At 45.6% G+C, this 144,179-nt stretch overlaps 1 protein-coding gene across 1 annotated transcript; it reads left to right on the top strand.

Annotated features, from left to right (window-relative positions):
* The first annotated feature begins 53,513 nt into the window (after positions 1-53,513).
* On the top strand, positions 53,514-140,777 carry RPL7L1 (ribosomal protein L7 like 1). Its single transcript, XM_069608922.1, has 7 exons — positions 53,514-53,635; positions 61,170-61,278; positions 70,573-70,736; positions 81,946-82,083; positions 108,545-108,654; positions 139,600-139,814; positions 140,211-140,777. Exons 1-6 carry the CDS (start codon positions 53,622-53,624, stop codon positions 139,806-139,808), a joined length of 744 nt encoding a protein of 247 aa, XP_069465023.1. The 5' UTR covers positions 53,514-53,621; the 3' UTR covers positions 139,809-139,814; positions 140,211-140,777.
* Positions 140,778-144,179: the final 3,402 nt, after the last annotated feature.

The following is a 144,179-nucleotide window of genomic DNA, read 5'->3' as shown; positions in this document are numbered from 1 at the left end:
GGGTTGGAATTTGTTATAGGTACATTTCTACTAGTCAAGATAAATTGGGAGGTTGTAACCCACAAGAAATTGACATTGAGTAAAGAGACAATCCTGAGTGGGGAAAAAAGAGAAAGGAAGAAACCTATACCATAAAAGGAGAGTGGAGAAATTCCATAGAATCAAACTAAAAGAGAATAAAAGAGAAACAAAGAAAGAAGTGAAAGAGGAAGATGAACCCAGAAGTGTTGATTGATCTCAAGAACTGTTCACTTGAAATCCACTTGAACTGTTTGAGTGGTGAAGGGGCACATAACCGGAAAAGAGAATCATTCTCCTGTTCTTTAGTTATTCTAAATCCTATAGTGGTAGGATTAGAGTAGGTTAGTATTTGGACTGCAGACGGCATTTGGTATTTGACTATCACCAACGAGTGACAAGCATCCTAGTTAGTTCTGTTAGGCAGGGAACAACCTTAGGGCAGGAAAAGCTAGGAGTTTTCATTTCTTTAGTTACTAAAAGAAGGTTGAAATGGGAAACCAGGGTCTGTGTCCTTTGTCTGCCTCGCCATACCTTCCATTCTCTGCCACCTTTGGGCATATCGTCATCTCTCTGTTCACGGCCTCTGCCATTTCTCTCTCTTGTCAGGGCCTCTACCTTTTCCTGCTCTGCCTTCCCCTTCATCAGAGACTTTGTCTTCACTTTCTCGGTCTTCCTGCTCGGCCTTCTCTTTGGTATGAGGCTTTGCCTTCCCCTTCCCATTCTTTCCCTCATCAAAGATCTCTGGTTTCATCTGCCCTTTGGTTGACTAGGGCTGTGGCCAGTTCTCTATTCACCTACCTTTTTTGTCTCTGCTACAATCTCCTTACTTTTCAGAATTTCTGGTCTCCAGCTTTCAGTCTCCTCCGGTCTCCAGGTTTTACAATCAGTCTCTTCTATCCAGGTCAACTACAATCTGCCTCTCTTCTCTGAGAGTTGACATTCACAATTCCACTCCTGGTCTTAGAATTTGCCCAGGAATCCTACCTGCCTCTCTGGGTTTTGCAATTTGTACGTCCACTCCAGCTCTCAAAGGCATCCCACCAGTCGCCCCCTCCTCTCTGGGCCTTCAAAATCAATGTTTACACTCCTGGTCTTAATTCCAGCTCAGCAACCTTCCTCTTCGCTCCAGTAATGCTCTTTCTTCTTAACACCACAAAACTCCCATACACTCTTGTCATGGGAGCTGGCCCTTATATAGTGCTTGGCCTACTGAGCTTCCCACTGATTGGTCAGAGGAGTCACATGCTCACTCTGGGCATGCTTCATGGCTGGCATGCTTTGTAGTCCAGAGTTTATGGGGGAAGCTGCCATCTTGGACCCCACTTCCTTTTGCATTTGTTTCTGGCTGGGAAGGCGCTGATAGTGTGTACCCCTGTCTCAGGTTAGGGAATTTTGCTTTGGTTGCCCCCTGCATCAAACAGCTCAGGGGAGGTATTAAGCATTACTCCTGTGTGGTGGGAAGTAAGGAAAAAAGCTTCTGCTTTTGTTACTGCATTGCTGTTATCCTTTCTGTTGTTTTTAATGGAGGCACGCAGATGCAGGGGATTCTGTCTACGTTGTGCTTGCAGGGGGACATGAGTTCTCTCCTCGCCACTGAGGAGTGGGCTTCCTGCTGCCACTTTGGATATCAAATGTACGAGTGGTGTGTATTTCCAAAGACTGCTCCCTGTGGGGGGATTGGGGATAGAAAATAATTCCTGTGTGTTACCCCGTATTCCGCATTTTCTTCCTGATCTTGAATCTCTAACCACGTTTTGCTAGTCTGATACAGGTTTCCCTGTTTTGGGAAAGAGCGAATATGGGAGATGTAGTTCCTTTCTTGTTGGTTTGTTAACATAGTTTGGGGGTTCTATGTGATATTCACGAATTTTGAAGGCCGAACACAAAAAAGACCAATTTACTTTGGCTGATTTTGTGTGGCCTCCAAAATGCTGAAATATCACCTATTGAACGCCGCCCCCACCCTCTCCCGTGCTTGCAGGATTTCTAGTAAATTGGGGGAGGTTCCCCACCAAGTCCCACTTTCACCTCCCACCACCCCCTTCCCTGCCAACACATTACCCCTCATTCTCCACCACTCACACAAACATACTTTTGCCCGCCCCTCCTGCCCCCTCCCCTCACCATGTCACGGTATATTACACAGCACACGCCAGCTAGTGAACTCCTTCCCCTACAATGAATGGTGCGCACAATAACACGCTTTTTTATCTTTAATATACTACAGATTCTTTTTTGAGTAGGCCTCCAACCCGTCTCGCAGCCAACCTCCACAAACACCCCGTGGCACAATAGACTAGGAACCAGGCCTGTGAGTATCAATAACATATTTATAAATGTATTATTTATTGAAAAAGGAAAATCAACCAAATACACATCCACCAATGAGATGGCAACACAAAATGCAACAATCTCTACAAAACAATCAGGTTAAGAGATCCTATTACAGTTAATTCAGACTTTCAATGGCAAAACAGAAAAAGAACAATTTACCACAAAGTGATAGCACCAACGGTTTAGCACTCCCCCCTGCAACACTCCCTCCAAACATCAATTAAACTTGACTCCTTTGGCTGGAAGGCAGTGGCAAGGAGTAGGAATATAGAGGGAAATCGGTTTTGGGGTGAAGACCACCAAAAGATGGGAAGCCAACAAAGATAGGGAAAACACGTTTTTGCACCAGAATGGGATTTTGATTATTACTCACAACTGCGAGGGGTCAGAATAGAAGAAAATTCACATTGCTTACACTTAGGAGATAGGCATGGTGACAGGCAGCTCAGGGAAGAGGTTTAGCTTACAATAAGAAAATCGGGTTTCAGTGACAAGGACAGGGGCACATAACAGGTAGACTTCTAGGCAAAGGGATTGCTCACAGTAATGAAGCCAGTTGGGGTTTAAACTGACAGATGCAAATAGGAATTTGTTTGGTAATGCACACAATACACTCACAAATTCGATTTTTAGTTCCAAGGAGAATAATTCTTTTGAGGCAACACTTTAATGACTATAATAATTAAATAAAAACACCAGGAACAAGATGGTTGATTTTGAATTGCAACAATCTTGGACCGTGAATTTCAATGGGGGAATTAATTGATTTACTTGCAAAAAAACTAAGGATTTACACAGACAACTGAGAGGTTTTTCAAAGGAGATGTGCTAACCTACACAGGCAAACAATAGATTCATCTATGGGGAGGTGACTGGGCTACATTACAAAGCAAGCCTTGGTTTAGGATTCAGGAAAGCCAGCTGGGTCTCAGGAAAGAAAGGGCGAGGGTCTGGTCACAGCACTATCAAAGATGGTAAGGTTCAGCAGCCTTCTCTCCCCGGTTTTTGTGTGTCTGTCCTGAGTCTTAGTGCAGTCCCTCTTATATAGAAGGAATGACATCACTAATTTTACAATCTAGTGGGAGTACCCTGTAATTATCCCTGTCTCACGGATTGGACAGTTACCATCCCTCCACCCCCAGACAAGATTGGTTCATGGGAGGAGAGCACATCTGCCGTTTTACATTTGTCATCCTCCTTTTGCTCCCCTTACAACTTTTTGGCAAAAACTAGTTATGGATCATAACTTCATAATCTTTCTAGCCCCTGCCAAATGAAACATATATTCGGTTTTCGTTAATCATGGGGAATTAGATAAGCCAATCGCCAAATCCGTACGATGTAGCATGGCCCTGTGGCACATTGTCGTCATTTTCATAAAATGTACAACAGTTAGGAATATGTAAGTCATCACGCATGTTCCTAATTTCATTTTCCACCTTTTCACTAACCCTCACATTTGTTATATGTTCAGATCAGCCAGAAAACTAGTCTAACTGGCCATTACAGTTCCCAGAGTCCCGGGCAAATGCAATTTATAGCCCCAAAACCGCCTGGAAATTACAAGAAAAATGGCATAAAATCAAAATTAATACTCAGTTTAATGGCTGCGCAAAGTGCCTAAAACAAAATCAGTCTTTTAATATCAAATGCGAGTGTCTGTTTCACATGTGGGAGTGCTGATTCACCCCCCACAGCCATCTGTCTTCCTGGGTCAGCATGGGAGCAGAGGGTTTTTATGAGTCTCTTTGAAATTGGCAGTTTGCTCTTCGAAGTGGATGCAATAAGAACTCATACCGTTTCGTCATGCTTTAGCCAAGGATTGCCTTCTTTGAAATCCCTGCATTCCTACCATCACGTCTGCAGAACAGGGAATTATGACGCCTCCCGCAGCATCACATTTTATTGCAGAGTTGTTCGCTGGTAGGAGCTGGTGGAGCTTTTAATTGTGAAGTTTCCTGGCCCCATCCAGAACAGGCTTTTCCTGAAGTGTTTCTCCAACTGTCACTGAAGTCTTGTGGGGGAAGCATAATATACATTTGCTTTGGTCACCCCACCCACATCAGGTTTTGCTTTCTGACATTTCCTGTCAGCAGTGCTATCTTTTTCCATGGTGACTTTTTAAAAACTTTTTTTTTGCAAATACATGTGCAGACCATTTTTGCTTTTAATGTTTAAAATCCTGTCTTGCAGGTCACAGGATTCTTTTATTTCCTTCTCCTTGGATGAATGCACATTGCTGCTTGTCTATAGATGATGATGGGTAGGCCCCTTTACACATGGTTCTTTAATTTTACATAAGCACTAAAGAAAAACCCAGCCCGTTTTTGGTTGCAGTGTTTAAAGGGCTGCTGTTCATGTGAAAGGGAAAGCAAAGCAGGGACGTTTTTGGTTGCAGTGTTTAAATTCTTGCCACTCATGTGAAATAAAAGTAAAGCAAGGCCATTTTTGATTGCAGTGTTGAAATTATTGGCACTCATGTGAAATAAAAGTAAAGCCTGGCCGTTTTGTTTGCAGTATTTAAATGCTGCTGTTGAGGTGAAAGGGACTTTTTTGGGGCCTTTAAATGCACCCCACAACCACCACAAACCTTCTCCCACCTCACCCTCACAGACACTCACTCACACATACAAACACACACACACACAAACACACACGCACTGTGATGAATCTTAAGATGTCGTCCCTTCTTTCCTACGGGAGAGCTTTCCCATGGGCCCAGGGCAGTGCATCCATAGTACAATAGTCCCCGTGGGGGTGGTCACATGGGAGAGGAAGCCCCTTATGGGATTAGGGACGATCATTCTCAGAGAGAGCGGTATCCGAGCACCTTAGTAGGCCCTCCCTCCTTCCCCATGTTTTCCCTCACTTTCTCCAGGGAGTGTTAGTATCTGTTATTGTGAGACTAAACCACTTAATATGATAGAGCTGACTAATAACCCAGGAAAGACCAAATGCTTCCCATGTAGCTCTACCATCCCTACTTTGATGAAGAAGAGGATACTTCAGAGAACTTGTTATGAATGGTCTAGTCTTGCGCCATATTCGATTGGCCCAAAGAAATACAAAAACGTAGATGGACTGCAAGATGGAGAGAGCAGTCCTCGGGCGACGAAGCTGGGCAGACGCCAACCTAGCGTACCAGGAACTGAAGCAGGAGATTCTGTGCACACCGCTGAGTGGGATTGAGACAGCAGGTAAAGGATGAGGAGCTCCTTTGTACGCCACCCAAACGAACCTCCGAGCATCCCGAAGCCTGAGAAGCCACTGTGTAGTGGAGCCCTGCCCTGCCAGGGCAGAAGGGACTGGCAGAGTGGCCGCCAAAGAGAAACCGCAGAGAAACTGATCGGCTGGGATGCTGCAGACTGAAGCAAGCAACCAAGCACTCCCAGAGCCCGTAAGGAAGCACCGCTGCCTGGAAGACACACACCAGAGAAACAGGGACGCGGGCAGAGCTGAAGGTGCTGATGGTTGGGAAGTGTCAGGGAGCTACAAGAATAAGAGAGAGAGGGTCTGGGACCCCGGGAGAAGCCGGGAGAGTGCCGAAGGGAGCATATGATTGGCAGGAGAGTAAACCAAGTTATTGCACCCATACAGTGCGGGTCTCTGACCTGCACCCATATGAAGACAAGACAGTGTGAGGCTCTGGGACTCCAAGAGAAGACAGGAAAGTGCTGAAGGGAACATATGCTTGGCAGTAGAGTAAACCAAGCTATAGTAACAGCAGACTGCGAGTCTTTGACCCACACCCACATAAGAATAAGAGAGAAAGAGGGTCTGGGCCCTGGAATAAATCATATACGCATGCTCGGACTTGCCTATAGGGCAATAAAACAATGCCCTAACCAAAAACACATGCTAGTGTGGGCCCGTTTTGTTGGTCACAGTGGCCCAGTTTGATAAGTTACTTCACCATGTGGCTAGTAGTTTTGGCCAGTGTTACTGAATAAATATTCTTTAAAATGCACAATTTACATCACATTTTATTGAAAACAATCCCCTTGGGTACTACTCAAACAGTCTGTCACAAAAGGACTGAATTGCCATTTGCAACGGTGGGCCACATTTTCTTTGTTGGTGCTCGAGACACTTTTATGCCCCACTCCGACCCTGGGAATACTCTGCAGAAAGGAGCACATGCTTGGCAAGAGAGTAAACCAAGTCACTGCTACAGATAATAGCGAGACTGGGACCCGCACCCATGTGAAAGCTGACGAATAAGAGGGTCTGGGACCCCAAGAGATATAAAGACAGTCTGTGAGACAACAAACGCTTGGCAGGCGAGTGAACCAAGCTAGACATATACATGGCAGGAGAGTGAACCAAGCTTTTATGTTCATTCATCGCAAGTCTGGGACTCACACCCAAAAGAGAGTTTAAGAATAAGAGGGATGAGGACTCTGTAGACAAAAGAGACTGTTTTGATGAAAACCCATCCTTGGCAGTGAAATACACCTTGACGGTATTATAAAGAATAAGAAGTCTTTTGACTCTTACCCTTTTGAAGATAACACAGTGCCATTTACCCAGGAAGATACAGGGTCTTTAGGACCCAAAGAAAAGGAAAATAGAACCAGAAGGAATCCATGGGAAAGGGGGAACCCCTAGAAACCTGGGACCTTTACCTGATACAACAATTATTTTGTCTTTTGGACCACCCAAGGCATTGTTGGCAAGAGTTTTAATGAGCACTTTACTTTGGAGGAAACCAGCCGTACGCAGTTGATTTAGGTTGTTAGAGTTAGGGGCAGAAGTAGGGTTTTGGGACACGACGGTAGCAGACATTTTGTTTTGACATCCTGATGTATTCCTTAGTTTCCTTTGAGGCAGGGAAACCCCTCCTAGAATATAGGGATAGAGAGGCATTTTTCAAACCCTTTCATTGGTTAATAAAAGTTTATAGCCAGGAATATGCCACTTTTGTGTCCTAGCCTTCCTTCTGCGCCCTTCCAGCACACACACACACACAAAATAAACACTTGCCTAACTACTGTGACTTCCCTCGCCTGGCCGTCAGGCCCTGCTCACACTCGTGTGCGTCGCAGGGAGCAGCTATTACCCAAAGATGGCGGGTGCATCAAGCGGAAAGGAGAAGCGCAGAGAATAAGGTAAGTCGGGGAGGGTTGGGTTTGGTTATGGGCTAGGGAGGTGGGTGAATGGGGTTTGTATGATCGATTTAGAAAGACCGAATAACCAAATGTAATCAGTCTTTTTAAATCAAGCATAATGGTAGGCGGAAACAATTAATTGGTATTTCACTTAGTACTGGTTTGGGCCATATGGCCCAGGGGCGTTTATTACAGCCTTAATCTGGCCTAAGTGACCTGACTTGGTCTGCTGTATGGTCCATCCACTCCCAGGTCCAAAATTACCCTCCCTGGATCTGGTCCGGGATTTGGTTTTGTTCAAGAGGGGTCAACAAATATATGAATAATATGAATAATATTAATAATAATAATAATAATAAAGGTGTATGACCGGGATGTGCTGTTACTCCAGACAGTTGCTGATGTAGACCTGGGGATACCATATCCAGGTCGAAGCAGTAAAGTCCCTGTGGTCACTTCACCACTCCTTCCCAAGACACCAATACCTTCCTCCAACCGCAATGCGAACAACACACACACAGTTGCTGAAGCCATGCAAACAAGTCACCAATACACACTTGGTACCCAAGTGTGGTGGTGATAATGCTCCCGGGTACACAGTAGTTCAAAGAGAATATTATGAAGTAGACAAACCCTAGACAGACTCCACCTACTCTCTACTTGCCCAGGAAACGTTATCTTCATGAAATCTTCTTGTCCCTGACAACAATGAACTTGTCCTGGGAGTGGGTCTATTTGAATTCCACACCCTTCTGGTCCTTGAAGACCCAATGGCTGATGAAACTGATTGCGATCAGAACAAAAAGACACACCCTCCCAACATCCATGGACTCAACGAGACACAAACAAAACCAGACCCAAACTTTCTTGGAGTTCTCTCCATTCTCCGATGAGGACCTAAAATTGACTTGGCACTAGGAGAGAGTTTGCACTGAGCAGCAAAGACCTCTCAGACACCCACAAATTAGCACAACATAGAGGGCAAAGCACTTCCGCAAAATACCATGGGGAAATTCAGTATATCTGATACTTCTACTCATGTTGCAAGGAGCCCAGGTGGACCCCTATGAGACGAATCATGAAAAGATCTCACGTTTCAAACCACCTGATCATACAGGGGTATTTTCACAAATGATCAGGAACGTAGACACCTTTCCCCATAAGAGACTTAAGCTTAGGAATGAGAATAGTGCTGAATCCTGAATTGTTTACAGAATGTTACTTTGATGAGCTGTTAATGGACAAAGAACATTTCAGTAAACCTCGACTTGCATTAGATGGATGGAGTGAATGTCCAAGGTGGGGAGGTCTGGGGATCCTGTATTCAAAAGACTCTTGAAAATATAAGTAAAAAAGAACACTGGTGCTATTCCGCTCCATTAATTAATGTATGGCCTGCACAGCCTTCGTTCTACTGTTGAATCATAGCTCTGGACAGTGGACAATGCTCAGAAATCTGACATAACAACATTTGGTGTTGCCTCCCTCTCAGGTAGCTCACTTCTTATTTCCCTCAATAATGTCACAATCCCCCTAGGAAACGATCCTTGCGAAATACAACTGCATCTTAAAGAGGCCAGAGAAGTCCAGGAGTGTACCGAAGCAAACCACCGTCTTCATGAGAAGCAATCTGGCTTTGGGCCCAGTATAAGCACCAATCCTCACTCACACTGGTAAAGATATACCTACGGTCATATCTGCAGTGTATAGCACCATCGGCCACACCATCCTCATCTCCTAAGACTTCACAAGGGTCCAAGGAATGACGAAGATGGGAAATTCATTACCAAACCCCGCATACCGTCCCTTTCTCTGTGGCTCTTTAATGCCTATATACGGCCCCTTGCACCTTTGACTGGGAAGTTTGACCTGCCTATCAATCTTTAGGCTGACAACCACAAACTGGTGGCCTTCATGAGCAAACAGGTTTCAGCCTGTCTGGTTCCTATTGAGAGATAGATGTTGGACAACTCCCTCAGCCACTACGCGTCAAAAATAGAGCTCCTATGGTGTATCTCCTCGGATTGGTCAACACCGTCTATTTTCTGTCCCTTTGGTGAAGTGGGAGAGATATCGGAGTGTGGGGGGGTCTGATAGATGGACCAACGGACCGAGCAGGGTGGATCACTTGGGGCCTTGGATCAATGCTGAGAGCAGCCCAGAGCTGATAACGGGCACACGCCAGATCCTCTCTGGTTCCCATTCGTTGACCCACTACTTTGTGTTATTACCCGCCTGCCAGAAGAAGAGGCTCAAAACCATTTCCATTGAGACCCTGGTTTCTTAAGGTTGATGCTTCAAACATATATATATATATCTTTTTTTTTTATTGTTATATGGTTAATAAATAACCTTTAACAAATTACAATTTAACAGTTAATAAAAGACAAATGTGATACAAAAGAAATAGACAGTCATGAAATCAACATAACAATGAATAGATTTCTGAACATTTCATAAAACCACAATTTGACTGAAATTAAACAACCATAAAACTCCAATTTCAGTACAAAATAAATTAAATCATTCAATTTCATCCAAATACAGGCGTTTCTTGTGGACAACAACAGACATAAAGTGCAAAGTGTGTCAAGCATAAAAACATCATCAATACAGAACAAATAAAATCAATTATTTCCATCCAATTTCAAATTCTTCATAAAATCAACGACAGCCAAAACCATCAAGGTAACACTGCCATTGAGACACAGGGTCCACAAGACTTCGCAGCCAATTGAGGGGCTAGAGTTTATGCATTTGTTAAAATAACTAATACGCATGCCATGAAGTGCAGGAGGGTAAATCCATAGGTGTTTCAAAGTTTCCAATTCATCAGAACTACCACAGAACCTGCAGTTGGCCATCTCAACAGCCATCAACCCAAATCTGACCAAAATGTGTCTCGTGTGGAATAAATTCCACCTGTGCCTAAGAAAGGAATCAGGGAGATGGAAAATAGGGCGCCAATACACCCCGCTTTTTATGGTCTTGAGACAGATGATCAAGGGAGTCATAGCCATGCAGACTCTCCATCGTAGAGATCCAACCCCATTCATGCAACTGTTTTTTTACTTTCTCTGGATTACCTAAACAAAATCGCTCTCAATTGAGCCAATCTGTTGCAGTAGATTATTATAAAAAACAGGCAAACATTTCAAAGTATGTTCACCATTTTGTTTGGCTATAACATTCATAAATGGGACACTTGATCTTAATATTGAAAGGCAGAAGTTCCGACTGTGCCCTGCTAACAAGGGATGGAATCCCGAGCTGGTTTCGAATGACTACCAGGGGAATAGAGTTTGGCAGTGCGAGGAGTCACAAATATGAGACGGACGCAGAGGAATCGTTTTCTCCAAGTTTGCCATTTTATTAAAGTAAACAGGGTGAGATAAACTCCTATGCATCCCTTTCCAAACAAGAGTGTTCCTGCGCAGCAAACTAAACACTAAAGAAGGATGGCCTAATGTCCAGCAATCTCTGACCTTCAAAGTAATATCTACGACAAAATAAACAAGGAAACAATTGGCCATTTTCACTTCAACAGAAACATGGCGAAACTTTAAACGCATAAATGGTGCAAAACACTCCTTGTGTCCAGGGTTCAGTTCCCTTCCCCTGGATTTGATCAGGAGTGTCTTTAAACAAGATCTGGTTTAACAAAGATCTGTTAAATTCAACATGAAATGTCTTTTCTACTCATTGTATCTCTCCTCTTGATAAGGAAAATATCTTTTCTGGCATTTACCACCTGCTTTCGGGTGCAGGTTTCGCTGCCTAGCGTTTGCCTGTGTAACCGGCATTTTTTTGATAGTAATACAGGAATGGTCTACCTCGGGATGTGCCGTTGTTGCCGTTGTGCCATTAATACCGGCACAGGTCACGGGGTCGCCCGGTACTTTGGGGAACCGCATTCACTGGCGCCTTTGTTTGCGGACACGTTTTTACAAGTGCCGCTGTATCTGGCACTTGTGGTCCGGCACACACGTAGTTGGCGGGTCTGATAAAAGTGCTGGTATCTTTTGATACCAGCACCTTATTATCAGACCGCCGCCTAATAATGGGGCGCAATGTCTTTCTCAGCCTTCCAAAGTACCTCTCAAGCAATAGTTCTCTTCCACAATGGCTCTCATTACGACACTGCTGGTAACCCGCTGGGGTACCGGGGGGTTACCGGCAGTCTCGCCTTACCGTTACCGGCGCCCAATATCCCAGTGTTACTGGCGGTCCCGTAGGACTCCATGGAATGGGATCCACTGAAGCACCGTCGCAATTGCTAACAGTGTTGGTGCTTCAGTGATTTTTCTGTTGATAGGGGTTCGAGCTACCTGCAGGTCAGGCCTGCCAGTGGTTCACTGCCCCTACCGGCAGACTCGAAGTAACCCGGTCCCGAAAACATGCCGGAGCCGGTAGTACCAGACGCTTTACCAGCATTTTTTTCCAGACCAGGTTACTCGTAATGAGGCCCAATGTCTTTTCCAGACTTCAAAAGTAGATAAGCAATCACAATTATTCTTTAATTGAAATGCTTTTGTCAGGATAGCTCGACCAATATGTTTGGTAATGCAACACTTATTCAATGTCTCTTCCTCAACATCGTTTTACCACAAACATATGTTGTTCAATCAACTGGTTCTTTCCTGGTCCACTTTCCTGCCAGGACTATCTTTAAAAGATCCCTTTCCTGTTTGACTCTCCTGCCAGGAAGAAAAGCTCCTATATCTACAGTTGATTTCTTTGGTGGTAATATTGCTTATAGGTCTCCCCAATTGTGCATCTTCATAAAAGGAACGGTGCCTCTTTTGCCTTCTCACTCTTTCTGAACAACCTCTTGGTTGTTGCAGGTTACAAGGTTCCCCAAGTGGACTATTCACAAATAGAGAATTATTCCCTTTTTGCACTGCTACTTCTTTCATATAGCCTCTTGGCAGTTGGCAATGCAGGTTACACATTTCCCTTTCTTGCACTTCCACATCTTTCAAGCAGCCTCTTGGCTGTTGGCAATATGAGTTACAGCTTTTCCCAATTCAACTTCTCATACGAGGGAATGTGCGCCCTTTCTGCCTTTTTGTAGTTTGCCACTCACGGGTTGTATTCAGGCTTTCATTTACTTCTTGCGGCCACCCCCTTCTTAGGTCCTGTGCTCTCAGTCTCCTTGCAAATTAAATTTGGGATCCGACAATGATACTAAGCGCCCGGTGCCCTGGAACGACTCTGAGGCTAACCAGTATTTATGGGTGGCTTTGGCGGTCTTTTCTCAGTTGGCGCATTACAGCAGCGCTTCCCGTAAGCTTCTCTGCATTGCGAGGACCACTCTGGTTTGGACGCCGTCTGGGTCTGTCGCATCGGGAGCTGCTGCTGCTCCCTCCTCCGTGACCACAGCTTCCCAGGTCTCCGGGCTTCCTCACAACCACCGGTCTCTTGCCTTTCTGCACGCCAGCCCCTTCGCACACTCTCCGACCCCAAGCCACAGACTGGGAGAGTGAAATCTCTTCTGCTCTTTCTGCTTCAACAACCGCAGCCAACCCGGTACCTGAATCGCATCTTCATTTTTAAAGGTCCCGCTCAGGTGCCTCGTATCAAAGCAACTGGACTGCAGGTTTCTTTCAATGGCATTTCCAATCCTCATTGACTCCTGGGTCCTTTTCCTCGTCCCAGTACCACAAGCCTTATGGATCCTGAAGTCCATAACGGGTTTAAGTCTTTTATGCACATTTATTTCTTCCACTTTACAATATACCATCATTGTTTCACGGAGAATAGGGGAATAAATAGAGATCACCAATACCCCTTGATATGAGTCTCCTCCCATGTGATCCTCCCTCATAATACCACCCCCAGGGTCCGGATCAGGTGGCGGCTGTCTTCCCCTGTATGTCTTCCCCTGATATACCACGCAACGCAGACAGCGTTATCCCTTGCACTCAAAGGCTCAGAGACCTTCAAGGACGAAGTGAGGGAGAAATGACTAGAGCATTTACTGCCACCAAAGACAAGGGAGACAAAGGGGGGGGTAGGACTGATACAATGCCCACCATTAGAGAAGGGAGGGGGGGGCAACCTTAATATATACCATGGCAAGAGATCGACAAGGATAATTTGAGGTGTGAGTTACCATTGATGACTGCGGGAGCTGGGAAGTGGCTATATGAAATAGAAAGGTTGACAGCAGGGACGACATTAGCGGTGGGTGATATGAAGAGCTTACTTTCAGCCATTCTTGGGGAGGTTGCACACGATAGGTGGAAAATGGCTAGTTACCCAGGAGTAACCACACAGAATTGTGAGGAAAAGGGGCTGTAAAACGGGCCAAGGACTACAATTGTGGGCTAAAACAGCCCACAGACTACATTTCCCATGAACATGGGTTTTTGTATGCCGGCACAAGTGCACACGCGCTCACGCTCCTTAAACCCCTCCCTGGCCCATGCTGCCTGTTGGTGTGGCAGGCACGAGCCGGAGGAGAGCAGGTTGCAGAGTCCATGGACCTGGGCCCCAGGCGGTGAGGAGGTGGCAGGACGCAGGACACAGCTTTCGAGTAGGGTGTGTTTCTGGGAGCCTCTGTCTCTCACGGAGGAAACAAAGCAGTTTATGGTGGTAGTGACCGCTCAACGCTGAAGTAGCATTGCCTGGGGAGGTGCTGGTGAGCCCCTCCAGGCCTCACTTAAGTGCTAGGGGGAACCAGGGAAAGTGAGGGTGGTTGTTGGGAAGTCTGTCATTAAGCTGTTGGCAAACGCCTCATGTTGTTCATATACATGCGCTAATTACCAGCAGGCTGCAAAGCGCTGAGGCACAGAGTGGTTGGATGCTGCCACATGCGTTCCGCTGCAGCGTATATCAGGAACTCAATCTGGACAAGCCACGGAAAGCGGAATCTAGGGCTTTGAACGTTCTCTGCATTCGAATATAAGAGCGATGGACGCTATATGTTTGTTCGTGGCTGCTTGCGCTTGTCAACTTCTACGGAGAAGAAATGTGTTTGTTGCATGTTGCTAGCTCTAAAAGCATTCTATGGAAATAAACTCTGCCAGGTGGAATGGCAAGGAGTGTCTGGAGGACCAGTGGGGTTCTATTACTGTATGTAAAATGTATATGTTGTCTTCATGATGATGTCATTTTCCACGTTGTGTGCTATAGCTGTTATCAGGAGGGTATTCTGATAACACATCATGTGCTTATGTTAGTCACTGGCTTGGGAATGAAAGGAGTGTAATACAGGTTCTAGGGGCAATATCCGAATCAAGAAGGGTGTTGGCCTGACAACAGGAGTAGGGGTAGGAGGTGTTCTTCACGGTACATGACTATGGGCCTCATTACGAGGAGTGCGGTAGAGGGTTAACGGCGCTGGTAGAGCTGCCGGCGCCGTTAACCCTCTACCGCCTCATTACGAGGTCTGCTCACGGGTCCCGCTAAGGTCGTCTGGTAAAACCAGGCTTCCCTAGTAGGACCCGCTTGCAGACCAGGATGCTAACAACAGGCCCGTCATTAATGGACCCATTGTTAGCATCCTCCCCATTCCCATTGAGCCCTATGGTGGCTCAATGGGAATGGGGATGTACCGTGTACGGGTTCCAGGTATAGGGAATTACCGGGCCCTTCAAGGTCGGAATGGCCCGGTATTTCCCCATTCCAGGAACCCGGTACCCTGTATGGGTTTAGCCATGTCGCTAAAAGCGCCATGGCTACCTCCATACTCGTAATGAGGCCCTATGTGTTTTATTAGGCAGGGTTTCCCCTTATTTCCCCCATATCTATCTAATTCAAGAACCTTAAACCTTTTTCCGGTTATCCTAAACACCCCCTACCTATCCACAACCTCGCACTGGCGTAACAGGGGCCCCTGCGGTGCGGGGGGTCCTGTGACCCCATGTCCTGGGAGGGGCCCTACTTAGAGTAAAAAAACATTGGTTTTTTTTTAAACATAGGTTTTTTTATTTTTTATTTTTGAATTCACTCTGCATTTATAAAGAAATTATTTCTGCAACAGAAATAATTAGTGGCATGTAGAAAAGGAGGATGCCGTGACCCTGGTGGTGCTTCATTCATTCTCATCTTGCTAAACTCGCCGTGAAACACTGCTGTTTCTTCTCTCAGCACGGCGGTCCCGCTTGTATTTATTAAATGACTGCAATCATCGGCACCAGTCACTTTAAAGCTGCTGACCACGTCCAACCAGGAAGTGGCGTGCAGAAAAGGAGGATACCGTAACCCTTGGGGCGTTAAGCCCGCAGGGGCGACAAGGGCGCAGAGTCTGCCTGTTAGGCTGTTGGGTGTGGGGGCGGATACAGAGATTACATAATGTGGAAGAGGCGAAGTCCCAGTGAAGGGCTATTTGACATATGAAAATATACGTAATTATCCAGAAGTAAGTCCAGCTCACCTACGTTAGCAGTCTTTATTGGCAGGGCAGGCGGGTGAGTCGGACTCTGGCAGCTCCTCGAGCTCCACTAGCCCCACTAGCTCCTCTAGCCCTGCCGAGTATTTACATTATTCTAACACATGTCGAGTGGTACATGAGGACTAAGTAACAGCAATACAGGTAACAGCACATCTGATTGTTATTGTCTGGAATAGAAAGTCTGCTTGGTGGCTGAGTATAACATTGTTTTTAGAGGAGGCTGCGAGTTTGTCTCTCCTCCGATATAATCATTTTCTATAACGTGTGGTTTTATATTTCAGTGTTGTATGTCATATTGATTGGTGTTCATATTTCTAATTTATAGAACTCTGAATAAGAGTAAAGTACGTAGGAGTACAAATAGATTAGCTAAATCCGGGGATAGAAATAATTACAAAACACTTTATTGTTTGGTAAAAATAATTTTGGATGATAATTAATAGAGTTTAGGTGGTTTTCAATATTTATTGGTATAGGCATATTAAATCTGGTATAGGGACATATAGTTCTTTTTAAAAGTAATCTTAATATGGCTCCAAAATTAAGATCGCAGAAAAATAATTAAAATAACATTCTTAAAGGAAAAAAAGGTTCCACACCAAATAAAGAAAGTAATCTCAAAATTATTAACTTAGAAGATGGAATGAAGAAAATGAATGTAAAACTCATGGGACAGGAACAACCTAAGATTTCAAATTTCCTTGTGGTTAAGAAATTGGTGGGCACTCCAGTAATTGAGGTCATTGCCCCAAATCCCGATTCTAGCTTCAGTGTGGGAAACAATTCCCTGCTTAATTTATCTAAGGATCTTAGAAGGCAATCACTGGGAATACGATTGGGAGAAAATTCACCGCCCATGAAGGCAGGGCAAGATTCCCACTTGCAACAAGATCTTCAACACCCCGAAAGGGGAACAGCAGAAAACTCCATTGAATCCGGACCCCCAAATAGTTTAGATATTAGGGGGGAAATTAATAATATTATAGGTATAAACTTATCCGGTAAACTAGATTTATTGAGTTTTGCACAAATTGATAGTACGTATGGTGATGATGAAAATGAGTCTTGGCTGGATGCACCCTCGGAAATTGATAGCACACTTTGCATAAAGGAAAAAATTGATGCACAATCACTACAGTTGATATATTACTGGGTGTCTGTACCACTTAATGAAGGAACAGCTGTCTCTGAAAAATGTAGTATCCAATGTGTATGAAAGTATTAAATGGATTAAACAGCCGGTGGAATGTAATAATAGTGATAGGGTAGGGCAGGGTTGCACAACTGGTTTTCTCAGAGGGCCAAATGTGCATTCGAAACTGGGTACCGTGGGCCGGACTACTAATGGGTTGCGTGGAGTGGTTGAGAGGTGACCACACGACATGAGCAAGGGGGTGAAGCAAGGAAAATTAAACAGAAAAAGCTTCCTGGTCATGAAGGTGTAGCCCTCAAAGAGTAAGTACTGTGACTAGGAAGAACAGAACTAGGAGTATTGAAGATTACCGGTAAAACAGACCCCCAATCTTACCCAATTTAGGTTATCGCCAGCAGATAAACACTTAATTTGCAAATGCAGAGAGCTGCATCAACATTCAGTACCATATATTTCACACAAATTAACACATGTTACCGTCTTCACATATTTATCTTCAGCTGCTGCCCAACGCCACATTCACAGTCTCTCTCTCTCTCTCTCGCACTCTCTGTCTCTCTGTCTCTTTCTGTCATTCTTTCTCATCCCTCTTAAACACTGTTACTATTTCTGTGTCTCTGTCTCTCCCCTCTTTCTCTGTCTCTCCTTATGTTACTATTTCTGTCTCTTTTTGTTTCTTTCCATCTCTTCCCTTCTTCCTCTCTCTCGGTTATTCTGTCTCTTTCTCTCCTCTTCCTCTACCTCCCTCTCATGCAGAGGAGCATTTTGCTTGAAGGTCCGGGGTGGGGCTCTGCCACACCCTGTAAGCAGCACTCCATAAGCTTGCCCCCTCCTACCTCTGGGTGCCAGAGTGAGCTGGCAGAGCCTATTTACATGCTCTTCGGTACATCCCTACACTCAATCAATTGGCCAAAACCCTTATTTGCATTATGTGGTTGTGTGCTATGATTATTGGGTATTTATGAAAGATCGCATCAGCATGAACATTTAATTTTGTACTGCCCTCCCCAAAAGCATGACAGGTGTTCATACACACCGATAGGGCCCCCATTCCACTCCAAAGATTCTAGCCCAGTCCTGGTTTTCTTTGTTAATTCTGGCACTTGTATTTCTTTTGGAAATTAAATGAACCGTAAAGTAGAGATTGGCAAAGCCTTAATATACAGCTTCATTTAATGTTCCATTTGATGATTTTCACAGCTGCTTCTGTTCCTGGCACTCCCAAAAAGAACCATTGTGGACATCTGTCATAAAATACTGTAGAGGCCCTTGCCCTGGTTCCCTCTTTTTTGTCATTTTACAAAATTATCACCAATCACATTTCCCTCCACAGCATGCTCGGGCAAATAAACTTAAAAATAACACTGTGGCGTGAATATGAAATAGAATTCACCCCCCACACCCCTGTGCTAATCTAGTGTTGAATCAGAACGTTTTTGTTACACCTATACTCTTGTCACTATGCAAGTGTGGCGCCATGGACTGGGCACAAAGTTAAAATCACTTTGCATTTCAAAGGGCAATGACATGTTTCTTCTCAGCACCTTAATTCCTCTTGAAGGAACGTGGAAGTACTGTTAAAATGTCCATTACAAATGACCCTCTCTACTGCTGGCCTCCTAGCCAGCAATGGTCCCGGGTAAACTGTTTGTTTACTTAAGCAATGAACACTCCTGGCGGGCCGCACATCACAGGATGGAGGGCCGCATTTGGCCCGCGGGCCGTATGTTGTGCACCCCAGGGGTAGGGGATGTACAAGATCCATCAGAGAAAGCCATGGAAGGCGATCTAAGTGAATTATGTAAGTTAGTTGATAAAGAGCAAGCTTCTGACAAAGAGTTAGAGGTAGATCCTCAACAATCACTTGAAAAATAATTGATCTGGTAAATGAAGAAGAAATAGTCTCTGAAAGTGAGGAAATAATTACTTTTTCGCAGGGACAGAAAAGGAGGGTCCATCGGAAAAGGAATAATAAAAACCTTGATAAGAGAAGAACTGGAAAAACCAAGAAAGGAAAAAGTTGCAAAAAGGAATAGTGCAACACTAGCTAAAATAGTAGTAGAGGATATTGAATGTATTTAAGTAGCCAATAGGTATGAACTACACTTAGGCAAACTTCCTTAATAAGAAACCTGAGGGGGTACTGAAAGGTTGGTTGAGTGGAAGTAGAAAGGGAAAAGGAATAGGGGGGAAAGTAATATGAGAGGAAATAACCCAGGCACTCCTGTGAGGATTGATAGGGAGGAATTTTCTGAAGAAGATAGTGTTATACATAAAGAACAACCTATTGGGAAAGAAAATGAAATCAGATATCTGGATATTAATTACAACTGAGATAATAAATATCTAAATGCTAGAGAGAAGGATATTTATAGAAAAGAGATGCAAAGACTTGCAATGAGTGGTATTGTTAATGGGTTGGTTAAAGAGGGTGAAGTACAGCAGGAGATATCAGAAAATAAAGTTGTAAGAAGTGGAAATAGTATTAAGTTAATCGAAAGATTTCCTAAAGAAACCAGCCCCTTCTTGAATACAGAATGGTTATTAAAACGTTTTAATCAAATTACAAAACTACAGTGTATTAAGAGTTCGGATATAGATAGAGTTATTCTTCCCAAGGTGGGTAGCTGGGAGAATTGGACTATTATACAATACGAGACAGCGGTCATAGTGGAATTAATTAGAGACCATACAATGGAATTGTTGGGTAAAGAGTATGAATTTATAATCTGTAACAGTGTGGAAATAAAAAATCCAAGTAAGGTGGCAAAACAAGACCAAGAGAGAAGTAGGGAGGGGTTCTTAAGAAATAACAAAATATTTGACAATTGGATTCCTGATGAAAATTATGCTTTAGACAACTGAAATGACATAGAACTGTATTATCTTGGAACAGTAGAGGTTTCCAGTCAATATTACAGGAAGAGAGTATAATTATGTTAAAAAGCTGTCATATCTTTGCAATACAGGAAACTTGGATCCAAGGTATCATTCTGTTGGATGGATATCATATTTTTATGAATCCTGCAAATAGGGGTCTAAGAGGTAGACCTTCTGCAGGCCTTTGTGTGGGGGTGAAAAATACTCTTAGCAGAGGATTTTATGACAAATATGGCAAATCTGAATATGTAATGTGTGTAATTATCGGTGACAGTGATACCAAAGAGGATCTTCTTTTGATAAATTTGTACTCTAAACCTGCAGGGACAAATTTGACAGAAGTATTTGGGGTGGTGGAAGCTACTCTGGAGGGTTGGCATCTAGAAGCTCCAAGCACAGAGGTAATGATAGTGGGGGATTCGAACTCCAACTGTGACATTGCTTTATCTAAAATTGAAGAATGGGAGACAATGGGTGGAGACACAGAAGCTCCCCGGCCCTTTTCAGAAGATCTGACAAAAATGGACAAAGGTGTTTCAATGTAAGTCCTTATTGGTATGAAGTGGATGGACTTGATGCAAGGTTGGAATATGAAATTCTTGCAACCTCTCCCCCAACCACATGCCTCTCCTACTTGGCCTAATGGAACGGTCTCCTATAAGTTGGAATTATATATTTGTTAATAGGGGGTTGGGAGAGAAAGTTGGAGAGTTTCTGTACATGCCTACACCTCATAGTGATCATGTGATGTTAAAAAGTACATTGGTAAGCTCATGTAAGAAGGAAACAATCAGCTATACTGAATTGAACATTCAATTTAATACAAATAGCAATAGGATTTGTTGGACTGAAACATCTAAGAAAATGTGATAATATCTTTAATATGTTACCACTGAATGGTCAAGATCTATTGCTGAATGAATCGCAAGTGATTGGCAATTTAATAGGTATGATACAAATGACAGAAAGTAGGATTTCTATTAATAAAAAAACTGGGGAAAAACATAAAAACGTTTATGATGGCCAAATAGCAAGAAAAAAAAAGGAGTTAAGGGGGAAAACAAGGATAATCAAAAATGATCCATCTTTAAATTTGGATGATCTTTGCAAAATATCAAAATAATACAAATGAAATCTAAAAATTGGTTGAGAGCTTATAAATTTAATCTCAATAATGTCAATTGGCAAATAGTTTTTAAGTTATGTAGGACAGATGATTCCAAAAATGTTTGGTACTTATATCGCCAGTACATAATGGGAGAAGATAATATCGATGTAAATGTTATACCAGTAGAGACCTGGAAAGGGTTTATAGCATCCAGGTATTTTGAAAGTACTAAGATGGACCCATTTATGGAAATAAAATGGTCAGCTAATGACTTGGTCTTTCCGTTTGAGAGGACGGATGTTCTTGTGATTATAAAACGTATGAAATCCCCAAGAGCACCGGGACCTGACCAATTAGCAAATATTGTTCTTAAACAAAATCCAGAGAAATGGGCTACTGTACTATACAAACTCTTTACCTTGGTTTGGAAACTAGGAAACATTTCTGACAGCTGGAGAAAAGCTAAGTTTATCCCTATATATAAAAAAGGGGGTAGATCTGGGCCGGAAAATTACAGGTTATTGGCAATGTCTGATTCTAGTTGCAAAATGTTCTGTACACTTCTTCTTAAAATTGTGAATAAATGGAGTGAGGAAAATAAATTAATACCAATCATGCAAACGGGGTTTAGAGCGGGTCATAGCACTATTGATAACATAATCTCATTGAATGTCCTAGTGGCAGAGGCCATAAGGAAAAAAAATAAAATTATATGCCAGGTTTTTAGATTTCAGTAGGGCATTCGATTTTGTAGACAAGGGAAGACTTTGGGGCAAGTTAACGAGATGGGGATTTGCCCTATTGTTCTTCACTTCCTAAAGGAGATGTACAGAGATATCACTGTGGTTATGTATCTAAATAAAGGAAAGGAAAGAACTTCCCTAATTAATACAAATTTGGGTTTGAAACAAGGGTGTGTTACATCCCCTACCTTATATAATTTGTATGTATCTGATATGGGGGAAAGATTTGAGGAAAGTGTAAATTTCCCGCTAAAGATTGGAGACAGGACAATATGTTGGTTATCGTATGCAGATGATACTATTCTAACAGATAAAACCCCTATTGGTCTTCAGAGGCTACTATATGAACTCCATTCATATGCAAAAGAAAATTGTCTAAGTATTAATGTAAATAAAACTAAGATTTTAATATTTGGAACTAAAGGTATAAGTAGAAATACGGAAAAATATAAATGGAATGTCGATAATAAGGAAATTGAAGAAGTTGAAATATACCTTTATCTAGGTATGATCATGAAAAATCTCCCTACAATGGACTATTATGTAGACATTGTGGGAAAAAAAGATAATAAAAAAATTGAATATTATGAGAGCTTTTATATCTGATAAAGGTGGCTACTCCATAGAAGGACTTTTAGATATATACAAATCATGTATCATACCTAGTGCTATGTATGCACTAGAGACAGTGGGAACCAAATTTATGAGGAACATAGATAAATTGGAGGCTAAACTGTGGAGACCAGCACTGGGTTTGGCGAATTCAACACCTATTGAAGCCATAAGGCGAGAATTGGGTTTGACATCGTGGTCTACACTCTGGAAGATAAGGTGTTGTAAACTGTACGTAAAAATGACATTAGATACTAATTATCCCGAGAGTTTGTTGAATAAACTAGGGCAGGAAATGATAAAGGAGGATCAGAAGAATGATGTTCTATTAGATCTAACTAAGAATGTGTCTAGCTTTCTGAAAGGGAAAATGATAATCAGAAATTCTAGTAAATTAAGTAAGAAAGCTTTTCAATGGGACTCTGTTAAGAACCTGGAAAGTCTGGGAATGAAGAGTAGGATTACCACTTATAGCCCCCAAGGGAGGATCACAAACAAACCTCTCAAATATTTGATAAAGGTTAATAACAGGGCGTTTAGTAGATTTATTATGCCACTAAGATTTAACATGCACCTTGTCTTGAGAATGTAGGCTCTTGGAAAAGCATACCCAGAGAAAATAGACTTTGTAGATTATGTAAAAATGAGGTGCAATCTATCAGGCACCTGCTGACTGCATGTAAAGAATTGAGTAGTTGTTATGAACTAGGGTATAAAGATTTAGTATGGGATAAAAGAATGATAGAATCTGATCAGTTTTGGTCCTGTATATACCTGGCAGACCCACTGGTATATAAAGGTGCTGCTTTTTATGTATGGAAGAGAATCATAAAGAGTGGGGCTAGCGGTGTTTAAATTGATGAGAAATTAATTATTCCCTCTTGCTTCCTATGGATGGAAAATGTATATTATGTAGGTGAAATATAATGAATTTGAAGATAGTAGTTAACATTGGAAAGAGCGTATTTTACTCTAAACAATGATTATAGATAAATGTTTTTAAAGTTTTATAGGATTCTAAGTATAATATGAACGATGTATCATGTTGTAATATGTATATGTGTTTTCTTAAAGTGTTTGTGTGGGGGCATCTAACTTCTTTACACATTTTAATGAGACTATTCTAGTGCAGCTTCAATGTTACAAGCAGTTAACTCTCTCCTTTAAGTCTGACAGCACCCACTTATGGACTGCTGTGAGAATGACTGGTCTTCTGTTCCCTCTCTACCCTTCCAATCAATCCCCTGGCATGCAAGTACTAAACCCACATCACAATTTCAATTGCTTAAAAAATTTGCCATTTGAATGCAGGTACTAACATTGAAATGCTGTACATTAGTAATTGCTGGGCCGAGCCCTTGTTACCAGTGAAACCCAGTTGCCATTTAACATCTGTGTCCTTTTCTGTTCGGCAACTGCTCTGTAGGTCTGCTAGGTCAAGTCAACATAGCCCACAATTTCAGGGGGGGGAGTGCTGAAGCCCAGTCATCTCAATGGTGTTGCACCACTACTTGTGTTTAATGCCTTGATTACTTATTGGTAATCTTCATTACTCCTAGCCCTATTCTTCCTCATCCCAGTACGTGTGTATGAGGCAGTACTTGTGTATGAGACATTATGCCTCATACACAAGTACTGGGCTGAGGTAGAAGTACATGAAGGTAATGTCTGACTTAGCTACCTGTAATCTGCATTACTCCTAGTCCCACTCTTCCTCATCCCAGTACTTACCTTTGAGGCAAGGAGCCTCATACGTAAGCACTGGGACAAGGAAGAGGGACGTGGAGGTAATTCTGGGCCAATGAGTGGATTTTGGAGGTTGGGGTAGGGGATGGGAGGGAGAGGGGATGTGTGGGGGGGTGGGATTGTGCAATAAATCATGATGGTCGTCCATGTCCATGCTAAGCAGGCATGATATGTGGTATTAGTGGCTAGAGAGGCATTTTGGTGCAGCCAGTCTAGTCATTCCCCAGTTTGGTATGCCTTTTTTAACTGGGCATTTCTGATAAAGCAGTCCTGTTAAATGTAATTACCTGGCAAGAACTGTATTTGGGTTCTGCCAGTGTAGCCGTTTCTTACTGCGGCACTGTATATTTTTCTGGGCATCTGTGATAAGATTATATGATATGATATGATAAGTCATATATATAACGTACCCGTACACAAGTGTTTTAGGCACGACAAGACAAGGGAAGGAAAACAGAGGGAGGACAAGGCAAATGATCTTACTAAACCTTGTGTCATTCAGATTGTGCAAGTGAGAGAACGAGAAGTGCAAAGGGAAAGCGAGGGGGGAGTGCAAGGAAGAGGGGAGGGGAAAACAGGGCAGCAATGCTCTGAGTAAATGCAGCCAGGGCAGCGTGTCTTGGGGTAGTGCAAGGAGTACAAGGGACTGTAGGGTTACATGCCCTAACTGCGTGGTAGGCCCAGAGGCAGTGCAAGGGTGACTGATCAAGAAAGAGCCTGGTCTCAGTGAGACTGAGGGTAGCCAAGCAACCAGTTGGTACAGCTGACAGGTAGGTCAGGTAGGTCAGCAGGGGAGGGAGAGAGAGAAGGCAGAGAAGAGGAATGTTTTGAGCTGCTTCAGGAACCTCAGGTGGTCCGGCTCAAGTTTGGGAGGGGCAGAGAGGCCATTCCAGAGCAATGCAACTGCAGAGGAGAGTGATCTACGCCCCACTCTCTACCTGGAGAAGCATCTAACCCTTAGGGCTCCAGAAGTAAGGTATTTTGGAAGAGAGTGTTGGATGTAGTGCAGATCCCAGCCCCACAAAGCCATGTGGACAATGCAAAGGGTCTTGAACTTGATCCTTGCAGCTGGGTCCAGTGAAGAGATTTCATGGCTGGAGAGATACATTCCCGGGGCTTGAGGCCAAGGATAAGTCTTGCAGTCCTGTTCTGGATTAGTTGCAGAGGGCGGAGAGTACAGGAAGGCAGATTGAGAAAGTGGCTGTTGCAGTAGTCCAGCCTAGAGAGAACCAGGGCTCTGGAGACAGTGAGCTTCTGGCGGAAAGTGAGAAAGGGAAGAGTCCCTTTGAGGAGGTGCAGCTGGTAGTGGGACTCCTTGGTGACGTCTGATATGTGAGGAGAGGTAGGAGTTGAAGATGACACCAGGAATGAGCGAGAGAGGAGAATAGGCTGAGGGGAGCCTGAAGGAAAGCTGAGTTTCATCCACATAAGACTGAAAGTTAGAGGAGAAGGTAGAGATCAGGTGGGCCAAAGGGGCCAAGTAGAGGTTGGAAACCCAGGGTGAGAGGATAGAGTCCTGGGGACCACCACAGGTAGAGAGAGGTGGCGGCGTGAAAGGGACAGAGTTGGACCTGGGAGGGGCAGTCCAAGAGGAAGGAGGTCAGCCACTCCAGGGCCTGATCCATGATGCTCAGGTTCTCACGGAGTCGATTGATCAGGATGGCGTAGTTGACCATGTCGAAAGCAGAGGAAAGTTCAAGGAGGATGAGGACAGAAGGAATGCTGGTATCAAGGTTAGAGATCAGCTCTTCACAGGTGTTCAGGAGAACCGTTTCCGTGCCTCTGGCAGCTCTTAAATCAGACTTATGGTCATGGAGACAACCAACAGATTCAGTGTGGAGAGTAAGCTGGAAGATGGCCAGCTTTTCCAAGAGTTTGGGAGAGGGGAAAGTTCCAGTGGCAAAAGAATGATTACAGAAATCGGCCAAGGCTGGAGCAAGGGTGTCAATATGGTCCTTGATGGTTCTGGAGTAGCAGGCGAGCACCTGTTTCGACGACACTTCCATAGATGGAACTTGTCTAGAAACCTTGTCAGGCGTTAGAGAGAAAGAGGAGAAAGCATGAGGAGAGGGAGAGATGGCCAAAGTGGGGCTGAGAGAGGGAGAGGAAGAGGAGATAGTGGACAGGATGTCCTGAGTTTTAGCGGAGAAGCAAGAGGCCAAATCCGTACAGAGGGCCTGTTGAGGGAACAGGAGAGGTAGAGACAGCAACAGGATTGGCCAGTTCCTTGCAGATTTTAAAGAGTTTGGCCGCAGAGACACAGGCTTGAATGTGTGCTCTCTTCTTGATGAGTCTTATTGTTTCGACTGGCATTTTGGTGCTACCAGTCTAGGTATGTCTAAATGTGGCCTGGCATGCTTTACTATAATGTAATTACGTGTCTACACTGGTCTACATTGTGCAGCCAGTTGGACATGTTTTCATTTTGGTATTGCATTTTTAATAGCAAAGCATTACTGTTCATGTGCACTGTTGGTGACTTGCATGTATTGGATTGGTGTTACCCTACAAAACAATAGCAAACAAAGTGGCTTTTTAGCCAATCTTTCTTAGAAAGTGTGCTGTATATTGCATTAAAACACATATTTATATGTTTCTCCTAGTGCAGTGTGCGGCATACCCTTTCAGCAGCACGTTTGTGCGTATTGCAGAAGTGTGGTAATCTAGGCCGGCCCAGAGTGTGGCGCGACCCGTGATTTGTTGCTGAGTTCGGGGGGCCCTCAGCATGCATCGCAGGGGAGCCCCCATATCTTGTGTTACACCACTGCAACCTCTCCCTAACCCTCTTACCCCATTGGCTGCCTCGAGGTTACCTGTGTATACTGAAATCAGTAGCCTGTGCCAAACAAGGTGGGAGGGGTCAATTGCATTTGGGTTCCGTGGCTAGGAAGGAGTTGTGAGATACTCCAGGGGTGTGACAAGAATACAGCGTACAATGGTTTCCCGTTCAACAATTGTTGACACTGTTGACACGCTCTAAGGATACAATACCCAGATACGTCGGACGTTAGCACGATTATGGCACGCAAAATGGGGGAAGACGAAGATCCCCTTCAATATATTCAAGCTATTCAAGAGAAACGAAGACTTGAGATGCAGGAAGTGTGGAATAAAACAGTGGGATTATTCTATCATGTATTACGTCAGGGTTTACATGAGCAGGTGCAAAGACAGCTCAAGAAATGAGTGGGGATGGAGGCCAAACCGTGGTCCAAAATCTAACTCACCATAGTACACTATTGTAGACTAATGCAAGAGAACGCGAGAAAGAAGCCTGAGGAAAGAAAGCAGGAAGAGACAAATTTAGTGCAAAAGAAATTGTCAAAAGATTTACTATGGAAGGTACGATGTTAACAAGTGCAGAAGGAATAGGTGCACCATATGTGCAGTACATACAGCCACTCATGGTAGGAGGTTTCATGGGGCGGGGCGACATGCACCACGAGTTCAGAGGGAGAGGACAAGCACCTAAGGGAACAGGGTATGGACATCAGATGCAGCAGGGACAAGATGAGTTCCCAGGGGGCTATCAGAGACCAACGGGAGGACCACCTCAGTGTTGGGTGTGTGGACAGATAGGGCACATTTCTCGAATGTGCAGAAGCAGAGGGGGGAAGCAGCAGAATGGGGGGATGCAATACCAGCCACATATCAGGGAGAGCAGACTGACTATTATGACCAAAACCAAACACCGCGGCAGGTACAGACTCAAGATGTGCACACTCAAGCATACCAGCCTATGGCGGAGGCACCCCAGGTACAAGGGCCCGCACAGCCATACCTAGTGGCACCACCTACACCGCAGATGCAGGGTCACATGCAGTCACCACAAGTGCCGCAGCAGAATGACGGGACACTGACACATGCAGATTCAATGGGAGTAGCTCCCATTAGGAAGTTGGGGGGTGGCTGTAGTGGGGGTAATCCATTCACAGGGAATGGGATGTCATTATATCCACAATAGGAGAGCCCTACAGACGGACCTGATGTGTTCTATCATATCGATTATACCAAATCTGGCAGAGGAACCAGGTATAGGGGTGGCAATAGGTGATAATACTTTTCCTTTCTCGTGGACACAGGGGCGACTAGATACTGTATCAGGTAGGGAAGATACCTAATGTCGGGCAACGCCCTGAATGCACAGGGATTCTCTAGGGTGACAGATTTGGTTCCTTTTACAGACAAACTTACACTTTCTAAAGTGGAGCACAACTTAGCTTTACCACTATTGTATTCCCGACAGACACCAGTGAACATAATGGGAAGAGACATCATGAACAAACTTAACATGACCATTTCATTTATAGACCAAGCGATGGTGTGTTCCACACCTGGTATTCACTTCCTGAATGTAAAGGAGATTATTCATGCCTATTGCGGGCACATGGTACGGAGGGGGATGCCAGCAGATTTAGAGCTATTTCAATATGTAGTGGAAGTAATTATAGCATGGCTCCCGGGGGTTCAGCGAAAACTATGGCGTCTTCCTAACGAGTACATATTCAGACCAGATGAGCAAGAAGGGAAAGTGATCTCACTAGAACTTGAGGCAGTGATTGTGGGAGACGACAGAATAACATTGCATGTGACAGATGACACAGGAGGAGCTTGGTGGACAGTCATTGCAGTGGAGGAGGGGTACAGGTTGACTGACGTGACCAACGAGGAACTGTTCCAGGACAATCGTTCAGATCACGAAATGGTGTTTGGCATTAGTATTACATATTGGGTGAGAATGCACTATAGGGAAGTACCACAGAGAATGATGATGATGCTGAAAGCACCGCCACCATTTCTCTAGGAGGAGTTGGCAAAAGTACTGTGAGAAATCTGAAGGTGTCTCCAAGACTACTCCCCGGGATCTGTCATCCAGGTGGCCAAGACACGGCCATTGCTATTGGATCTAGTTCCTGGGGTGGACCAGTGCGGGAGGATCACCTGGATTAGGGGTCCTCGGGAGTATAAGCAGAACACTGACGGGTGAGACGCAGTATCCCCCTACTTATAACACCTTTTCCCCAGCCTACCACGTAGGATACTCAGACACTCTACCCCCCTTTTCTGACACAAACACTTTCTTACACAACGAAAGACAACTGACTAACAATAGAGCCGTTTACCTGACACGTCCCAACACAAGGGGCAGGCAGAGTCAGTCAATTGACTAGAACCACACACACCTGATGGCCCTTTCCCTTCCCCGCAGAGATAAAAGATAGAGAACAAGAGCACACTACGAGCAAGGCAAACCGGACAACGAAACAGCTATCCCAGTATGGCAGTTCAAGAGGAGGACAAAGGCAGCGAGAACGAAAGGGGCAATAAGGAGAGAGGCAACCTTGCCCTTTCCAACCCAGACCTGCGGAGCCTCCGTGAAAGGAATCGGAAGACCGCAAACAATAGCCAACGTGTGTTGCAGCAAATGTTAATGGTACACAAAGCCCTCCTACACTGATAATCAGAACAGGGGGAGACGCTTGCTACCGTGGTACTGTCCTTGACTCCAGAGACAAGAAAAGCAAAGCAGTTCATCACAGCCGGTGAGTCAAGGGGAGAACCGATAAGAAACCGAAATATGTTGAACGAGAGTCATAAACGGCAAATTAAGGCAAGTTCAAAGAACTGTTAACATTAAGGGACAACCAGCTACAGAGGGGTCTGGCACCACCAATGTGACGCGTAGGGCCGAGATGACAGACTGGACTGGCCCACCTAGCTTCGTTTGCTTGGCCCATAGGAATATTCTTCTGCAAATGGAGAAAGGGAATTAACCACCCGTGGAGTTGAGCGTAAATTCCCCCACCCCCGCTGTTCTCCCCACTGATCACCTTTGATGTCCCCTCTTATAGTCTCAACTGATGGTTTGAAAAGATGAGCTCTCCATCCTGCATTGAGCGCAGGGGCGCGTAGATAACCAGTTGCTTCACTGGATCGAAGGAATTGGTGAGTTCCAGAACAATATTGACTCCGAGATTCCCGGCAAGACGCCGTAAGTATGTAGTTCGTAAGAGTTCAAATGCCTGACTTTCACTCTTGTCCGATTCCTTGCAGGTTGCAGCTTGACCCCAGTGAAGAGTTCCTCGTGGCAACCGGTAATATTCTGGTAAGGATTTGTATTATCCAACACAGTTCGATAAAATAATGTCAATATGTAACCTGTTGCTTTCTCCCTTATTCAGGCGCTGAGAGAAAGTATGAAGTCTCGGGGAATAATACCTCAGGCGGTAAAATCAGGTAAGTCTATTGTGGTGAGGAGGGTTCCCCTTGTTAGTCCCTTTGTTTCACCTTGCTGTCCTTTTGTTTCCCCTTAGGGGCCGGGGTTCGGCGAAGATGCAGTGGAAGCTGCGCCGACCTCTGAAGAGGAATAGTACCCCCGGTGGTAAAATCAGGTAAGTCTATGGGGGGTAACTAATATTCCTCTGTGTATTCCCTTGGCTCACCTTGCTGTTCTTGTCTTCTCCTTAGGTGCCGGAGTGCGGCGGGAACATGCAGGAGGATGCGGTGGAATGTGAAGATGCTGCGAAGGCCGGTGAGTCCAGCGCGGCGCTGCAGCAGGCGAGGCGACGCGCTTAAAATAACGTCTTTCTTCCAGCTCGAAGGCGCGATGGATCGGGAATTCAGGTAAGGATCAAAGGTATTGCTCTGGTTCTAACCTTTTCTCCTTCTTTCTCCCTTTTTCTAGGAGCTCCAAACTCGAGGCGGGCGTGGCAGAAGGCTGGATGCAGACTTGCAGGCACGGTGAGCGTTACGCTGCTGGATGCAGAATAACGCGATGCGTGTGCTGCTCTTATGGTGTGGTTTAAATAGCCTCCAAAGTAGGCCCAGGTAAGTATTCCTCCCCAGCCCCACCCGAGTAAAAAATTGTCCCTAGGTAAAGTAGTCCCTTCCAAGCCTCTTTTGGCTTGGAGCTCTTGCAGCATGGTCTGCATCAGGTAAGTTTGAAGCATGGCCTGCATCAGGTAAGTTTTAATCTATGAGCCTGGCGCCTATGGCACCAGGACTGACTCTCCATATGAGCCTGGCGCCATAGGTGCCAGGACTGCACCCAAATAGCCCCTGGCAGGGGTTGTTGGGCTTGCTTGGGATAACTTGATGCCTGCTTCCGGGGTTGCTGGACTTGGTCTGGGTCATCGTGGGTAGGCATCATGACACCGACGGAGGGAGGCTGATAATTGAAAGGGGTCTGAGCCCGGAAGAGAGGGACCAAACAGTGAAAAGTCATCACCCAACGTACCGTATCTTTCCTGTGGGAAAGATTGACAAGAAAGAAAAAAGTGTTCACAAATAATAAGTCAGGATGTGGTAGCCGGGGGTCTCCCTTCCCCACATTTTGAGCATGGGACAAGGCGGGACTCCTGAGCATAGCACACTCCCGAGCATTCACAGAACAAGAACAGTCCCATTTTCAGCTATCAGGACCTTCGGTAATTAAGTCTCTTCTTTACAAAATGTCTCTTGCCTCCAAGGACTGGATACGTTCAAAATAACAAACAAAAGGTTCCTTTCCAAATGTACGTTGGGGTACTGACTTTTCACACCTGGATCCCCCTCTTCCGGGCTCAGATCCACAAAATGTTCCTAGCAATATCAGGACCTTCGCTGGTTAGGTCTCCTGCTTCCAGGGCCTGATATATCAAAATAATAAACAAAGGTTCCTTTCGGTTGGTACGTTGGGTGAGGATTCTTCACCCCTGGATCCCCCTCTTCCGGGCTCAGACCCTGCTCGAATGTCAGCCTCCCTCCATCGGTTTCACTATGCCTTGTATCCAAGGAGATATCCTCAGCTATATTCACATGTCGTTGGGTGATGGTTTTTCACCCCTGAATCCCCTTCTTCCGGGCTCGGATCCTTCTCAAATGTTTGCCTCCCTCCCTTGGGTTCACTATGGCATTCACGTGTCGTTGGGTGATGTCTTTTCACCCCTGGTTCCCCCTCTTCCGGGCTCAGACCCCTTTTTTCCGATAACAAAACAATTTCACCTGTGGCATTCACAAGCCTAAATGTATTTGTAAACAGTTCATTGTGGACATCCCTGTGTCGGGTGCACTCCTGTCAACACACTGTTCATTGGGACTTCAGACTTCGCCCCTTTCCATAGGCATCCCTCTGTCGAGTTCACTCTTGCCAATCATACAGTTCTTCCTCTTTTCTTACTATGCAGGATTCACCTCCCTTAACTTTTCAATTACGTGCAGGTCAAAGACCTTCGACTGTACAGGGGGTTTTGCTAGACCCCTGTATGACAACTTTGACCTTTTCCTTTCAGCTCTCCTAGGGCCTTCTGGTATCATTAGTTTCAACAAACGTTGGATCAACCAGAGTCTCTCTAATGAGCACCCACATGGTGCCGTTCAACTCTGCAGCTGGGTTTCCCTTAACGTTAACAGTTCTTTGAACTTTCCTTAATTTGCCCTTTGCGATTTTCGCTCAACACAGTTTGGTTTCTTATCGACTCTCCCCTTGACTCACCGGCTGTGATGAACCGCTTGGCTTTTCTTGTCTCTGGAGTCAAGGCTGGTACCATGGTAGCAAGCGTCTCTCCCTGTTCTGACTATCAGTGTAGGCGTGCTCCGTGTAGCGTTGATATCTGCTGCAACACACACTGGCTATTGTTCGCGGTCTTACGATTCTTTTCAGGGAGGCTTTGCAGATCTGAGTCGGAAAGGGCAAGGTCGCTTCTCTCCTTGTCACCCTTTCGGGACTCGCCGCTTTCTCCTTCTCTTGAACTGCCATGCTTGGATAGCTGTCTCGTCGTGCAGTCTGCCTTGCTCGTAGTGTGTATGGTCAAGTATACACAGCTGACAGATAGAAAGAAGGGGCAGTGGGGAGCAAAGCACATACGCTCCTAACAGTTCCACTTTGTATAGAAGAAGAAGAAAATAACAAATGTCTAAAATAATGGGAAGCAAGTGTGGAAGTTGCTAACATGGGTAGACAATAAAGCTGGACCCATGCCCATAGTGCCAATCAAAGTAGCAGCATTATGTTTCCAGAATGATGGTCCAGTGAAAGTTGGAGAAAACAAAGAATGCAAGCAGACAATAAAAGTTCCAGGCATGAACGTTGGAACAGCAGTATTCATGGATCACTACTGGGCTTGCAGAACAAAGGTTTATGAGAAGTTACCACTTAACTGGGCAGGGGCGTCTTCAGTGGTGCACATCGACACATCAGCACTGGTAGTACCACAAAAAGACAACAAAATGTATGGATTTACTAAAATGGTCTCTAACAGAAGAAAGAAGGGATCTGTAGAGCTAACAAGAGTGAAAAGAGGAAACTATGTATCATCGAAAATGGAGGAGTCTCTGGATGCGATACCACCCAAGCATAGACTGTTCGGCAGAAAGGAAATGTTCTTCACATCCATTGTCCCGCACTGCAAACCAGCACAAACGTAAAATGGCTCCAGCTCACGAGGTGTGAACTGATGCAGACAATAAATTAAACCGTCAGGGGGTTAAATGCAATCAAGGAAGAGCTCCAAGCAGTAAGGTGCATTGCACTCCAGAATAGATATGTTCTGGACCTCCTGACAGCCATGGAAGGAGGAGTTTGCGCCAAGATTGGGTCTTCTTGCTGTACATTCGTCCCAGCAAATGACAGAGACAACGGGACACTCACTGAAGTAGTTACCAGATTATCATAGGTGCATGCCAAAATGGAAGCAGAGACAAATGCTACAGGAAAGGATGAAGGCTGGCTATCATACATGTTCTCATGGATACCAACATGGATGGCCAATGGACTGAAAGTGTTAGTTGCAGCTTTAGTACTGGTACTATTGACTCTTTGCGTCATCAGAATATGCAACACACAATGCTGAAAAACAACAGAAAGAACTGTAGGCATGAAAGTACTGGTAGATACGAGTTCCGAAAATTACAAGATAATAGTGGCTCGAGATACCCTGAGAGTCCAGATAACAGATTGTCCTCTTTTCCCGACTGGAGTAGTATTCGATTACCCCTATGACTCCAGAGACTATTGGGAAAAATGGGTTTGGTGGAACACTGGAGGAGATTGCTGTTATGTGACATGGAGTTTGGATAACCATGCGAAATTCCATGGACACCATGGGGAAGTGACCAGGATTTGGCTCCCGACATTGAATGTAAATACGTTTGGAGGAGGAAATAAAGTTAGCTACCACCTACAATCCCAATTGAATGGTCATCCTTGCGTTCCGTCGTGATAGCCTGTGGCAGGCCTAATGGTAGACACTACACAGACCAACACTCCATATTTTTTGACTAAATATCATGTTACACTTTCTGGCATCGATAATGTCACTTCCACGAAGGCAATTCAATGGCAATAAAAGAAAGTCTCTCTTCCTGCTGCAGACTCTCCCTCTTAACAGTTGTCAAATTTCTGCGACATGATCCTCTCTGCTATTTCTTTATCAAGTCTTCTTAATCAAATATTCATCTAGCCCATCTTGGTAACATTTCTGCTTATAGGCGACTGGTGTATAACAGCGCAGAAAATAAGCTGAAACTACTTTGTGCGTGCGAGAACGCAGCTTCAGAATAGATCTGACCCCAGGGGCTAGCCTGTTCTGAATCCGAGTTCCTCAAGAGACCACATTACCCAAGCCAGACAGGAAGCTCACTGGCTCCCGGCAAAAGAGCGCATCACTTTCAAAATCCTCACCCTCACCCACAAATGCCTCACCCGCACAGCACCACCATATCTATCTGAGACCATAACTATTTCCACCTCTACACGACCAGGTAGGACTCGCTACGCCAACCAACTACACACCCCCCACATTAACAAGGCCAGAGCTGGAGGGTTAGGATTACCCTACATAGCCACCAAGCTATGGAACTCTTTGCCTGCGTACATCAGAGATGAAAACTCCCTCCTTGCTTTCCGGAAAAAACTTAAAACCACTCTCTTCACCTAACCCACTACTCTCGCCGCTCTCCACCCTGCTTGCTCTGAAAAGAAAAACATGAAAAATTGCATATGTCAAGGTAACTGTAACTAAGAAAAATGTCTGTAAACTGTAACTAAGGAAAATGTCTGTAACCAGCGCCACGATGCCTCCGGGCTGCTGCGCGCTCAACAAATGTGAATAAATAAATAAATGTATGTGCAACCTGCAGCAGACTGCTTTCAGTAGAATCTGCATGGGTGACTGAATACAAAAACTGACAGAGCTTCACATACTTTGAAGCAGTTGTCCAAACCAGCATATATGTCCTGCAACTTACAGAAAATATTTTGGTAGGGTGAGTATTGTGACCAATCAACTTCCATTATTCACTCAAAAGGGCTTCTTACGGAATCATTATAAGACCTGTTTCAAATTTAAAACGTTGGCCTTTCTTAGATTTCCATAATTACCTTTGATTTGTATGCAAATTGCCAGGATTGGGTTCTATAAAGAGTTGCATGTCCTGGGCTGGGGCCACGCCCCTTGGCTCCACCCCTCCAAGGAGGAGATGGTTCCCCCGTACATTTTTTCCATTTCTCAGCACTGAATATATATGTTTACACATTTAATAGGGACATATGCATATATTCCCTGTTACTGTCGCTAATGTGTCTATTTCCTTGAATTTTATATTTATTTTTATGTAGTGTAATACCGAATTTCAACACATTCGTTATAGGAAGTAACGATTCTATTAGACTCGGAGGCGAAAGATTATGCTCAGTTCTACTCTACTTCTCGAGCAGCCAACAAATAAACAACAAACTAACAAAGAACTACATATCCCAAGAAACATGAGTGAATCTGTAGTTTGTGCTTCATAGGTTTGTTTCTCCACATGCTTCCTTCCTTGATTCCTCCTCTTTTTGCAGCTGATCGACAACTGAATAACTTGCGCCCCAACCGGTAGACGTCTTCTCTCATTCTAGGACCCTGAACACTCCTCACAAGGACACTGGTTTATTATCTGTCCCTGTCAAAACATATATACCATTAATGAAACAACTCTTCCTGAACGGGTGTGCAATCGCATATAATAACAATACATGACATGTCCATTATCAACAACAATACATCGATAAACATCTTGTTATCATTCATACTCTAATAGCGATTGAATGGGTGGCATAATCTTTCGCCTCTGAGTCTTTAATAGAATCATGACTTTCTATAACGAATGTGTTGAAAATCTGTATTCTATGTCAAGGCTCTGATTATGCTTGTTTAAAGCTTACTTAACACCAATGAAGCTATCTGATCTACTGGTCTAAAATAAAAATTCTTAAAAGTCGTTTCATTTGACCCGTCTGCCGCCTTCAAAATATCCTGTAGGCGTGCTCCTAGTTTGAAGGCTGTAGACGCCATAGCACCTCTAGTCGAATCAGTTCCGAACTGACCAACGTCAATGCCTGCTTATGCCATGCACCATTTCACCCATCTTGCTAACGTGGTCGACGCCACGGCCTTAAACGGCTTCTTTACCGCTATTAACAGTTGAGACTCTCCTGCAGGCCTGACTTGTTCTGCCATGACATCATAAGCCTTAAAACACCTAACTGGGCATACACTGGGTCTTTCTAGGAAAGCCACATACTCTACAGTTCTAATCCCCGTTTTCCTACTCTTTTCTATGTAAAATATAACTCCTGTGGGAGAAAAAGACTTCCTGTCCACCTCTAAGGCTCTGGTCTCCAACACTCTCTTACAAGAGATTAAACACAATAATGTAATTAGTTTTTCCCAGAGTGCTTTCCTGGATAAATATTCGTTGTCCGGCCAGGACTCAAACACCCTCAACACCGAGACTGAAGAGCAAGCTTCTGCTCATTGGTTCCCGAGCTAGACTAAAAAAAACCTAAGCAACCAATACAAATATCTTAATATCGACGGCAATAACATCAAAATATTGAAGGCAGTAAAAACTCTTGGCTTTTATCTCGACTCAGCCTTAAATTTGAAAAGACAAGTTAACGCCACAGCCTCTACCACAGCTTACACCTGTAAATTAATCAATGTGTGTAAACCATTCCTCACCACATCAGGCTGCACTACCCTGGTTAGGTCTCTAATTCTGTCTAAAAGTGATATCTGTCTCACCTGTATCTTTGTGACTTGCTTATATGTAACATGCAAATGTGCCCAGATGCCTCCGGGTCAGGTGCGCTATATAAATAAATAAACAAACAAGCAAACACCACGCTTAGATACCAGAGGCGTGAATATTTCAGAGTCGGTGGTCTCATGCATTTAACTCCCTTCAGCAATCTACAGATCAAGGGGTGTTCCCCCACCGGTTTTCCTTATACATATTTGTGACCGGCAGATATTGCTGATCTGTAAGTATTAATTCTTCTATATGCCTTGGCTTGTGCTGCTTGAGTTGCTAAAGAATTCACCATGTGAATCACATCTGTTCGTATGGGATGCACTTCCCTCTCCATTCTTGTTTAAGGCTACCTAGACTGCTTATTGACTTTTAGTTAGTTCCTTTGCCTTCTGATACCCGGCTGCTTGTTTGTTCATTGTGTGTTCTTTTATGTTTCTTGTGCGCCTTGAGGCCTTCGGGAGATGTGGCGTGTTTTAAGATTTGAAATAAATAAATAAAATAAATGCAGAAAATACTCCATTTGGGCCATGCCACTCTGTAAGCCTTTCCGGTCCACGGGGGCCCAGGATTCTCTGATAAATTCTTGAGCTGCTGCCGAAAGACCTGGCTTGGCCCAGGATCCCCTGAAATCACCCATGCTATCAGGTTCAGGTTCCCTACATGAACCAGTGGGTGATGTTCTCCAGCTGGGCCCAACACGATGTCCTGTGTATGTGGCATTAGAATTGGAAAGTCATAATACATTTCCAGTAGGTCTGGGAACCATACTTGACCCCTCCAGTCGGGTGTCACTAAAATCACTGTCACTCCCTGTCTCCTGATCTGCGCCACAGTTCGTGCTATCATGGCAAATGGTGGGAATGCGTATTCCGCTGCTGGTCCGCAGACCTGGAGAAAGGCAACCATCGCTACCGCTTCTGGGTCTGGTCTCCAGCTGAAATATCTGGAGATCTTCTTGTACAACCTCGAAACGAACAGGTCCGTCTGACACGGACCTCTCCAGCACATGATCTCCTGGAATACTGACTCCTCCAGCTGCCAATCGCTGGAGTCTCTCAAGTGTCTCGAGTTCCAGTCTGCAATCTGGTTCTGTTCCCCCGGCAGATTTTACGCCGTTACGCTGACTCCTCTCTGGAGACATAAGAGCCAATATTCCATGGCTATCTTCGTCAGCATCCTGGATCTCGTCCCTCCTAGTCAGTTTATGTACCTGTCAGTTGTCCATCTTGAGCAGGATGGCGCATCTCGCTCCTGCCCGAGTCCAGCAACAGACTACAAGGGATCCCACTAACAGTTCAAGACAGTTGATATGAAGGCCCAATTCCTCGCTCGACCATCTCCCCCCGGTCGACTGTTTGCCGCACCTGGCACCCCAGCCCCAGCGGCTGGCGTCCGATTCTATTAGCAGTCCGGGGAGGAGCCAAATATCGCCCTGTCATTCCATGCTTCCATGTGGTGGCACCACCATTCTAGTTCCGTTCTCGCTTCCTGAGGAAAGGGTAATCTCTGCTCATAGGAGAAACCCTTCCTGAGATGTGTTTCTTCAACCGTTGCAACGCTCTGTAATACAGAGGGCCTGGAAATATGGCCTGAATCGCAGATGACAGTCGGCCTATAAGCCTGTCTATCTCCTTCAAGGAAATAATTTCCCTTGCCATCATGTTCTTTATCTCTCTCTTGATGGAGTTCACCTTCCCCAGGGGTAAGTTGAGGGTGCCTTGCACTGTCTCCAGAATGAAACCCAAAAATTCCATTGACTGGGCTAGATCTAATTCTGATTTCCTCCAGTTGATCAGAAATTCTAGTCTCTGCAATAATTTGGTCGTTATCTTGACCTATTTCACTAACAACCCCTTGTCCTGGCACATAATGCATATATTGTCCAGGTATATAATTAATCTGATTCCCGGCTCTCTGGTTCCCGGCTCTCTGGGGAGCCCCACTACTGTTTTCATCAATTTGGTGAAGCACCAAGGGGCTGATGCTAGACAGAATGGTAAGCTTGTAAATTCCCATTTCTTTCCCTTCCAGAGGAACTGTAATAGCATCCTCTGACTCTGATGGATCGGTACCGTCAGGTATGCGTCCCTGAAATATATTCTTACTAGCCAATCTCCTTTCTGTAGAATGTACCTCATCAGATCAATCCCTTCCATCTTGAAGTTTCTGAATATCAAGAATGAATTCAGTGCTCTGAGGTTTATCACTGACCTGACTTTGTTTTTTGCCTTTCACTAGAAACAAGTTGCTTACAAATCCTTTCTGTTCTTCTCTGGCTGGGCTGATTGCCTTCTTTATTTTTAGCTGTTCTACTTCTCTGTCTAGCAGTGCAGTGCTTCGTCCTCCCTGCTGAACCTTATCTGTTTGAATGGGAAGTCTTGTATTGGTTCTTGCCAGAATTCTAAGCGAAAACCCTAAACCGTTTTAAGAACCGATGCATCTGAGGATATTTCTACCCAACTCTGCGCGTGCAGCACCTCTCTCCCTCCCACTGGAGGTTTCCCTGCGTCTAACTCTTGCTAGCGCGCTTTCTCTTCTCACCTGTGGCATTTTGTTGTTGCTGTCTGACGCTGCCTCTCCAACCTCTGCCTCTGCCTCTTCCCCTGGAGGGGAAGAACGGGTTGGCCCTTCGTTCTGCCTGCTCTCTCCAGTGTGGTCTATAACCGGAGGACCTGTGATAAGGGTACCGGCTGACCAAGCGGCCCTTTCCTCTGCCAGCCTTATCGAAAAACTTTCTTCCTAAATGTTTATGGAGGGATGCCTGTGCCTTGTCCATAGATGCATAAGTGCTGGCAAACTTCGCCATGTCTTTTATGAACGATTCCCCGAATAATTTGCCTTTGGCTGCTGCCGCCAATTCTGATGGGGCCAGCTCTCACAGTTTTGAGTCCATCTTCATTCACCTTTTCTCTGTGGCTACCGCTCTAATCTGATTACCCAGAAGACATATCGTCCTCTGAGGCCAGCTGGCAATTATCTCTGGCTCAATAGTTTCCTTGTTTTGCTTGGCTTCCTCTGCTAGCTGCCATATCCTTGTGATCAGTCCCAAGGCTCCTCATTCTCAGGTCTGCCTCTCTCGCCCTTCACTCGAGGAGGAGGTTTATGATTCTGACGAGCTGTACTCGTCCGATTTTTCACTGCTCATGCAATCGTTGTCAGAGGTGTCTTCTGAATTATATTCATATCTGGCTCTTGACTACGCCTTTCTTTTGCCACTTTTGTTCTTCCGTGGTGAACCCGTGGGGGAGGGGGTCTGGGCGCTACGAACCCTACAGGTTTTCGTTTTTCGTCCTCCTTTGTCTGTGCGTGCTTTTCTCAGTTCCGTCATGCCCCGAGAGAAAGTAACCAGGTCTTCCATCATGCCCCTTTCCTCTCTCCTGGGGGCCCTGCCGGCACTCATAATGCTTTATACCGCTTGACTCATCCTCATGCCACTTACGTGGGGACCTTCTGAGTCTTCCTCTGAGTACCCATTCATAATAGCGGCTGTGCCGTGTGTCTTGTCTTTGCAGTTGTCTTGGGATGCCCCCGTCAATTTCACTGTTTTCTTCATAGCTAGGCGAGTCTAATGCAAGTTGCAGTATTACTTGGAACGGTGCCTGTCTTACAACATACATATATAAAATATATACCATATATATAGAGCCTTGCCTCCTCCTGGGGCACTTATCTGTTTTTGTGTTACAGTTTTTCCTGGGACTGTGCCCGTCTAAGTCCCCCTGCACCTGTTGCAGTTGATGCTACGGTCCACACTTGTGTCCACTAGAGGGCGTACAGCTCAATCCGCTCCTCCGTGTTCTGTGGAGCATGTACTTGCTGCACTGAACGTGAAGCCGTTTATGAGCTTTCTGCTCGTTAATCAATTCGCTTTTGTTTTGTCCTCTGCCGATGAATAAGCCTCCTGTTCTCCGACCTCAGAAGTTCGCAATGGCGCTCTGAGGTCCTGGCGCGAACTTCCGTGCGGCAATGCCTCCTACCGAGGCTTTGGAACGCCAGAGCTTGTTCGCCCCGTCACGTTCCCTAATGTGGATAAGCTCTGCCAAATATTTTCTCCTGCGCCTGACGTCGCGCTGTGCATCAATACAGTTTCTAATCATTCACAATCATCAAATAAATCAAGAAAGTATAAATGTCACTTAGCTCAGCTGCTCGAGCAGCAAAGAAAGAGGAGGAATTAAGGAAGTTGGGAGTGTTTATGATGAACTGTTGAACATGATTGGACTGAAAGAAGCACTGGAGAAACAAACCTATGAAGCACAAACTACAGATTCACTCATGTTTCTTGGGATACGTAGTTCATTGTTTGTTGTTCATTTAGTTTATTTGTTGGCTGCTCGAGAAGTAAAGAGTATAACTGAGCATAATCAGAGCCTCTGAGTCTTGACATAGAATTTTGGGGTATTCCATGTGAAGACCGGAGGCTTGGATTATGCTTTCTTCCTTTACTCTGAAAGCTCAAGCTGCATACGAAAAATGTCAACAGTACTACTCATAAAGAAAGAACAACACAACCAAAAACTACATTTCACAAAATAAACTCCCCGGGTGTAGTTTGTTCTCCTTTTGTCCATGAACTTTAAAGTCACATGACTCCATTAACCAATACCATCCAACACAGCCCCTTATCCTCTCATGTCCTTCTGTGTCCTTCCTCTTTCTTTGCTGCTCGAGGGGGCACTGCAGCACGCGACGTCACAGGAGCGCGACGGGACCTCAGAAGTTCCGGCGCTCAGTTGTCACAGCGTAAAGATTTATTACGAACAGCTGACTGGGAAGAGCAGCAGAACGTTGCACAATTATGCCACCTAGTGGGCAAACAAATTATTGACCCGGGGAGAGCCCAGTTGGGTGAAACTTTTTGGTGCATGTACAGAGGCAGCAGCCAAGATCACAGTAAGTGCTAAGCACCAAATAATGGGCACAGACCCAGGAAAAACTGATAATGACTAATCCCCCACACTAACGTGAGATGGGGGTTTAGATTCTATTAAAGACAAGGAGGCGATTATTATGCATTACAATCTTTACTCTGAAACCACAGCAGCAAAGAAAAAACTTTTACAAACAAAAAAGTTTCAACAACAGAACTAGATAAAGTTCAATGTCAATGCATGGGGAACTCCCCAAACCATCATGGAGGATAGGTCATACCCTGCAGGGGACCAATGAGCAGGGACCCTCTTCTATATATGTCCATTACTCTAACCCCAACCCCTCTTTCTGCAGCTGTCTTGCACCAAAAGTCCAATGAAACGGTTGAACTGCGTAGCACGGAGAAAGAATCCATCGAAACTGGAGATCTCCACCTTCCCGCAGCCTGAATCTATGCCGAAGTTCTTCTGGATAGGACTTCTCATCCAAAATCACGCACTCCACAACTTGTTACTGCGAGCCACACTCCTGATGAGAACCTCAACTCGTGGCCGAAATCACGCACTCCAGAACTTGTAACTGCGATCCACACTCCTGAGCAGAACCTCAACTTGTACCTGTAAGAACAACAAGCAAGAAGGGTGGGTGGTTGGGAAGAACAACAAACCAAAGAATGTTCTCACTTGAACCACCTGTGTACATGCGTATCACAATTGCCATATCATATCATATCATATCCAGGGTGGGTGGGAGGGATAATAATCGCCTCCTTGTCTTTAATAGAATCTAAACCCCCATCTCACGTTAGTGTGGGGGATTAGTCATTCTATGACAAGACAGGAGGCTCATATTATGCAAGTTCAAAGCCCTTGCATCTCATTAGTACGTACAAAATGATCCAATATAATAGATAATATAATAAAATAATAGGAAAGGAAACATTTTTTTTTTTTAAATGCTTTCATTAAATCAATCTGTTGACCAATCAGAGAATTGCCCAAGACTAGGTTGCCCGAAAAGCTGTCTTATAAGGCAAAGTCAAATCCACTGCAAGAAAAACAGGAACGTGCCAAATCCAGCGTTCCTTACAGGCCACCAAAACCAACTGGTTAAAAGAGGGGAAAACATTGAACAAAGTTTTCCTATACTAATAGGTTAGGAAAAAACCATCTGAAATAAACACCTATGTTGTTCAATCAAATATTCAAAACACTTAAATTCGTACCATTTTTGGGGACCTAGAAAGCAAACCAATGAAAACAAACACCTAGCTCTCCTGGAGATAAAGAAAAGTACCCCATAGGGGTGAAAGTCTTATAGGTTCCATCCCATGCATTAAAGGAAGATATCGCATTAGAAACAGGGCATGTCACAGAACTACACTGGGGAACCAAGAGGGAAAGACAAATCTTCAAAAGGGTAAAATGGGAGTAAAAAATCATTTTTATAAATTTTGTAATAGGACAATCCATCCTGAGCGGAGCTGAAAAGCAATAGAATTAATCTACAATTGTCTTCAGACATATGTGTATACTAAGGAGGGAAGTCTTCTGGAGGCAGAAGCAGAATGGAAGAGAGGGCCCCACCTGAGAAGCTAAACCTGTCAAACCGCCAACACGGAGACCCTCAGACCTCCCGAACTCTTGAAGAAGGACTCTGCTACCATGACAAAAGGCAGATATTATAAACCTGATCCTTAAGAGGCCAAACTTGGCAAGAAGAAAAAATGTATCCGACATCCAATCACTACCATTATAGTGATATCTAAACTCCTTTGTAGGTATGCCCGGTGCTTGAACCTTGATCCCTCCTCCCTGGTGATAAATCCCCTAGCGGATCAAAAGTAACCGAAAGAGCACACCAAATTTCCAAAATCTTAGCAAGACTCTAAACTGCAAAGAACTGATCACTAAATGGTTAAACTGAAGGTGTACACCAGAAGAGGTCCAACCTATATTTCAGCCAATTTGCAGATCTTTGAAGCTCACAGCACCCTGAGCTGGCACCTTACTGCAAACAAACTCTTGTGAAAACCCCAAAGGTCCACCTGCCATGCAGGTGACTATGATAATCAAGTCATCAACCAAATATATATTCCAGCACTCTGGTAATCGTAGCGGCAGACACCGTCTGAAAGTTAATGTATAGACTCTGGAACGCATTGTGATAGAGGGTCATAACGTGGATGGGGGATAGTATCACTCCCAGACCCCTCTATCCCACCAAGGGATATTGAGCCTTCCCAAAAGAGGAGAAACCTCCCCCACTTATCCAAAGGAAAAACCTTGCAATCCAGAAAGAAAACTACCCTGAGGACCACATTAAAGCCCCGCTTTACACCGTTAAGAGAAATAAATACCCACTAGCGCCTCTAACCAATCCCCTGACTGGACAGACTCCAGTTAACTTATTGAAATACCAGAGATTAGCACAAAGGAAAGTAACAGACGGGAGGGAAATGCTCAGTGCGAGTCTGCACTGGTCACCCGCCAGAACTCCTGTAAAAAGGAAAAAACTGAAACCATTGGATACTCCCAGAGGTGTAATATTATGATGCAATCTCCCCCAAGGATGGCAGGAAGGGGAATGAGGGGGAAAGAACTCTGGATAATTACCAATGCCCTGTAAATGCAAGGTTGAGAAGAAATCTGGGACCACTGTCCCCTCAAACCCTGAGGTCTGAGTCACTGTATTCATGTGAGGCTGACTGGCCACTAAGGGAATCAGGGGAAGGAAAAAACTAAGCACATTGTCCATAGCAAAACAGTACTTATACAGTACTACGAACCCTCAGGTATATGAGTGGTGCTTAACACTACTACGAGCGTTGTGTGGTGTGAGGTGTTCACTTATCGATCTCAGCAGGATAAAAGACTGATGTAGACCTTTCCAAAATTAGGAACCTGTATCAGAACGGTCAGCACGGATATGAAAACAGCACTCTAAAGAGGTTAAGCAACGCTCATGAGGGTACAGAAGCCTGCGTGTACTCCTCGAGCAGAGGAGAAGTTGCAACACACTGTTAGACGGTTAGCTGAACCATAGGCCAAGCTTTGGGAGGAAAAACATGAGGCAGGCGCCAGCAAGTTATTATTTGGCAACTCGTCTAACTGATACCATCAAGTGTTTCCAAACACTCCATCCAAGTAAAACATGGTTGCTCAACTTGTCATGTAAAAAACTGAACGGTTACCCTCGAGCTGACCCTGTCTCCACCAGAAACCAAAAGAATAAGGAATGTCCAATGGGACAAAAGTAGGGGAGAACAAACGTCCCCACTAAAGAGAGCCTTAAGCCCTACAGACCTCAATAGAGGCATAACGCATCATCTTTATTCTTCCTCATGTTGAGAGAAAATACTGTAGCTTAATCAGCACTGGTATTGGGTGGAGCAATTGAGGTCGGGAATCAAAACCTAAGGAAGGACTGAGTTGTCCTGAAACTAACTAAGGTAAAGGGTGACAGAATTTTTAACTAAAAGATGAATGATAACACCAGAGAGATGGTTAGAGAGGAAGGTACAACCCCATATGGGTCTGTTTACAACCACTTCCACACTCTTTTCTTTAAAGCACTTAATAATAATAATAATAATTTGGCATTTATATAGCGCTACGAACCCTTAGGTATCTGAGCGCTGCTTATTATTACCCACGGTGTGGATTCAGGCTCTGCACTGATGTCAAAGCGAGCACTCTACTCGCTGTGCCACTTGACCGGCTAAAGAATATATAATAAATAAAGAATATATAATATATGAAATATATATAAAATATCCAAAGAAGAGGGGTTACGCCCTCACAGGGGACCGAATCCCCGGCCCTTATATAAGCTGATACTCACTGAGCTTTCTGGGCCACTGACAATTCTGAAAAAACGCAAATGTGTTCCAGTCAACACTTAAACATATTGTTTATCAAAGCGTACACTGAGCAAGTGCACCTCAACTGCTCACCCCAGCAGGGTGAGGCAACCAATAGTACACGAGGGAGCACCTCGCAGTAGGAACAAGGCGAAGCCTGAAACCGAGCAGGTTACTGCACGCCTACAAGACCAAACAATGGCGTCAGCCATATGCAGCACCTAAACAAAGCTGCCGACCTTAAGGAAGGAATACACTGAGCAAGTGCACCTCCAACTGCTCGCCCGAGCAGGGCGTGATAATCAGCAGTACACGAGGGGGTAACCTCGCATTAGAACTTAGGCAGAGCCTGAAACCGAGCAGGTTATGGTGCATGCCAGTTAAGGTAATTACCCAAGTTGCCCACTTTAAGGGAGGAAACACTGAGCAAGTGTACCTCAACTGCTCACCCTAGCAGGGTGTGGACACAGCCGTATACAAGGGGACCCCTCGCAGAAACCCCAGGCAACCTTGCCACCGAGCAGGTGACTGCACCTTTCCAGGGAAGATAACCCAAACAAAAGAAAACTGTCAAGTTGAAGGTAGGATACACTGAGCAAGTGCACCTCCAACTGCTCGCCGGTCAGGGTGTGATAATCAGCAGTACACGAGGGGGTAACCTCGCAATAGAATCAGGCTGAACCTGAAACCGAACTTATGGCACCTACAGTGAAGGCAAAGCACATAACTTAAGAAATAAGTAAATGAATAAATAAACAAAGAAAATAAAATAAAACTGCAGACTGGCAGTGCATCGGGCTCTTGCGCTGGATGGTCAGACTTTGACCTAACAAACCCACAGTCTATCAGTAAACATTCTTTCTTTCCAGCACTAAAGGTAAGGAAATGTGTTGTGTCACCAGGGATACGAAATTACAAACCTTTAACAAAACCACATTTTTACTATTAAAATGTTTGTGCTATAATCTTTCTGAAGAAGTCATGAACCAACCAAATGCCCATTAGGAAATCCCTGCTCAACTGAGCAAAAAAGGTGACAATCAAATACCTCCACTGTAAAATACAATTATTTAAAATATAACAATTAAAATATCTAATCTTAAAATATACAAATAAACATGCGCTGGTCGGCCGCGAACCCTGGTCTTCCTGCATGGGAGACCTGCAGCTCTATATTTGAGCTAACTTGGCTCAGTACTGAAACAGAGGCTTTTGTTACAAACATAAGCCACAGGGGCAGGCCGAACCCAAAGCCTGCAGCACCCGGAATCCCCAGGTGACCATAAATCTGTCAAGGGGCACGAATTCAAACAGGCGAAATGAAGAGGGAACAGTGTAAACAACACTGCTCTCGCGCACGCCGGGAGCGAGTTGATTAATGCACTAGAAACACCTGAGTTTACAAGCGCGAGAAATTTTTAAAGAAGAAATAAATTAGAGAGCTCCCTCGAACTCACAACCTCATGGACTGTAGTCCGAAATTCAACCATTGCACCACTGCTTCAGCTGAAACAGGATGTATGAGCATAATACATATTTTCTTTTTGAAAGACACCAAAATGAAACCAACGGCCGCACGCGGCTATCCAGATACATTGTATCAAATACACAAATTCCTTTATAATAAAAGGTAATTAACATATATTTACCATATATGCCATATTCAAACTAATAAAGCCTACTACTGACAAACAATGTAAGACACAACTGAAAGGGGTGACTTAGCTCTGTGGTGTCAGCAGCAAAGAAAGAGGGGTTGGGGTTAGAGTAATGGACATATATAGAAGAGGGTCCCTGCTCATTGGTCCCCTGCAGGGTATGACCTATCCTCCATGATGGTTTGGGGAGTTCCCCATGCATTGACATTGAACTTTATCTAGTTCTGTTGTTGAAACTTTTTTGTTTGTAAAAGTTTTTTCTTTGCTGCTGTGGTTTCAGAGTAAAGATTGTAATGCATAATATGAGCCTCCTGTCTTGTCATAGAATTGGAACACTCAGACCCACTTAGCTGCATTAGTAGACGGGAGAAGGCCCAAGGCACCTGCAGTTTACCCACCAATAGCAAAATGCATAGCTCCAGTGAGGCCGAGGAATCCAACACCAGCAGACAGTGGACGACGTCCAATAAGGCTAGAGCAGTACAATGTGTACAGGGGACATGTGTGGGGGGCGCAGCACATGGCAGGAGCCTGGTGGAGGATCTCATCTCATTCTCCCAGGGAATGGAAGCCATGAGGGAGAGACCCCAGAGAGGTTTTGTGAGGGGTATGGGGGAAGAAAAAAGGCCGAAAGGTCAGCAGCAACCTAACCCCCTCGGGCAGGCCACGCAGGCTTAAAGGTAGCAAAAAGGGAGTGAGGTCTTGGGAGAGGAGGGGCACAGCATATACGGAGGATGAATCCTATTCAGAGGACACAGAAATGGAGGAGGAATGGGACAATTTGTCCGAAAGTAGCTCACAAGAAGCAGACACATCCTCTCCAAGCCCCCCTGACAGGCGTAAGGCTGCAAAGAAAAGACAAAAGAAGGGATGACAAGGAGATGGGAGGTATTTGACCCCGACTCGCTCATTCACCCCAGGTTGGCGGGGTGGGAGCCACCCGCCAAGATAGGCAATTGCATAAAGAAGAGAATAAGATGCTCTCTATTGAAGGAAGCCAGAAGCAAGTTAAGGGCGGAATGTCCCAAGCCCTTGGTCCCAGATAACATGGCTGAGATGCCTGAGATAGACGAGAAAATGGTGTCCTTCATGGGGCGTTATGGAAGAGATATCAGGAAAGGAATTGATAGATCCTGGAGATCCTGCCAGGACAAGCTCCTGGATGTCTTGGGACCATTGACCAAGATCTGGGAGATGGCAGAAGAGGCCAAGCAGCCTGAGCAGAGGGTGGACCCGGAGATATTGTCAGGCTGGGCACAGAGGGCTATATGCCTGCTTGGCAACGCCAACAAAGCGGTTACAACCGAGAGAAGGAGATCCATCCTTGTAAAGATCGACCCAAAGATGGGTGAATTGGCTACGGCGGAGCCAACCTCCAACAGTAAAGGGAAGCTGTTTGGCGACACCCTTATTAAGGAGATGGCTAAATTTGCCAGTACCTATGCGGCGATAGACAAGATGCAGGCCTCGCTCAAGAGGGTATTCGGCAGCAAGGTTTTCGGCAGGACTGGCAGAGGTAGGGGCCGCTCTGCCAGCCGTTTCTCCTCATTCAAGCCCTACGCCAATAACAGAAACGAGTGGAGGAATCAAGAGGAATGCCGACCTAACCCCATCTTCCAATCAAGAGGTAGGGGTAGAGGCTGGAAAGGAAACAACAGAGGCCAGCAGGCAAACACAGGTGAGCCAAAATGTAGAAACACACGCACACGAGGGAACAAAGGGGACCCCGCTAGTAGGGGGGAGAACACCTTAGTATTGAGAGAAATTGGCAGAATTGTCAGGAGATACATGGGTCGGAGAAATGGTCTGGGGTTTCAAGGTAGATTTCTGGCGAGAGCCGATCCAGACAGTGGAACCGAGACCCATAAGGTTCTCACGCGAGGACAAAGAACTGTTAGACAGAGAGATCGCACAGCTAGAGAAGAAAAGGGCAATCGAAAAGGTAGTAGATCCTTGGAAGAGCTTTGTGAGCAATATGTTCCTGGTCAAAGACAAAAAGAACCACAGAGCCAAATGAGTCAATCTGAAGAACCTGAACACGTTTTTGGTGTACAGGCACTTCAAGATGGAGGGCAGCCATCTACTCAGGGATGTGTTACAGAGAGAAGACTGGTAAGTCAGGATGCATATCTGACGATTCCAGTAGCGCAAGAGGACCGAAGATACTTGTGGATCTGGTGGAGAGAACTGAAGTGGCAGTTCAGGTGGCTCCCATTTGGTCTCGCATCGGCCCCTTGGGCCTTCACGAAACTGATGCGAGTGGTAGTAGCTCATCTCAGGGAACAGGACATCAGGCTAATATTTTATTCAGATGACTTTTGCCTGATGGGGCAGGACAAGCAGAGATTAATAGATCAATCGGAACAGACAACCCGCTTATTACAGGAGCTAGGATTCTTGATAAACTGGGAGAAATCGGTGTTAGTTCTGGTACAGACGATCGAATTCCTGGGTTTTGTCGTGGACACAAAAGCAGCCACACTCAGCCTGCCCATGGACAAGGTGAATGTGATCAAGAAGGAGATCAGTTCGACAATTGTGGAGAAAGAAATATCGCTCAGGGAATTAGCCAGACTGGTGGGGAGACTAGCATCTTCCATCCAAGTGATCTTTCCGGGCCCACTGCATTTCAGGGCACTGCAGCGCCTCAAAATTCAACATCTGAAGAAGCGGTTGTCTTACGAACAGAAGGTGCCAATCTCCACAGAGGCGAGAACGGAGTTGTTGTGGTGGTTCGACCACATGGAGGCTTGGAACAGGAGAGCAATATTTGGTCCTAGAATCGGACTGGGGCTAGGGAGCTCGGTGTGGAGAACTAACAATGGGAGGAAGATGGTCGGGAGAGGAACTAGAGCTCCACATCAATTGCTTGGAACTACTGACGGGTTCCTTTGCAGTGAGATGTTGGACCCAGGACAGGGTGAACTGTTGTGTACTGCTGAAGATGGACAATGTCTCAGCGGTACGATACATAAACAGGCTAGGAGGGACGAAGTCCAGACTGTTAGTGGAGATGGCGAAAGACTTCTGGCACATGTGCCTTAGGAACAAGGTCAGCGTCACAGCGGAATATCTCCCAGGAATGCAAAATGTAGTTGCAGACTGGAACTCAAGACACCTAGGGATGCCAGCGACTGAAAATTGGACAGGCCGGTCTTCGAGACCTTGATGGTGTTGAGAGGCCCATGCAGAACAGATCTCTTCGCATCCAGGCTGAACAGACAGCTGGAGAGGTTTTTCAGTTGGAGACCAGATCCAGCAGCAGTGGCAAAGGAGGCGTTTTTACATACATGGGGACCGGGGAAGGAGTATGCCTTTCCTCCATTCGCTATGATCCCGAGAACGATAGCACAGGTCAGGAGATAGCAAGCAACGACAATATTGGTAACGCCAGATTGGAAGAGTCAGGTATGGTTTCTATATCTTCTGGAAATGTCTTTCGAAGACCTGCTAGTGTTACCCCAGTTCAGGGAACTGATTCTGAATCCAGTGGGAGAGTGTCACCCACTGAACCAATCAGGAGAGTTGAGACTGATTGCATGGGCGAATTCGGGAACGCCTGGCAGAAGCCAGGTCTATCGGGAGAAACTATGAGGTTTATCAAGGAAGCATGGGCACCAGGCACCAGGGAAGCAGATAGACTGGCGTGGTCAAGGTGGACTAGCTGGTGTGTGGCACGGCAGATACATCCCAACGGAGCAGATGTTACTCAGATTGTGAACTTTTTGGCAGTGCTAGCAGCGCAAGGCATGGCGTATAGAACAGTGAACATCTGTAGATCGGAGAACACCCTCTCGTATGTAGACTCCTCAGAGGGGTAAGGATGTTGAAACTCCCTTTACCTAAATACACTCATATGTGGGATGTGAATTTAGTCTTGCACATTTTCATTAGCTGGCCGGATAATGATAGATTAACCAGGAAAGCATTATCGGCAAAACTCACAACTCTACTATGCCTTATATCATGTAAGAGGGTGTCAGATGTCATGGCTCTGAACATAGACAGGAAATCGTTTAATCCAGAAGGAGTCACCTTTCAGGTTAGCAGGAGAACGAAGACAGGCATCGATTTGGTGTCATATGCGGCATTCCCAGACCAACCTAAATGATGTCCGGTCAGTGAACCATGAGGAGGTGACGAGTTCTCTTAGGCCTGCAGGTGTTTCACAGTTGTTCATATCTCTGAGGAAACCATTCAAGGAAGTTGCGGGGCCAACTTTAGCCAGATGGGATAGATGGTGCATGACTCAGGCAGGCATTGATACTGAAGTGTACGGGGCACATTGTATTAGAGGGGCCATTGAATCTAAGGCATTTAATGCAGGTGTTAGATTGGAGGATATTCTCAAGGCGGCTGACTAGTGGAAGGATTCAGACCAGACCCATTGAAGGGATGTCTACGTTGGTGGTAGGTAAGCTGTAAACAAGCATAATCCGAGACTCCGGTCTTGACATAGAATACTGATTTTCCATACTAGCGTTATAGAAAGTCAAGATTCAATTAAAGACACAGAGGCGAAGGATTATCCCACCCATGTAATCGTTTTATGAAATGTATTATCTGTGGAATAGTTGTGTTGAGTGGATTAATATTGACAGCACATAAATTGTAATTACTTACTGCAGATGATATTGAGATATGTTAACGATTACCCACCCTACGGCAACATAGCTAGACTGTTTTGTTTGGATTGCATTTTAGGCACAGAAGGTAAGAACGCAGGATCATGAGGAACATAAGGTGGAGGTTTTGGCTGTGTTGGATGGTATTGGTTAATGGAGTCATGTGACTTTAAAGTTCATGGACATAAAGAGAATGAACTACACCTGGGTAGTTTATTTTGGGAAATGTAGTTTTTGGTTGTGTTGTACTTTCTTTATGAGTGTTACTGTTGACATTTTTTGTATGCTGCTTGATTTTTCCGAGTAAAGAAGAAAGCATAATCCTTCGCCTCTGTATCTTTAATAGAATCTTGACTTTCTATAACGCTAGTATGGAAAATCAGTATTTTTGCTCATACCTTCTGATAATACTCCTGGTGATGGCACTTTAACATTATGGATGTAAAAATGTGATATTAAATATGCAATTGTTAACAGATTCGAAGCCCTTGTTTTAACTTGCTGAATGATACAGAGATCAAAAGCATTCCATAGGCCTTTATAGCATAGGTTGTGTTAGCTGACAGCATTGTGCCTCAGCTGGCAATTGAAAATGCTAGAAGTATTTAATCAGCCAGCAGAGGCTAATAGATCATGGAATAATAGACATGTATATTTATTATTTTTGTCTCAATTGTGTTAACAGTTTTTGCAAGATTCATCGTGGAGCCTCCTGGTTCCTGTTAAATATAAAAAAATAAAAATTAACGTTATTTGTAGACATGTTCATGTTCCCCTCAGCTTGTATATTTTGAGCTGGGCCCATTATTTACAGGGCCAAGTTAAATTCAGGAAATGGAAAATGCGACTAGCAACTCTGCTAAAGACAACACTTGGCCTTGCAACGCACATTTGAAGTTTGGAGTAGAATAATATTGGAGTTCATTCCTTTGCCACTCCTTTCCTGGTATAGCTGACCCAAACATGTCTATGGATCTACCTAGGAGGATTTGTTGTTGTATATATGTTTATTCCCTGTTTTTGTTTGTTTTTTTTTTTTACTGGGAGCTTTTGCCTGTTTTTAGGGAATGAAATCGGCTGGTACATCATTTATCTGTGGTGCTGGTCAGCAGTAGTTTCCATGTAAAGATGGCCGCGGCATTAGGGTGTGCATCGTCGCTTTAGCTCACCAGAGAGATGTATTTATATTATGTCTGTCGTTGCTGTTGCCGGCATTCCCCGTGAGTCCACACCTGCTGGACCACTGGTACTGCGCAGGCGTCACAGTAACACTAGACCGATACCTGTAAACACGCCTCTCAGATCGAGCGCTGTGGTCTGTGTTTGCCGTAATTCCGTGTCCCTTTTTAGTGTCGAGCATTCTCGGCCGCTTACGCTACTCTTTTCCCTATTGTTCGGGCGCATGCGCACATCAGTCAGTCTTTGGAGCGTTAGGGACGCACAAGATGGAGGTTGGACCGTAAGTGTGGCGGGGAGAGTCGGTGGAATCTACAGCCATCCGAGGGTGCCCGCTGCCTAGGCCGGGGAGGGCATTCATTATGACCTTTAATAGGGACACCCCTATGGAGCTCACTCGCCTAGAGGACCGGGAGAAGCCCTTCCAGAACATGCCCTTGGAGGCAGTTGCTATAGTTCTCCCCGCGAAGATAGCGCTACAGGAGAGGGCAGACACTCCTTCCTTCACCATAGACTAAGAAACGGCGCTGCTATGTCCCCGAAACGCCCCAATACCATTACTTTAACAACCGGTTGCATTCTGGGAGTTGTAGTCTTGATTAACTTACGTTGTACAACATTGCCGTTGCACCTTTATGCCAGGGGTTGTGAAAGCAAGTGGCAAGGGTGGCATAGAGGCATCCGCTATGCCCACTCGCGGCATGAATCTAGTGTTGCTTTCTTCTGTGGTAGGAGCTGCGATAGTGTTAGATGTTTAGACCACAGACGGCCATTCTTGGAGTTTGGACACTGACTTCATGTGCATATGCTCTGCAGCAAGGGTGTATTCTCAACACATAAGGCATTGCTGTTAAATTTCACAGGTCCATGCAGAATCTTTGAGCCAGCCCTATTTTTTGCACTGCATGCTGGGACTTGTAGGCGCACCCTTGCAATTGTCCTGTTATTCATCTGAGAGAATGGCAGGGAGCTGCACTACCAGCACTGGAGGCAACTGGGAGGTTAACTACAGTGCAATGACACGACAGCAATGGAGAAAGCAAAACTACAAGTTCCAATATGCAAATGAGAGCAAAAACCAGGATGGGCTCGATGTGTCGGGAATGGAACTGGGGATCTTGTCAGGGAGGAGAAGGTGCTGTGTGTCCTGTAGTTGTGTTCACTGTGCCTGCAGCAGGAGCCCATGGGTCAGGGGTGCTTCCTCTGGTGGCACCTGGGCATCTTGTGTGCCAGTTGCACATTGAAATGGCAGTAGCTAAACTAGATGACAAGAGAAGACGTCTATATCCTCTGCATGGTAGAATGGCCTATGTGCTGGCAGCTGGAGGGAGACCCAGTTGCTTGGGGCTGCACCTACAAATGACAGCAGGAGGTGGTTTGCTGCCCGCAATGGCTAGTGCTTAGAAGCTAGAGGAATCCTGCATGCAACCCTATTCAAATCGCCAAATGAATATATTCCAACATTATCCCTTCCATGTTGGAGAAATTGGTTTTAACTTTGCATTTGGCTGCGAAGTTAAAACCAGGACTGGACTGTCTCCCGAATGGAATCGGTCAGTCAAAACCTTTTTATTACGATCATTAAGACCCTCAAATAAAAGGGGAAAAGCAACATGACATGCAATATATTGAAAAGGGAGTAGACCTAAATAACCAGTAATAAAGTTTCCCAAAAAGATGCTTTTTTAATGTAATAATACACAGCATGGGCAACATTTCTATCGGGTAATGAATACCTTTTCTGCACCAGTAAACGGCCTTAAGTATTGGAAAATGTTCTTTTGAAAGTTTAAATGGGACGGAAATTTAAGCTCGTCAGATCCTCCTCTGAGATACAATGACTGTTCGGTAAGATTTGCACAGTACTGATACCTCTTCCTGAACTGTATCAACCCCAGAACGTTTTGCTTGCCCCTAGGTGAAGGGGTATCTTTTTCCCCTCTCAACTACTCTTTTCCTCTTTTTATGGGTGACCTATTTATGTCTCTCCGTAGTGGATGGTTGAAGTTAGTTTCCTACTACTTTTGGGCTTAGGCTGGATGGCCCCTTTGGACTCCCCTGTTAATTTCTTTCATATACTTGGCTGAACTACTGTTCCCAAGTAGTAAAGGGGGATTTCTATCACATTTTGTATGGATGAGCCAGCACACCCCACCTTATGTGGAGTGCTGGGGGGGATAAATGTATCCCCGTCTTACTTAACTGGTAACATTTTGTTACAATTGCAAGTTTACTTGAATGGCTGGTGGCAGTGTAACTACTTTAATGACTTTTAGTCACTTTTACGCGCCGGCTGTTAATTCAGCCTCGGAAATGCACAGAAGGGACACTATTTTGCAAAAATGGTGGGCTCCTTTTTTTCTCTCGCCATTTCTTGTGCGCTGTTTCTGAGGTCTTTACACCAGACAGGAATGACCTCAGTCGAAGTTTTGTCTTCGGCGGCAATATTTTGGATGCCACGCCCAGGTTCCAGATTGTCTGAGAGGCAAGGGAGGAGTTCAAAGCTCTGCGGCCCTTTGTCTTCCACCTTGCCTAAAAGGTACCAATTCCCAGTGGGGGGGTGTCTGGCTGTCCTGAACTGAGCCAAACTGCCCCTTTCTGTAAAATGCAGAGAGAGATTGCTGAAGTGGTGCTGTAGTTCCTGTTAAATACTCCGAACCTAGAAGTTGCTGACAAGTCGACCGCTGGAGCTGAAACCGAAGAGGAAGATGATGAAACGACTGTAGCGATTTCCAGCGACCGGACAGCCTGCTGTGTAACCAGTCTGCTGTTACCCTTCCTTCCAATTGACCTGGGGGTCCTAAAAACGAGACCCAGAGCCTGGTGAGATCCACTAGACTCAAGAAGATCTGCATTAGGAGCCATCCAATGTTGTGCTGCTGCCGCGTGTGGGTGCAATACCCTGGGACTTAGAGACATTGTGCGTTGCATTGTTCCTGAATCTGTCTGAAACTTTGGTGGCCTCCTCCTGGCTCTCCAGAGACACGACACGATTTGTGTCATTGAAGTCCCCTCACCTAGTGCTGGACCAGATTAGTGATGAAAATCTGACCAGTGATATTCAGTCTTCTCCTGGCTCCTGAAAAGGGCACCAAAATGACAGAGACGCATCCAGCCACTCTTGCCTGGAGCCTTCCTCGTTGATCCTGCTGCAAGTTCCCTTCGTGTCCTGTCTTCAGTCATCACTACAAGGAATTCAAGGACTTGGTTTTCAGCTGCAGATCCTGAAGACGTCCTGCTGCAAACACTTCTTCTGTGCTGAGATACTGTGTTGACTGGGGTAGTACTTACATTAAGCCTTGTGTGATTCCTGTGAAGCTTTGGGAGTGATTCATGTGATTGGGAGTCCTATTATACATTTTGCCCAGGCCCAATGCTGGAATCCCTCTAGGTTGTCTTCTCTGAAGTCCCTGGACCCTAACTAACTCTAAAGTGAACTACTTACTTGTTTTGAAGAGGCTTCTCGGGAACTGGCTTTTCCTGCAACTGAACCTATCTCAGCCTGGCACCTAGATCACTAGAGTCCGTCTTCAGCCTCTGAGAGAACTCGTGCAATAGACTAGGGAAGGACTGGATAAGAAAAGGAGTCTGCCTTAAAGTATAACAAGTGTTAAAGAGTTGGTTGGTAACTGTCCCTCTGAAATGGGAGCAGTTCAAAAGTCCTTTACTATTGTTTGAATGCGCTTTGCATGTAAGGTTATGTGAATTGGATCCACCTCTTCCCAAAGGTAATGCTGTTGGCGTCACCTAACTATTTCTTTCAGAATAAGTGTAAAAGTTCAATCACTTGGTTTTGCTTCCGCTGACCTGCGTTCTAGCCTGTCTAGAATCGGTCTTCCTTGGATTTTACCTACCTTGAATAGCTGTGTACCATTCTTAATAAGTGTACTGTGGGTGTGCAATCCTAAAAATAGTGTAGAGTTATTGCTTACCTCAGTCTATGTTCCCCTGATCTGAAAACAACTGTAGTAGTTTATTACAACAGTAGGTCTTACTCCTCTGGTATAACTGGAGGTTAGCCTTAATGTAGTTATAGGTTCGTACTGTTCCATGAATTTGTGTTCCACTATTCAGAAAAGTATCCTGGTAACAGGGTTGGTTTACTATGTGACTTCTTAACTGAGTCTCGGTGCATGACTGACAGGGGCTGCTACTCTTGAATTACTGACTGTATTGAAAAGTATATGTAACCTGGTTATCCCCAAGAATAGCTGATTGCATTCTGAATGTGTTATAGGTTTACCTAACCTTGAACTGCTGACTGTAATTCTTAATAAGGTAATACTTTGGTTTTTATTCCTTAAGTATTGAGTTGGTTTTTATGATTTGTGTTTATATGTAATAGTACTTATTTACCCAAGATTCACCTTAGCCTACTTGTATTTAAATTGACCATTTATTTTTACAATACGTAGTGTTTCTTTGGACCATGTGTATGTTACAATTCTTTGTACCAAGCTACATGAACTGTTGTCTGAGACTAGCAAATCCTGTACAGCCCATTGAGTGAGGTGATGGCTACTAATTTTACAGTATTACCCAGAAGTCCAATGGTTTAAGGTTGATGCACATCCCAGTCCAGCGTCATGGTGCAGTAGATAACCTGCTGCCCCTTTTAATACCCCAAAAAGGTGTTATAGGAAGTGGTTTCCTTAGATTGAATTGGGGCAGCTGATCTGTGACTCTATACTTAAGCATCATAGCTGGGTTCTGAAACTAATTTGCTTGGTAAATGGTTAAGATTGGGATGAGTACAACCTCGTAGATTTCTTGTGAATTTGAGGAGCATTCTATTCATTAAAGTGGGGCTTTGTAAACTAGTCTCCGTGTGTGGCTTCCAGGCCTACTTTGGCTCTTGGCCTATGGGAGCTGCAATCACCTGCACGGTAAACCGTCCAATTCCCCCAGGCTTTCCGCCATAGACTCCCCACTGCGCACCCAGACTCTCTCCAGCTCCCCACTGAACAGCTACACTTAGTGTTGGCCTGGGACGTCTGACACAGACCACCTACAGCGACTGATAAGTGTGGTGTGGGCGGGGAGTACAGCCATAACTGTACTCCAATAAAACCCCACCACTCTTATTACCTAGTATCTTATACCCACCTGCATCCAGCCTAATTATGTAACCGGGTTTTCAAGAGTTTAGATGGTCTCATTACACTGCCAATATCGGGTAGGTAATGTGACGCTCTTAGACGGATTGTTGGATGGAGAAAATGAATCGTGTTTAGTTGGATGGTTGGGGGCAGGAAATGTGCGACACTTAACTGGTTGTTGGCGTTATGAAATGTTGCTCATAACCAACTACTAAAAACTCACCATTCTGCACACTCGGCCTCAAACTCTGAACTCAACACAACCATAACTAACTAAAGGATTTTTTTGTATAGCGCAGTCACTCCCCCAAAAGGTCTCGGGGCGCTTACAGAGACATATACAGACACCTAACACATAGGTTCCGATATGGAGCAAAGAGATAGATGTCATTTGTCATGGCGACTAGCAAGGTCCTGAAGAATAGCCAGTTATCCTACACTAGTATATGAAGGTTAGACATCAAAATGAAATGTCTTAAGACGTTTTCTAAACTGCTGCAGTGTGGTGGACTGTTTGAGATAGAGTGGGATCATATTCCAACTTTTTGGGGCCCAGGCAGCAAAGCTTGCTCCACCTAATTTCCTCAGAAAGGTACATGGTTGTACCAGTAACATAAGGCTGTTGGAACGTAACTTGCGCTTGGGTATGGCCATATGGAGCCTAGATTTAAATATTCTGGGGCCTTGCCTGAGAGGCATTTAAAGACTATTACTAGCCCTTTGAATTTCAGCCGCTGCTCAATAGAGAGACAATGTAGTTTTTTCCGATGTTCTGTGATGTGGGTTTGTCGACTTAGACCACATACAGCTTGGACTGCTCCATTCTGTATGGTTAGGAGACTCCTGATATTCCCTTGATAGTACCTATCAGGAGACTATTGCAGGAGTATAATTTGGTGTTGACTATGGCTGCTGCAATAGATGCCCTATTGACTTCTGACAGATACGGACGTATTTGCCATAGAAGATGAGTGAAGCTGCATGATGACTTAAGATAAGATACATGTTTCTGAAATGTCAAGTGGGTGTCAAAGTAAGTAAACTCCCAAGGTCTTCACATATTAATACAAGAATATTATTGCCACCAATTACAAAGGCTTTATAGTCTGCATCCATGTTTTTTAGCCTGTGAGGTGTGCTGATGACCAGCAGCTCCGTTTTTTTTTGTCATTTAAGGCAAGAGAGTTGAGAGCCATCCATTTTTGAATAGCATCATAGATTTCATTTATGGTAGCCAGGTCGTCTTTATAGACCCCAGATAGTTTAATCACTATCTGTGTGTCGTCGGTATAGTTGGCAAATTGTATGCCCATGAACTTTAACAAGTCACAGACATTTAATATAAATGTTAAAAAGTATTGGGGATAGGCAAGATCCCTGAGGGACGCCACATGTAACTGGAATTTTCAGAGACTTTGAGGATCCCTTTGCAACACAGGCATTTTTAGGACCCAAGAATGATTTAAGCCAAAGAACTGCTTCAGGGGAGCATAGACCCATTTTTTGAAGTCTTTCAGCTAGAAGTTCGTGAAGTTCTACTGCACCACAAACCACATGCGCTTCACAACACCCAACATGAAACCAAACCACGCACAATCCTACTTTAAATCGACTCCTTCAAATGGCTACCAATCCGAAAATGCACCTACGCTCTGTGACCGGGATTCTCCGAAGTGAAGCTGCCAACAGCACGCCAAAGCTCCCTTTCTCTTCAATCTCACGGACAACCCCTCCCCCTCACACCCCGACCCTCCTTCCAATGCAGATCTGCCAGAGTGCCAAGAGTGCGCAAGTGGCAACTGTGCACGATACAAGCCTCATTAACATTAACTTGTGCTGCTTTAGTGGCACAATAAATTATAGGCGCTCCCCACTCCATATTTTACCCAGTGGTGATACTTGGATGGAATGGACAGTATTGGCATGTATGCAAATTAATATGTTGGGGTGCTTCTTATGTTACTCATGGGAGATGTAAAATTGTGCTTCTCAAACTGCCACCATGGGTCCCATGCCTCTATAGAAAACACCCTGGCTTGCAGCCAGCTTCTTGTGTGGCTTGGTTTGGGCAGTAGCAGTTGTGTACTTGGATGTCTCGGTGTCTGTTGTGTGTCATCAGGGTGCTACTTGGACTAAATCGGGGGTCTGTAACCTTTGGTATGCCTGGTGTGTTAGACTAAAATTCCCACAAGCCCTAACTAGCATAGTAAATGGTGAGGTGTCTTGGGAGTTGTGGTCCAAGATATTTGGAGAGCTACATGTTGCAGACCCCTGGCTAAAAAGTAACATGTATTGGGTGTTCTGGGCGGTGCAATTTGGGGAGCAGTGTCGTGTTATGGTGCTGTTTCCTGGGCCTAATCAAGATATTACATCTTCAGTACACCTGCTAGGCGATAAGTCAAAATACCAAAGCAAGTTAAACCCTTCTACAGATGGCAAAACAGTTAAACTCTAGCTTCCCATTGTGAATCCTCAAGTATTCTTAAACATGTTTTTATTTTCCTTAATCGCATCCTGGGCGCATCCTTTACCTTGCATGGACAGATTGGGACCTTTTTACACACCTTATTGTCTCGTTTTGAAGATAATTCTGATTTCCTTTTTTGCAGTGGTAGTTATTTACTCCCAAAAGTAACATAGAAGTCTATTTTTACTTCCAAGAACATTAAATTAATTGCCAGACTTAATTGAAACACTGCTTGCTTGTTTGGTTTTCAGGCCCAGGAAGAAGATCCCGCTGGTGCCCGAGAACCTGCTGAAAAGGAGGAAGAGCTACCAGGCAATCAAAGCAAGCCAGGCCAAGCTTGTGCTGCAGGAGAAGCAGAGGGTAAGTGCTCCCACCCAGAGGATGGAAGGGATCTGCTAGTGAGCAATCAAAGCAAGCCAGAGCAAAATGATGCCCTCCACACAGGCTTCATTCCTGGTCGCAAGCCGTGGATCATTCTCTTGGAATCAGCGGATACAACACACACCTCTTAGCTTACATTCAGAGATGCTTTTTCAAGGGTCTCCAACCTGCGGCTCTCCATGTGTTTTAGACCACAATTCCTATGATTGTCACCATAGACTATACTGGTTAGGGCTGAGTTTTTCACCAGAAATTACTTACAGAAATTACTTACAATAACACATTTACCAATTTACCAATGTCAAGCATTCCCACAAAGGGTGCCTGTACAATGGCATAAAGATGAGAACAAGTAGTGAGTCTGTTTATGAGGGCGTAAAACATTAGGACATCTACAAGGGACAAGACAAAAAAAACAAACGGGTGACTTAAAAATGTTGCATTAATCTAAGTGGGCAAGTGATCAATCAAACTAAAGAGTACTTAATTAGTACTCTTAAGTCACTATCTCTACTTAAATTCAATCGCCTAGCTCTCCTCCTTTCTGAAGAAACACTTGGATAGCGTTCTACGCCACCACATCTCACTGTTCTCTCCCCCACCTCTCCATGACAAGCCCACAACAATCATCCCTCGCCCATTCATCCTAAAACGTGGCACTTCCTCCAATATCCCGTTCCTATATGATGCTCTGCTGACATTGTCCCCGGTTCTTGTTTTTACCTCTTCTGCATCATCTGTTCTGGATCTGTGATGTTTCCCCGCAGGCTGATTTCATCAAAGCCTGGTTTCGGGGCTGCAGGGAACCATCTTTCCAACGCCCCAAGTTACATGGGGAATCCAGACGTGGACCCCTTGCTCACTATTCTTAGAGAGGCACAGCTCCTCCCTGCTGTTAGTACTCTTGTTCAGAGGAGAATTGTTCAGAGGAGAATTTCCTAGCATTTCGGTGCTGGACTGCCCCAGGGCAGGACAAACACTGATATGTTTGGGATATTTCTTCTCTGTGAAAGATAGTGAGCTAAAGACTCTGGGTAAGTCTCTCGAAACCTGGACTAATGTCTGGCAGAGGGACTGCCAGGACCCCCCCCCCTTCTTGTCAATTTGCGGAGAGGTAGGGGAGACTTAGTCAAATGTAGAAGAGGTAGGGAGGGAGAGGTGGTGGACAGAAGGAAGGTTGGGGAGGGGGTCACATGAATTTAAGAGGAAAAGTGGTGAGAAAAGTCCTTAGCAGAAAGGGAGTAGTCGATTTGATATTGGCTTGGGAGATGTGAGCAAAGATTTGAGGGTAGATGAAAGCAAAGGGAGGAGATTAGGTTTGTGAAGTAGAAGGATTTGTCATTCCAGTGCAGAGGTTAGGGCAGCAAGAGAATCTTTGTAGGGAAGGTGTCCGTAATTTGCGCCAGCGTCGTACATCACAGTGCATGTTTGTTTTGATGGTCTGAATTTCAGAGGTGGTCCAAGCCTGAGGATGGGATGGTGTGAATGTGCGAGCAGGTAGTGAAATAGTTATAAGGTAATGGTAATTGTAGTCTAATATTTAGAGAGCCAAAGGTTGCAGACCTCTGTTCTGTTTGATGGTGTTTTTTTACACAATCACGCATTTTGTCTCTCAGTAACAAAGGCCAATGCAGATTAATAACTATGTGCATTGTCAGTAATGTAATACTTATAAGTTGGTGGCTGTGAAGGCGTTGTGTTAATGTATTGAAGTGAGATGGTTGTTGCACTTCAGCTATTGACGTTTTTAATGTTTGTTGGCTGTATTTCGGTTGGTCATCCTTGAGTTATTCCGAATAACTGAGTAGGGCATGTTTTTTGTATTTCTGTGTGAAATTAGTTCCTGTCTTTTGACTTTCTATGTCAAGTGATCTTGATGGTTTGGGTGCTTGGGTCCACTGTGATATCCAAATAAGGCACTGATTTTGGTCCAGTGTTAACTGTAAACTTAATGATATGGTGAACACTGTTTCTTTAGAGAAACCCATGTACATGACGAGAGGGCTGGGTGAGAGTCGTCTCCTGGTGAATGCCCCCTCCTTCCCTCCGCAGGGCTTTCTCACTCCTCCTCTGATCAGTCTCTGATGCAGTTTGTCACTTTTCGTAGGGTCCTTGATTGCCAATTAATTGTTTTTCAAATAATGGTTTTAATTGGTTATCCCCTTTTTGCTGATGGTCCCTTGGGGACCGAAATAAAGATTTTGATGGCTGGTGGCTAAAGGCTTCTACAGTTTACTGGCATCACCCAGTAAGCAGGTTCTACCCCTGAGCAACGAAGGGCTAGTAAATGGTGGTACACAAATCTAACTTCCACATGAGATGCAAACCGTAAATTAACATGATATAGTATCATGGGTGTTGAGGCTGTGTGCCAACCTATCAGGAATGACCCCATTGTCAACATTTCCAGAAATGTATTAAACGTGTCAGTCTAAGCTCATTTTAAGCCATGCTCTTATGCCAACACATGTTTCCAGCTTTTCATCAGGGCTTCAAATCATTTTTGCATCCACCCACACCTTATTTCACTATAGGTTGGGATTTAAACTCCTGCTCACTTACATAATGGTTCTGTCTGTTTTTCTGTTGCAGTAAAACATCTAGTTTAACATTTTGCATGGTAATTTGAATGGGAAACCCCAGGAATACTGACATGGTCAACAAACACACGAAACTGCTGCAAATATTGTTTAATTCCAACATCACTGCAGAGTGGAACTTTATATAAGTTGAGGCAGAGTTTAATACTAACCGTAGTGGGAAAAGATGTTTGTGGATACACGAATGATGTGAAGTCCTGATTTGACACAAGAGTATGGCTTAAAATTAGCTTTGAAAGGGGAGTTGTTTGTTTATAATTGTGTAATTCCTGATCGTTTGGCACAGACCAAAAGATATATTTTTGTGTTGCATTACTTTGGTTTCTGAGACAAATACAGAAGCCAATCAATCTTGGGGTGTTTGATTACACCTTGCCCAGCCCAGGATGCTATGTATTTCTTACAGTAACTTGTCAGTAAATGTCCTGTTTTGCTAATGTCACATAGGTATGTTTGTATGTCACAAATGGACCTACGGCGTTAAAAGCAGCTCCTGGTAGCTGTTGGTGTGAATTTAACCAAGCTATTCAAGGCTGCACGGAGGAGAAAAACAGCTCCTATCAATTTCGAACCCTGTCCCTGGTGGGTGATTTTCTGCTTCTCATGTGGCCATTTATTCTCTCCTTAGTGTAATTTGTCTTAATTTAAATTGGTTTTGGTGTGACCAAAGGTTAAAAGAATCAGTCAGCCATTTTGAAGTGAAGATTTGGCTAAGTGCCCCGCCTCCTCAACATTCCTGCTTTGGACTACATTGGTTTGGAAGTATGATAGGTGTCTTTTTCATAACATGTGTTGTCTAGAAAGCCTGCTTTTTACCTGATGAGGTTTCCGCCTTCTTTTTACTGTCTGTCTTGGGTTTTGTAGTTTTATTTTTGCTCAGAGTCAGGCTTAACCCAAAGCCTGAAGGTTTGTGGCTCTATTTTTGTGCTTTGCCTTGGCCAATTTCTGCAATCACTCCTTTGCCACTAGCTCCTTCTCGCTACCCCTCAAGCACTCCCTTGGGCAACCTTGCCTCAAAAAGCCCCATCTCCATTACCCCCTTCCTGGGCAAACTCTTTAAGAAGCTGGCCATCTCCCAGCTGATTCACCATTCTGATCTGTTGGATGTCTCCACGACCACCAGTCTGGCTTCAGAGCAGCCAGAGGCACGGAAACTGCTCTTCTGAACACCCGTGAAGACCTGCTCTCAAATCTTGACTCTTAACTCTCCGTTCATATCCTTCTGGATCTTTCCTCTGACACGGTCAATCATGCCACCATGACAAATCGGCTCTGTGACACCCTTGGAATCTGGTGGGCACTGGACTGGCTGGCCTCCTTCCCAGGTACAAATGGGCCACTTTCTCTCCCTTATCGCACTCTCCACCTTCGGCATCCCTCAAGGCTCTATCCTCTCATCGTTGCTCTTTAATATTTACCTTGCCCCTCTGATCTCCTTCTCTCTCACTTCCAGTGTTATGCAGACGACGCACAGCTCTCCTTCAACCTTTCCTCCCCTCCCTCCTCTCTCATCCCTGACTGCTATTCAGGCATGGTGTGCTGCCAATGATCTCTGCCTTTATGCCAGTAGGGCTCAGATCCTTCTCATTGGGACCCCAGCTCCATCCTACCCCCTGGCCATCCTCTATGGGCCCCTCCCCCTGTGAGGCAAAAAGGTGTCATATTTGACTCCTCTCCTCACATCGTGGACCTTGCCAAGAAGGCCCACTATCAGCTGCACCTCCTCGGGCATTCTCCCGTTCACCTTCCCCCAGAAACTCAATGTCTCAAGAGCTCTAGTCCTCTCTAGGCTGGACTACTGCAACAGCCTCTTCCTCAGTCTTTATCCTCTTTTTGCCCCCTTCAACTAATGCAGAATAGGACTGCAAGACTAATCCTTGGCCTGAAGCCCAGGGACCGCATCCCTCCAGCCCTAAAATCTCTCCACTGGCTCGTGGTTGCTGCTAGGATCAAGTTCAAGACCCTTTGCATTATCCACTATTCTTTCTGGGGCCTCGGACCCTGCTACATCCAACTCTCTTAGCATTTGTCTAGCCCCTGTTGCCTTCTGCCCCCGCACCCACCCTTTCACTTTCCTCTTTACCCTGCACTTCCCTTCCCACCCGTGTACTTTGCATTTTGCGGAGATCGGTACTTTGCTGCCCCCCCACCCCTCACACACTTCTTTATTGCACTTGCACGATCCGAATGTCACAAGGCCTGGTAGGACCATTATCTTTCTCCCTTGTCCGTTTTTCCCCCCTCCCCCCATTTTCATCTTGTGGTGCCATTTGTTGTAAAGCCTTACAAATATCCAATACAATAAATAAGTCCTTAGGGCTCCGATGGCAGGGGTACCCCATAGTGTCAGGGAGGGTACCCCCCTCTACATTAGTCATGTGACTAGGCTGGTAGCATTTTGCTTATTGCACTACTGGGTGGAAACCATTTTACCTGGCAGGGTCCTTTTTTCTATTTCAAAAAATGTTGGATGTCTTAGTTTGCCTTGAAGTCCTGAAGGGTCACATGGAAGCCTGTATCCCAGGACCGTGGGATGAGCCACCATAAAACCAGTTCTTTCTGGGATAGTGTGGATTTCCCTTCCTTTGTGTATGTAAGCCCTTCCTGAATGTGCTTGAAGGGAGGGTCTGCCATTGGCTGACCACCCATCTGTTTTGAATAGTATTTGTTATATATTGGCTGCAGTGTTCTTTGACTGCCTTCTGTGGGAGCAAAAAGCAGACCCCATACCCATCACTTTGTCGACTGCTGGAACACTGAACCCACACTATTGGAACGGCTGAGGTTTGAGAAAAAACTAGTTGTATACGCGAGTTTAACCAAGCTATTCTACGCTACAAAGAGTAGCTAAATGGCTTCAATCTATTTCAAACTCTATCCTTGAAGGATAGTTTCTTCTCGTAAAGGTTCCCTGATTTAGAGACAGTACTTGTCCAACTCGTAGGGGCCAATCATGCAGTTGTTTTGTGTGTGTGTGCTTTTAAATCAGTTAGATTGTACCATGTTCGCCAAGGCTTGAATTAAGTGTTGATCCAAAAGAAAAGCGAGTTGATGCCTTAATTAGATTAACAGTTGTTTATTTGGCTTATTTGCAAACCTTTGTGGAATTTCTCAAAAGTAGCTTGAGTGGGTTTAGTTTTTCTGCTGCAGTGGGTTTAAGGTACCTTCCTGCCATTTTGATGTGAGGCAGATTTGGAGAATTGGTGCTGGCATCATTTGATGCCATTCTTCTCCAGAAGACCAGAAGGCACCAACTGAGGCGCTCCTTACCACTGATCCGATGGGGACAACTGGATCACCTCCACTACTCTTAAGGCCCGACCTCTGCCTGCATCGCTGGATCCCAAAGCGGGAGACCCTGAAGACTCTCTGCCATCTGGGCCTGTCTCTCTTCATGCTTTGGCATTAGGTAAGAACTCTGGTTGCATCTTCTCGTTTCTGCAAAGCTCCAGGGGCTTATGCAAGCTAATCATTCTACCCCGGGGTCTTCTCAAGCCAACCTTGGCTTCAGAATCTCGTTTCCAAGGACCACAGAAGAACCCTGCGCCACGGACTACCATCATCCACAGCTTCTTTTCCCTCTGGCTCTGAACTTCAACTCTAGACACCACTTCTTTAATAATAGAACTTCCCAAGGGTCTTGGGGTACCTCTTGCACGGGTTTGTCGTTGCTGGGACACAGTGGTCGCCATATAATATGCACAGTGACTGCCTCTGGAAACCGCAAAACTCCCTTCCTTCTCTTCGATCTTCATCAGTAGGTGCTCCCTCAATCGCCCAGGTTCATCTGTGGCCTAAACTCCACCAGAACTCCATAAACTGCTACTTTATACACTTTCTTAAAAGGTTACCTTTCCACAAAAGTCTGCCCAAATCCGCACAGTTGGTCTACCGTAATGTTAATGGATATCTGTACTGCGCACTATAACCACCGGAGTGGTCCTCTGGCGGATCTGGAAAGGGGTGGGGGTGTGGGGAGTGAGTTAGTGGGAACGAGCGGGATAAGTGAAGGAGAGCAGTGATGTGCTGTTGGCAGCTTCATTTCAGTTAACAATGTTCGCTTGCACCGGGGTGCTTTCCGGTCGGTAGCTGTTGTGCTTTTGTGCTGAGCTGTGTGGTTTGTTGCGGTGTAGTGAAGTCTGTTGTGCTTTAGGGTTGTGGTTGTATTTGGTTGGAGTTTGAGAGGTGTCAGAGGGGTGAAATTGTTAGTGGGTTGGATATTGGCCTCGCTATCTAGAAGTGATCTAAATGTCCACGTTCTTTCTAGATGTGGCGCGTGAATATCTCTGCATTTCTATCTAGATCCGGCACTGACTAATATTCACAATCCTGTCTATATGACGCCTGCCAATATTTACAATTGTATCCAAATGTGGCACAGGCCCATCTTCAAAAACCTGTCTATATGCGATGCAAGATAGCATTCACAATTCTATCCAAATCTCTATCCAAATCTAGCATCAGTAATATTCCCAATGCAGTCTAGATGTGGCAATGTTTGATAATCGCTATTCTATCTAGATGTGATGCCGGCTAATGTTCACAACAATTCTATCTAAGTGTAGTACTTTCTATCATTCACAATTCTGTCTGGGTCCGGCGCAGGCTAATGTTCACAATTTTATCTAAATGTAGCACCTGCTAACATTCACAATTCTATCTAAGCGTGGCACTTACTAATCTTCACAATCCTATCTAGATGCGACCCAGGCTAACATTCACAATTCTATCTAAGTGTGGCACTTACTGATACTTAAATTAAGAGGGGATTACAAGTCAAGAATTACCAAAAGGTCATAAATATTAAAGAGCAAAAGCGGGCAGGCGAATGGTCACAATTCTATGTATAAGTGATTTTAGTGATGTTCGCCTGGCAGTCTATGTTCTTTGGTAAGGTACTGTAGAATGGCAAGGCCTTCTGAAGTAGAGCGTTTGCTCTTCTCCCCACCCATGCCACACATACTTTTCTTTAGTTGCGGCTGGTTGACGGCTGGCCACTGGCTTCCCCTGCAGACACTATCTAGAGCTACCTCTATTGGAGCTGCCTTTGGGCCCTTCGCTGCAGGGGCCGCCAGGCAGAGGGCTGCCCAGGGAAGGTCAGTTATGACAGGTGTAACCAGCCAATCAGGGGAGGGGGGGGCAGGCTGGGAGGCGGGAGGACGGTAGGGGTTGTGGATTCAAGAGGGGGAGAGGGTCGGGGGCGAGCTGGACAGCGCGCGGACCTGGGGAGGGGAGGGGTGCACAGAATTATATTTTTAAAAAGCGCAAACAAGTCCCAGGAGAGTCCTTGACACTACAACACTCACCTGTGCTGCCTGGGTCTACAAAGGCGCTCGCAGGCAGTGCCAGTGCTCCTAGCCACACACATTGGGTGAAACCAGCCAATCAGGGGAGTAATCTTTGAATCAATCTGGCCTAGTTAGGAAAAGTCAAACCACATGCAAGTAAAATACATTTTCCCCTTTCTAGAAATAACCTTCTAGAAAACAATTTCTACTGATTAAATGTGTTGCTTTTATTGTGTGTAGATTCTGTTGCCTTTTCGTATGTGTAGACATTCTCTTTGCACCACCCTACTCGTGTCCTGAGCGTTAACCCTGGCTTGCTCTGCCACTACCGTTTAGAGAGCCTGGTGGAACTTCAAGGAGCTCCAGGTACCTCATTTAGAAAGACCTATCTAAATAACCTGACCACATGGTTTAAGAGAGAATGGGGAGGGCTCTGGGGGTGAGGACGACACCCCCACGAATATGTAAAAAGCAATTAAAGGGGGGGCGGGAGGGCGACGTGAACTGCATTTTACAGGTCTCAAGACAAAAAGACCCTTACAATGCTGGTTTTTTGATCGAAAGTAAATCTGTCTTTTTCTCTTGAGACCTTTAAAATAAAAAAAATTAAAAAAGCTCTTTTTACATGGAACCGGGTGGGAGCCATGAAAGCAGCAATGGAATCCTTAGCTTGTGAGCCGATATCTTCTCCCTGGAATCTGTGGGCTTGACAAAGCATTGTGTGATATGGGTGGATGGGAGTGCAACATTTTTCCCAAATGACTGTTGCTTGAGTTCAGGGGACAGCATTTCATTCAGATTACATATAAAAGCCATGGCTGGGATAATTCGAGATGCTCTGGGGAAATCCTCATTTACTGCCTTGGACCACAGGTGGGCGTTCCTCGTCATTTTGCTCTGTCCCAGGGGTTAGATGTGATCTCCCTTATGAGAAAGACCAGCTGTCACCAACATCCTCCTCTTGGGGAACTCTCAGGGGGCCACACTCTTCTATAGTACCTTGTATTGGTTGTGCTCCCCTCCTGCAACAAACCTAATTTGTTTGCGAGGAACATCTTGAAAAATGTGTTGTGTGGGTGGAGGTTGGCCAGTTAAAGATGGTCCAGAAAGGTGTGAGGACCGTTTCTTTTTATTCCAGCCATGAAGTTGGGCTCAGTTCATTCAAGAGAACTCTTATCTGTTGCTCTCCCTTTCAAATGGTTCTGAAATTGGGGACCAGCTGGGTCAGAGTAGGGGAGGAAGTCTAAAACACCACCTCTTCCCAGCTTAACACACTTTCGGGGGTATTTGACTGGGAGAAGAGAAAAGCAAGCAAAAGGTCCAGGGGCTACCTAATCAGGCAAAAAGTGGGCTTTCTACCTAACCATGTGTTTTTTCTTATGTAGGTTCAAAAAGGGAAGCAGATCAAATTCAAGCGTCTAGAGACCTTCCTGCGTCACTCTCAGATAAAGCGCCGTGATGATGTTCGGCTGCATCGCATGGAGAAGAAACCAAGGTCTTTATCTGTACCAGAAACGCAGAAGTTGGCCTTCGTCATTCGAATTACAGAGTAAGCAGCCCTCCAGATAAGGGGCGTATCTGCCCTTTTTACGCATGGAAATGCTGTAAAAACGCCACATGTTTTTTCTTTCTGCGTATGTTTCACGCAGGCAGGCCTCATTTGATTTGAAACCCGTACCTCTTTCGGCCTCTGGGGGTAGCACTACAGGACGAGGAACTTGAAGTTTTATTCCAAGCCTTTTGCTGACTGTTGCACGACTGCCCAAGTTAAATACATCTGGGTAGGTGTAGAAGACCTGAACCTTCTTAGTACTGTCAGCATGCAACAAAACCCCAAGATATGCAGTTTCAGGCAGTACTGAACACACATAGCCATGTAGCAGATGCATGCCAAATGCAGATGTGTGCGTGTGAAACACTATTATTCTCCTGCACGCTAGTTCTGGTTATGGTATAGAGAGGTGGCAGGTATTCTTCACTGTTCAGGCATCCTCTCGCCTCCCCCCCACACACCCACCCCCCCCCTCCTCCCATACACCCCCAGAGCTGCTCAAGGCTAATGGCATCTGGCACGTTTAGTATAAATTAAAACAAACCCTGAACATCTGCGTTTCAGCACTCTCTCATAAAGACTGCTGTCCAACACAAAATACTCCCGCACTGACATTGAGTCTCAGTTGCAGAAGCACAGTGCTAGTCACATGGTTTGTTAGCTTTAAAATCACAAGCCCAAAAAAGACATCAGCGTCCTTTATCTTGAAATCTGTGTGGTTTATTCATTTAAAGTGCCTGCCTGCTTCCACTTTGGGTCCAGAGTGTTAAACTGCTTGCATTGCTCATTGTAAAGTTTAATAAAATGGAATGCCTGCTCCTGGGTAAGTTTACCGAATGTTTTCTCCTGGGTTTTATTTGTGACTACTTGCTTTTATCTTAGGTGCATTGAAAGGGGCGGTGGGATGGTAGAGTAATTAATGTGTTCCTTTGGAAATTCGATCTTGCTGATTTTCATGCGCGATTATGTACGATTTCTGAAATGGGCCTCAATGCTGTGATAGCTAAATCAGAGGGTGAATGGTCATCAGATAACAGTGCTACCACCATAGCTGTGTGCCTAGGTTGAAACTGTGCTCCCACCTCCTGTAGAAGCACAAGTGCAATAGATCCCTGCCTTTTTGACAGTCTATAAAAAGAATAATAATTTGGTGAATTACAAAGCTCTTCAGGTAAATTTACTGCATACAAGCACTGTAATTATTTGTCATGGTACCTATTCATGGTGTTTGATTTACCTACCTTGGATTTAGGACTGAATTGGCCCGACTGTGGATTGGGACCCTTAATGGGACACACATGTTGCTCTTGAGCTAACCATATCCTTTCAAGCACAGCATGCCTCCCAATCTGTTGCAGAAAGCAAGAGCAGTTAAGCACATGGAGCAGGAAGGCATCACTGCAATGGGTAGCACCCCAAAGAATTCTAGCCTGGTGAACGTGATTTCCCAGATGTACGGTGACCATGTACTAGGCTCTCTACGTATGGGCAATACATTGTTTTTCATCCAGCTTTGGGCATATCTCAGACAGTGCATGGGATCTGATGGTAGAATGGCTCTCCACAATGCATTCAATGCAAACCACTAGCTGAATGTCATCAGCCTGAATCTGGATTTCTAAATTGAAACGTTGTGTCAAGGGTGGCTAACATTACTTTACATTCTGGTACTTGCGGTTTTCTTTTCCAGATGTAGAAAACAAAGCAATACAATCATTCTTTTTTGCTAAATAATAATAATAATTGGCATTTATATAGCGCTACAAACCCTCAGGCATTTGAGCTTATTAATACCCATGGTGTGTGGTGCTCGTTTATCGACCTCGGAAGGATGAAAGGCTGAGTTTGGCCCTCCTGGGATTCAAACCTGCATTAGCAGGCTCTGCACGGATGTCAAAGCACACACCCTACTCACTGTGCTATCTGACTGGCTAAATGTGTATTAATGGATTGGTCTACAGTGTAATTTGTCCACTATTCAAATCTTCCCTATGGAACAGCGTGTTATTTTAGCAATTTAAAGCCAAATAGTAACATACATTTGTACCAACTAGAGATCAGGAGATGAGGTCAAGTGTCTATGGTCCAAAACGGGCTGATTTCCTGGCTTCACCTCTTAACTAAAGTTTTTCATCCTTTCAAATCATTTTATTTCACTGTACCAGGTCTTCTACTTGGAACATCTTGTGGGGTTTGTACTATAGGAGTTGGGGAGGCAGTATACCAGGCATGCAAACCACCCTTCCTACACACAAGAAAAGCATCCTACAGCCTACAATGTGGTTAGCACCCAAAGACGCTTTAGGGTATTGGTTGTGCTTGGTTAGTGTTGCTAATCATTTAGGCACCTGGCACTTCCCTGGTTTGACCTCTGGAGTTAATTCAGATGCTGTTGAATAGCTCTGCCAATTACTTCTCTGTCTGCTTCACCGTTAACGGACACACATGAAGATGTGGGAAAAGAACTGCCAAATGCAAAGAGCAATAGTGTGATCTAAGCATTTGTTTAAGAAATGAATGGACTGTGTGGATGAAGGCCATCGCACATCTTTGTACCCTCTATTTTCGTGAGCTAGGTTTCCAGATTTAGTAATGGTCTCATGTTAGTAACTATGCTGATGTTACGTACGTTTAGCTCCATGAGCAATTGGATTGAGGGGATGCTAGGTGGGAACCCCAATATATATTTTTAAAGCCATTTTCCATGATTATTTTTCATTTAATGTTCACGTGGCCCCATATTTCGGCACCTTGGAGTGCAGCCTGACTTGCTTGAAGCTTGTACGCTTCTATCATTACACATGGAGCCCCATCCCCGATATTTGTTGTGAATCTAGCTATAGCGCAACTGTATTTAGTGAAGACCTTCCCAGCATTTTCCACCTGTTTTGCCCTATGCCACATGTGGTCACCCTCAAGCCCAAATAGTCACAGACGTCCACTTGTTCTATGTGTTCGCCTTCTACGCTAAATGCAAGATTAACAGGCTTGCGCCTCTTTCTACTGAATACCATGGGGTTGGATTTGGTATAGTTTATTGAAAGGCCATTTTCATCAACAAACTGTTTAAAAAAATGCAAACTGTTCATGGAAACCCGCAGGTAAAAGGGAAATCAATACTGCCTCATCCGGAAACATTAAAATGGAAAATGTTACACTGCCTCAGATAGGTGCATCTGTGTGTTTGGCCACCAGCTTTTTCATTTCCCGATTTAGTAATTTACAGAAAAGCCTGGGCGCAAGCACACAACTCTGGTGCACGTCTTGTTGGATTGGGAAGGGCCGTGTGTTCCCCCAAAATTCCCCATCTGACCACAGGCGTGTTGCCGCTATATAAAATCCATGGTGCTGATAAAAGTGAAAAAAAGATGATAAAAATCAATGTATGAAAATAAACTAAAGTAAGGACGTGACGGCCACTAAAGTATCCAGCTGTCACTGCTTCCCCTCCTAGGGTACACCTAGAATTATTTTCTTAAAGAAAGAAAACGTACCTAGAAAATACCGAGACATAACAGCCTTTTATTAGAAGAACAGAGCAGGGGGTCATTTTCAAACCAGCTGGATAACGCCATGAGAGTCTAACGACAAGGTCTTATGCATTTACACCTTCATTTTGAGCTCCAACACCTTTTCATCTTCTTACAATGAGTAGAAGCAGCCCTAAAGTTAAGGTGTGTATCAGCCACTTTCACACCTAAAAATAGGCAAATACACCCAAAAAATAAAAATAGCCAGTAAAAATACTTCCAACAAAAAATGGGAAACAGACACTAATGAACTTGTGCTCCATGGATATGTTTGGACCAGCAGTGCAACGTAGTACCACAGAGAGAAATTGCTATTATTACTGCCTGATCAGAAGATGTAAACATGTTTCTGATGTTTGTTAATCTGCTTAGAATCACATGCTGTGCATAGGTCCGACATCCAGTGGTCACTGCGGAGTATTGCATTTTGTTTTTCGTAGTCAAAGGGGACGTCGACAAGGCGTGTCTGTAACACTATCCCTATAGTGACGTGCGTTGTACCCATAATCCCTCACGCGTCGAGGTCCCTCAGATTGTTTTTTTCCGCCCAGCTTCTGGTCGCCTTACGCGGAGCTCCTAGAGAGACATTGCAAATACTTACTATCGGACCTCGGTCCTTAATTATACTTATTATATTGTTAAAGATCCCTCCCCTCGACGTTAGCTGTGAAGCTGTTTCTCCGCCGAGCAAGTTTTCGACGGAGGGGAAGAGACGGAGGAGATCCTTCGGCGCTGCCGAACACGTGGCCTGGCCTCGCCGGCCAACATACAGTAGGGAGAGTGGGGGTTCGAACTTTTATCTTCTCTTTGAGAATGTCTTTCTTTCTCCCCTATCTTTCCCTTGGGGTTGTTATCACCAGTTATTATTGCCTCAGCTATGGAGAGGACACCTTTTAAGTTTTGCCCACGCTGTAGGGCAAATACACTTGGAAGGACAAACACAAGCTCAGTAATCGTTGCTTGCCCCTCGATCATAAGGAGGACAGCTGCGCGCGGCCTGTAAGCTCTTGAAACCAAGAACTCTTAAAGAACGCAAAGTTAAGAGGTGGGCGGACTACGCTATGTCGAAGTCAGTTTCCTCACCCGCCGCCGCTGTTACAGAAAGTGACGAGGAGGGTGATAACTCGACGTCCGTTACGGAAGTCATTAACCCCCAGAAGGAGCGCTCGTGCTCCTCGACGTCCGTCCCCGGCCCCGACGGGCTCGGCTCACGCCCTGCTCATGGGGATGAACACCCCGGCGACAGGGACGCACACAGACCCCATAGGCCTAAGCACACAACCCACGGCTCTTCTTCGTGAAAGACGAAGGATCCATCAGCGCCAAAGGGGACGCAGGGCACTCCGGCGTCTACCTCAGACCGTAAGGGTCTCAAGCCCCACCCGCAAACGCAGTCGCGATTGGGCTTTCATCAAACACGGGCGCTACCCCAAAATCATCCGACGTAACGCTCCATAGAGCGGCCGTCGAGGAACGCGTAACGCAGGCAACGTCGACACCAGAGTCCTCTACTGACAACCTCGTTGTCGAGAGCCTGGCGAGAATTGTTTTCCGAAGACACACGTAAGCGGACGACGAAACAAACGAATACTGCACAAAAAGCTATAGAAACGCCGAAAAAGCATAAGAGTAGCCAGGAACTGCCCCTTTCATCTAAGGGCACTTCGGAACTACCGGAGGGCTTTTCAGATGGCGACGGAAACCTTTCTTCAACGTTGTGGGAGCGTTCTAAGCGTTTTGAAGGTGAAAACATTGATTTCCCCCCTCTAGGCTATTCAGGGGTCCCCCATGAGACCATTGGAAGACTCCATTCTTGTATGGAGAAAATGGAAAGGTTTTTGGAAAACCAAAACCCACCCACACCCAAACGACTAAGAGAAGGGCCCCAGGATGACCCTAGGGTCAAATTTCCTAGGCTGTTTCCCCCTTCTACAGACGTATATGACCTCACTGAAGAGGAGCAATACCTCCAGGAAGATGAGTGTTTGGGTGGAGAGGAAGAACATGAGGAAGAGGGGTTTGAAGAAGATCCTTACACAAGTGCAGGAGCTTTCGAAGAAGATACAGCTACCTCGCAGCCCTGGCAATCCCCATCAGTGCAGCCTTGGCAATCCCCATCAGTGCACTCAGACCCTGATGTCTTTCACCCTTCTCCTCCCAAGGATTCACCTATTGGAAACACCTCTCCCAAAGATGACCAACCTTCACTTAATGCACTATTGCGCAAGGCAGCAGCGCATTTTGAAATAGACACAGGGGAGACTCTTCCTGACATAGACTTTGTAGAGAAAGTTATTAAGGAAAAAGCCCCTGTTAGTCAGTCTATTCCGCTCCTGGCTTCTATAAAGAGAAGAATAACTCCTTCCCTTTCCAATCCTGCCTTAGTCAGAGGGGTCAACCCTCGGATAGAAAAGCTCTTCAGCCCTTCGCCCTCTGACCCGTTGTACATCAGAGGCCATTCTATTCCGGACTCCCTCGTAGTTACTAATACAAGGAAAAGAGCAGGGGTACCACTATCCACTAGTGAGGCACCACCTGACAAAGAGGGCAAAAAGCTCTACGCACTTGGGAAGAGAATCACGACGTCCGCCGCCTTTTCAACTAGGATTGCAAATAACAATTCCCTGCTAGCTACGCAGATGCACAGTGGAGCAAGCTGCGCAGCGAAGCAGAGGACGCACCAGAACCCCTGCGTTCACGCCTGTTAGCTACAATCTCAGAGGGAACTCTTGTAAACCAGGGCATCGTAAAGAACTCCTTAGATGCCGCAGAGACGGCTGGCCGTTCCCTGGTTCAGGGAACACTTCACAAACGCCATGTCTGGCTGCGCAATTCGGGTTTTAAGCCGGAAACCCAGGCTTCCCTGATAAATAAGCCCATAGAAGAAACACATCTGTTTGGGAAAGCAGTTGATGAGGCCCTAGAACATGCGAAGAAAGAGTTTGATACCATCAAAACTCTTGACCAAATTTCTAGGCCCCCTAACAGACGCGGCTATGGCAATAGACGCTCCTTTCGTGGCCAATGCCAGCAGCAAAACCAACAGCAATTTTACTCTGCTACCAACGGGCCCTCTAACCAGGGTAACAACACCCAGTTCAGTCAAAGAGGCCAACGCCGTGGTAGGGGAAGAGGTCGCGGCTCCAGCCCCAAAGGTTCCACGCCCAATACCAACAAATGACCCGAAGATTCGGGTCCCCTCCCATGCATCACCGGTCGGGGGCCGGCTAACATCGTTCTTTCAGCATGGGAGGGAATATCGTCAGACCGCTGGGTATTATCCACCATAGCCCACGGATACTGCATCGAATTCAACGGTTCCCCGAAGTACAAACCCCCACGGAACCGACGCATGACACCGGAACACCTCACCATTCTTCTACAAGAAGTAGAAGAGCTACTGAAAAACGAAGCTATAGAGGCTGTCCCCCTATCTCAGGTAACAGAAGGTATTTATTCAGTGTACTTCCTTGTACCCAAAAAGGACTTAACCATGCGCCCTGTATTAGATCTGCGCCCAGCGAACAAGTTTGTCAAACCCCAAAAGTTTCGTATGGTGACCTTGCAGGAAGGTAATCCCACTGTTATCACAGGGGGATTACATGACAACACTAGACATGAAAGATGCATACTTTCATATTTTAATGTTGCCAGCGCACAGAAAATACCTCAGGTTCAAGATAGAGAACAAACACTACCAGTTCAGAGTACTACCCTTCGGGATAGCATCTGCACCAAGGGTATTCACGAAAGTAGTGGCAGCGGCCCACCTGCGCAGGTTAGCCATCCCGGTATACCCTTACCTCGACGACTGGCTCATAACAAGGGATTCTTACGAAACATGCTTCTCCAATACCCAAAAGACTGTAGACCTTTTGTTCCAACTGGGCTTCTCCATCAACGAAAAGAAGTCCAGCTTAGACCCCAGCCAAATCAAACAATTCCTAGGGGCTCTAATTCGAACAAAGGTCGGCCTCGTCTTCCTCTCCAACGAGAGGGTCCAAAACATGCTGTTTCAGATCCCCCCATTATGTGGCAGGTCGAGAGGTGACGGTACGCAAAGCAATGCGCTTGCTAGGAATGATGGCGTCATGTATTTATTTGGTACCTCACGCGCGCCTGCACCCAATGCAAGAGTGGCTCAACAGCCAGTGGTGTCAGGCCAGCGGACAATGGGACGATCTAGTGGTGGTCTCGCAGGCCTTGGTTCTCTCGCTACGGTGGTGGACAAAAGAAAACCTGTTATTAGGGAAAACTTTTGCCACACCCGCAGTGGAAGCCACTCTAACCACAGACGCATCCCTTACAGGATGGGGGGCTCACCTATCCCATCAGACTGCTCACGGAGCGTGGACTCCGAGCTTAGCATCCAAGCATATAAACCTGCTGGAACTACTAGCGGTGTTCAAAGCACTGAAAGCCTTTCAGGAACACCTACAAGGAAAGACATTGATGGTCCTCACAGACAGCACCACAGCCATGTACTACCTCAACAAGCAAGGGGGCACTCACTCTCCAGGACTGTCCAAGCTGTCCCAGAACATCTGGAAGTGGGCTCTCAAACACAACATGTTCCTACTATCACAACATGTACCAGGGGAACTCAATCTGCTAGCAGACGAACTCGGCAGAGACTTCCCCCTGCCCGTAGAGTACGAATGGCGGTTACAAGAAGACATCGTCTTCACACAGTGGGGTTTCCCAGAAATAGACCTGTTCGCAACTCTGAAAAACTCTCAATGCCAAGATTACGCCTCCAGGTACCCCCAGAACCAGTCCAAGGGGAACGGTCTATCGATTCCATGGTCAGGGAAATTTGTTTACACTTTTCCCCCCCGACTCCCCTTCTCAACAAGATAGTGCACAAGATGCACCACAAACAAGTTACCATGATACTGGTGGCCCCTATGTGGGCCCGACAGCCATGGTTCGCTCACTTGTTGATGTCTCTATCTCCTCCAATGAAACTGCCCTGCCCGTACAACATGCTGTCACAAGACGGGGGCAGGACACTGCATCCATGCCCTCAGACCATGAACTTAGCAGCCTGGCTCCTGAGGTCATAGAATTTGGACATTTACAACTTCCACAGAGGTGCATGGACATCCTCAGAGAGGCCAGAAAGCCTAACACTTGTCACTGCTATTCTAGCAAATGGAAAAGATTTGTCATCTGGTGTAGAGGGAAGAGTATCAACCCCGTTGACTGCTCTCCCACACAAATTATTCTGTACCTGACCCATTTACTGGACTCGGGTCTAGTATTCAATTCTATTAAAGTACACCTGGCAGCGCTTTCTGCTTACACCACTTCACAACTCAAAGTATCGTGGTGGAAGATCCCAGTAATCAAAGCCTTCATGGAAGGGGTAAAGAGAATACATCCTCCAATAGCAAACCCAGCTCCCGGCTGGGATCTAAATGTGGTACTCACCAGGCGCATGGGGTCACCCTTTGAACCCATGCACAAGGCAACTCTTAAAGATCTCACTCTTAAGACTGCTTTCCTAATAGCTATTACCTCCATTAGGAGAGTAAGTGAACTACAGGCCCTTTCGGTTTTAGACCCCTTTGTAACAGTTCACAAGGATAAAGTGGTTCTACGCACACACCCAAGGTTCGCACCGAAATTCATCTCCAAATTCCATGTCAACCAGTCTATAGAACTACCAACGTTCTTTCAAAATCCTTCAAATCTAGGAGAAAAGGCCTGCATACACTTGATGTGCGCAGAGCTGTCATGTTTTACATGGAAAGAACTAGTCCACTGAGAAAGACTAATCAGTTCTTTGTCTCGGTGGCAGCAGGAAGAGAAGGAGATGCAGTTTCAAAATCCACTATATCTAGATGGATTGTTCAATGCATCACTCTCTGCTATACTCTTGCTAAGAGAGAACTGCCCTTTAGGCCAAGAGCACATTCTACTCGAGGCACGGGGGCGTCCATAGCATTCATTGCAAATGTTCCCCTTGAGTCCATCTGCAAAGCGGCAACCTGGAGTTCTGTACACACCTTTACAAAACACTACTGTCTAGATGCCCACTCTAGATCTGATTCCCAGGTGGGACAAGCAGTATTAAGACATCTTTTCTCTACTGTTACTTCTCACAACCCACCTCCAACTCCGGGTACTGCTCGCTAGTCTATGCACAGCATGTGATTCTAAGCAGATTAACAAACATCAGAAGACAATGCATTACTTATCGTAAAAGCATTTCTGATGGTTGTATCTGCTTAGATTCACATGCGCCCACCCTTCCTCCCCGCTCGGGTGGAAGGAACATAGACATCCTTTTCTATATCTCTCTCTTTTCTGTACTCACTCACGTCTAGAAGGCTCCCTCAGGGCAGAAAAATACAAACAGAGGGACCTCGACGCGTGAGGGATTATGGGTACAACGCACGTCACTATAGGGATAGTGTTACAGACACGCCTTGTCGACGTCCCCTTTTCGACTACGAAAAACAAAATGCAATACTCCGCAGTGACCACTGGATGTCGGACCTATGCACAGCATGTGAATCTAAGCAGATACAACCATCAGAAATGCTTTTACGGTAAGTAATGCATGTGTATGAATAATTAGGTGCAAATAAATAATTATTACTGAAACATTTCTATTTCCCAGTTAATACATATTTTTTCTCGCTTATAAAATACTCCCATTGTTAAATGGACTTCCATTTTTACTCAAATCATTTTACTCCCAACTTTAAAAAATAGGGAGTAAAATACTCGCACTTAAATATCTTATCTGGAGCACTGAGAGTAAGTATGCAAGGCAGGCAGCTTCTGGTCATGTCAGAAAACACTGACCTCTAATACTACATTCTCTTAGATACTGCGCTCATCTTGCAGGCCGTAGCAGTTGACTTGGGCTTTCATGGTCTCCTGAATTGATTGCTCCAGTGGTGGAAATTTGTATATGCTGCTATACATTTAATGGCCCTCTAAGCCTTGCTCGCAAAGCTAAGGCTCGCTAGTAACTGCCATTTTGAGTTGTCACTACCTTGAATAGCCCCAACCATATGTAACTGCGTATGCCCTAATCTATAGGTGTTCGGTAAACCTTAAGATACAGTCCGCTTCTTGTATATTTATGTGATGGACCAAACAAGGAAGCTTTTTTTTTTTGAGTGCTGGCTCTTCCCCCGCTTTGCCCAGTGAGACAGCTTCGGTATGTAGAATTTGCAACATTAGGCGTATGAGGTGTTGCTGAGTCCTGTGAGCGCTGTAGAGTGGATTAGGTACTGCTGACTTGCTGAAACTATGGAAATGTGTCTGCTCCGTGTTGCAAGGTGTTCTCAACTCGGCGCGAGGTACCATGAGACGATTGTAAGATATACTGGCGACAACCTGATATCGAATGTCTGTCACGCTCCTTTCATAGAAGACTGTTATGTGAAGGTATAGAAAATGTAACTTGGGAAAGGTGATTGCAGTTTGGTTCTTCATCAGGACATCTGGATCTGGGTGTGTTTGTGCCGTCCTGCCCTGTGGATTTCCGCTATGCTGACTGCCATTACAGATGCTTACCAACCTTCTGTCTGTTGGATTCTTGCTGGTTGGTGAATTTCCCTGACACTCCTTTAGAGTAATGCGGCAGATTCCTGGTTAATGTGTATCCTTTGAGTCTGTTTCATGCAGCTGACCACTCCCTATTTTATTTTTCTTAGGATTAAGGGGGTGTGCCCCAGGGTGCGGCGAATGGTAGAGCGTCTGCGTCTCAGGAAGATTTTCACAGGTGTGTTTTTAAAGCTGACAGAGTCCACTTTGAAGATGCTGAGAATGATAGAACCATATGTCGCCTGGGGGTAAGTCGAGATATGTTACTGACATTTGAATCTAAAATATGGCTCTACAGTCCCCTTTGCAATTGTAAGAATTGAGTACGCGCTTTTCTTACTCCCATACAGGCACTCCCTTTACTTGGAGAAATAGTAATGGGTTCAAACAGTTAATTATTCATAATTACTTTTAATATCCTTGTTTTTGCAGCACAACCTGTTTTTGGATAGTTCCCTTTCTCTAGTGCTACAATAAAACAAATATTCCTTTTTTAATATTTGCCAGTTGTAACCTCCTAAATGAACATTGTTAACTTGCATATGATTTGTATTGAGAACCCCTGCCCCTTCTCCCCTCCGAAACCTAGCGTTAAATAGATCTTTAGAGCATAATCCTGCATCAGTTGCTTCACTGGAATCACGATATAACGTAACCAAAACACTCCACCTTTTTTAACAGAATGGTGTTTTAGCTGGGCCAGGAACTTTGAGACTGTCTCCCTGGTCCAAGACTGACCAATGGAAATGGTGAAAAGACTTGTATTCAACCAGACCAGTCCAATTTAATACCCAAATACAGTTGTTGCTTCAAGAACATTTGCCAGTGGATGTTTTTGTTATGCCATCTGGGAATTCGGACCCCAAATGGTGTAACCAAAAGGTCTGTTTTTGTGCATATGTTTTGATGGGTTACAAATCTTGGCTCTTCAGTTGAACAAATTCAGTGTGTCTTGATGCTAAATTAACCTATCTTTTGAATATTTTCTAATATATGATGCCGGGGGTAAACATTTAAAGTTTCAAGCTTCTAGCAAGGCATAAAAAGTCACTTGCAACCTCAATTTTTCATATGCGCGCAGCACACAGTTTGATCGCTAAGAGCTATTTGTTACTATCCAACGGCCTGTGAGGGCAAATTCTGAGGCAGTTTAGCTTTTTGAAATGGCGGAGAAACTATTCATGCAGGGAATTTGATGCCGACTCAGAAAATGGAAAACATCTTTACATCACTTCAGCAGGAGGTTTAAATTGCATATATTTCTCACTGCCTATCCTTGGCAATCCTATATTATATACCTGGGACTTGCAGTGCCTAAAAAGGAAAAGCATGCACACACTTCCTGACCGTTCTGGACTCTATTCTTCAATGGCTTCTCGTGCACATCACTGGGCTTTCACACAACTGTGCTTCTACTAATTCTAGAGCCTCTTCCACAATACTGTAAAACACCACTACAAGAAAATGCTTGCTACCACAAGGTCTTATTTTCTCATTACCCCTGATCTGCTGCCAGCCACTATACACATCCCTAGCTCTACAATCACCTCTAACACAATCCAATTCTATCTTCCCATTTTGTTAGTTGTGTGTGCCCCTATTTCTCCCTGCTCCCTCTTTTGCCTCGTTTTTCATTCCTTCACTAGATCTGGTGACCTCGAATGGGGCCACACTAAGCCATTTTTCTTGGAAAAGGTACCAGTGTCGTAAGACCACGAAGATGGTGATTGGCACAGTATAACAGCTTTATAATTGAGCAATAACACCTGATCCCGCAGGCCGGATTGGTGGGAATGGCATTAGCACACCAGGGTGCTGAGAGCAATGCATTTTGTATAAATGAGTGCCGACTTCGGCGTCCCGTTCATTCATACAAAATACTTAACCAAGATGGCCACCATAGAGCTGGAAGACTGGTCTCCAGTGGAGCTCCTTCCATTTCCATGGCTGCCCAGGGGGCTAGGGCGTTGGTGGCAGCTGAGCTGTCACCAAAACGGTAAGGTTGGGGGTGTGGGGAGGGGAGGCAACGGGAGGGTGGGGGGGTATAGATGACTGGGTGGGGGAGCAGCCATCGAATTGCTTGGAATGCACGATTGTATCGTGAAATTCAGCCCACGATCTAAGTAACGTGATTGGCTGGCTCCCCTGCCATGGATGCTAATTGAACCAGGATGCATTGTTGTGACGTGAGCAAGAATTGCAGGCCTTTCTTTTTTGTCGATGGATATTGTGTGTCCAGTCTGATTGGATCTGCTCTCATGAGCGCATTAGAGGGGTTGCATTGTCTTCTGCAGACATTGCTTATTTGATGCGGTTTTATACAATCGCACATTTTGTCTGTTCATAGCAAAAGGCAATGCTGATAGTGCCGCTTATTTTGTGTGCATGCTCAGTAAGGTCATTCTTATCAGATTGTAGCTTAAGGCGTTGTGTTAATGCATTGAAGTGTGATTGTTGTCACACTTACGTTATTAATGATGGTAACTTTGCTGGTTTTGTCCTTGATGGAGAAATTGTTTTTGCATTTCAAATGCCGAAATCTCAATTATTTGCTCATCCTGGATTATGCTTCTTGCTTTTAAGAACCGAGCGAGGAAGCAATTATTTTTTGATTTCTAAGGTACGTCAATTCGGTGTGAAAGGAGTTCCTGTCTCTTACTTGTCTCTTACTTCCTATCTAATGTGAACTTGGTGGTTTGGGTGCTTATGTCCACCGTGATATCCAAATTAATGCATCGATTTTGGCCCATTATTGAGCATGAACTTAATCTTGAAATGAATGTTCACATTATTTTTTAAATGTCGTCCATTCGCTGTAGCTGGAATATGTCTGTCAACAAATCGTGCCCGCATTGTACCTCTTGGTTCCGGGTAAAAGTAACTTCTGTTCATTTCATTAATATGTTCACATATTTGCGCGCACATTTTCTGCCCATTGAAGTCCTTCTACGTCTATCATTGCCAAATGCGGGTTTTCATTCCACTTCTATGCTGATACCACAAATATTTGTATCCTCCTCCGATTGTCTGATCGTTTCCGCTCCTCGAAGACTGAAGTGCTTTTCTTCACTTGTTCCGTGTGTTCTCCCACAATCTCTACTGTTCTTCCTTCTTCCCAGCTGCTCTTCTCTCCTCTCCCACTGCCCGCAATCTCCTACACTTTTTAATTCTTGCAAAATCCATCCTTTGCCTTTACCGCAACCAAAACACTCATGTCTACATGTCTTCATTCGGTATTGCCCAATTTTGCTTGATGCCAAATTTACCGTGTTTTTTTTGGTCGAATTCAGAAGGTCAATTGGTACATTTCATTTAAAAAATAGATGTGGGGAGACCACCAGGCGGCGCAGACAGAATGGCTGAATGAGCTGCCGTCTTCCCCATAATCCGCAACTTAATGGCGACGCATTAATGTAAAATCAGCATTAATGTAAAATCAGCCTGAGTGCAGAATATATCGGAGAAGTAAGAAGAGGAGGCGGCGGCCGGCACTCAGTAGACTGGTTTCTAGAGGAAATCTGTGGGGGCACTCCTCCGAACGAGGAGGGGACTTGTGTCCCCCCCAGGACCTGGCCTCAACGCTCGTTACTGCGGGAGCACCCCAACGGCCCGACGCAGCATCCAGTGCGGCGACCTTGGAAGCGGCATGCTGCAGTGAGGGACAAACCGGGGGTCTGTCCCAGAGCCTCCAGATGATAAGCGGGACACAGGAAACTTGAACAGGGAGCGCGGGACCCCCCCACCCCCCAATAGACCACACAGACCATATGAGCCACCGGCTCAGTCAGCGCCCGTGGAGGAGCGAGGGCGGCAGCCGGCATTGAGCCTGTTGAAAGCGGGAAGACTCGCAGCAAGGGTAAACAAATACCAGACGGGAGACCTGGGCCCCGCTCCGCTCTCTCTCGAGACTCTAACCATTACCCGACTCCCTCATTGCGGTCAAGGAAGACCTTGCCGCCTTGGTGAACGAGGCTCTGCTGGCACCTCCCCCTTCTACAGTGGCCCACAAGGACCGACGAGGACAGCAACACAGTAACTTGAAAGGGACAAAGGAGTAGTTTGGTCAAAGGAATCCGAAGAACATGGTTTTGCATGCAGCCGATCTCATCGCCCTGCCAACCCCCCCCCCCCCCAGCTGACGCCAGCAGCAGACCTCGGAGGCCTTGGGCCTATAGTGTGAGTAGCATCAAGGGGGCAGCACAGCAGTGGAGGGACACACTGTGCTGCAACGCTTCCTCCACTCTTGTCCTGAATCATCGGTGAGCGGGGGGGGGGGGGGTCGCGCTCCCCCCAAGCCAGTGGACACAACTTGAAAAGCAGAGTCTGCCCTCCTGGCACAGTGGGCCATCTGCACTGCACTGGTCTTGGGGCGGTGGCACACACATCAAAGCGTTAGCACCTCTTGTCATAGATGCCTACCCCCACAGCAGGCTTCAGGGAGCGCTAAAGAGGATGAAAAAAAAGAAAAGCCAACGTACATCAGCTGGTCCACTACCTTCCCAAGTCCTCGCCAACTTGGGGACTACATGCCAGGGGAATTGAACCCTGCAACGGCACACAAGCTGCAGGACTATCTTTTTGCAAGCCCAAACATGGCCGCTCAGCCTTCAACAGACCCACTGAGCAGACCGGGAGCAGACCACAGCACCTCTTCAGAGGCAGATATTCGCCTGCTTTTAGACAAAATCGGATCGCTAAAGAGCAACATGGCATCCACAGTGAATGCCCTGCAAGACAGAGTGAGTAAAATTGAAGACAAAGTTGAAGCCCTCGAATTACCAACTTTCGGCCGACCTGGTAGAAATTAAAATGAGGGCCGGTTTCAGGACCTGGAGCAAAGGAATGCAGATCTGGCAGCAAAGGTTGACGATCTCTAACAGGGAGAGGGGATCCAACATAGATATTCAACACCAAATGAAACCCCATTGAGCCTGGTAAGACAAGTGAAATCCCTGGTAAATTCACTCTTCCCTTCTCCCCTAACGCCGGACCTGGAATTTGAGAGCATGAACCATGCAGGAGGCCCCCCAAATGGCCCGAGGTCTGTTCTAGCCATGTCACTACAAGCACAAGGTCGAAATCGTACAATGAGGGAGGGAGCAAGACCACATTGATTTCGAGGGCTCGCGGATCAGGATTTTCCAAGACCTTTCAGCTGCCACTCTTGCTAAAAGAAGGGAGGTGCTAGAAGGATTGCCGCCCACTGACCACATGGTTACAAGAAATGAATATTTGCTACAGATGGGGCTTTCCTTTTGCCTTGTCGTTTGAACACGGTGACGAAGAATACAGAGTGGTCTTGGCAGAAGAAGCACACAGCGTTCTACAAAACCTAACAGCCGGAGCAGCCGAGGACGAGACAGAGGAACTCATCGTCTTTGGAACGGTCCAGGAAACCATTGGGCCCATGGCTTAAAAGTTGGCGAGCTAAGGGCACGAGGAAATTCAGGAGGTGCAACACCCTGTGACATGCTGAGGGCACATAAAGGAACATGATCGGATCATCCCGCGGCTGAAGGACTTGAAGAGAAGGGCTCAGTCATGTGCACAGTCGTCCTGGAATGGCGGAGGCACTGACCTCGGTCGGAGAACGAAGACTAAACTTTCCGTTCTCAGGTTGTAGGTAACCAGGCTGAATAGTTTACTGTGGGTTATTGGACATAAGCATCAAATGAAAGTGATTTTGTTGTAATTGTTTGCCATGGGTTTCGGGGAGTCCCCCGTAGCGTGGCCGTATGTTATTTCCTAGGGCGTCCCCAGTAATGGGTGAAGGCGAGCGTCCCCTGATAGCACGATCCTCCCCACAATGAGAGACAATAATGGACTCTCCCAAGATGCGAATAAGGCTAAGATAAAGTGCGGGTGAGCTTAATGGGAGTTTATAAGTCAAAAATAGGGCATGCAAAGGACTCTGCAAACTCCCAGAACGCTCTGACTGACACTAGCAAAGACAGGCGTATATATTTACAAAATGCGTCATAAGAACCTACACACTATAGGGGGCACATGTTCGTGGGGATTGGGTGGCGACGACTAACTATAGGTGCAGCTGTGATGTGTTACGCTGTGGTTGGTGGACGTCACGGGGTGCCAACGTGGGGCGGGCAGGTCAGCTGGGCTCATCCGGGCGGTGCTGCGGTGCCAGGCGTGGCCAGTGTCAGTGATGAACGTCTTCCTTGGCTTTCTGCCCTAAGGGCCACGCATACTCCATTCATTCAATACCGCAATATTATCTTTACATGTAAATCCTACAATAGGTTATTCTACGGGTTAATGCAACACAGGAGGAATGCACCTAGAGCGGGGTCCTTTGGTGATACATCAATACATGGTTACCATCATCCTGCTGCAACAAAGGCCATCCGAGGCCTGTTCTGGGACCAAGACCCCCACTCCACCTTCCTACGGCAAGGGAAGAGGGCAGGAGCCCTCTCACCCCCCTAGAAGCCAGAATCTAGCCCCAGCATCTTGCGAGCGCAGGCACACGGAGCAAGGCCTGCCTGACCTTGTCCGCACGGAGTGCCTGACCCGCCAATGCCGGGCGCATCGCGGCGCCACAACGAGGCTGAGGCCGCACTCTCCATTTGAATTCCGGCATCCGCCGGCAGGCGGAAACGCCGGCTGCAACGAAGGCCATCCGAGGCCTGTTCTGGGACCAAGACCCCCACTCCACCTTCCTACGGCAAGGGAAGAGGGCAGGAGCCCTCTCACCCCCCTAGAAGCCAGAATCTAGCCCCAGCATCTTGCGAGCGCAGGCACACGGAGCAAGGCCTGCCTGACCTTGTCCGCACAGAGTGCCTGACCCGCCAATGCCGGGCGCATCGCGGCGCCACAACGAGGCTGAGGCCGCACTCTCCATTTGAATTCCGGCATCCGCCAGCAGGCGGAAACGCCGGCTGCAACGAAGGCCATACAAAGCCCTGTTCCTGTTTCGCACATGAGCGCGGCGCGGCCACCCCCCCCCCCCCCCCCCCCTGTTCATTTCACCATTCACCGACCGCCTTTTGTAATGACTGAGGCAAGTAACTCGAACCAAGTAACCTTTCAACAGGAGAACTTATTGTAAGTACTTTGCCACCGTCCTGTAAGCTAATCGTATTTATTTAAAGTACTGACGCTGCCGCAATACGACTCCCCTTAGTCTGCATATATAACCATTCAATTTACATTGCTCACCAAGAGGCTTCGGGGACATTACTGTATGCATGTTCTCTTAGCCACCACTATTTGAATGTATTTCAGACTACCATTGGAACTCTTGAACCTAGGCATATCTTGATTGTATTGTGCTTTATGGTCACCAATAGACCACTTCTTGATTGCGCTGTGCCCTATGGTCACTAGTAGACCACTTTATGACTGCACTGTGCCATGCATCTCCACTATTGACCTCTCCCTACCATTAGTGAACCTGCACTAAGCTGCCGATGTATACACATTAGATGCCTTCAAATCCTTAGCTCTCACCTCCATTCCTATCTGACTACTGTATTTGAGACATAAGCCTATTTGGAATCTAGGTACCACTGCCTACTGCATTTGTACCATATGCCTAATTTTGAATCTAAGTACTACTACCTATCTGACTACTGTATCTGTGCCATAGGCCTGATTCTGAACCTAGAATCTAGCCACCACTGCCTATCTGTATACTGCATTTGTACTGCCCTGGATTGAATTGCACAATTTGAGACTGTTGGGGAAGTTCCCTAAGGCCCTCCTAGACCTTATCTCCTAGATAGTATCCACATTGCTACTCTGCTCACTTAACGTTAGCGTTGATTTGTAGAAAATGCTAACTGCATTACTCACCTTCTGTGCAATGGCCACGCTCGCATCCCCAGACATTCCCACTCAGGATACCGACTCAGGAGCCCCCCCCGCCCCCGCCCTTCAGTTAGGCACCAGTCCTCCCAACGACTCCTACATAGCAAACTACTATTCTGACCCTTCTTGCCCAAGGTATTATTGCAGGCCAGGACTAATAACCCTTGCCACCTGCCCTTGCCCTACCACCGAAAGAAATAACAAACTTCGCGCTAGACTCTCTAAACTATATGAGCCGCCCCGAAGACTCCTTTCTGACTCCAAATGCGAATCCAAAAGCCACCATACTAGAAAACCTATTGCCCTAAACCACCAGCTTGCCTCCCCCAACACCAAAGGCCCTACCATTCCCATAACCAAGCCCGAACTTAGCTCTCATACAAACATCTCGGTAAAAACGGATGAACATTCCTATAAAGGAGCTCTCCTAAATACAAGATCATTGGTCGCTCATGCCCTTGATATAGCAGACCTAATCATTAAAGATAAACTAGATTTCATTGCTCTAACTGAAACTTGGCTCCACAATGCAGCAGGCCCGTTTCTAATGCTGGCTATCCCAGATGGCTATACCATATCCAGGCACGACAGGGTGGGCAACCGCGGCTGTGGCATTGCCATCATATCCAAATAAAGTTTAGCTCTCAGACTAGCCCCGACCCAAACCCTGCAATCGTGCGAATCCCTCACTGCCAAACTCCCTATAAACAACACCCAATCCCTCACCATCCACCTGGTCTACAGACCACCTGGTCCGCTCGGGACCTTCGAGGAAGATTTGCATAGCCTAATATCCAACAATGCAAAAACCACCTCACAAATACTAGTACTAGGTGACTTTAACCTAGGATTCAACGACCCAACAGACATACACGCCTCCACCATAGCCAATGCTATCTTATCACTCGGACTTCACTCACCTGAAGGGAAGAACCCTAGACTGGGTTGCTGATGCTAATTGCTCAGTGGTCATCTCCTCTACCACACCACTATCTTGGACAGACCACTCTCTGGTCTCATTCAACCTACTGACCTCCAGACCACCCACCACAACTGAGTCACTGGCACCGCCCTGCCTAACAAGAAATAAGAAAAATTTAACAGTTGAAAGAATCATCCCAGCCATCCTTCCATAGCTAAACGCACTGCCAGACAACCTAGATCCCAACTCACTAGTTCATGAATATAATAAAATTATGTTAACTACCATGGACAAAATTGCCCCACTTAAACTTCGCACCAGCAAACCTAAAACTCATTTAAATAAATGGTACACACCTGAACTCAAAGCCCTTCGCCTAAAAAAGAGAAAATGTGAATCTGCTTGGAAACTTTGCCCCTCTAGTGAAAAGAAAGCCATTCTCGATACGATTTCTCGTCAATACAAAGCTGAAATCTGCCTAGCTAAACGGAACTCTTATAACATTTGCATTGCCAATTCCAACTCAAGTATGAAGGAACTCTTCTCCATACTGAAGGAACTTGAATCACCCATTATCACACCCGACACCTCAACTAAGGACCAGACTTGGTGCACAGACATCCAACAGGCACTAGCAAATAAAATAAATACCCTACAAAACAAAATTCAACTAAAAAAAGACTCCTTAAACCTCACTAACCCTCCTACACCTCTGCCTAACTCTTCACCAAGCACACACACTAACTCATTCTCCTTTTCTAAAACTACCACCTTGGAGGTCGAGAAAATCATACTTTCTCTCAAACCCTCAAATTGCAAAGGCGACATCTGCCCTGCACACATAATCAAGGATGCAGCCAGAGACCTGTCGCCATTCATCTCCAAACTCATAAACGCCTCCTTTTCTTCAGGCAGCATCCCCTCCAACCTAAAACAATCCTGGGTGCTCCCCCTTCTCAAAAAGCCGACACTTGATCCTCTCATCCCCACCAATTACCGCCCTATCACCACGGTACCCTTTCTACTGAAAATCCTGGACAAAGTGGCCTACATCCAAATCCAAAAATAGTTAGAACTACACAAACTACTAGGCTCCAGACAATCAGGTTTCCGCCCTTTAGACGGTACGGAAACAGCCCTCATTGACTTGAAGACCCAAATCGATGATCTGAGAGACAAGGGTAAGACAGCACTCCTCCTCCTACTTGACCTCTCAGCGGCATTCGATCTTGTCGACCACAAGGTCCTCTGCAGACACCTGGATTCAGCTGCTCATTTCTCCCCAGAAGCCATCAGATGGATTGAATCCTTTCTGAGTGAGAGAACAATGAGTCTTCTCCCCATCAGCAGCAGCAGATCCCTCTCCTATTACGTGCGGAGTCCCGCAGGGCTCATGCGTCTCCCCCACATTATACAACATCTTCACCAAACCTCTGTTCGACGATTTGGATCTTCTGGGTGTCACCTACACTAACTATGCAGATGACACTCAGATTCTCCTCCCACTTTCAGGGGATCACAGTAAGGACAGAGAGTTGGTGAATAGGGTGTATCTCATCATTCAGGCATGGATGGCATCTCATGGCCTATGCCTGAATGATGACAAGACAGAGCTCATTATCCTGGGTACCCCCGCCAACCTCAACAAACTAGGCCTTGAATATGCCGAATTCAACATAGACGGCAATATCATCAAAGTATCCAGGGATGTAAAAACCCTTGGCTTTTACCTGGATGCCACTGTCATTCACTAAACAGGTCAACTCACTAGCATCTAGCTCTGCGTATACCTGCAAATTAATAAGAGCAGGCAGACCTTTCCTATCCAATGATAGCTGTATGATCTTGGCAAGAGCACTCATACTCTCCAGGCTCGATTATTGTAATGCCCTATACAGTGGTGCTAACAAAGCTATAACCCATAGGCTACAAATCCTACAAAATAACGCCTTGAGAGCTGCCCTCGGCATCAATAAAAGAGAACACATCTCCAGTACCAGACGCCAACACAAATGGCTCTCCACTGACAGTAAAATCAAACTAAAGGTGGCCTCCCTAACCCATAAAGCCCTCAACAATGCTGCCCCGAGCTATCTGATGGATAAAGTAAAAAGAGTCATCCATCAGAGAAACAAGAACCATCAATTCCAACTGTCTGATAATTCCCAGATTCAAACTCTCAACCATCGGAGGTAACAGCTTCCCTGTGAAAGCTGCTACATTTTGGAATTCTTTGCCACACAACTTGAGAGCCGATCAACCGTACTTGCTTTTTAGAAAGGAATCTCATCAGTCACTTGAACTCCAACAATTCATGTATTTAACTGTACATCTTAAACCTCTGTATAGATACTGATACTCTCTGCTTGCTTTCTTACTTCTCTGCAAACAGCATGTACATACATGTATATTTCACTCCTTTGTATAGATATTGATATTTATTATGTGTGAAGATTTTGCATATTTCTTATTCCTGTAATCCTTAATTTCATATATCTACAACTTTTACTTCAACTGTATATTTCTGTAACATTGTAAGCTTTGAATATTCTTCTGCCTGCGCCCTGCTGCCCCTGGGTATGGTGCGCCATATAAATAAATAAATAAACAAACAAACAAACATCCTGTTGGCCGGGTATCATAGGTCACGAGGTTGGGTCTCAGGGCAAGGGGTGAGCTGTCCAAGTTTTCGTGTCTCGTTAGAAGTCATTATGAATGAGTTCCTACAGTGTTGCTATAATATTGGGTGTCCTAATTTTACAGGGGCCATTAACCTGGGGTGAGCTGGTGGGTCGTGGAGCCTAAGAAAGGGCACCTTTTGGCCTGCGTTTATGGCCGGGGTTTACTGCTGGGTTGTAAATAATTCAGGTGGCTGGTTGCGGCCATGGGAGCTGCGGGGGAACGTGAATGCTTGAAGCGGCTCCAGCCGAATTGAGGGAGGTGAGGCAGAGCAGCCCGGGCCTCTGTCTTTCATCTGGCAGGCTTCACTGGGGAGGGAGGGGAAGTGGCCTTGGATATGCCCACAATGGTATTTTCCTTGTGTGTTTGCAGGTTATACAAAAATACATACTGTACAATACTCATTGAGCTTTTTCTTCAAAGCTTACATGTCTACATCGTTAGTGCCTTTACATGGCCATTTCAAATGTTACCTATACCAATGATGTTGCTATTGTTAACTATATGTTAAGCATTTAACAACCACAACATTTTGTTACTCTATGCATGCACGATAGGCAAGGTACTATTAAGGTTGGTGGAGCATGCAGGAACAACTGGCCAATGAAACTGATGGCAGTGACACATGGTGAGCTTGAACATTCGAATACATTCTATGCGTTTTCTTACACCATTTACATGAGCTCCCAATGCGGTTGCACTTGTTTTCTGTTGCACTCTAGCAGCATTAGTTCAGTTATGGCATAGGGCCTTGGAGTACATTCTTCTGGGACAAACATATAACATAAAACCCGGGACACTTCTACCATTTGCGCATAGCTAAGGGGATATGGGTATTTCAACCAGAATGCCACATGAACACACATTCTGCCATCTTCATGGAGTTTACATATTTCATCAAAAAGGTCGTGGAGAAAAGGGTTTTATCACCGGCAGTTTGCATATTAGTATTTGGGGTCTCTACTTTTGTCGGGGGATCATTTTACAGTTCTTTTCCACCCCGGCCCTGCTGGCCGGGTCATACTGAGGACAATAATACACTGCGGAAGGTGAATGTTAGTGTTTGCTTCTAGCACTAGCTCATGTCCGCCTGTTTGTGGGAACGGGCTCTCAGCGGATCTGCCAGGGAGCTGCGGCCACAGGGACAAGTGAGAACTCTCCAATGGTGGGGGCCGTGCTGCGGCGCACAGGAGCTCATGTCATTCTGGTTTCACAAAATGGTTTCCAGGGCCTAGCTTAATACAGCACGTTTGGTCAATGTGTCAGCTAGTGGTTCACCCGCCACCTGGGCCCTGGTGGCAGGGGGGGGCCCTGACGAGCCATTGACCCCACAAGGGGGGGGGCAGTGGAGAGGAGGGGGGGTCTCTTGGACCTATCCTCCCATACATGGGCGAAGACCTTATTTCACTCGGGTTGGGGTTTTGGGGTGGGTGGGGGGTGGAATAACAGGGGTAAGTATTCATTGGAGGGGGTCAATCGCAAAGAGGCTTCAGCTAGCATCACTCCACTTAACACTTGCATGCAATACAGACACACGGGTAGCACTATGGAGGAGAAAGACAAACACCGGGCCATAGCAATTCCAAACACAAAGGCATACGTCAGGCTCAATATACAGCGTCTCGAGAGATTAGTCTCAAGCTGCAGTATGGCATTTGACTCTGAGATTTTGTCACCTAACGTGAAGGGCCTTAATTCCCCCCAATAAAAGATCAATGCTGATGAGGGCATTCAATCCGTCCAGCTTGGATGTGCTCTTCTTACAAGAAACTACGTTTCGAAGTGGCGAGGAGAGCCTCTTAAAGGGAAGACAACTGGGAGGAGCTGTGTGGGCATCAGGACCAGTCAAAAAGGATGGTGGGTGTAGGCCTTATATACCGCGCATCGATGGGGATGCAGATTACACAGACCCACAGGAATTCGGGTGGGAGGGACCTCGCAATAAACTGCATCATACGGTCAAGGGAAATCACATTGTGCACAGTGTATGCGCCCAACAAATCTCATTTTGCAGAGACCGTGTTGCTTTCTTAGCAAAGTGGAGATCTGGGGATTTAACATGGGGATGGACCTGGTACTGGACTGTGTCTCGTAGGGAGGGAGCTGTGCCACCCTAGGGAAAAGGGCTCTTCCAGCTCCTTATGCAGGAGCACTTCCTAGTAGACACGTGGAGATCCTGCCACACATTCACTCGCATAGACTATATTTTCTTGGAGGCGGCATTGGAGCACAACATTGAGAAGGCAGCCATTGAACTAGTGGGTTGGTCAGACCACGACATGAGCACTATGGACCTAGACCTAGGCCTGAGCTCGAGGACGGACAAACGATGGATCTGCAATGACACACTTTTCAAAAATCGGTTTTTAGGGATTCTCTTGACAAGAACATCAGGGACTTCTTCAAATGAAACGCCATAGGGGACCCCCATGAGCCATGAAGCAGCGAAAGCAAAAAGGGGGCTGCTAATAGCGCAGGGAACAATTGTGAAGAGGACCGGACTTCTGCACAAGGTAGAACTGAAAGGGGAAATAAAGAAGCCGATCTGTTAAGAGGAGTGGGGGACACGGCTCAAACGTTGACAGAAATAAAGGAACTTAGACGAGAGCAAAACAAAAACGTGTGTGTGGAGCTAGAAAGCATTGGTGCACCTCCTCCTAAAACAAAGGTTTTATGAAAAGGGGGATAAAGCTCACAATTTATTAGCAGTCAGACTAAGAGGACAACAAACAGAGCGGTTTATGAAATTAAAAACCTTGGGGGGGTGGGGGGGGCAACGCTGGACGATCACACACAGAACACAGCTCGTTTCGCCCAGTTCTTCAAATATCTGTACACTTCTGACTGTGCATCCACCCAAGACAATATAGACAGATTTTTAGAAACCTCTGCAGCCCCCAGATATAGACAAATTAGGAGCCCCAATAATAGTAGAGGAGGTCTGTGCTGCCATTTCAAATCTGAAGGCGGGCTCGGCCTCAGGTCAAGACTGCTTCACCCCAGCGTTTTATAAGACCTTCATTGGCGCTGTCGCACCCTTCCTGACCCTGCTTTTTAATGACATCATCGAAACAGGACAGGCCCCAGCATCCTTCAGAGCCTACAAATTATTGTTCTCCCAATTTCCTTGCTAAATGTCGATGCCAAAATCTGTGCCAGCATACTCGCTAATAGGCTGAGTTCTGTGTTGCCCAGGCTCATACACACTGACCAGGTCGGTTATGTAAAAGATAGGTTAGGCTCGGATAACGTTCGTAAGACCCTAGATCTAATTGCGTCAATCAACTCATGGGACTCTGTCCCCACCCTAGTTTCGGTTGACGCAGAAAAAGCTTTCCACATGGTGGAATGGCCGTTTGTCACAAGTCTTGAAGGCAAATCTGGGGGAGCGCTGGATTCTAGGAGCACAGGCTCTTTATCACCACACGAGAGCGAAGGTAGTGATCAATGGTGGGGCTTCCCTCTCCTTTGCCCTGAGCCTGGGGACTAGGCAGGGCTGCCCTTTATCGCTCCTGATTTGTGTGTTGTAATGGATCCCTTGGTCCAGTCCATTCAAACGGACGCTTCAATCACTGGAATAAAGAAGTTTGGAAAAGAATACTAGCTAGCATTGTTCGCCGATGGTTTATAGTCATAATATCGGAAAAAAATGCCGAAATACAAAAATGTCGGAAAGAAAAGTCAAATGATTCGAAAACATATAACAAAGTCAATCCAAAAAAAAAGTCGACCAACAATGTTAATATACCAATGTAAAGTGTCATCAATAGTACCGTTTTACTGGGGGGGTTCCCCCCAACCCCCGCTCACCCGACACCCCGCAGTCACACCCCCCCTCCCCTCCCCTGCAACACATACCCAATGAAGGGTAGAAAGGGTTAAGCAAATAGGTGACAACCACGAGTAAAGAACCTTGCCTAAATACAGAGGAACAGATGACGGTTGTGAAAAACCGTTCATTACCTGACAGAACCAAAGGTCAGAGCGGACTAAAGTGAATTGAATACAGTTACTTCAGGCTAAAACAGGTAATATTAACATAAACATGTAACTAGATATTGAATTCGAAAATTATATTACTATAAATGTGTGACAGGAATAGTATAACAGTTTTTTTTTCGCTGTCGTTTTAGACTAAAAAATGACAGACCAGGTGGAGTCTATAGCTTCACAAAAGGGAGGAAAACAGATGGTTTACAATGGATATATTTACTATAAAGAAGCAGAAAAAAGAGTGCACATATTGGAAGTGCACTGAATATGGAAAAACAAAATGTAACGCACAAGCAATAACTGATGCTTCTAATATAAAAATAAAAGGCGAGCACAACCATCTCCCGGATAAAACTATTCTAATTAAAAAAACACTTCATGAGCTCAAACGAAACGCAGTAGAAAACCAAGGTCAAGCAAGTGGTTCAGTAATATCTACAGTATGTGACAAGTTACCGTTACACATCGGCACAAATGCCTGGTGAAAAGCTAATGCAGCGTACGGTAAACCGAAAAAAATAACAAAGAAAATCTCCCACCAGCACCTATGATATACAATGATGTAACCATACCAGAAGTGTTTAAATTAACTGAAAAAGGAGAGAATTTCCACCATGTAACCATAGAAATAAACAACGAAAAAATACTAATATTTTAAACGGCGACAAATTTCCAGCAACTGAGTCAAAGCCAACTATGGCAAAGTGACGCCACATTCAAAGTATGCCCTCAACCATTTCAGCAATTTTTTACCATTCATGGAACAATAAATAACAGACTTATACCACTTGTTTATGTTTTGATGCCAAAAAAGCGAAGAAACTTATGAAATCGTGTTTAACAAAATTAAAGACACTGTACCAGATTCACAACCTACAAATATAATCATGGATTTCAAAATAGCACAAATTAGAGCATTTTCTGCAATATATACGGATACAAGGGTGTTTTTTTTTTCATTTTACTCACAGCATTTGGAGGGAACTACAGAAACTGGGACTAAGCACAAAATACACGGAAGACAGTACTTATCAATATAACATAAAAAACTTTTCGACAGTACTTATCAATATAACATAAAAAACTTTTCGGTTTGGCATTTGTTAGAGAGGATCAAGTTATACATTTTTACGAACATTTGATTGACAGTGAATATTATAAAAATCATGAGGAGGAAAATTCGGACTTGTTAGATTACATGCTACTTGCTACTTGGCTAGGACAATTAACAAGGTGTGGGACAAGACGCAGGCCCAAATCTAATATAAAATTGTGGAATTGCTACAAAGCAACATTAGAGGGTAAACCAACAACAAACAATGCATGGATGGCTTAGCCGAATTAATAAAAATTTCAATATAAAAAAAACCAAACTTATGGCATTTTTTAAAGGAGTTACAAAATAAACAAACACATCAAGAATTTCGACTCTCGCAAACAATTTCACTAGCAAACGCGGAAACAAAAAGGAAGAAATACAGAGACTAAGAGCAGAAACTTGAAAAAATAGTACACAAATTTAACGAAGATAATAAAGAAAACTACCTGGAATCTGTAGCATATAATTTAAAATGTTAAAAGTACTCCGTTTTCGTAGAATCAGCGATACAATATGGCAAAACCAAAACGTATCCAAATACACCTACTGAACAAATCCATGAATCCCGAAGTCCAGGAAGCAATCCATAGGAAAATCCAAGCAAACTCCAAATCTGCAGTCGAAAACAGTAAAATCCAGCACTGATGGAAAGGTGCAAATCCAAAAAGTCCCGAAAAAAAATTAAAAACACAATCCAACATGAAAAGTGCATAAAACCAAAAAAAAATTACATCCATGGAATCCGGAAGAAAAAAAAAACAACTCCAAAAAATCCTTGAACGGAGGCCCGAAAGCAACGGAAACGCTTTCAAAATGGACTTTAAAAATGGCGCCGACGCATACGTACACTCACGCGGGCGTACTTACAAAACAATAACAAATAACATCAAAATACACATTCGCAATACAATAGCGCCATCTAATGTATAATAATTACAATGATAGTTCAACGTAGATAAAGCCTGCTACCTATTTAATATTTACTAGTACTATTATCACTAAAAGAAAAAGTTTTTTAAACTACATTGTTATTAAAATATTACATAATGCTTTTTATTGATAAAAGTATGTTGCAATGTTAACATAAATATGCTTAATAAAATATATATAAATCATGAACTTGTATATATAATTCTTTAACTTACATGTAATGTTTGGAAAAAATGTAGACAACTACATAGTTATTAAAATAATCCAGAATGCTTTTTATTGATAAAAGTATGTTGCAATGTTAACATAAACATAAATATGCTTAATAAAATATATATATGTATGCATAATTCTTTAACTTGCATGTTGCATGCAATATTTTTCGAAAAAATGTAGAAAAAAATTCTAAAACATACATATAACAGAAAGTCACTTAATCGGAAAAAAATTCTTTTAGTCGCGGTAGAGGAATACGGGACTCACTCGGGTTTTCGAATCAATCGAAGCAAAACGGTCAGTCTAACGATGAATATAGGTAAGTCCCCATCGCCCCCCCGCCTTAGACAGCCTCTTAAACAGCTGGGGTCTAAAACAAAGGCTCGATCACATCCGATACCTAGAGCCGTCCATCATAACACAACTAAAAGACCTATATCAGGCAAACTATACCCCACTGTGGACAGCATTTAAGAGATCCTAAAGTGGATGAAGCTGAAACTTTTGTAGTTTCACGACAATTAAAATGAATGTGCTTCCACAGCTTCTCTTCCTATTTCAATCTCTCCCGGTGATTCTTCCATACTCCTTTTAACCTAGAAATCGAGCCAGTTCTATTGAAATTTTTGTGGGAAGGGAAAAAGGCCTGAGTTGCCTATAAAATGATGATTCTTCCAGAATAGAAGGGGGGCATGGCATACCCAGATTTCTATGAGTATAACAGAGCGGCACAAGTGGCTACAGTTGGAGAATGGGTACCGAGCACGCTACTTTGCTATGGTAACGTTAAAACAAATAGTCCCAAAATGGCGTCGGCTGCATCTCCATTCTGAACGCAGCTGACGCGAGTGATTTTTCTGCATTACGGTAAGCCCCTTCATTAAGAATTTTTACTTGAATCTCAATACCACAAACCGATGCGCTATGATGTTAATGCAATCTTGCATTATATTAATAAGGAATGGTGATCCAACGTACCGATCAAGCAATTGTCAACATGCCATCTTTTCCTTATCGCGGCAAATGATTGCAGGCTCTGTATTACGGCGAACACTGCGCTTGAGCATTTTTTACTGAATCTAGTCATTACTAGTGCCCGCATCTTTAATAGATGAACTATGACGAAGAAGAATCTCTAAAACAAGACAATAAGTCTCATTGATTCAATGCACAGTAAGTGCAGTGGAGAATATGCACATCTTTGCCCTCGTTAAGAGATTTATCTGCGTACATCAAGCAAATGAAAGATTGCAGGCTATTTGTGTGCAAAGGACATAGTATTGACTCAAATATAACACGCACACAACACGCCGAGTTTACATCACAATTTGAGAATGTAGTAAGCAGGGAGTGCACTTAAAATACAATTATGATGGATTAGTATCAGTGAGTAATGGAAGCATACTGATATGTCATCCATAGGAAAGAATTGTGGGATCAATCACAGGGATTAAGAATATTATTATGGAAAAAATGTAACTTGAAATTGGGTAAGTTACATGATTGTATTATTCAAAGAGCATAGAAGAGGATTAGTAGAGACATGAATAACAATTAACGGAGATTTTCCTTTCCTTTTTCTCCTTCTCTTGTTCTTTCCTCTCCCATTTTCTTACCCCTCCCTTTGTTGGATTATTACATGATTTTTCATTCCCTACATACTCCTCCCCAATGCCAACCCCTAATCTCTGTCTTTACAGTTGCATGTTATGCTGACTAATAACTATGTTTTCAATAATGTGTTACAAATTGCATATGTTTTGGGCATTGGGTCTATGTTTGACTGATTTAATTAACGGATATTCCTTATTGTTATGTTCAGCACTTTTGATCGTGATTATTAGCCCAGATTTGAGAAAGGCTCTGCTGAGCCGAAACACGTGTTATCACTTAAAGGGCAACTTGACGGAATAAAGCAGTTAAAATGTCCTTTGTATGTCATTTATTGGCGCAAATTCCTGTGAGTTATACCCTCTTCACTTTTGAAAACATAATCAATACACACATGGGCACCAAAGGGTTGATTGCAAAGCTTTACTGTGCCTTATTGGAAAGGGGGCATTTACCAAGTCCACATACACACGAGCAGTGGGACCAAGATTTGGGATGGGAAGGTAACCAAGAGGGATGGGCGGCGGTGCACAGATCAATTTGGAATTCCACTATCTTGGTCCAATACAAAATGCATAACTGCAGGCTGCTCAAGCAATGGCACCTCACCCCTCCGAGATTAGCGATGCATCCTGGGATAAGCCCTCACTGCTGGCGGGATGCTCACAAATTAGCAACTATTGGCATCAATGCTGGGACTGCCCCAGAGCTCAAACTTATTGGTAGGAGATTCTGGGCTGGATTCATGACATAGAGGGAATTGGGAGGATCGCAACCCCACTGCTAGTGCTTTTCGGAGTCGACCTGGTGGAGGACCAATACCTAGTTCTGCCCCATTTTCCCAGAAATCTGCTACTGGCAGCCCGGAGGGCGTTATGCTCCGGACGAAAAAAGAATGGCTGTGTAAAGCCAAAGAGATGATGTGGCTTCCATTCCTAGAGTATTGGGAGGAGAACAAATAGCGCTGTACAGCTCCAAAGGGAAATGTGAACGAAAGTGTAATCGAAGGTTGTGTTTCTCTCCTCCGGACGTGACTGTTTTACCTAACTAATGTGAACTGCTACCGGCCCTGGGGGAGGGAAACGGGGTGGGTTTGAAAAGGGGAAAAATGGATCAACCATCTGTACCTGTTTGGCTACTGCAATGTAATGTAATTGTTGGTCTTCAATAAAAATACATTTTCACCAAAAAATGGATGTGGGGGAAAATTGGTATGAAGGGCGGTTGCAGCCTCCCCCCGCAGTAGGTAAAATTAGACCAAAAAGAATAGGTCAATTCGGCAGTAGGCCAGTTTATTTGGTCAAACAATCCATATCCTCTGTATTCATCTTTTCTAATTCATCGTCCTGCTAATAGACCTCCCCACCTACCAACTGGCACCTCATTGCTCTATTCTTTCAACTTCTCAGTCTTCCAGCGTTGTATTGCACCTCATTATCTATCTTTTCATATCTCCCTTTACTCCCCCCTGCCCTCGACTCTGACACTTCCAATCTTCTGGGCGCAAGACTGCTTGGGGACAGTAAGGTGAAGTGGTTTTCTTACTGTTCCCAAAGCCTTGCACCCACTCCTGCTTTCCTTCTTTCTCTTTACTTGCTATCGGACATTGGAATGCTCTTCCTCTTTCTATTTGTTCTTCTGCCTGACTACATCTTTCTTGCCTAAAGTAATTCTTGTTATCCTCTTCAGCCCAATGTAAATTCCTTGTTCAAATTTAGTTTAAAATGTTATTGTATGGTTTATTCTTGTTGTACAGCCCTTTGGGGTAAATCACTCTAAATAAATACAAATACTGAAAATCGGGGTTTTATTGAGCATAGTCTGATGGGAAATCTGACCAATAACTTGCTCCCCAAAACAGTCTAGCAGGTATGCTCACCTGTAGCTATTCCTTCCATACTGGGGCAGGTGCAGATAGTATGTGCTGAAGCAAGTAAGAATAACTAGGTCCGTGTTGCAGCACACCCCATTTTGACTGTCTGCCACCAGGGCTTCATGCGAGGACCTATGGGCTGAACAGTTCACTTCTAAAGGGCCCGAGCCTGGCTTCAGTCTGTGGGTTGTTATCACCCATGTAAAAGCATGCCGCAATTCAGGCATGGTGTGCCGCCAATATTCTCTGCCTTAATGCCAGTAAGACTGAGATCCTCATTGGGACAACTTCTCCCTCCTCCCTCCTTTCCCCTCTCTCTGGCCGCCCACCCTGGGCCCTCGTCCTGTTCCTGCCTGTGAGGCTAAGAACTTTGTCATCTTCGACTCCACCCTCTCCTTCTTCCTCGCATCTCCGACATCTCTAAGAAGTCCCACTTGCAGCTGCACCTCCTCAGAGGTATTCTGCCTTTTCTCACTTTCCCCCAGAAGCTCCCTGTCTCTAGAGCCCTGGTCCTCTCTAGGCTGGACTATAGCAACAGCCTCTTTCTAAATCTGCCTGCCTCTACTCTTCGACCTTTACAACTCATCCAGAACAGGACTGCAAGACTGTCATTGGCCTCAAGCCCAGGGATTGTATCTCTCCAGCTCTGAAATCTCTGCACTGGCTCCCTGTGACTGCAAGGATCAAATTCAAGACCCTTTGCATCGCCCACAAGGCTTTCCAGGCCTGGGACAGCACTACCTCCAACTTTCTCTTTCTAAACGTCTTCCTTTTTGAGCTCTCTGCTCATCCACCTCCAATTCTAAGGGTCAGACGTTTTTCCCAGCAGAGATGTATGTGCCCCTGACCAGATGCGTGTACACCAACAATGACTTCTTCAGATTGTTAAACCCTTTGAAAATTCAACATTATAGCACACGTCTAAAAATGATGGTATGCCAACATGTGTTTCGACCTTTCCATGAGGTTGTCTTCAGGGCGTTTCTTTCACCTAACCGTATTCTTGAGCTGTACATTTTTTCAACCTCCCTCGCTACCTCAAACCGGCCATAAATCTCCCTTCTAGTTTCCATACACCGTGAGCTCATTGGTTCAACATTCAAACTGTTCTCCAATACTAATTCTTCTGAGCGATCACGCTCCAGAAAAAAGCCCAATGACACGACCTGCGGCAATCTGCACAAACATCACAACAGTTACCATTGGTAGCCGTATCCAAGCAGAGAATGTCCTCGGCTGGGGCCTCCCTCTGGAACAGCCTCCCTGCCTCTGTCAAACTTTAGCAGAACCACCTCTGGTTTCAGAAGCAACTCAAGACTTTCCTTTTCGCTTTCTTTCCCTCTTCCTCTCCCCTGCTAATGTCCCTGATGGCTCCGCACACTGACCACCCCTGAACTCTGGGCCCAGGCTCCTGCATGTCCAGTTGCCCTTGCACTGCCCCCGGGCTCCCTCAGCACTTGTGTAACTGTAACCCTACAGTCACTTCTCTTTGCACTTAAGAGCCACCCTCTGGCAGCACTTGAGTAACCTGCATTTCTCCTCGTCCCGCCCCCACACACTCCATTGGCACTTCTCCCCTCCTCCACGCACTTGCGCGATCTGAATGACACAAGGCCTAGTAAGATAATTTTGTCCTTCTGTTTCCCCTTTCCTGTCTTGTCACGTCTAGAAACACTTGTGTACAGGCGTGTTATAAATGAATTCTCATATCATATTAAAGTATTTGTGACCCAGATTGCCAAAATTGAGCAGCTTGGCCTCCTCTGCTATTACCTGTCAGGCTTAAGCCACAAATGCATCACTGTGACTGCAGTTGAAAAATGTGCTGCAAATCACTGATACAGGAGAGTCGGGCCTCCTAGTTCTTGGACTTCTCGACTGCCTTCAACACAGTTGACACCGAACACTACTCTCCCACCCCAGTGACCGGGTGTACTTCTCCCAAACAGCCCTAAAATAGCTTGCATCCTACCCATTTGGCTGACCCGAGGCCATACAGAGAGGCTTTAGATCCAACTGAGAACCAGTCACGTGTGGGGTCCCCCAGGAGTCAATCCTTTTCCCCATTCATCAAGCTATACATGGAACCCTTGGGAACTCTCCTAAACTACCCAAGCATGACAACACTACGCTGTATCTTAAGGCTTTTAGAACATTTTCTGCCTCTAAATTCCTGGCCACCAATGTGGAACACCTACCCTAAACTGACTGAATTAATTCTCCTCTGTTCCCCACCAAACACCTCTTGCAAAAATGGCTGGACAACACGCCTCTGGAAGGATTCACCCCACAGCTGTCACTCGCCAAAATCCTTGGGCGGCTTCGTGGACAGTAGCCTTTCTTTCCAAAAGCGCACAGCCCAAAAAGGCACAAACCACGTGAATGCATTTCTACACAATCCGGAAAATCAAACCCTTCTTCTCCTGCGTTACTTTGTTTAAACACTTTTATATATTAGTGCTTTTGGAAGAACATTGTCGACCTTTTACACTTTAAAATGTGTGCTACAAAAGTTCATATACATGCAAAGGATACAGTTCATTAAAACCAACTAGAACTTTTACATAATACATAAAAACCTTACAATCTAAAAAATAAGAAAAACATTTCCCTTATGTCATGGGGAAAACCCCCTCTCCCAATTTGTATAGGGTTGCATAGTGGGCCCTTGAAGGGGGACTAGCGTTTAATTAAGCGTGGGTCTCGGTTATTATTTTCAGCTTTTCAAGGGCCCGTAGCCAAATGTGGAATGCAGCTGCTGCAATCACAAGCGATTCCGCCCCAAAGGTCGTATTGCAAAATTGGTCTGAGTGCGGCCTAAAATCTGCATATCCATTCTCCTATTCCTTTGCGAGGGTCGTGCGATTAGTGAGAATAGGCCTCTGGGACTCCAATTGTTCGACACACAGGCGGCATCGCCTTTTGGCCCATGGGGACACCAAGGCCCCAGTGTTTTCCAACACAGGAAGAACATTTAAACGCAGTGACCAGATAAATCTCATTAGGGCGGGGTGCTGTGTTTTGTGAGAAAGGACTTGGGAGAGGCCTATCAAAACCTTGCTGGGAAAAGGTTTTATATGTTCGCTGGGTGGCCAGATAATTCATCCCTTGCGAGTTGTCGTGAGTTCTGCTTCAATTTGAACAGCTGGAGCTCTAGCAACATTGCCGGGAGGGATTTAATTCCAAGTTCCTCAAAGTTTTGTGCTACAGTTTTCCCCAATTTCCGGTACCAACTACTTTTAGAGAATCGGTAAGAGTGTGAAGTAGTAAGGCTCAGCAGGGCCACTCCCCTTGTGTTGCTACATTGGATTTGTACCCATTATTTACAGGCCAATTTACCTTCCAAAGGGGGAGTACGGGGGGAGCCCAAGTTCTAAGCGTGCTGCTACAACCGGGATACTTGACGGTAGGCCGAGCAAAGAGCGCAATATTTTTGTCTTTAATCTCGGCAGCCAATCAACTACACTTAACGGGCATAACCTCCAAAGCGTGTATAGTATGCTAGGAACAATTGACTGCCTGTATGCTCTGATCTTTGCCTCCACCGAGGGTCCACCATACGTATTAATAATCTTTTTCAGTACCAGCCATTTCTTCCACACTTTAGTGGTAACCCCCTCTCTTAGGTAAGGCAATGTCATTTTTGCTCTAATCCTCTTTCCGAGGTATTTATATTCTTCAATTTGTTCCAAAGTGACACTGTCTAAATTCCGAGCGGGCCCCTTATGCTCCTCTTCCCACTGTCAGAACCTTTGTTGTTTAACTGTTAGAACGCAGCTCATGCTCCGATGCTTTTGCCATGTGCCTTTCTTAGCGCCAGTACCAACTTCGCCGTGTAGAGATTATAAGGCATGGGCACTAAAGGGCACCCCTGTTTAAGTCCTCTATTTGTCATAAAAGGCTTTGATAGAGTGCCTTCCTGTGAAATTCTCACCCGAACCTCCATTTCGGAATACAGTAATTTTATAAAGTGAAGAAGTGAGGAATTTATGCCCAACCTTTCTAACTTCTCCCTTAATTTTAACACTGTCGAAAGCAGCTGAGTAGTCCACACAGGCAAGGTAAAGAGCCGTGCCAGGGAAGTGTTGAGTATCTGCCATCAGTGTCAGCAATGCCCAGATAGAGTGGCTAGTTCCACTTCCCTTCCTGAAGCCAGTCTGATGGAAAGGAAGGCACAGTTCTGGAATGGATCAGTGTCTCCTACAGGGCAGGGCCCACACCCGATGTCTCGCAAATGAACCCTGTCCACCTCAAGATCCCACACTAGCTGGCCCTCTCCTGCCTAGTGTTCATTGTATGGCAGACTAGTGTGGGAGGTCATCTGGTGCCATGGCCTGCAGTGCCACCTCTAGGTTGATGACATTTGCAACTGCCCTCTAAACTCTCTTCTGGAATGAACTGTATCCTGGAATGCAACATTATGTGTTACTGACTGCTGCAATTGTATTCGCTCTCCCCTCTTGCTTCTTTTTGACTACTTACTCTGTTCCCTCCTCCTCTCCCTTTCTCCCTTTGCCTTTCTCCTCCCCTCGTCCCTTACATTCTTCTATGCACTTACTCTATCAGAATTGTCCCTGCACCTAGTATGATAGCAACCTTGTCTGTCTCCTCCACCTCCCCTTACTGGATTTTTGTTTTCCTCTCTTCCCAATACCCCCCCCCAGCACTATCTGAAATGTCGTCGGACCTAGTACGATAGTCGCTTGTTTTGTTCCTCACCCCACTTTCTGCACCCAACTCCCTCTCCGGCTCTACCAGAAATGTCGTCCGGCCTAGCATGGTAGTTGCCTGTCTGTTTCCATTTCCTTCCCACTCTCCCCCTCCCTTCCTTATCTATGTCTTAGCACTTGCACTATCTGAAATGTCGTCCGACCGAGTACGATAGTTCATTTCACATCCTTACTGTTCATGGCCTGTAAGAATGTCATTGTATTTCCCTTGTTCCGTCCCTTGAAGTGCCCCCATTGGAATGTCTTTGATGGTGCCAGCGTTGTTGCCAGTAATGTATAAGCCTCTCCATGTGTTGGTTTCTTGCTTATGTCTGAAGGCAGTCATGTGGTGGATCATTCCAGTTTGGCTTGTGGTGCTTCTGGAAATCGTAAGGCAAATATTGGTGGCCATTATTTTCCAGCTCGGGAGTTGGAGGGGGAGGGGGTTTAGTAATGTTAAGATGTCTGCGTTGTTGTGCTGCTTCCTGTCCCATAGTCTTATTTACTGTGTTTGGTAGTGGCCTCTTTGCTGTACCACTTTCCTCTGGGAATGGTAGACTCTTCAGGTGTATAGCATCAGAAACTCCCACTCCTTCCTGTTCGGCATTTAGAAATCCTTGCTCGAGTCATGTTTTTGAGTTGTGCGACGCCTGCTCATTTCATGTTTGGTATGTTGTTGTCTCTGCCTCTGCATTGTGGTGCCATGTAACATGTACTTTTGATGGTGATGGAAGTATCTGAATATGGCTGTGCTCTTTCCAGCTCTTGTCCAGTATAGTGGGGTGGAACCCCCAGCAGGCAGTTCCTTTACGTGTTCCAGGCCTAACTAGCACTGTTTCTGTCCCAACAGATACCCAAACCTGAAGTCTATCCGGGAGCTTATCCTAAAGCGAGGCCAAGCCAAGATCAACCAGAAGAAGGTGCCGCTGACGGACAATCTACTCATCGAGAAGCATCTGGGTGAGCGGCTGCTCTGGACTTGCCATGGCTTGGCATGTGCCATTGGTGGGGGCTACAGGTCTGCCGAGATGGGGGAAGAAGTGAGAACCTTTGCATGGTTTTAGTATTGGGTTGTAGTGGAGGCTAGAGCTAATTCTCAGAGGAGTGCTGTTTAAGGACACGCTCTTGTTGACTGGAAGCCTGTTGCAGTGTTTCATCAAGGAACATGTGTTTGCAGTGCACTGTATTGAACATTTTAGGAGAGATTGAGAGGTGTGATGGATTATTTGTCTCCAGGTTGAGTGAAGAATGTAAAATGCTTTGGCATGTTGAGCTAGTCAAGCACACATGTGGGAGACTGCATGCTTTGGAGTTACTGCCATGATTTCAAAGACTTTCAGAGCTCCGATTTTAGCTATCAAGGGTTCCTACTCTGGTATGAAACAGTGCTTTTGTGCAACAATGATACGGTATAGATGCCTTGTACAGGAACGGCAATTCTGGCGAGTTCTACTTCGGCCTTGGTCCGAGTGTGCCAATCGCATTGCTAATGCTCGAGCCGGGGCTAATCTCGTCGCCTGTACAGGCCATCAAAAGAAGACGCCTCTTGCATATTCCATCTAAAACCTCGCCAGTAGCCCTCATTGAAACCTCCTGGGTGGAGCTCACTACTCTGAGGAACGCCATCAGTTTGGAAAGCTGGTCAACACAACCTTTGAGACCTTGGAATGGGCTCTGGATTGGGCAAACTATTATTATTGCTTACAAAAATGGTTTGTCAACACATTGGAAGAGTGGGGCTGGTTGTCCAATTATGCCCATCTAGAAAATGTAAAAAGTTACGGTGAGATCCAAATGTTAACCCTTGTGTATCGATTCCCCTCCCTCACCCCCCAACCCCCAATGGCTACTTAAGTTTGTGCTCATCACCAGAGCGGAGAAGATTCTTGCTGTTAATCAGAGTAAATAAGTTGCCTGTGTTGGCATGTATTGGGACAGAACTAGGAATTCCTGTTGGGGACAAGACTTGTCGCATGTGCGCTAAGAAACACATAGAAGAAACGGCAAAACACGTGCTAACCGAATGGCCACTAAACGGGCCAATCTACATGAATATGCGGGGTAAATCTGTATGGGATTATGATGACCTCAAGAGTGCCAGTAAAAACACTCCACATTGCATTATATCATGTCTGGACTACAGTTAAATCTCGGTAGAAATAGAACTGTACTCTCTAATCTCATTACATCATCGAGGCTTACTCCAACCAATACTCCATGGAACATACTATTAAGATACTCACTATAAAATAGTGTAGCGCATGTACACGTTTTTTTTCTTCATTTTTGGTATGTTTTTATTTAAGCAATGAATTTTTTTAAGACGTGAAAAGTTCGATAGAACTGTACACATTAAAATTAGTTTTGACTGTGTACAGTTAACTTGGCCTGGACATGTTTCTTTTGATGGCCTACTCGTGCCTGATACCGATGTCCATTTGAATGAAGCCGATTATTGAAGGTTTGTGGTGAGAGTTCGATTATGTGCAGTGGCGCAACGGTCACATACTACCGGAGTCTCTTGGTTTATAGCCATAGCCTGCAGCAATGTTTTTGAAAGTCTAGACTTTTGTGATGTGTTGGTCATTCCCTTGATCCACGCTGCTCTCTAGTTCTGCTGGAATGAACTGGACCACCTGTTTCTTCCCTCCCTGCTGAAGATGGCGTAGGCTGTGGTTTTGACGGGGCGTGTTTGTGCTCTACATGGTGCTGAAATGTATTGTACCATAATTGCGGACACAAACTCTGTCATGGAGTTTCAATACAACCGACTGTTAGGTAAAAATGAGTGCAGTCCAACTGTGTGGGACTACACAAGACTTCTCTTGGAATTAGGTAACCCACCTTTTAATATAGCGCTGTGCTACACAAGTTGGTAGTGTGACTGAGCAGCCAGGCTTATCTTAAGAGATGTAATGTGTGCTGTACAATGAAATCGGTAAATTCAGGTATCCAAGTAAACACTTGCACTTAGTTATATAATTTATTTATTAATACACAGATATATAAAGCATTCTTTAAAAAGCTGTATCTAGCTGTAACATTAATACCAAGGTAGGATTCAATTCAAAGGTGAACAGTAAAGTGGGTGAGAAATTCATTCGTATGTTACACATGTTCCAGCACACAGAGGTGATGTCATTTGAGGTCAGTATAGCACTTGTATAGTGTCACCTTTTCAATATTGATTTTTTTTAAGGAAGGAAAGGTTAAGGTTAGATCAGAACAGACTGGGTTATAAGAACAGTTAGATTCTCCCAAAGGGATGCAGACAGTCTATTATGTCAACATTAAAGTGTTCAACATTTAAAACCTGTAAAGGAACAAGCACTGCCAAAGCCAATAGGTTCAGAAGGAGGCCTTTAGGGAGCCAGGACAGCCAAAGTCAATGGGCAAAGTCAAAGTTCGGATGCTCCTCTTAGAAATATGTTCTTAAATAGTCAGTGTTCAAAAGGAAAATCACAGTACCTCAGTAGGAGTCACCTTTGGAAAGCGCAAGCTGTAAGGCCAATGGAGGTAAGTTGAGGTCAACTTAGTTTACGGTTAAATTGCACTCCCAAAGACGGGAAACGCCCTAAATGGCAAAAGGATAAAACACCCCAAGCCCAAAAGTACCTTTTTGAAATGAAGTTGTTCCAGCTGGTTGCCTTTGTGATGCAATGCAGTAGACCCTTGTTCCTGGTCCTTGGTTGTGGTGATGAAAGGACGACGTCTGGCGAGCTCCTGCAGCAGCACTCAAGAGAGGACTCTGCAATGGATTTCTGTTGCTTCAACGGCTCTTTGTGGTTTTGACGCCTTTTTCTCAGCGCCAACACAGAAAGAACAGCTCCAGTTAGGATTTCCTTGAGCCCTCAGTCGTGCACTCTGGTGAGGGAGTGACTCTAGACGCAGATTTCTTGCTTCTGTAGGGTCCCCTGGATGCCTATGAAGATCTAGCCAGATTCAGACTTCAGAAGACAATGCATCCACAAGTGGGCGAGGTACCCCTTGGTATTGGGCTTTTGCATCCTTGGAAAGTCGCAGCAAGTCCGGGGTTGCGCTAAAATAGTTTCTCGAGGCTAGTCGGTCCTACCATAAGGGAGGAAGTCTTCCTTTACGGGTCTGCCCTGTCAATTTGAAAACCGGATCAGCACAGCTGTAGGGCTTAACCCGCCACTTTGCGGTCCAGGAGTGTGCTGCTGGCGTCTTCTGCTTCGGACGTTGTCCTCCAGTGGTCAACTCTGCTTAGTCCCAAAAACCTTGCCTATTACTCTGTTTGCATCAGGTTTGAGCCCTTTGTGTGTTTTGCCTTTGGCAGGCTTCAGCCCTGAAGCTCGCTCCAGTGTGTCTGGAAGGACAGGAAGTGAGGGAGGGTCCCAAAACTCCCCTGTCCTTTGTCTCTAGGAGTGCCTGAAGGAAACCAGTCCTGATGGCCGGCTGGCTGTCCGGGAAGGACAGCCACCCTGCTGGGTGATTGACAGTGTAGGGCTGTGAATGAACGAGCTCAAAAGGCGAGTGTCTTGGGACTACAGGCAGTTGATCACTTGAAAAAACATCCGAAGAAATCGTAAAGAGAAGCCTGCTGCAACCTCCTGACCCCGAAGTGCTCAGTGAAGCCTTGCTGCTGTGCTGACCTCCTTTTTCGTATCCTCAGAGAAGCTCAGGATGGAAGACTTCTATTGGGTTAGAGGGACCAACTAGCCCTGAGACGTACTCAATCTCGACTTGCTGTGCCTCTCCACTGCTGCAGAAGCCCAATGCCAGGGGTAGAGTGTCCATTATCGACTGCAACGTCTTCCGTGGAACGATCGGCCAAAAGCTCCAGGAGCCTTCTAACTACACTCCAGAAGCAGGAAATCCTGATCTCGAGTCCAGGACCGAGGGAGCAAGCAAAGTCCAACTGGAGATATTCGTTCTGCATCAGTGTTTGCGAGGCGCTGAAACCACGAAGAGCCGCTGATTCCAAGAAAATCCATAGCTGACGTAGTCCTCTCCCGAGTACTGCCGCAGGAGCCCCGCCAGACGTCCTCCCTCTCGTCTCCATGACTGAGGCTCAGGAAAAAGGGTCTGCTTGTCTGTAGCAAGGAGTAATCCAGCTGGAACACTTTCTTCAAACCAGAGGTACTGTGGGGCTTGTGGTACTTATTTTGCCACAAATCATGTTTTCTCACTTGAGAAGTGCACTGGCTTGCCTTTTCTGAGTTGATTTCAACTCCCATTGCACTGGCTTAACAGCTTGTGTTCCTTCAGTGATTTTCCTGAACTATCTGACTTTGTGAAAGACTTTAACCAAGAAGAAGTGCATCAGGACTATTGGCTGTGTCCAATTGACTTTGGCTGTCCTGGCTCCTTAAAGGCACCTTTCTAATCTATTGACTTTGGAATTGCTTGTCCCTTCATAGGTAATATTTGTTGAACACCTTTACTGCTGGGAAAGGCTTGCCTAGATTTCATTAGAAAATTCAAACTGTCTTCATGTTATGACAAAGTATGTTCTAACCTTTCTATTTCCTTAACCCTTCCTTCCTGAAACTGAGTCTAAAAAGTATATTGGTGTTTGTAATAATGTCCTTGTAATTAAAGTCACTTCAGGGTCTAGGAGAAGTGTATTGCATGTCCAAAGAGTATTAAGCTCTACAGCTCACATTTACTCCTATTGAGATGGCCTGGCTGCTCAGTCACACTACCAACCTGTGTAGTACAGACCTATATCAAAAGGTGGGTTACCTAATACCAAGCAGATACGTCTTGTGTAGTCTCAGACTGTGTGACTGCACCAATTCTTAGCTAACAAGAAACCACTGCCACCAGCCATTCAGGCGAGTTAGTTGTAACAAAATGTTACATGAGGAATGGGTTAAAGGAATTAATATGTAACCCCCAGCACTCCACATTGGGTGGTGTGTGCTGGACCCATAAAGTAAAGGTAAGACTGGGGTCATCTTATTATCCTTGGGAACAGTAGTTCACCCACGAAAATGTATTTACACATTAAGATAAGTCCAAGGGACTTCGGTGGCACTGCACAAAAGGTGCTGTGTGTCACAATGCAAAAGCAGATTACTATGCGGTTTACCAGACTCCTATAAACAGTAAGTAACATAGAAAATCATAGTCAGGAAAACACACGAGTGAGTGAAAAAAATATCCCACTCACTCTGGAGTAAAACTTAAAAAGCCCAGAGTCTAGCAAAAGAGCTGGGGGTCTGGTCTCTAGGTAAAAGGGAATTGGCACAGAAATGAAAATTCTCCCTGACACCGACTTACTCCATGAAATGGCTCCAGTTGTTGAGGGCCTTCCCTAGATTACTTCATTACTGCAGGACCACATTGGTGGCTCATGATGCGACTGCCTTGCCTGTTGTTCTTGGGCATTTTGGGATCCCCTGCTTCACCCATGGCCAGCCTTGTTGCATTCAGTCCCATGGTTGTGCTTGATACGCTTCAGTGTATTTTTAAGACTTCTGAGATGCCAACTGGCAACTAGATTCTGTCAATCCTCCAATCTGTGCCTGATGTGAGATTATGGTGGTGCAGCCTCGAGCTCCATGCTTCACTCATCCGAGGTTCTAGCTGTGTGAAACCTGAAAATCAACCTAGAGCAGACTAAGGTGGTAGTTGCAGGCCGATATTAATGCCGTTAATGCTTATGGGGTGCTTTTTCTGCATGCGTTTTTCTACATGATTTGATTTATTAAGTGCTAAACTCGCGAATAGGTCTCGGGTGCTATACAAAGGGACAACAATAATAGCACAAGCATTGGCAAAGTCAACAGTTTTGGCTTGTGTGGAAGTATTAGGCCTTTGCCAGGCACTGCTATTAGATGGCCAGAAACGCGCACCATTTTGCACCTGCTACCATCAATGGCCAGTTCATACCACTAAGGCAGTGCCTGTCAATTGCCTTTGCCATGCCTACACAAAAGCTAAACTGTTGGCCTTGCTAATGCTTGTTGTGGCAGAGCCTCAATGAATAGAAATGCTGGCATGGGGTGAGGGTCTATGGAGGGGACTTTTTAAACATTGTTGAACTGGGGCGATGCTTCTTGTGGCACCCCAGTCCGCCCAGGACCATGGCATGCTATAAAAAAAGCCTATCATGTGTGGTTGGGGCAGCAGAGGGCTGAGCACCCTCTAAAAGCAGACAACCCCATGAAGAGCTCCCTGAACACAGATTTGGGGGTACGGGGGGATGGGAGATGTGTAACCCAATAGGTTCAGCAGGAATCTTTGATGGCTCTGCAGCTCATCCTTTGGGCAAACGGGGTCTTCTTTATTTATGTTTGGATTTATAGAGTGCACTACAGCCCACAGGCATCGAGGCGATGTGAGGAACTTAAGGCTTGATTCAGGGTTACAAGAATGCGGCCCAACAACAGGGTAATGCTTGGTACAAGTTGTTTCGTTGCATAAAACAATTGATGAAAATTACTTAAAAGCATAAGATACGTACAGCGGATAAAAAAGCCAGTTCAAATAAAGAGCCTGGTTATAATGGCTGTCCGGACTGCTGCACGAGAATCCATCAACCTAATCTGGGACGGGAGAGTGTTCCAGAAAGTGGTGGCCATAGTTGGGAAGCTAGTGCCGCCCGCACGCACTCTGCAGGTAAGAGGAATGGAGATTCTATTAGAGTAGGCCACTCCAGAAGGTCTGGATGGGTTGTCTGATAATCCTTTGAGCTAGATGGAGGGGTGGGGGCCAAGCCATGGAGACATTGGTGTGTGAAGGCAAGGGTTTTTAAAACCATCCTTTCCTTGACGGGGAGCCAGTAAATCTGCTTTCTGACATCCGAGATATGGTCCCTTCGCAAAATGCCATTTGCGGCCCTCAAGGCGTTGTTCTCAGCTAGTTGTCGTTTGGCCATATTCTTGCGGGGGGTCCCTACAAAGAGGGCATTGCAGTAGTCCAACCTAGACCCAATAATTGCCCTAGCAATGGTGAGGTAATTCTGTTGGGAGAAGAAGGGTCTGGTTTAAGCAATTTGGAGTGATAAGCTGAGGAGGATACAATTGCATTAACCTGTCTATGCATGGTCCGGTTTGGATCAAGATACACGCCTAGTGTCTTGATGACTTGTGAGACAGCGATGGGTGTGTTATCAATGGTGAAGGAGCAATATTGCTTTTCCAGTTTACCCAAGGTGGAGGGGGAACCAATTGGCAGAAGTTCAGTTTTCTCACTCTTGAGACATAACCAGTTCTCTGCCACCCAGGATTGGATCGTTGAGTAAATGCAATTGAGGGTGTTCAGGTCAGAAAGATAATCACCCGAGAGGGGGATGAGAACCTTATCTGCATAGTTGGTGTATGAGATGCCCAGGGCGTCCACAATTTTGAACAAGGGCCTCGTGAAGAGGTTGTAGAGGGTAGGAGCCATGCAAGAACCCTGTGGGACCCCACATTTAAGGAGACTAGCACATGAGGATTCAGAGAGAACCTTCATCACGCTTTCCTGTAGGAACAAAGTTATCCATGCACAGGTCCTCGGGATAAATTGGCTGCTGAGGAGAGATGGTGGCAGAGGGTCTTGTGATCCACCAAATCAAAGGCAGCAGAGAGGTCTAAGAGAAGGAGGAGCGCAGGATTGCCTGCGTCTCATCCATTTTTCTTTTTTTAGGTCCAGCAGTGCTGTTTCGGTGCCATGTCGTGGCCAGAACCCGTACTGCCGTAGACCAAGAAGGTGGTTGTCTTCAAGGAATTTCTGGACTTGCAGGTAGGCTGCTTTGTCCAAAGATTTTAGCAGAAAGGGAATGGTGGTGATGAGCCTGTAGTTCCCTGGGCCAAATGGGTGAAGGGAGATTTTTTTTTTTTAAGAAGCAGTCAGACCCACGCTTCCTTGAGTGCAGTTGGGACATGGCCAGACTGGAAGGAGGAATTAATGAAGGCGGTAATGAATGGGGCGAGGGAGGAGACAGTCTTTTTGACCTGAGCGGAGCTGGCGTCACCTTTACATTAGACGGCTTGATGGATTTGAGGAGAGCAATGACTTCAGGTTCACTCATATCCTTGAATTCAAACACCAGGGATTGGCTGTGATTGGTAACTGGGGCGGAAGTATTGTGACTGTTGACCCTAAGGTTAGACAGGGCCTTTTGGTGGGCTAAGATTTTAGAGTGCAAGGTATCAAGTTTGTCGAGCATGGCAGCTTGAATTTTATTACCCCAAGTCTCGTCCTTGAGGAGAGTAGGAGGCGGGGATGAGGTCTCCAATTCCCTAAAGATAGCAAAGCTTTCCTTTGTCCCAGATTTCGATCCTGGGGTTGAAGGAGGCGGCTTTGGCCTGATCTGATAGCAGTTTCATATAATCTTTAGAGATTATCTTAAAGGCTGCTTTATAGGAGTCATTAGAGTTGTTTTTCCACATAGCACGCGCTGCCCTTTTTTTTTTTTTTTTTTTTTCTTTTTTAAGAACGAAATTCAAGGAGCTCCTGGGTGAACAAGGCATGAGTGCTTTGCTTCTTGGCTTTAAGGGTGAGTGGAGCAATAACATCCACTGCTCGGGTAATGACGCTATTGAATGCTGGTGCCAAAAGCTCTGGGTCATTGGGGACGGGTTGGGGAGGGGTGGGGGCCTAGAGGTAAGGGGCTAGATTCTCCTTAGTGAGCTTACACAAACTCCTAGCGAAAGCAGCAGGAAGAGGGATAGTAGCCTTCGTAGGCCCCCTTGAGGTGATGTCAAACTTGATGCAGAAATGGTCAGACCACGGAATGGGAGACATTTCCGAGATGAGGAGGGAGCAATTATGATGGGAGGCCCAGTCAAGCGTGCAACCTTTAATGTGTGTAGGCTTGGAGATGGCTTGAGTAAACCCTAGGGTGGAAAGGGCTTTTTGCAGGGCGGCGGTATTGGCATCATTAGGGTCGTTGAGCCCTAAATTGAGGTCACCCAAGAGAAAGACTTTGGAAGATTTTTTGAGGTTATCTGATAGTGATTGGCTAAGGGCCTCATGGAAGTCAGTGGAGGGGCCTGGCGGGCGGTAGACTAGATGGAAGGCAATAGTACAGTTCAGGGAGAGCTTCAGTTTGAGTAGGAGATAGTCTGAGTTCTGACCCAATTCCCCTTGGATTCTTCTAATGGTGAGTGTGTCCTTCTCGATGACGGCTACCCACCGCCCCCTTGAGCAGTCTGGTCTTGGCTAAATATGGTGTAGCCGCATGGTACAGCAAGGGAGAGGGCATGGCCGAAGGCCTCATTTAACCAAGTCTTGCAAAGTAAGAGTAGGTCAAGATTGGCCTTGATGATATGGTCATGCACATCCAGGGTGTGGGCTGGTAGGGAGCGGGAGTTGACCAAAACACATTTAATTGGGACATCTGAGACGGGGGAGGGTGTGGCAGAGTCGGGAGCAGTGGCCCCGGGTCGGAGGGACGCCTGGCTGATGGAAGTAGCAGTGCAGGACAGGAGGGGTGGGTGGGTCGCGGGCATGCTTACATAACTAGTAGCATCACTAACATCACATGACAGTATAGGTAAATGGGCTGCAAGCATAGCATCAGGGCTGGTAACCTCACTAACATAACATGACAGTGTGGGTAAATGGGCTGCCGGCAATGAAACGGGGCTAGTGGCATCACAGAGGAAGTGGCACAGGCTGGCTGGCTGGCAACAGGTTATATAGTAGGCCCTGCAAACAGTGGTGATTTCACAGATCTTGTGGCAGGATGGGCAGTGGGCTGGTGCATAGCCAGGCTTAGGGAGGCGAGAATGGGTGCAGTGCTGTGATTAGTGGAGGAACGCGGGCACAGGACCAGATTGCAAGGAGGAGTTGTAGACTGCCGGCAAAGTATGAGTCTCTGCGCATGTGCCCCTGTCTGGCGGCGCATTCAGCGCAGAGTCAACGGCACCAGATGACTGCAGCGCCTTTCCCAATGTAGCAGGCGACCGTAAAGAGAAGTGGTCTGGCAGCGGCGTGTGGGCGTCCATGGCAGTGCCTATCACGGCAAACTATCATCAAGGAGCAGGAGGGAGCTGGCGTGTCGAGTAAAAGCTCTTCAACAAGCGGGTGGGGGGGCCAAAAACATATGGCATGGGCTGTTAGTAGGGTAGTGGGTGGCAGCGTGCTTCTGACGCCTAAGCACGCGTTTCTGCAGGCCAGTGTCGGGGTGATGGGCGCTGCTCATCTAACAAAGCACGAACGGAGGCGCTGCTTTCTGAAGGCGATGGGGCATGACTTTGAGACTCTGATAAGGGGGGAGCCGTCGTGACCCTTACCTTGGGCGGCAGCAACCGACAGCTCCAAGCTGCAGAGGGGGATTCAGGCCTTTACTCCTGACCTTCCCTCTGCTGCTTCGCCTTCCCTCCATTTAAAGCAGGAGGGAAGGGCCGCGTGAGGTGTGGGAGCGATGGGCGCAGGGGCTGTGTTGTGTTGGTTTCCACAGAAACCTTGGCGGCGGACATCTTACAGGTTGTGGGTGCCTCACGGTCCCGAATGCAAACAGGCCGCATCTTCAAGCTCTGCAGAGCTTCTGCGTACAATTCAGCAGCTGTTGCTGGATGCTGGGACAGCTGATCTCTTTCCCTTGGGGATTCAGGCCTTTTCTCCTGGCCTTCCCTTTGTGGCTTCGTGTTGTGGAACGGTTGCCGGGATGAGAGACTGGCAACATGGTCTGTCAAACCAAGGGGATCCGAAAGACTGGCGGGGGACACTTTTCTCTTTTCCCAGACAGTCTCTTTCATCCACAGAGAGAAAGTGTGAGCTCAACCCCGCAGTCTGGCGACCGTATATGAAGCAAAGAGAATGGGGATTTAGCGCTGGATACGCCCTGTGACCCCCAACTAAAATCTGAGTATTTTGCTCCCTCAGACCGGGTCAGCACCGGCAGCATCCCGAATCCTCGATTTCCAGCCACGTTAGGGAACTTCTACAAAGGACATAAGTTTAGAACACGCAGCCAATTCACGAAACGAAGTGCTTTGGGTAGAGGAGAAGTCAATGCCTTTAATGTAGCGCCTCGAGGCCCACCCCAGTCTCCAGCTTTACCCCGACTCCACTGACTCAATTTTTTGAGAGCCACTGACATCCCACTGCAGTGAGATAGGGAGTACAACCCACATGGTGTCCTGCCAGACTTATGCATGTAGCATACAGCTCTCCCACTGCGCTTTACATTCTTTCTATCCTTCTGTAACCCAACAGCTCCTCATTTGATGGATCCTGTCACTTTTGGTTACATGCTAATCTACAGATCGGAAGTTGCTCAATTCAGGCGAGTTCTCCCCTGGTCCAATTTATATATTGGCAGCCTGATCTTCAAAATGCTGCCTCTCCCGGTCTAAGTGCAGCGCCAGCACCAGAACGCAAAGAGAACCATGGAGTGAAATAAGACACAGCTGATATGGGAAAGGTGGACCTCTCTGCTGGCGTAGCTGCATTGACCATTTTCTCTGTGCTACTTTAGTGTAATGCCCGCTGGCCTTTCACTGTGTGCTCGGCAGCGCCAGTGTCGTGTTAGTCACCCTCCCCATTGTCTCAGTGCATTATGGGACTTGTAGTGCTCTTAGGGTAAACCTAAAATACCAGCGTGCAAAGAATAGTGTTGACTGGATGGGCAGCTCTGGGGTGGAAAATTAGTATAGTCCAACTGGTATGGGGACTACACAATACTTATCTCTTAGTATTCGGTAACCCACCTTTTAATACAGGCCTGTACTACACATGCTGGTAGTGTGACTGAGCAGCCAGGCTAATCTTGAGAGGGGTCATGCAAGCTGTTGAGCTATACAATGAAATCCGTAAATTCGGGTATCCAAGTAAACACTTAAATACTTAGTTATATAATTTATTTCTGATGCTTGTTAATCTGCTTAGAATCACATGCTGTGCATATAGTCTGTCATCCAGTGGTAACCGCAGAGTATTGCATCTTGTCTTTCGAGAATCAAAAGGGGACGTCGACATGGGCGTGCCTGTAACACTATCCCTAATGTGACGTGTAGTGTACCCAAAATCCCTCACGCGCCGAGGTCCCCCAGATTGTTTTTGTCCACCCAGTGCACTGGTCGCCTTATGCAGAGCTCTTCCAGAGACATTGCTATTGTTATCCTGTTCGACCTTTGGTCGTTGATAGTTATTATCTTGCCGTCTCTTCCCTCGACAGCTGTTTCCTGACCTACGCCAAAGCCTGCTCCACGGACCTTCGACGGAAAGTGATCCGGTCGGCCTACACAGTAGGGAGAGTGGGGTTGGGGTGGGCATTTCCCTTTTTAAGAATGCCTTTCCCTTTCCTCTCTCCTTGTTCCCTTGGTCTTGTCATCACTGTATTATTCCTCTGCTATGGAGAGGACTCCATTTAGGTTTTGTCCTTCATGCAAGGCCAAATTCCTATGGAAAGACAAACACCTTAAGTGTAATAGGTGTCTTCCCCTTAACCACGACGAAGCAGCTTGTAAGCTCCTGCGTCTGAAGCCACTAAAGGAGAGCTGTGTTAAGTGGTGGGCGGCCTATGAGATGTCGCAGGCAGAGAGTAGTCCCAACCTCCCCCCCCCCCCCCCACTTGCCGACGAGGGGCTTAGTGACGACCAGGGCTCCGACTCGTAGGCCATTGACCTCATGGCAAAGAGCTCGCTCCCCGTTGTCCGTCCCCATCAGGCACGGGCACTGTACATCCTGGCAACAAGGACGCGCACACTCCCCACACTAAAGACACAACCCCCGGTTCGTCATTCGACGAAACTAAGCTTTCCATCACACCAATGTGCACACCGGCTACTTCGGCGGTGACTGCCGATCGGCTGGATCGGCAGCTCACACAGGGGGACTACATGGCAACATTGGACATGAACGATGCATATTTAAATGTTGCCAACGCACAGAAAATACCTCAGATTCATGATAGAAGACAAACGCTATTAGTTCAAGGTACTACCCTTCTGCATTGCCTCAGCACCAAGGGTATTTACAAAGGTACTGGCAGTAGCAGCAACACACCTGCACAGATTATCCATCCCAGTTTATCCTTACCTCGACGACTGGCTAATAACCGGGGATTCCAGCGGATCATGCCTGCCAAACACTCAAGACGATAGTCCTCTTATTCAGCCTAGTATTCTCCATCAAGAAGAAGAAATCCAGCTTAGACCCCAGTCAAGCAGTTCCTAGGGGCTCTAATTCGAACAAAGGACGGCCTTGTCATCCCCTCCAACGAGAGTGTCCAGAACATGTTATTTCAAATCCCTCAATATGTAGCCAGTTGGGAGGTGACGGTACGCAAGGCCATGCGACTGTTAGGAATGATGGCGTCCTGCATTTATTTGGTTCCTCATGCGCGATTGCGCGTGCGTCCAGTGCAAGAGTGGCTCAACAGCCAGTGGTGTCAGGCCAGCGGACTATCGGACGATCTAGTGATTGTCTTGCCAGCCCTTGTTCTCTCTCTGCAGAGGTGGTCGAGGGAAAACCTCCTGAAAGGAAAATCCTTCACCAGTAGAAGCCACTCTCACTACAGAGGCATCTCTAACAGGGTGGGGGTGGGGGGCTTACCTGCTTCAGCAACCGGCGCACAGTCTGGTCCTCAGAGATGGCATCCAACCACATACATCTTTTGGAGCTCTTAGCGGTATTCAAAGCTCTGAAAGCCTTTCAGACACAACTGCAAGGAAAGACGGTCCTGATCCTTACAGACAACACCACGGCCATGTACTATATAAACAAACGGGGGCACTCCTTCTCCAGGGCTGTCCAAACTGTCCCAGAACATTTGGAAGTGGGCTCTCAGCCACATGTTCCTGTTATCACCACATGTTCTGTCAGATGTACTCAGAGGAGATGTCCCACTACCCATGGAGTACGAATGGCGATTACACGAAGACAGTCTCCAACGTTTTCACAGAACGGGGCTTCCCAGAGATCGACCTGTTCGCAACTCTGGAGAATGCTCAATGCCAAGACTACGCCTCCAGGTACCCCCAGAACAGTTACAAGGGGAACGGACTCTGGATCACATGGTCAGGGAAATTTGTTTACGCTTTTCCCCCCGTCTTCCCTACTCAACAAGATAGTGCACAAGTTGCACCAGGAACCAGTCACCATGATACTGGTGGCCCCCATGTGGGCCTGCCAACACTGGTTCGCTCATCTGATGGAGATGTCCCTATCTCCCCCAATGAAACTAACTTGCCCCTACAACATGTATGAAGACGCTTCACCCATGCCCGCAAACATTGAATTTAGCGGCCTGGCTCCTTAGGTCATAGAGTTCGGGCACCTACAATTCCCTCGGAGATTTATGGACCTACTCAGGGAGGCAAGGAAACCTAATACGCGATATTGCTATTCCAGTAAGTGGAAGTGTTTTGTCATCTGGTGCAATTCTAAGAGCATCAACCCAATTGACTGCTCTCCTACCCATATTGTTTTTTACCTGACCCATTTACTAGACTCAGGCCTGGGTTTTAACTTTATAAAGGTTCACTTAGCTGCTCTTTCAGCCTACACTACATCACAACAGAAGGTGTCATGGTGGAAGAGGTTATTAAGTCTTTCATGGAGGGAGTAAAGAGAATTCACCCTGCCATTTCTAACCCGGCTCCTGGATGGGACCTAAATGTGGTGTTGACTAGACTTATGGGGTCTCCGTTCGAGCCCATGCATAAAGCAAGTCTTAAAGATCTCGCCTACAAGACTGCCTTTTTAATAGCTATTACTTCCATAAGGAGAGTCAGTGAACTACAGGCCCTCTCAGTTCTAGACCCCTTTGTTACAGTTCAGAGATAAAGTGGTTCTGCGCACTCGCACTAGGTTTGCGCCTAAATTCATTTCAAAGTTCCATGTGAACCAGTCCACTACCGACGTTCTTTCAAAACTCCTCAAGCATGGGAGAGAGAAACCTGCACACACCTTGAATGAGCAGTCATGTTTTACATGGAAAGTACTCGACCACTAAGAAAGACAAATCAGTTTTTCGTTTCAGTGGCGGCAGGAAGAGAAGGAGATGCAGTCTCCAAATGCACTATCTCTAGGTGGATTGTCAAATGCATCACTCTGTTTCTCTCTTGCTAAGAGAGAACTGCCCTTCAAGCCCAGAGCACATTCTACTCGAGGCACTGGGGCTTCCATAGCATTCATTGCAAATGTTCCCCTAGAGTCCATTTGCAAAGCGGCAACCTGGAGTTCTGTACACACCTTTACAAAACACTATTGCCTAGACACTCATTCTAGGTCCGATTCTCAGGTGGGACAAGCAGTACTAAGACACATTTTCACTACTGTTCCTTTTCACAACCCACCTCCAACTCCGGGTACTGCTCGCTAGTCTATGCGCATCATGTGATTCTAAGCAGATTAACAAGCATCAGAAGAAATGCATTACTTACCGTAAAAGCATTTCTGATGATTGTATCTGCTTGGATTCACATGCGCCCACCCTTCTTCCCTGCTCGGATGGAAGGAACATAGGATCTACTGCTTTTCCTCTTTTTTTCTGCACTCACGATAGTCATAAGTCTCCCTCACGGCAGAAAAAATACAATCGGAGGGACCTCGACGCACGAGGGATTTTGGGTACACTACACGTCACATTAGGGATAGTGTTACAGGCACGCCCATGTCAACGTCCCCTTTCTATTCTTGAAAGGCAAGATGCAATACTCCGCAGGTTACCACTGGATGTCGGACTATATGCACAGCATGTGAATCTAAGCAGATAAATCATCAAATGCTTTTAAGGTAAGTAATGCATGTCTTTATTAATACACAAAGATATTTAAAGCATTCCTTAAAAACCAGTAACTAGCTGTAACATTAATCCAAACAATAAAGCAGGTGAGCAATTCATTCATATGTTACAAATGTTCTAGCAACCGGAGATGGCGTCATTTGAGGTCAGTATAGCACTTACTGTTTATCACCTTTGTAGTATTGTTAAGGAGGGAAAGGTTAGGGTTGGATCAGAACTGACTGGTATTCTATAAAAAGTTAGATTCTCCCAAAGGGATGCAGGCAGTCTTTTATCCCAGCAATAATAGTGTTCAACAATTGTTAGGGAGAATTCTCAGTTCTGTGCCAATTCCCTTCAACCTTGGAGACACCCCAGCTCTTTTGCTGGACTTTAGGACTTTTAATTTTTAATCCCAGAGTGAGCCAGCCCTTTTTCTCACTTGCTCATGTATTTTGTTCTGATCTGTATTATGTTTCCTTTGTTTTTGGAGTCTGACAAACTCCATAGCCATCTACACTTTGTATGGTGACACACAGCGCCCTCAGTGCAGTGTCACAGAGAAATCCTTTAGATGTCCCTTAAGGTTTAAATACCTTTTCTTGGGTAAACGTAAAGTGAAATTGACTACCTTTTTGTAGGTCAGTCACACACCATTTTAGGTGGAGTGCTGGGGGGGGGTTACATAGCAGCCCTTTTCCTACTTACTCATGGCTGGTGACAGTGGTTTAATTTTCCTACTATTAGCACCCATGGGTGAACATTGTGTCAAAATGGCCCTGGTCGTCTTTTTTTGCCATTTCTTGTTTGTGAGGTCCTTCTTGGGTTTTACTGTGCGTGCCAAACCAGGTTTAACCAATTTGTTCGTTTTGCCTTTGGCGAGCTTCAGTACTGAAACCCGGCTCCAGCGTTTCTGGCAGGGCAGTAAACGAGGGAGGTGCCAGACTGTTAGTCTCCAGGGCAACCTGAATGCACCCAGTCCTGATTGGCTGCCTGTCCGGCCTTGCAGGACATCCACCATGCTGTGCGAGTGACAGATAGGCTGTGCATGAATGGGAGAAACCTGCATAAAAGGCGAGGCTTCTTGGACTGAAGACAAGTCGACCACTAGAAGGAACATCCGACAAAGGAATCGTGAGCTTGCTGCATCCTCCTAGACTGCCCGGTGAAGCCCTGCTGCTGTGCTGAAATCCCTTTTCCAAAACAAGAGAAGCTCCGGAGAGGACGACTTCTTCCCTTGGGTTAGTGGGACCAACTAACTCCAAGACAAACTTTGCCCAACTGGCGGTACTTCTTGGTGCTGCTGGAACCGAGTGCCAGGGGTCGAGAAATCCATAATCTAGTGCAACATCTTTAAGCCGGACCGAAGTTCCAGGAAGATCCTGAGGACCCTCCCGAAGCAGGACGGCTTGAGCTCGTCCCCTCACCAGAGTGCTGAACTCAAGGAGTGAACGAGCCCATCAAATGTCCAAGATCCACGCTGGTGCTAATTGCCAGTAGCTAAAACCGCAAAGTGCTGCTGAATTAAAAAGAGCCTGTAGCTGCCGCCGACCTCCAAACTGCTGTGCAGGAGTCCTCCAGTTGTCCTCCCTCTTGTCCCCACGACTGAGGCCCAGGATCTGTAACACTGCAACCAGGATAGAAGCCAGCTGGATCCTCTTCTAACCCAAGGTACTGTTCGAAGGGCTACCTACCTCTTTGTCAGTAGCTTGCTCTTCTCACTTGAGACTTGCAGTAGCTGGTTTTCTAGAGTTTATTACAACTCTAACTTTTCACAAGTATAACCGCTTGTGACCCAACAGTGATTTTTTACAACAACTCTCTAACTTAAGTCACCTCAGGGTGTAGGAAGTGTGTATGAAGCATCTCTAAAGAGTATCTACTTGATTGACTTGATTCCGAGAAAGTATTTTTATTGTTGCCCATTGCCCTTTTAAAAGAATGCTTATTTAAAACTGACCTTTTCAAATAATGTTACTAGAAAACCTTGGGTGTAAATATTATTTGGACAACTTGTATTGGTGGATTTCATTGTTACAACTGTACAGCTCACACTTTACCCCTCTTGAGATAAGTCTGGCTGCTCAATCACTCTACCAACTTGTGTAGTGCAAACCAATAGGTGGGTTACCCAATACCATGAGGACAAGACCTGTAAGGGAACACGCACTGCCAAAGCCATTGGGTTCAGAAGGAGGCCTTTGGGGAACCAGGACAGCCAAAGTCAATGGTCAAAGTCCTCATAAAAAAATAGAAAAATGTTCTTAAATAGTCAGTGTTCAGAATGAAATCACAGCAGTCACCTTCAAGAAAGCACAAGCTGAAAGGCCAGTGCAAGTCAGTTGAGGTCAACTCGGAGTAGGATTGAATAGCAATCCCAAAGGTAGGAAGTATCCCAAATGGCAAAAGGATATTATACCCCAAGCCCCACAGTACCTTTGAACTGAAGATGTTGTTCCAGCTGGGTGCCTTCTGGCTGCAATGCAGCAGACCCTTGTCGCTGGTCCTTGGTCGTGGTGACGAAAGGTAGGTCGTCTGGCGGGCTCCTGTGGCAGCACTCGAGAGTGCAGTGGCTCTTTGTGGTTTTGGCGCCTTTCTCTCAGCGCCAAAGAAGAGCAAACGGCTCCGGCTAGAAGTTCCTTGATCCCTCTGTCCTGGGCTCTGGTGATGGGACTCTGGACGTACTTCTTTAGGGTCCTCTGGATGCCCACAAAGTTTTGGCCGGATTCGCACTTGGCCAGACAATGCATTCACAGGTCACTGGTGATTGGGATTCTGCAGCCATGGAAAGTTGCAGCAAGTCCGGCGTTGCGCCAAAATAGTTTTTCGAGGGGCTTGGGTCCTACGACGTATTCCATATCTATGACAGGTAATCACCACAGCTGTGCTGCTTCGGAAAATTTTCGGCTCCTGCGTCGAGACGTCGATACGCTGTCCTCGGGGGCCTCCGTCGAGCCAACGTCACTGGATGTTAGAAGAAGGACGCACGACGCCCGTAGCCTCAGTTGTAGCTTTTTCCCCAGAACGTGTGGCACTAATCTTCTGCCAGTATGACCACAGAAAGCCTTGCAGAAACGTAAGCTGCAATCGCATAAGAAATTCTGTAGCAGGCGGGTAGGGAGGCAGCGAAATGGAATACGTTGTCGGACCATCGAAAGAGCGTTACCAGGCCCTTGTTCTTCGAGGGGATTGGGTCCTCCGGCGTATTCCATATCTGACAGACTCCCAAAGCAGTAGCAACCTATGGAGGAGGGAAAAAGAATTTAGAATATAGAAATTTAGAATGCCCATCAAATTTCAGAGTAAAGGACCGCCTTGCCAAAGGCCAGATCCTGCCCATGGATAGAATCTAGGGAGTAGTGTCGTACAAAAGTATGGACCGAAGCCCAAGTGGCTGCTTCACAGATGTTAAGAATAGGAACACCCCTCTGCAGGGCAGTAGACGCAGCCATACCCCTAGTAGAATGGGCCCGTAAGCCTACCAGAGGGTCCTTACCCGCCAAGCGGTAACATTTAGAAATTGCCAAGATAATCCATCTAGACAAAGTCTGCTTAGTAACAGCTTGTCCCAAACGCCTTCCAGCGTAACCAATAAAGAGCTGATCGTCCACTATGACCCGGGACATGCGTGAAATGTAGACACTTAAAGCTCTCCTAGGATCCGGAGGATAGAATGCCGGAAGAATGACCTTCTGGCTTAAATGAAATTCCGATACCACTTTCGGAAGAAACGAAGGACAGACTCTTGACAACCCTGTCCTTATGAAACACAGTGAAGGGTGGCTTAACAGAAAGTGCCTGCAACTCGCTCAATCTGCGAGCGGAAGTAACCGCAACTAAAAATACAGATGTGTGGTTTTTTTGTGAAGGTAGATTTTTAGAAATAAAGTTGAGATTTCAGATATGACAGATCGCGCTTTAAAGATTTACCAACAAGGATAGGCTTAGACTAAGGAGCTGTGAAGAAGCAAGACACTCAACAGCGGCGCCACCGCTCTGATCTCTGTCCGTCAAAACACTTGTCCCTCCTCAGAAAATATCAGCGCAAAGATGATTATTGCTACAATTATCAAGAATTATGTGGAGGAGAATTCAGAATGGACACAAGATTCTATAATGCAGTTCTGGACAGGTTGAAATGGAATAAGATTACTTTAAACTAAGAGATGACTATGGACAGTTCTAGACTAAATTGCTCCTAGGCTTTGCAATGGCATGGGCCTCGTCAAAGATCTGGTCAAGGGTTTCGCTTCACTCGCCACCGGACAGGTCTCAGGCACTCTGGGTTCTCCTCTCAGCATTGCCCGGTGGTCTGGGTGGCCTCTTGGACTGGATCTGACAGTTCCGGATACAGCTCTGCTTTCTGGGTCTGGACCTTGGTTCTTGCACAGGGTTCTTGGCTAGAATGGAACAGCTCCGCCCGGCTGTTGAAGGTGAGAGTCCCTTGGGAGTTTGGGGGTTAGAATCAGGTTGCTAGATTCTGCAGGCCTTCTGAGAAGGGTTCAGCTGGTGAATTAGGCCTCTCTGCTTCAAAGTTCTAGAGTTTGGTTCTTGAGTCTGGTCTCTGGATCTTTCTGGAGTCTTCCTGCAGAGTGCTTCGCCAAGAATAGTTGAGTAGTGGAAAAGTGTCATCTGTCCTAAGCAGGCTCTATTTATGTATTTTCAAAGTGGGTGGGGAGGCTGATTCTACATGCCCAACCCTCTAAGGATCCTGATAGGTCAGAGAATTTCCTGTCCTCTGATTTGAGACAGGAGCAGTGTGTCGTATGTGTCAGAGTGATGCTGTGTTTTATGGCTTAACTGAAATCCCTTCCTTTTGCTTTTACATAGAAAATCTATTTTTCCCAAAAAAACATATTTCCATGATGCACCACTTATTCATATTACATATACACATGAAGGCAAGCGTCCCCAACCAGCACGATCCTCCCCGCAATGAGAGACAATGAAGGACTCTCCCAGGATGGGAATAAAGCCAAGACAGAGTGCGGGTGAGCTTAAATGGGAGTTTATCAATTAGAATAGGGCATGCAAAGAACTCCGCAAACTCCGAGAGCGCTCTGTCTGATAATTGCAAAGACAGGCGTATATATTTACAAAACACGTCATCAGAACCTACATACTATAAGGGGCACAAGTCAATGGGATTGGGTGGCGATGACTAGCTATAGGCGCTGCTGCGATGTGGTTGGCCTTGGCTGGAGGACGTCACTGGTCAGCCTCGTGGGTTGGGCTGGGCCTGGCGGGTCGGCTGAGTTCATCCGGGCTGTGTTGTTGTGCCATTGTGGCCAGTGTCAGAGATGAATGTCTTTTCCTGATTTATTTGCCCTAGGCCATGCACACCGCAGTCATTCAGTTATTGCAATATTCTCTTCTTTAGTAAATCTTTCAATAGGTTATTCTACAGGTTAATGCAACACAGGAGGAATGCACCTTGTGAGGGGTCTGATGGTCATTCATCAGTGCATGGTTACCAGCGTCCTGTTGACCGGTACCATAGGTCGAGGGGCTAAGTCTCAGGGCATGGGACAGGCGGTACATGCCTTTCTGTCTTGTTAGAAGTCGTTATGAATGGGCTGCTTATGTTGCCACAGTATTGGGTGTCCTAATTGCACAGGGCCATAAGTCTAAGGTGATCCGGTGGGTTGTGGGGTTTAAGAGAGGGTGCCTTTGGATTTGTGTATTCAGGCAGAGGTTTACTGCTATGCTGTAAATAATGCAGGTGGCGGGCTGTGGCCTTGGGTGCTGCAGAGGGGACTACAAATCTTTGAAGCGGCTCCAGCCTGGTTGGGGGAGGTGGAGCAGCGCGGCGCGGGCATCTGCTCTCTTGTTTGGCAGTCTTCACAGGGTGGGAGGGGGAATGGCCTTGCACATATTCACAAAGGTATCTTCCTCGTGTGTTGCCGACTTTAGGTACAAACATTTGAACACTCTGATACTCATTTGGATCACTCGAAATCATACATTTCAACTTTGCTAAATGTCTCTCAAATAAAGCCAGTCTGAGCACCTTATTTGTACACTGTTAACAACTACAGCATTTAGTTATATGCATATACATTTGCAGTAAGTGAGGTAGTAGTGTGGTTGGTGGAGCACAAAGAAAGACTCGCCACCGTGCGTGGCGGTAGTGGCACATAAGGGCTTAGACATAGACACATGACGGGTGCATTCTCGCGCGTCCTTCACATGAGCCCTCTGTATGATTACACTTGTCTTCCCTTGTACTCTAGCAGCATTAATTTGGTTATGGCGCGGGACCATGGAGTGTAAGCTTTTCAATGATACGTATAACGAATAGTCCCCCGGAACGCTTTTTATTATTTGCACACAACTGCAGGGGTGTGGGTCCTTCATTGCTGGTGTCATGTGAACATGCGTTCTACCATAATTACACATTTTTACAGGTTTCTTTAATAGAAGAAGTTTTGTGAAGAGAATGCGCGTATTACAAGTAGTTTTGGCATTAGAATTTGGTGACTTTTCTGCTTTCATCCGATGACCATTTTACAGTTCTCTCCATCACCCAGGCCTCGCTGGCCGGGTCATGCTGGGAGCAGTGATACACTGCGGAAGGTGAAATGTTAGTGTTAGTATCTTATGCTAGCTGATGTCCGTCTTGTTCGTGGGAACGGGCTCACAGCGGATCTGCCAGGGCGCTGCGGCAACAGGGATAATTGAAACTCTCCAAGGGTGGGGGCCGCGCTACAGTGCGCTGAGCTCATACCATCTTTGTTAGACAAAATGTTTTCTGAGGCCTAGCTAAACTCAATACGTGTGGGCAATGTCTTCAGCAGGTGAGCCCTCCACCACCTGGGCCCTGGTGGTATGAGGGGACGCCCAATGAGCCATGGCCCTCACCTGGGGAAGGGATGTAGGCAAGGGGGGTCTCTTGGACCAACCCTCCCCTACACACATCACAGATTAATTAAGGCACGTCTCTGTTCCAGTCCCATGTTCCTACGAGCTTGGGTTCAGAAATGACCACTTAGTCGCGCTTTTGGTGGGTTTCCCAATATTGGTTCTACACCAAATTTTACATTCGCACTCCATCTGAGCATATCTCTGTAATTTCTTATGTTCATAGCAAAAACACTGCAGCTGCAATATTAATAAATTCCGGGGTTTGGTCTTAGAACATCACACGACGTCCAGCTTAGTCTTAAATCGTGAGGGAATTTTTAATTTTAAGAACCTGTTTCCCATTTTTGTCAGCTTGGTACAATTTGTTATACGCATTTTTATAAAACGTACATTTGCTTTCAATTAAATTCACACAATGGTTTGTCTCCACCTCCAGGGCTGGCTGACTCAGAGGGTCACATGTCTTGCTTCTTGCTAGCAGTTTGAGGTCAGTCACACCCGAAATTAGCATTCCCTATTCAGTTGGAAGACTCTATTGTCCCTTTCTCCTGCCAGCAGAGAAAATCCCCTCCCCATCTGATTAACATGTCCATGCGACATCCTTCCTTTTGATGGGAAGGCCCAAGGTGTGAAGGGTTCTCAGGGGAAGCAAGCCTTTTGGAGTTTTAACTGCATCAGGTTACTTTCTGATCAATTGTAATAGTTCCTTGTGAAAAAAAATAACATTTATAAACTTAAAATAAGCAACATATCATTAAATCAAGTCCTTTTCAACATGAAATCACTGTGTGGCACTCTATATTGCATTTTGATGGAATTCTCTTTGCCATATTTAACTGCTGAAACACCAGTTCTCCTGTCAGAATTATAAATCGCTAGCACCGGACAGAGGCGAGTAACGGTACTACACCCATTTTGACAGCTGTCTTTCCATCAAGTATCTTTTAAAATAGGATTTTGTTCTGGGAACATATGATTCTTGCTGACATTGTATTGATGTGGATTCTTACTGTAAATGATGTTGAACACCCAACACTCCACATAGGGTGGTGTGTGCTGGAACCTTAAAGTAAAGGTAAGTAAGACAGGGGTCATCAGTGATGAGTGTCCCCTTCTGCTCAGAACTACGGTGTTGCTTACTCTCTGGTTGCTTACTCTCAGCAGTTTAACTCCAACATGGACGTGCATTCCACCAGTTGCTACGGTCTAGTCTGTCACGCAACAGAGCTTTCTCTGTTGGCCACGCCCCTTCCTCTCCAGCATATCCGGATGGAAGATCGAGGGCTCCTTGCGTCGCTACTCTACTAGGAGCCTGGCAGCACTTCGTGTGTTCGTTTAGAATTCTGTACAGTCAAGCTTGCATTCATTATCTTTCTTCTCTCGTGCTAACCCTTGTTCCTTTTCTTAGACCTCTCAATTCCTGAACACCGAGACCCACGCCCGACTCGGGAATCAGTTCCCGACATCTACCGAGCTTGGTTTACATTCCGTTACTGTGGGTATTCAGATGATCAGTCCAGGCCCCTACTCCTGGTTGCTCCTCTGCTCCCGAGTATCGGGATAACTGGCTATTGCTCCGCCCTTCTGCTGTGGTGTAAATCATCAACTTCTCTCTATTCAGGAACACAAGTAGTGAGCAATATTGACCTTCAGATTCAAGTGATCTCAAACACGAGTGCTCATGATCTAGGATCACATTCAGCGTCCGGTAGGAAATCTGTTTGCTTCCTGCTGGAAGACAGCACACCTTTACGGCACACAGTAGATTCACGAACAGCCATAAACTATTCTCCTTTTCTCTCTCCAGCTGTCCTGATCCTACTCTCACTCCATCTGGGCACCAAGTCCTCTTTATTGGCAGGAGACTCGGGTGCAGTTTACCGGGGGTAAGAAGCTTCACAGGTGTTTGGTGGAATACTATCCAAGAGATAAAACCTTTAGTGCTAACATCCACTCTTCACATTCCACTTAGCAGATTTCCGGAAGGCTCCTGATCCAGCCAGTGCTTTAACCATCATCCCAGACCTCAAGTCACCGGTCCTGATTTCCTGGAGACTGCGCATTGGCGACCACGCACCCCAGCAGCTCTCCACAGGGTTTTTTCACCTTGGGGTTTCCCTGGAATTCTCTCGGTGCCCTAGCCTTGAGCTGGGTCACGGAGGGGGTCTCGGGTAGATTCCTTTACTACAATCCGCGATCACCATCAATGGTGATGTCTTAGAAACAGTAGTTCACTCAAGAAAATTTAGTTAAACATTAAGAGAAGTCCAAGGGACTTCTCGGTGGCACTGCACAAACGGTGCTGCATGTCACAGTGCAAAAAACAGATGCCTATGGAGTTTACCAGATTCCATAAAATAAAGAACACCAACTCCTAGTCAGAAAAAAGACGAGTGAGAAAAAAGTCCCACTCACTGTGGAGTAAAAAATAAACTGCCAATAGTCCAGCAAAAGAGCTGGGGTTCTAACAGCACCTGACCCCTTGAGAGTTCTGCTGATGCTCACTCAGAAGAAAAGAAAAGAAAATCAATCTTATGCTACAACAACTGGTTAAAGTGCATGGGATGTCCCAACATGTCAGCGCAGTCCTTGGAGAAAGAGAAGGCTGGAAGGAGATCGCTCCCCTGGGAGCATGCACGGCTCAGTATTGGGCTAAGCCGAGCAGCCAGTCCACTTGCACACACATGGCTCTCCAGGCAGCGGGCATACACAGCGCCCTGCAACAGTACCTACGGGCCGACGTTGGCTGACAAGGCACAGCTGGACATTTTCTCTCAGAAATTGTGCTTGCGCAAGTCATCAAGGAGAAAAAAAGGTATTTTATTTAAAGGAAATATGAAACATTTGCAGTCAGTTTGGTTCAGAGCCCAGCACAGAGAGTCGTATCCAGAAGGCACTAGAGCCCTGCTCCGATTTGGTGAAAGAAAATTGCTGCTGTTTTGGGGGGGGGGGCACATACTCGAGAGCCAATAACATAATAGTGACATCACTAACAAACTGGACTGCTTACATTTCAAAGTACTAGAGCAACCCTCACAAATCAGTAAGTGGGCATTTTCAGAACCATTTTAAACTAAAACATAACTATTACAGTACTTTGTTTATTTTAAATACAACATACAGTAATGTGTAACATAACTTGAAAGCTGCAGTATATATATTTTAAAGCCTCAATAAAGTTAAATTACTTTATAATAACATTAAAACATGGCAACCACCATTTTGGAAGCAAAAATGGCTGACAAATTCACCACACAGTAGAAAATCAGCCAAAGAGTGTAAAAAGACGTGGTTGGAGGGGAAAATGGGTGGGAATGGGAGGCAAATCCTATAGATTGCACTTGGCGATGGACGGTAAATGGGTGGGCCACGTAGTCAAACTACATATATCCATCCTCCTATGTCAACCTGCATTGAAAAGCATTACACACCTGCATGCAAAGCCCCTATTTCAAGCTCTCATGTTAAAGCTCTTATTTTAATGACCATAGTTTTGGCTTTGTAGGTGGTGCTTTCAACGCCACCTAATAGCCAAAACTAAAAACATGACCAAGTAAAGCTGAAGATGGATAAAAACAGAAGTACGACAAGAACTCCTAAAAAAGCCAGATCAAACTAAAACGAGGACAGAGCTTCCTAGCAGGCAAACTTACATTGAACTGTCTGTGCCATATCATATTAAAATAACTCAAAAAAAGAAATGGCCACCGCTCATATTAAAAGTCCTGCATACGATCAACTACCGATTCTCGGGTTAGATTGGCCATGGGGAAATCTTTAAAAATGGAAGGTTGCTATTGCTGCAACCCATAAGTACACAGTCCCTGGTTTTCTGAGAGCACCATTTGTCTATCTCAATTCTCTGAAGAACATTAATTTCAGAGGTTTTGACCACCTCAGGCCCAGTCTTACGGCGTAACCATGCCAGTACTTTTGAGTGCATCCTTCAGTTCCAACCCTGCTGGCTTCTCTACGTCAGTAATTATAAAATGTTTTTAATCCATAAGCTAATCCTCTTAAGGTCTGATCCAAAATAACATGCATATGAGATTTGACCACACGTAGGTTCCTAATAGTACAATATTTGCTATTGGTGCTAGTAGATTGAAAAGAGCAAGGAGGTACTTTTGTGAAATTCCATGGCTACTGCAGGCGGTGTAAGTATCAAGGTTTGGGGCACAGATCTCTCCTGTATTTTAATGTGTTTTTCCCTTGATGGATAGGCCGTATTTATCAGTTTGACAAAACTTATCCACTACCATGCCTATTGTGCTTTCCCATGGCTGAATCGTTGGACCAGGCGCAGGGCATACTCAGGGCAGCCTGTACATTGATTAACTTACTTGACACTGCAAGGCTACTGCTTCCCATCTGGTGGGTTTGACAGTCCTGGTCACCCAGTCAGCTTCTGGTCTGTGACGAGAGTTAACCCTGACCGGCTGGAGCTGTAGGCACATTTGTCAATATGATCAATCCATAAACTTTAACTCGCGTCGCATCTAGATAGAAATGTGTTTCTTGGCGTGCACCACACCCAGGATTCTGAACCCTAGCTTGTGTCGCATCTAGATAGAAATATGACTGTTAGCATGAGCCGCACTAGTATGAAATTCTGAACTTTAGCTTGCGCCGCACCTAGATAGAAATGTGGCTGTTGGCATGTACTGCACCTAGATGGAATCCCACAATTGCAAGGACAGCAATGCCAACTAACAATTCTGTCCCTCTGCATACACCTCAAAATATAACCAAACACAACCACAAGCCTAAAACGCAGCAATCCGCACAAATTTCACAACAATGCAACAACAAACAAACCACACATAGACTTGCACAACAGCACATGACGACTACGGACCATTAAACACCCCAAGCCCAGCCAACGGACCCACCGGGCTGAGGCTGCCAACAGCACATCACTGCTCTCTTGCACTTTTCCAGCTTATTCCCACTAACCCACCCCACCTCTCCTCCCCTTTTTCAGAGCCGCCAGGGGACCACTTCGGTGGTGATAGTGCGCGGTACAAATGTCCTTTAACATAAACCAAAGTCAGCAAAGGTGTTGCATTGATTTAGCTCCCGTATGATGATATCCTTGGCTTGTTGCCATTTGCCAGGACCAACTTGTTCAATATGCACAGTTTGCTCACCATACATCCCCCAAATATCCCAGAGGAGACTGGAAAGAAACTTGGAATAAAGGTTTCCATCCTTTTTTGGGGGGACTTTTTTGACATTTTTATTTATTTCATTTGTTACCCGCCCAGACCCTGGGGTATCACGGCATGGTTAGACATCTTAGTAATTGGTCATACAATAGAGAGAACATGCAGAATGTAACAGTAGGCAGGTCCTACATGTTCAGCAAAAAAGTTAGTTTGGGCAAGTAATCATTCTACTAGTTCAGGAATGACAGGGTACTAGTATTGGTTAAATAACCAAGTTTTCAGTTGCTTTTTGAAGCCGGGGAATGAAGTCTCTTTTTTGATAATGGGGAGGGAGTTCCAGTGTTTGGGAGCTAGAACTTGGAAGCTGCTACCCCCTGCTCTGGTATTGTTGTAGCAGGGTGACACTAGGAGTTGATTTTCGTTAGATCTTAGTGTTCTGGTAGTTTCTTTTTTCTGTACTGCATTATTACGATTGGTGCTTTTTTTGTAAGACATTTGTGCGCAATACAGAGTTTTAAAGATTATTCTGGCTTCAATGGGTAACCAATGGGCATCTTTCCTAATCGACTTTTTTATCCCTAAAGCTGCTCTTGGAGCTTTTGTTTTGTATGAGTTGCAATTTGCTACGGTTGGCCTTTGAGATCCCTAGCAATAGTCCAGTTTGGATAATACCAATGCTCTAGCTAAAGTAAGGCAGTTGGTTGTGGTCAGGAATTGGCGACTTAACGCTATCAGTTTAGATGTGTATGCGGTGGAGGAGAGAGTACTGAGATATTTGGTCATCGTGAAGTTGGCGTCTAAGTAAACACCTAATGTTTTAACTTGCTTGAGTACTGGGATCGGTGAGCCGTCTATGTTGATAGAGGTGCAGTCCGGGTGCGGCTATTTTGGTTGGCGATCCCACAATGAGAATAGGGGATCCAGTTTTGGATGATCGTGTATATTTTGTTGATGACCAGGGTGTCCTGGTCATAGTTACCTGAGATGGGAATGAGGATCTGGGTGTCATCTGCAAAGTAGTTGTAGACGACACCCATATCGTTTAGGGCAGAGAAGAGGGGCTTTGTGTATGCATTATAAAATGTAGGGGAAAGGCATGATCCCTGGGGTACTCCTATAGACACTGGTATGGGATCAGCAGCTTCCTTACCTGTGGCCACTCTGGATGTGCATTCTGCCAGGAAAGATTTCACCCACATTGTGGCATCATTAGAGAAGTTAGTCATTGGCTAAAGAGGTGCGTAGTTTATCATGATACACAAGGTCAAATGCTGCAGAGAGGTCTTAACAGCAGGAGAATGCAGAGTTTGCCTGAATCTCTGATAGTGTCCATCTGGATTATGAGGTCCAGAAGGGCCATTTCCGTGCTGTGGTTGGGCCTAAAACCTGATTGTCTAGTTCCTAAAAGTTGGTTCTGTTCTAGATGTACTTGGATTTGTGTGTATGCTATTTTATCAATGAGTTTGAGTAGGAAAGGGACCGTTGTTATTGGTCGGTAATTAGTGGGCAATGTGGGGTCCAGTGTTGGTTTTTTAAGGAATGGGGTCCGATGCGGACAGGCGCAGACGGGCCCTTTTCTTGGCCTTTCTCCTGAAGGCCGTATTACGCCTTCCGGCTTGGTAGGCAGGCGAATGTACGAACGTGCAGCCAATCAGGTGCTGCATGACGCCAATTTAAAAATGTGCTTCATTTAATGGTGCGAACGCCCGTCACTGCCATTACGCACATTGCCATCAACGACAGATTGTGGATCGGATGTTGAGGAAACACAATATAGGCTGAATGGAGTGGGAAAACTGCTCCGATTTCACTTGGGCAGTGCTTTCCTGATTGAATTTGGTAAATGCAGGGATAAGATAGGCTGTATTCGGCGAAGCGCTCATCTCACCGGATTCCGCAGCGGTATGTGGTAGCAGGAAGGGTAGGGGAGAGAAGGCTCCTGCCCTCTCCTCCCGGCTGCTGGGCTGTGAATAGTCAAGCATGGGGCTAAATTATCAATGCCTCTAACTTGACTTCCAGCTGCCAGGTCCCCTAAAAGGCAGACCTGATCTTCTGATCAGCCAAACCCGTCATATCTGATTGCACACATGGCATTGGGGTTCCTGTAGGAGATCCACGTTTGTCCGGCTCTCAAGTCCTGGAGCCGTCTCCTCCGAACACTCCCAGCTAGAACTTCAGACAGTTGACTTCCCATGGCCATAGGAGATTACAGTAAATGACCATACTCTACAGGGATCCATTCCGAGGGCCTGGGTTTAGATTCATCTTGAACAGACCCTTTTCTTACCCCCAAGCCAAATAACTTGGGCTTAGGCATGGATAAGGGGCAGGAAGGGGGTAATTCATGTGAATGCTGAAAAGTCGCTTTATAGGCATGGGCTCTAGTCGTAGGCATTCTAGAAGCACCAAATCAATCTTCGAATAAGAACATGTGTCACCCCTAAAATGCGCATATGATGAACTCAGCTGCCAAAAAGCTGTTGTTACTATGAAAGTGGGCAACAGACAATCCTGCCGGGAAATCACCCCAATAGTGCCCCGTCAAGCAAGCAGATTCTCCGGTGGACATAATGGGTGGATCCACATTTGTTCCAGGCTTTGTTGCAGTCTGTTGGAGTACATGGTTGCCATCCTAACCTGAAGACTTGGGTAGCATTCTACCTTCTATTGTTTGTTTAGTGGCGGCTGCCTCATAGTAAACCTGCATGCATGTTAGCCTTACTCGTCTCTGAATCACGCCGGGCCCCTTACTTGAGGGTTGCAAATAAGAATTTGAATCTGTGACATTTGTTGAATACGAAACCACATACTTGTTTCCTATGGTAGCCTTTTTCTGCTGTCATAGGTGCATCTAACCATGTGGCTTTTTATTTGTTCCTGACACCTAGCCAAGGGATTGTGTTTTCTTCTGTTTGTTTTTTTTGTTGGCTCTTATTTAGCGGTGTTGTATTTCTTCCTGCAGGAAATTGACTGCATCAGGTAGTTATGTTTGCAGGGGAAATGCTGGGTTGCAACCGCTGTAAATATGTGTTTCATTGCTTTGGTTGGGCTTATATAGGGGATTGGAGCTAAAGTGTCTTAATGGGATTCACTTGTGTTGAGGCTGTTGGGGTAACGCTATGCTGGGGTAGTTTGCACAGATGCTAATAGTTGCTTCTTGTATAGAATGGGACCATGATTTACGCTTTGATAATGTAGGATATTAGGAGTGGTCATGTTTCAGTTTTTGTCTTTCCCTTTCAGGAAAGTTTGGCATCATTTGCTTGGAGGATCTGATTCACGAAGTGTACTCTGTTGGAAAGAACTTCCGGGAAGTATCTTGTTTCCTTGTCCCGTTCCCACTCTCTGTTCCTCGGCATGCAGCTCAGAATAAGCTTGGCTTTCAGACTGAGGTGGGGGACACTGGCAACCGGGCAGACGGGATCAACCAACTCATCAGAAAGCTCAACTAGATGAAGGTGAGAATCATGTTACTTGAAGCAACCAGTTGTGGACGCTGCTACATCATTTAGTACAACTTGCTCATCCATAAGTAGTGCAGGCACACTGACTGTATTGCTTTCAGAGCCCAGCGAGAGAAGCCAAAACCAAGTCCATGGTACTGGATAAGTTGGAAATTGTTAATCGTGCTAACGCCTCAATCCCAACTAGAAACACATCCTACCATTTTGCCTTCTATGTTCAGGGACGTCCTAGTGATCTCTCTTCCCGTTCATTCAAGTAACTAATTAGATCACGGCCCAGTGAGTGAAGGGAGACCCATGTCGGTGGCACACTCGCCACAAAGGTGTGCTGCAGTTCAGCTGTATCAAGCGTTCTTCTGTTAGTAATACATTGCTTTTCCTATATTTAAGGTCCATCCAGAACTTTTAACTGTGGCTGCACGGCGGGCTGTACTGTGTATGGCCCAACTGTACCCATCAAGATGCCATGCGTTTCATATCTGTGCAGAAGAAGTCTTGTGGTGTTAATCGCCCTGGCCACAATTTACACCTCCGGCTGCATCCAGATTTCCTTTTTGCTACTGGAACGGAATTACAGGAAGAGGTTGACCAATGGATTCTCCACAGTTGCATGAACACATTTCCATAATGTGCAAGTTTTATACTCTAATTTTACACCAAGCTGTGTGGGAGCTGAGGTGCTGGTATCTCTAGTGGTGTTTTGAAGCTGAGGTTTGGCACCTGATCTTGCACCTGAAGCTAGCGAGTGAGACCCTATTGACATGTTTCTGTCTTGTGTCTTTGCCTTCTCATTGGTGAGTAGAGTCCAGATAGTGTGTGGATGAAGGCTCTGAAGAGGTTTTGCTGGAATCAACCCCATGGGTTTGGACTCTGTACGCGGTTTCTACTGCTTGTATGGACATCTGAACTACTAACCTCGAACATCTACGGTGATAAATAAATCCTGTTTTTGAAAAAGCTTTGTATGCGAGTCTCTGTAACCGTAGAAATCCATAGTAGGTGGGTGGTCCGTTACTCTATGATCAACGGATTTGGCTGCCTATGTTTTTAATAAACCATGCTCCTTCCAAGTTTCCTGTTGGTTCAAGGGGGTACACCATCATTCCACCCTAACAGTGTGTAAGAAATGCCCCTTCCCCCAGTTGCCCAGGAATTAAACATTATTCAACAGTAATATTTTCACCTGTTAGAATTGTCATACCTACTTGAACAGTGGCCGCCAATAAGGTTTCCGACTGTGCAGCTGTATCGCCTGAACTTTATTTTAAGCAATAAAATGATGGGTTAATTTTGTTTCTGAAAGGTAGGTATGCTAATTAGACTTAATTTCATAATGCTCCATGCCAAATCATATTGCATTCATTTGCCATTGCTGTGACAATCTCTTGACATCTCTTTACATCTCCAACTGCTTCCCTTCAGTAACAGCTGGGCAGGATAAAAGGTATGTGTGGCATTTCTGACATCTGCTGGAATACAAAACTCCACACAGAGGTGGATTTTATTATTTGGCTGCAGCTCTAGTCAATTATGTATACCAGCACCGTGGAGACCTAGTAAATCGTAAATATTAGATCAGTCTACGTATGACTTGGTGGCTGCTGAGGTAACACAATTCTACAGCAACAGCATTTGGAGGTCCTAGTACTGTTGGCTTGTTGACGTGATTCACCGGGCTGGCTGTATTTGTTTTCTGGTCTGGTTATGCCAACAACCATGCGGGACCCAGTTTAGGAAACCTTTTTTGAATTCCCCGGAGGAGTCGACGCCACATCCCAGGGAACAAGAACCCTCCGCAAGAAGTACCCTGCAAACCAGTGCTTCAAAGTACGTCCTGACATAACAATGGCCCTCTCACATCAGGGTGCAAATTACTGGCGTCCTTTTGAAGTAGGCAGACGGAGGAAGGGGTGGAGTTACAATAGTCCAGAGAGGGGATCCACCATCTTAGTTTTTGCTGGGGCTCTCTAAATTTCCTGCCCACTTCCTGCAGACAAAGACAGTACATTGCTCTCAAAGCAAACTAGACCGGAATTACACAAATATTTATCAGGCCTTAAACAACAAATCTATGCATGTATATACATTTTCCACACGGGTGTTCTAGAGATCACCAACACTTTTTAAAACTGTTCTAGAGTAATCAGTTATGAACAGGTATACATTGTATATAGTAAAATAAGTGAAGGTGAACGAGTAATACTAGAAGCAATAGCTCAATGATTGTAATTCAGGTTAGAACAATGGAACACACTGTATAGCACTAGAAACACTTGTAGTTCATAGAATAAGCAATCTGATATTCAAGAAGGGCTTCCCTGCTAGGAAGGTGGGCCTACTGCCCAAAAGAGTCCCAAGGAGACTTGGTGGGGAGTCAGGGGTTGGATGGCTCAGCAAGTTGAGTGCTTGCTCTGAGATCTGCAGGTCACAGGTTTGAATCCCAGCGAGGCCAACTCAAGTCTTTCATCCTTCCAAGGTTGATAAATGAGTACCAACTTCGCGAAAGCGCTATACAAATGACCCCTCATTATCATTGTTTCAGTAAGGAAAAGCAGTATTGGTAAAGCCGACGGGTAAGTAAACTGTTCTATTTTTGAAAAAACCAAAGTGAAGTTCCAGAGATGGGGGGGGGGGGCCTGTTCCAATTGCACCACACTAGATGAAGCCGTGCGGGGTGGGGAAAGGTCCTTGTCCAGATCTCTCACAACCAGACAAGGGAGAAGTAGTCAGGACTGGGTGCCGTACAATTCTATGGTGAAGTGGTGGTGGAAACCGGTATGCAAGCTCACTCCCCTTACTGACTTATCTAGAAATCGCCCCTCGAATTCCTAGATTCACTGGGCCCACGGGTGCAGATGAGATTGCCATTGGATCTGGCTAGATGACAGTTCCTGTGTCTTGGAAGTTGAATGAGGCTTATTACTGTTGTCTAGGAGCACACTCTTGTGTGCATTATAAAGTAGATTTTTTAGCGAAAGTAGTAGGATGCAGGTGAGAAAAACAACCCTGACACTAGATTGTGATACAAATTTAGTAAAACAGTAGGTGTCCAACATGTGGAACACTCCATCCCCTGCACAACTAGTCGTATTGTTATCCAATACATTTTTCATTCCTTATTGGCTTTAAGTTTACAACTTTGTTACATTTTTAGTCTATAGAAATAGTTAGATTTCTTTTGTATACAAACAAAAATACTTCTTTCTGAGGCTTGTGGAATCTGCTTAGATCACATGCTGTGCATAGGCTGACATCTAGTGGAAGCATTAGTTGTTTTCAAAACTCGAAAAGGTACGTCGACGGGGCGAGCCAGTAATGCTATCCCTAGTGCGACGTCCATTGTACCCATGGTCCTTCACACGTCGAGGTCCCTCAGATTGTTTTTTTTTTCTGCCATTATTGTTTGAGAGCGGAGTTCCTTTCCGGCTAACGCCATTTATTATTGAAAAATTAGAGTTAGTTACTCTTTGTTCGACTTCGACAACGGTTTCGAGGACAAACTTCGTCGACTGCAGAACTTGCTTCGACGAACTTCCACAGGGCCTCGGACGGCCGCTCCGAGCCTCGTCCCACGCAGTAGGGAGAGTGGGTTCTTGGTACACATCTTAGCTATTAAGAGAATGCTTATTTCCCCTTGTCCCCTTTCTAATTGCCAAGCTGCCATTCCAATTGGACATGGAAAATCCACCTTTAAATTGTGTCCAACTTGTAACAAAAAATGTCCCTGGAAGGACTTGCACCAGGTGTCCAACCACTGTCTTCTGAGGGACCACAATGAGGGCCACTGTAAAGCTTGCAAGCTTTTTAAGCCCAAAACCTTAAAGTACCGAAAGACCAAGGCTGGGCCCACCACACCATGAAGGCAGAGGCCGCCATAGACGTGGAAGGTGCTTTTAGCGATGGCCGCATCAACGCCTTCAGTGATGACGGCGAAAGGGAATCATTCGATTCCCACGTGCAACCCCACCAGGCAGGCCGGCGGCGCTGTTGCAGGGACGACACCCGGCGGCAGCTGCACAGACAAGACTCCTCACTAAAACGCACAGCCTTAGGCCATAAATCGACGTCAAGTCCGACTACACAGCCACACACTGCGTCGAGGGGAAGGTCCACCAGTTCCCTGTCCTCTGGGCATTCCAGATCGAGTTTGTTGCACGACAGGCCCCCAAAATTGAGAGATAAAGCCAATTTGGACGCCGTACCTAAATCTACCACCCAAAACGGAACATCGAAAGGCGCGGCTCAGGCACACCCAACAGCCGAAACAGTTCAGACACATCAAACGGCAAAATCCCAGCATACTTCAAAATTGACACATCTGGTAAAGAAGCATGTCCCAGAAACACTTCTCAAGGGGCA

The sequence above is a fragment of the Ambystoma mexicanum genome, chromosome 4q (assembly GCF_040938575.1).
Source record: "Ambystoma mexicanum isolate Mex_15411 chromosome 4q, UKY_AmexF1_1, whole genome shotgun sequence".
NCBI classification, from domain to species: Eukaryota; Metazoa; Chordata; class Amphibia; order Caudata; family Ambystomatidae; genus Ambystoma; species Ambystoma mexicanum.
Note: the sequence above shows the minus strand (reverse complement) of the source record. Positions and strands in the feature narration are given on the sequence as shown.

Bases quoted from the DNA above. Each gene is read 5' to 3' on its own strand.
- RPL7L1 (XM_069608922.1), top strand. The intron at 82,084-108,544 runs GTAAGTCGAGAT...CTGTCCCAACAG, and splicing joins GAACCATATGTCGCCTGGGG to ATACCCAAACCTGAAGTCTA. The intron at 108,655-139,599 runs GTGAGCGGCTGC...TTTCCCTTTCAG, and splicing joins ACTCATCGAGAAGCATCTGG to GAAAGTTTGGCATCATTTGC.